Source organism: Megalops cyprinoides, chromosome 5 (genome assembly GCF_013368585.1).
Source record: "Megalops cyprinoides isolate fMegCyp1 chromosome 5, fMegCyp1.pri, whole genome shotgun sequence".
Taxonomy (NCBI): Eukaryota; Metazoa; Chordata; class Actinopteri; order Elopiformes; family Megalopidae; genus Megalops; species Megalops cyprinoides.
Window position 1 is genome coordinate 26,732,988 of NC_050587.1, and position 144,179 is coordinate 26,877,166.

A 144,179-nucleotide genomic window follows, 5' to 3' on the forward strand; every position below is an offset into this window, starting at 1 on the left:
CATGTACACCAGTATTACTGCAGCATTATTACACATGCATGCTTTGTAAAATATGGTGACATTCCTAACATAATGTAATCCATTCATTCACAAAGGAGTGCATCAGTTGTTCAAGGAGTGTGGCATAGTGGTAAGGAGCAGTGCTCATAACCAAAAGGTTGCTGGTTTGATTCCCTGCTAGGGAATACCCTGTACCCTTTGGCAAGGTACTTAACCCAAAATTGACTCAATAACTATCTAGCTATATAAATGGATACAACTGTAACTGATGTAACTTGCTCTGGATAAGAGCATTTGCTAAATGTAATGCAATACTGTGAAAAATAGTATTATTATTCATATTTATTTGGACAAATAAAACAAAGATTTTATGTTTTAGTTGAAATTTGCATTTGAAAAGACAAAAGACCTGTTTTAGGTTTTTTGAAAGCTTATTTAATGATTTTACCACTGCTAGCGTCATAGGAATGCAATTAGTCACATTTTATATTGTGTCATCTTAAAGTTCAAATGAATGCATCAGTATACCCCATCAAAGTGTGGGCAAAAAAGATTTTTTTCTGTATGAGTACTAATTTTTTAATTCCCCTTTATGTAACCTTGACTGCAACTGGCATTAGAGCCGCCTCAACATGTCAAACCGAGGGAGGAGGAATGCAATTCCGTTCACATGCAGTCACATATTTTTCCAGTGACGTCACCTGAGCAACTTGCAGATGAATGGTGAATCGCAGGGAGCAGTGAGGTGAAGAAACCTTGACTAGCCCACCACCCCGACCCTTGTAAACTCAATTGTCTGAAACATGTTTTTTTTTGAACTGCCGAGTAATATATCACACCACTACACAGTGAACAGACTGTTACGAGTGGGTAGACTGCCATTCACACACAAACACAGAGTGTTTTGGGTTTATTTATTTATTTATTTTATTTTATTTTGGCACCTGCTATATGGAGCTCCAGGTGATCAAATGGAGGTGGTGGAAAACTGGCGGGAAATGGCGGGTAATGGTGACAGCAACAGCCACCAGGAGTTGAGCGTTTGGTTGCCTCCACAGAGAAAGGATGATGCGAGACTGATCACCTCGTGGGTTCTGGCTGCAGCAAGCGAAGGAAATAGCTAATGGTGAAAAGTAGTTTGCATTTGCGCATATAGGTTTACAAGTCCACGGGAAGAGGGGCTTACATGGGTGTCACGCACGGGATATTTTAAGAAAAATACAAAAAGGAAAAAAAAAACTGAACGAACAAAATATGGGACGCTCCCCGAGACCGCAGAGCTGGCCGCTGAGGCAGGCGAGGACGGGCTGGCCCAACAAGCACCAAGGAGACCCAGGCAGCAGGTAGGTCCCGTCCTTTTCGAGGTCCGTCTGGTGCCATTTTATTTTTGTTCGTTTCCTTTTCCTCCACATTTGCACACGCCAGGTTACACTCGTACTTTTCACAACGCCATGTCGACAAAACGAGCCAGGGGAGGTAGCGAGTATGTAACACAGATGCAGCTCCACCGCAGTCAGGGTAGTTCATATATATTTTATTAACAATGCATCCCTTTGATAAGATTTCATTTTCCTTGAGGTCCATAATGCCCAAAAACAAACTGTGTACAATATACAAGAGAAACTACAAATTGGGCAAAACACCTTAAATTATACAGTTTCTTGAAAAAATTTCATAAGGAAAAAATAAATAACCTTTTTTTTTTCCTGTTTTACTTCTCTCACTCTCTCTGTGTCACCTCTATGGTACAGATATATAATATAGATTAGGTTTGACATCCCTTCAGTGCTCTACAAACACTTTTCACAAGTCCACATGTAGCAGCATATTAGCAAAAACATAAAAAGGAAAAAAAAAAACAAACTCTTGGAAAGTCATTTTGTTCTCAGCCCCTGTCCCATTTCCATGCAATTATTAAATATTTAAATAATTAACCCCCCCCCCCCCCCCCCTTCTGCTCCAAGCCAAGAGGAAGATTTCACTCTGCACATTATTTAATTCAAAGGCTAACCTCAAAGTGACAGTCCCAAATATTTCAAATAATTATATATAGATATATCTCTATATATCTATATATAGATATACATCTCAGTGGCATTAAATAACTATTTATTATTGACGGACTAAATTAGTCTTTGCCCCTGATTAAAAAACGGGTTGGAAACAAATACAGCTTGTTCTATAAATATGAGTATTCAGAACGGAAATTAGACTGGTCTGCAATCAGTGCAAGCTGTGCTACAGGTCTGTTGCCATGAGAAGTGGGAGTGGGTGCATGGAGGCGCTGCAGATTGGGTGGCACAGTTCTACAGAAGAGCGAGGCGTTATTGTGACCACCTATTCAATCTCTCATCATCAAGTTGAGAGGTGGTGCAACCAGTTCTTGGTTTCTTATCCTTTGCAGGTTCTAACGACTTAGGTTTAGATATTGCCTGGTGGCCTGCCAGTATTGCAAATCAACTAGCTGTTGGCACAAACTGCTCACCTTAACTGATTATAAACTTCCATGGAAACTGCCGAAAGTTCGAAACTGCTTAAAGTGTAAAACAATCTGAAGCCAAAACAAATTATGGAAGTACCAGTGACTGGATTTGTTAGATACTAAAATAAATACATATCTCTGAACCATTTCATTATACAATAATTTGAACTCAAATAACAGAAAAAATGAAACACATACAAAAAATTAAAGCTGCCTTGACAAAACAAGAGAAAAAAAAAACATAATGGTCCAGCCAAAAGAAAGAAAGCCCCAACTGTTCAGCCTCTTCAAAATTCATTTGTGTTTACAAATAATGGTTACATTGCATAGCAGTTACAAAGCGTATAATTTTTGTATTAAGTCTGTAATAAGTGATGGATGGGATACTTTTGTGTTACTCCACATTTACTAATTTTTCTTGCCTTTTTTTGAAATGCACTGAGACGTATGAGAAGTAAAAAAACCTTGTCTGGACTCAGAGCTGTCATTTATAACAGTCTGTGTACAGTGGTCCTTCTTTGTAACCTGCAGAAGTCTTGCATTGGAAAAGTCAATTTGCAAAAGTCATGACATGGTTAGCTCACAGCTGTTGCAGTATTTCTCCCTTAACTGTTCTCAATCTGATGACATACAAAACTTAATGATGCAAATGAACGTAAACTTTCCAGTGCAAGTATTTATAAACAATGAGGGGTATCAGCTGTGGGGCATCTTATTGAACTCTTAAAAGGTCCTGATGATAATAACAGATTACTGAAAATATTAATAGCATTGTGTTGATTTACCGTAACTTCACTGAGAGTGTATGTCAAGCTCTTCAAATTACAATGTGATCGATATTCTTAAAAGAACTCACCCTTTGACCTCCTTTATTGCAGACAATCTGTTCCTTTTCACTGTGAAAAGCATTTCATACTCCCTCAAAACATAATGACCGACATAATGCATTTGCTGTAATAGTGTTAACCACTATAATACGTCCTTCCAATACCAACAAATGCATTAAAATGAGGGAGCACTTAAGCACTTACGGTTTTCAATGTAGCAACCACAATGATGCCACAGAATGATGTTACATCAGGAACATTTAAAGAGATGGTGTTCACTCCAAATAAAGAATGGTAACATTAACACCTACAAAAGGAGAATTTCCTTCTTATTTTAGCATTGCTTATTTTGTGTTTGAAGCTCAGCGTTGTGTAGCTGGATTACCATTTACATTCCTTACAATATATGGCACCAAATATCCAAACTCTGGATTTGCCAGTGGTTTACTGATAGAAAACACAACTGAAGACGGTCATTGCTGTGATGTGCACCAACCCAATACTTGGAACTACTTTATCTGTCCCCGACAAAGCTCACAGCCACAAACGCTATTAGCACTGCTGCTTCAGAACTGAAATCAATCTCTGCTTGCTCTCGCATGTTAAGAACACAAGGGCTAAATGTCTTGCTAAAATAAACAAAAACTGCAAGCAAAAATGTGGGGGAGGGTAGTAGAGAGAAGCTTTTTCTTTGACCATGCGGAACATCAGACTGAGAAAAACAGGCATCGAAGTAGAATAAATTATTTGGCATTCGATTGTCTGAAATATTTGCAGAGAAGAAAAAAAAGAAATCTTTCAAATAGCAATCACTCTTTCATCAGAATATTGGAAGTTGTACTGTCCATTTCTCCCAAATGCAGGCTGACTGATTTATTAGGGATGAAGTGCTCCCATCTGAAAATGCTGGAACGTCCTGTAGTGTTCACAGTCTAGATAAAAAATAAACCCGTTTGGGAAATGCCGAGTTAAAAAAAAGAAGAAACATGCTTTTGTTGATTCATAACAGTAACAGAATGCATTCATCTGGAGGGAAAAGGGAATTTACCCCACCAGCACATACCTTATTCAGTTACTGTCATTTCAGTTCATTTTTAATAAAAAGTTCAATCTGTAATGTGTTCAGTGCTCAGGTTTCAAAGTGTCAGTCATAAGCTTTGCTTTGTTAAAGAGTTCCTCTGTAGGATCCCCCAGGTCTGTCTGTCCTTCAGCTGCCCGGGAGCATCCTGCTTCTCCTCTGTCTTTCGTGTGTTTTCCCCTGACCTCAGCCTGCTCACTGTCCTGTGTAAGCGCTCTCCATATTCCTCCTGTTGTCCCTCTCCTGTTCTCACCGCACACGGATCAGGGACCTGCAGAGGGCTTGGGGCACCGGTGCGGGGAGGGCGCGTGTAGGGGGGAGGAGGGGTGGAAGCGATTGGGTGGTCAGGATTCGCTGTGGTCGTCCACACTGACTTGCTTTTGTGCCATTGAGAGGACGGTCTCAGCTTCCTCATACATCTGGGGAGAAAATGGACACAATCTGAGAAGGGCATGGCAGAAATCAGCGTATTCCTAAACAATATCGGCCTCCCAAAATGGGGAGAAAATGGACACGATTTGAGAAGGGCATGGCAGAAATCCGCTTATTCCTAAGCAATACCGGCCTACCAAAACTCACGGCGTAACAGACTAGTATTCTGAATAGGCCCTCAATCATGGTGTCACCATGACCTATTAAAATATTCAAAGATATGAACAACATATCACTTCAACCATCCCAACCCACACGAACACTGCCCTAACGTAACAGAGACCTATCTGAATGCACCAGCTACCACCCATGATCTCTAATCAACACAGGGAGTTATCAACAACAAACACACAGTTATCTGTAGATGCAAGAAAGATTTTGACAAAGTCAAGCGCAACTTCTTGTTTGCAGCTTTCGAGAAATTTGGTTTGTGAGAAATTTTTATTAGACAGATCAGAGCACCACACAATGCACCCACTGCCTCAGTCATCACTAGCAATGCCATCTCACACCCTGTCACCGGGTGACCGGGTACAAGCCAAGGATGCCCGTTATCTCTCTCACCGTTTGCAGTATTTAATGACCCATCTGCAACTGTTATGTGACAGAATAAATGTGCATCTGCAATCACAACAGAAAATTCAACTCAAATAAAATTACCCTATACAAAGAAGACATACTGTTATCTAAAAAAAAAAACACCATGCAGAAGGTTATCAATTATCAACCAACTTTCTTGAATATCTCAGGCCACTCTGTGAATTGAATTAAATCCATAATTATGCCCCTGCATGGAAGCTGGTGGAACACTGCAGCCCAAAACTCCTTTAACTCCAAAAGGCAACAGGAAATACTTAGGCACTAAAATACCTGCTAATTTACCAGAACTATTCCATACTGACTTCACACCAGCCAAAATGAACTACTTATTCTCCATGACACCAGATCTGCCTCAAACCAGCTAGACTCAATAATTCTAATTTCCCATCCTATTCCAAATCCTATAAGAATAAATCTTGCCACAGTACAAAAAGACAACACATTGGGAACTTAGGTGCACCACACCTTATGGAGTTGGACTAATGATTTTTTTTTTTTTGATCCAATGACAAACATCTGGCACTCATGAGGAAACTCATCTGCCTAAATGCTGAATGAATTATGCCATATGACATAAAGACCTTGAACAAATCGTGCTCTTCAAATGTCCACATTTTGTTAAATGACACACTGTTCTTTGACAGCAGCATGTATGCCAAGTAAAATGATTTCTCTGACATAATAGTACAAGGGGATATGCTTGTCTACTCTACATTCTATCCTGCCAAACAAATGTAACGTGAAATTTGGTTTTTTTGGAAAATTGTTTTTTTTAAAACACGTACCAATGACTGCACAGATTTTTTTTTCTTTGCGCGAGATTTGGAACCCTTGGGTATGTTAAAGTTACTGCTTGATGAAGAAACACGGACGGCGTTATTCCATACTTGAGACGTTTTTATTAGTACAACTTGATCAGACAGACAGCTCGACAGCTCGCAACCAACTGCCCATATCCCGCGTAACAATCACTGCGCATGTAGACGTACGCATAAAATAGTCCCTGGAGCAGCTCATTTTAAAAAATGGAAGAAATGAACTGGGACTGTGAACTTGTTCAAAATTGTTAACTATGAACATGAACTTGTTCACTTTAATCTGTGTGAACTGAACTTTGAGCTAGCTCTTGTGAAGTGTGAACTTGCAAAACACTAATTAGCAGAGTGAGTCAGAGTGAGAATGTGCGTGGTGGCAGGGTGACGTGGTTACCAGGATGAATTGGACATCCTGGAAGAGCTCCTGGATGAAGCGCCGAGAGGGCAAGCGGAACATGCAGTGCGCCAGCAGGTAGGACACCTCTGAATACAGACAGATGTCATCAAAGGCGTAGGGGAACTTCTCCTTGATCCTGCAAGCAGACAGAAACACAAGAGAGAGTGAGGGGAAAACAGGCAAGAATGAGGACAGAGAGAGGGCACTCCGCCTGACTTCTCCCAGAAGGACGTAGGGCAACAATGGCATGTGTAAACAGCTGTCAGTGCAGTGACGGATACCAGAAACACAAGTACTTCTGGTGCTCATTTGCAAGGAATCGAAGCATGTCTAAACGCTGAAGGAATGTGGATCTAGTGGGAAAAGCCAGCTCCCCAGAAACACTGCTATTGGAAAGGCTGGGTGAACTAAGCTGATCTGAGGGCCATTTCTGTCAGGCGCTGTGAGGCGCTTGCATGTGGGAAACAGGTGGGTGTGGGCGAAGTGTCCCTCACGTGAGCAGGCCGGTCTCATGGCCCTTGGTCCCCACAGAGGAGCTCAGGTTGACCACCAGCCGGAGCACCTCTTTCCTCAGGAGAGCCCTGCAGGCTGGCGCGTCCTCTGGGATGGCCTTCACCCCTGGAGAAAGAGTGTGAGCCTGCTCAGCACCAAGTACCAGCCTAGCCTTAAACACAGTGCCAGGAAATTCATTCTACTCACACATGTTTATTGTAATGGTGGCTATCCATTTTGAGTGAAAGTCAATCACACAAGTATGGAAACGGTGCAAAAAAATACATATAATGTAGGGTTTTAACTAATGGCAGCAGGCAGTATTATTAAGTCTGTGTCACAAAGGCTGTTTGTCCTCACCCAGGACAAGCTCTGTGCTGCGGGTGCTGCTGGCAGACCCCTGGGACACCACGTCGCTGCACCCAGAGACCCCCGAGAACTTGGACTGGGGCATCACCTCCAGGTGGTTGTGGATGGATGGGCCGCACCACTCCGAGTATGGGACGTCACTGAAGTCTGCGGTGGGGAGAGAGGGTCAGACACGGCAGAGGAAGCGACCGCTGTGAAATCTGCCCCAGCGGTGACGGCGTACGAGGTCATGGCTGCGTGTGTCGGTGTGGAGGAGAAAGCAGGGGAGGGTGGCCCCTTTTACGGGTGCAGGTGCGGCGAGGTGCGGGGCCTCACCTGTGCGGCCCTGCGTGGAGCTGTGCGCGGCGCAGCCCAGCACCTGGACGCCCACGCAGTACAGGCAGTTGTCCTCTCTGTGCTCCTGCAGGCCCGTCTCCCCGGAGCCCAGCAGCTGCTGCTGCTCGGCCCGGCCTCCCGCCATCAGCTCGGTGATGCTGAACTGCTGCCTCAGCAAGGGGGCGGGGTGACGAGAGCCCTCCCCTGAGCCTGGAAGAGGGAGGGACAGGGAGGGGCATCAGGACAGGCACAGGGGTGGACAATCAGACATGTAACATACACGAGACCCCTAGAGGGTAAAGAGCCACTGCGGTCTGGAGTGGACAAATTCTCACACAGGAAAAAGTCCAGGGAACAAATGAAGGATCAGTTCTCACATAAAAATACTTCCATCTAGGAATCAGGTGGCTGACTCATTTGCGAAGAGGAATAAAGAACATTATACTGTAGCCTTGTGACTGAAGGCTACCACAACGATCTTCTTTGATTTTCATTCGACTATAGATGTACCCATATAAAATGACCATCAGTTTCAAATATGTTGTTTGCTTGTGCTTGGTTTGGATGCCTGTTAAAGACCTGACAACAACTTTACCATCTGATTCTCCAAAGAAAAACTTGGCCGATCTCTCCTCAGATGGCGGACTGGTCCGCTGCTGGAAATAAGGTGTTTCTTTTATCTGTGGAAAAATAACATCGGCAAACACTGATTATGAAGACCACAGAGCAACTCCACCTAGCATCCACCAATGAATGAAAAGCAACGGAATTTCATTTTATCAGACACCAGTTGGAAACACAGACATTGCTTCAGTGTTACATATGGAGATGACCAATGAGAGGCTGAGAAGGGAAGCAGCACCTGAAACATGTTGTTGATGTCCATGGGCAGTGCCAGGCCAATGTAGTCATCTGAGCACCCATAGGTGGCGCTGGAGACCATTGAGCGGACAGAGGAGGAGCGCTGGAGGGTCGTCTGGCTGATGGGACTGAGGAGGTCCTCTTTGTCCAGAGAGGCAAAACTCAGTGCTTTCAGAAATCTGGTGGAGAGAGGGAGAGGGTGGAGAAAAGTACGAGAGAGGAGGACAGAGGGAGAGAAATGTGGGAGAAAGGGTGGAGGAGAGAGGAGGAGGGGGAGAGGAAGAGGGTGGAAGAGAGTGGTAGAGAGGGAGAGAAGAAGAAGGGGTAGGAGAGTGTAGGGGGAAGAGGGAGGAGGAGAGTGCGACAGAGGGAGAGGGGAGAGGAGACAGAAGAAGGGTGGAGGAGAGCAAGAGAGGGAGAATGTGGGGGAGAGTGAAGAACAGTGGAGGAAAGTGGGAGAGAGGACGAGAGGGAGAGGGTGGGGAAGAGGGGAGGGCAAATAGCAGGGGTAGGGAGACAGGGAGGGGGAAGGGGGTCAGGCAGCATATGAGAACACCACAAGGTCACATAGGGATGGAGAGGAGAAGGGAGATGGGGAGAGAGGGATAGACAGACAGATGTACACATAGACAGATATACAGATAGACAGACAGACAGACATAGGTATCTATGCCACTAAAACAGGGGAACTGCATCTGAACAAGGAAACTGAGAACAAATCACCAAAGACATAATAATCCCGCACAATGGGTAATTTATTCTGATTGGGTTATCAGTGCAGGAACTGTCATGTGTACTAGTTTGAATCAGCGTCATTGTTGCTGAAATCTTTCCGCAACAAGCAAAACAAAACGCAGTATGCTTTTGTTTTGCATGTTGCAGTCATGCAAAAACAATCCTTCAGTTTGGGTTTCTGTTAATGCAATAATTTCTATGGCTGCTATATTCAGGGCAAGGTATTTAACCTTGAATTTTCTTAGTAACTATCCATGCAAAAATTGTGATAATATATACAATTATATATTATAATGTAATTACCTGTGCTGACCTCATCTGTTCATCTAATTCATTGGCCAGCTCAATTTACATTGACTAAAAAAGCAAAGGGAACAAGTGAACTAAACTGATTACCGGTCTATTAGCTAGCTAATGTTAGCCTTTTCTATCTACCGACCACTATAAAACTACCCATATCTAACTGTACAGACACATCTGAAATGTCTCTTCAGTAAGTGTAGGGGCACAAGCCTAAAAGACATCTGGCCTGATTGAACCAGTATGAGACAGCAGAGGAGGTACTTTTGCCTGAAGAATTTAATGGAAACAATCCATCTGAATGTGGTGGGGGTGTCATTTGCACAGGGAGGTCTGTTTCCACGGAAAAGGGGCAGAGAACGGAGAGTGCAGTAGTGTGGTAGAAACAACGGTAGGAACTGCTCCCATGCCCCTCTCCAAAAAGTAGCACAATATCTTATCCCAAGATAGCAACACTAACAAAGGTTAGCAACAACGGCACGCAGAAACAGGGTGCGGAGTTTCCTTTGATTGAAAGATTTAGGGTTCTGCAATTAAACTTCACAGAACAGTCTCAAGGTCTGGTCTACTCGTAGCTGGCAGGAGATTGGACAGAGGAGGAGCTAGAGGGAGAGTGTTTGTGTGTGTGTCTGTGTGTGTGTGTGTGTGTGTGTGTGTGTGTGTCTGTGTGTCCAATGTGTATATGGTTCAAGAAGCAGGAGAAATGTTTGCAAGAGGGCATGGGGAGGTGGGGGTTGGGGTTCAAGCGCTTCTAAACAGGGACTTTCTGAAATAGAGAAAGAAAGAGAGAGAGAGGAAGACAGAAGCCAGTCCCTGGAGTTGTCCACGCACCGTGGGAAGAGTGTTCTGGATGCCCTGCGATGGGGCCCGACCGGGCCATGGCCCAAACATCTGAGCCTCTTTATAGAGAACCTGAGGGGGACCATCAAAAATACAGTTTGGGTTATGGCTGTGGGGGGCTGGGGCCTTTGGGGGTATTTGCTGCTTAAAGGGTATGGTAATATTAAATGGCTTGCACTTGAGATACAGTCTTTTCAAAATGTATCCAGGCATGGAGTAGAGCTTGGTATTACTGGGAAGGATGGGAAACATGTTGAGTGGTGGTGGTTTGACAAAAACAAGGCTCTTTTGCTTTATATTTCCCCTTCAAGTGGTTTCCAGTGTAATTTCCTGACATTCTGTCCTGATCCACTTCTGACCTTTTACTAAAGGTAACCTGATTTGCATCTCATTTGAATGGACAAACTGTTCTTCAGTGTTACTGTGGACATCAACATTCTTCAAGTTTCTGGAGTGAATTAACTGGCAAGGGAAGGGAGGAGGAAGAGAACACGTGGTTATGTTACAGTGAAACCAAAGTATGGAGGACTATCAGGGTCAAATGCAAATGGGTAAAAACGATGAGGGAGGAACAATAACCTCATTGTGTTAGTCCCTGCATTATCATTCTCTGTCCACTGGGCTTTCCCTATGGAACACACGACTCCCCCCATCAAACCACACTCTCACTCAAATAAAGAAATGAACACTGGGCCCTAAACAAATTCCCATCCTACCATTTCCAAAACCGTCACCAAGTTATCTCTTGTAAACAAATGTTAGGTTATAACCAAATTCCAATCCAGCCTCTCTGGAACTGTCACTGTGTTATTCCAGGATTTACAAGGGGTAAACTGCAAGACAGTGACAAGAAACATGCCTAAAAGTCTACAGGAGAACAGCAGTGCATGTTCAGTATAGAGAGATTTTCCCACAGACACAGCTGCTGTCCAGGGTCCAGTCCACTCCACCCCCTCACCGGCCCTCTGCCCTGAAAAAATGTTTAGCTGCGCCCAACGCACCCAGATCCACGGTGAGTAAGAAAGTGTGGCCTAATGCACGGCTGCACACCCCAGGATTTCATTCCGAGCCGCACACCTAACCACTCAAATCAACCACGAATCATCATCTAGACTTGGCCCACCTCAGTTCCTTTCCCAATCCCAAAGGCGTCTATGCCAAGGGCAGCTGATGGGATGCAGGTTTGCTGAGTCATCATACATAAAGCTACTCTAAAGCGGTACGACAATAACCTTTCTAGAAAAACAAGATATAGATCTTCTGAGAAGCCTTCGTTTTAACTCAGGAATTCAAACACCCAGGCAACTGGCCAAGAATATCTGTGGGGATTTCCACAGAAACGTTTATTGCAGGCTTCATGATGATTTTCCTTGGAATACTTAAATGAAGTACACTCACAGCTTCCATTATGGTTCATCTGTGATGGAATACATCTTTTTGCTGTACACAGAATGTAACTTCCTTACAGCCACCACTGAAAAAAATCCATCTTTATATGTGAGGATGTGGAAAAATAAGATGAAGTAGACCACAGAGGAAAAGAGAGAGGAAGCAGAGGATGAAAAGAGGAACCGAAACGGGAAACAGTAATTCGGATGTGGGGGGCGGGGGGTGGAAGAGGAGGAGCTGAGCGCCTCTGTGGCCTACCTGCGGGGCGTGAGCCGGGAGTCCAGGCTCCCGGTTTTCATGGTGATGGTGTCGGTGAACAGCACGTCCTTGGCGGGGGAGGCGAGCGCCTCGCTGTGCGACAGGGACGGGTGAATGCGCTGCTGCTGCAGCCGCTTGAGCGTGGCGTAGCCCAGGGCGTCGCGCGGGCTCGTGTAGATGAAGCTGCAGTCCGCCAGGCTCTTGATGGCCCCCACCGAGGGAGACTTGAGCGACTGGGCCCGGCGGGGGAGGGTGTGGGAGGAGCCGGGCGGGACCAGGGACACCGAGTTGGACTTGGACAGGGGCATGTGGTTGGACTGGGGTGTGAGGGAGTTCAGGGCCATGACGGTCTGGGTGCTGACCACCGTGTTGAGGCTGACGCAGTCCGTGTCCACGCTCGGGGAGTCCATGCCGCCCCCGACTGTGTCCCGGGACGGGCTGGAGCTCATGGAGCTGATGCCGCTCGTGGTCGTGTCCGTGTTAAAGCTCTGGCTCCGGCTCTTGAACGGGGCCCCTCCCCCAGAGGAGGAGGAGCCATCCCCAGCGAGCCTCTCCCGGCTGCTCTGCTCCCGGTGGTTCTCCCCCGAGCCGGCCCCGCCCCCTAGTCCACGGGGCAGCCTGGGTTCCTCCTCCCCGATGCTGGGCGTGCTGCCCCGGTCCCCCGACGCCTTGCTGCCCACAAAGGACGTCTCCAGGCTCACCGTGGGGCTCTTGGGCAGCTGGCCGCCGTTGTAGACCGGGGTGAAGACGTCGCCCTGGCCGGGGGAGTAGATGGCGGGCTCGGTGACGGTGCGGTTGCGCCTCAGACCCCCCAGCTTGAGCTCCCCGGGCACCTTGGGGCCTCCGCTGCCCTTGGGGTCGCTGGTGCTGCGCAGCTTCTTGCTGGGGAGGGACAGGGAGGTGATGAAGCGGCTCCGGGCCAGGCGGCCGGACGTCAGGATGGTGAAGGGGCTGCGGTCCTTCTGGGGCTTGGCGCGCATGTACAGCGGCGGGTCCTCCGACAGGTCTGGGCCCTCATACCGATCGTCGTCCAGAATGTACATGCCTGAAAGCAACCACAGTTTGAATCAGAATCAGAATCAGACGGCCAAGCAGGCACGTACAGACACAAGGAATTTGACTCTGGTTCCAGTGTCTCTTGTAGTGCTTTCATACAACATCAAAGTGACAACAAATACTAAACAACAGTAGTGCAGGGCAAATACATGGAGTAATGAATGAGGTATATATGTACAGCTATTGCACAATGAACATGCGTGAATGTATACATGAGTGCAGCCTGTGGATCTGTACAACAATTAGATATATATAACTATTACACTATATTATATTCAGCTATTGCACAACGAACATTTGATAAAGTGTATCTGAGCGCAGGCTATGGACACGTACAACTCTTTGCCGCTATTTGCATCACACAGTCTTGCCACAAGCGGCACTCACACCGCAACACATTGAAGACAACCACACGGCAGTTAAACATGCCGCACAAAAGCATTCCTACTTTTAGCCACAGCAGTGCACCTCCAACACTTAATGGGCAGAGACAGAGGTGGGAGTGCGGCTGGGGGGGTGTGGGTGAGACTCACCGGGCTGCGTGGAGTCGCTCTCGCTGTTGTGCCTGGAGCTGGTGGACTCGGAGTTGAGGCTGAGCGTGCTGGGGACGGACGACAGCTCGCTGGACGGCTGCTGCTGCTGCTGCTGCTGCTGCTGCTCCACCTCGTCCGGCACCACGGGCCACAGCTGCCGCCGGCTGTGCCGCACCGCGTCCCAGCCGTGCTGCTTCAGCAGCTCACAGCCCTGCTTGGTCTTGGAGATCAGCCCCAGGACATACAAGCAAGTCCTGACAGGGCAGAGAGACAGTAACCGGTCAAAAGTTTGGACACACCCGATCAAGATAATGGGAAACATGCATTCAAAGACATTTTGATCTTAAGACTTATGCTTAAATTGGTTTCTCAGGCAAATATAAATAGTGAAGCTAATGCCTATGTATGAATTTCTTTCAAAAAATGTATTTTTTAAAAATATTTTTGCCTACTTTGAAAACTCTAGAATATACAATGTAAGTAATTCCATTTGTGTTATTTCGTAGTTCTAAAATGTGGAAGATAGTAAGAATAAAGTATTAAAGTGATGTCCAAACTTTTGACTGATACAATATATCAGCTGATTCCAGATCAGCCTGGCCAGAAGCAGGCAAATTCAATTGGAATGGCTTAGAGGTCTATAGGTATAAGTACGGCAGTGATGGGCGTGCAGACATAGCGGCACAGTGGTATTTGGGAGTGTGAGGGACAGTGCTTACCCTCGGATTGACAGGACTTCACAGTGCTGGGCAAGGGCCACGATGTCCGGGATCACGTTCTCCTCTTGGAGGAGGTTCAGACCCCAATTTGAAGAGCCGATATTACCCTGGAAAGATTGATTAAAGAGGATGCTCAATGAAGGCTGTGCTCCTGTTGAAAATACGTGAACTGCAATGGGGCTGAGGTGGCGTTCGGGTTAACGAATGGTTGTAAACAGCTATGTGATCACAACACACATACAAACCCACATACAACCCTAACTCTAACCAAAAGTCCCAAACGAGACACTCAGGGTACTGACCAGGGCCCACAGTGCAGCCTTCAGCTGTTTGATGCCCTCCCACTTATCCAGCATTGGGGAGCGTACTGTGTAGCTGAGGTCCGGAACCACATTCTGGGGAAAGGTGTGAGAGACAGAGGCAGGAACATGGGAGCAGAGAAGAAAGAAAAAAAGCAGGAGAAAAACAAAGGGGAATGTGACAGAAAGCGAAAGAGACAGAGGAGAGAGGGAGAGGGAGAATGGGGGGAACCTGTTACCACAACAATTCAGTTCAAAGTTTTGTACACACAGGCTAGGGTGATCAAAGCCTGTGACATGTGATCGGATGCTGTCCCAGGCCAGCAAACACTTACCTGACTCTCCAGCAGGTGGCAGCCTGTCTTATCATGGACAAGCTGACCGTACAAGTGCACAGGAAGATAAACATTTGGCCTTTGTAACCTGCAACACAGACCAGAACCAAATGAGGAACGAAAGAGAAGTTGATGCTGTCATACTACTTCAAAACACATGAGGTGCCAGAGGGACCTGGCCTCCACTGAAAGTATCACTTATCACAGTTTGCACAAGAAACAACGCTCTGAAAAACACAGGTGTCAGGAACAGCAGATGTTGCTGGGTAAATACTGGATATTGGTATTAGCACTGATAGCCTCATTGCATTTAACTGCTGCTAGGAAACTTCATATTAACTTCAGGCTGTGATTGGATACACATGTTAAGCCATAATATTTATATTTCACCCAGAGTGACTGCCAAAGTGCTAGTACAAAAGCGCATTTCACAAAACAGCATTAGGCATTGCTGTAAAAGCAGTGGACAGAATTCGGCATATTCCAGCAAGTGTCGATGCCAAACACAGTGCTGAGATGTAGTGTGCGTACATGGTTCAACACATAAGCGAAATGCAGTATCTCCATTAATACGTTCATGCCAATAACTTCATGCCTTACACAGTGACCACAACATTCCCAAAGAGAGTTACCACATTTAAAAAAAAATGACATATAATGGGAACAAGAGATCTGTATACTGTCCTCAGTGCCCTTTAAGCAAATTTGAAAACTTGTAACCAAGCAGTCCTCGAGGGCAGCAGCTCTACTCTGTGTGAGGGGGGGATTTGTGTTGTTGGGGCCCATCGAAGTTCCCATCTGACCTTTGGTTGCTTCGCCGGACGTAGTTGTCTCCGTCGATGGGCTTACGGTAGGTGGTGAGCGCCTCGTTCAGCTGCTCCTCAATCAGGTCCACGTACTTCAGGTTATACTCCTACAGTGACAAGAAGGGGGTTGCAGTCGGCCATCATGAACACACCACTGTGTGGGCCAGGAACAGTCCAGAAAGGAAATCATTGATTTGCATCTATGCAAATAACTAGCCGCGTTTCTCATGCTTTCTGGGAAGCAGCCTTGGCAGATGTTCAGTGTTCACAGCTGTGCTCCAGACGGATACAGGCCGATATGTGAACCTGATGCAAGGCGGGTGAGAAGGCTTGACAGGAAGACTTCCTGAGGAAAATGCTGGGAAAACTTACTTTCTGCCATTTTTCCAACTGCTTCGTGACGTATCCCCTCTCGTTGAGGTAGGAGAAGCCCTTCGGAATTGACAGGAACCTGGAGGCAGGACACGCTTGGGTAAAAAGAAGAAACTAACACCTCTCCACTCACACACAATGAGTGCCATATCATTGGGTAAATGATTACTGCTTAGTGCCACAGCATAGTGTATACACTACCAACCAGTCCTTTAGGGCAACTTTCAAACGTCAAGACATTATCCTGAGAACTGAAAATGAATTTAAAGCCCAAAAAGAGAGATTTATGTTCAACGTCAGCAGTAAGGTAGGAGCAATTTATGGTGTTAATCAAAGGCCTGTCTGCATTTTTAAGGAATTAGTGGACATACATGAACAGAAAGCTATGGACCCTGTTACTTGTAAATTTCACCTGCTGCATTAAGATTCTGCTCACTGGCATAATTTACCTTCAGCCACCAGACAATGAGCTTATCAAGAATAAATATTTACTCAGTACAAAACTGACCTTAAAACCAGGGGTTCAAAATATGCCTTTGAATAAACTAACAGTGCACCTGTTCTATGGACTCACCGCAAGAGAAGCAGGACGCCTTTGTCGCCCAGGTGGGTCAGTGCTGGCTTCATGTGGATAAGAGCGTGGAGGTTTGCCTGGACAGGACAGCAAGGCGGATTCAGGGACACAGAAGACCACACACAATGCTGTAATGGCAGACACACCGCCATAAACCAGCACAAGACATGAACTAGAATGAAAACGTTGGAGAATAGGTTGAAATATCAGAAAACTGCTTTACCCCCAAACAACCAAGTGCACAGTCTGTGCAGACACTAGGCAGAGCTCCAGGCTGCAGCCTTCAGACTCTCCCTCCCAGGGCCCCCCACCTGCAGCGCACGTCCCCCTCGGCCCTGGCCTCGGCCCTGGCCTCGGCCCTCTCACCTTGTCCTCACACGCCTCGTCCAGGATGTCCAGCGCCTCCATGGAGATGGCCTTGTTGCGGTCGTGTAGCTGAGTCACCAGCAGCTCGATGCCCCAGTTGCTGAAGAACTCAACGTTTGCGCGCAGCAGCACCCGCAAGTGTTTGGTGGCGTACAGCCTGCAGTTCTGTACACAGCCAGAGGGGGGAGTGGGGGGTTGGTCGCCGCAGGCTTACGTCACAGCTGAGACATTCCTGGCACGCTTGTTTCAACCTGAACTGCCTCATGATAAGCTCAGCAGTGTACATGAGTGCTTAGCTAAAATGAAAAGTAATGGCATTTGTTTTCACCGCGAGCATATTTTCCTCATGTCATCTCAAGAGATGAATCTGACTGATAATATTTTTATATTTTGATCTGATTTGATTTGATTTCAAGAATATATTGAAATAATAAGATCCACATATAATGGCACCAACACAAGTAAAAAAAAAAAAAAAAAAATCTGAAACAAATAAATCTTGACATTTTTCTTTAAAATCTTTGCAGGGAGGATAACCGTGTTTTTCATTATAGTAATAATCTGTGTATATTAAGTTAAGGAGAATGAGTAACAAGGCCTGGAATTAATCTGTCCTGACGAATACTTCCTGTTTTCTCAGCTTTATTTATATTATCCTTGGCCAGAATGGAGTTCTGACCACAATGATAATGCTCTTTGTGCTGTGTACAGTATAGGGAAATTACCTCCTTAGCACGACATAGCCACAGGCGTACCACAGATGATGCTGACTTGTAATTTACACTTAATGGTGGGTTTAACTTTCAATATGCCATCATAATAATTCTTAAGACAGACGCACAGAAAAAAAATTCTTACGTCAGTGGCAGCCGTCAGGATCTTGGAAAGGATGACCCGTGCCAGTCCATCTCGGCTATAGTCCAGGGTGGACACAGTCAGCTTCAGCAGGTGGTCCTGGTTCTTCAGGGAGCACAGGTTCAGCAGGCTAAAGGGACAGACAGAAGAGCAGATGCTGCTTAGAACACGGTCACCGGTCAGAAGGGCTAATGCACAAAGGTTTGTCAGAAAATTCCCAGGCTTTAACTGCGCTACACAAATCTCCGCACCAGCAAACCATGTTATGCTGGCTCTCACTGTGCTGCCTCTTGCCCTAATTCTAGTCATATGCTACCTATACATACAAACTCTGTGTCTGCAGCTCTGTTGACTGTATGTCCTGAGCACGGCTGGAAAGCCAAAACAGTCCAGACACCCCATTTGTACCTGGAACATGCAATAAAAGTAAATGTCATTCTGCTTTCAAATATATTTTTCTGATGCAGGTTCTTTTCACATGGAGTAAGAGTTAGATAACACAAAAGGTTATGTTATAAAGGTCAAAGGTCAAGCAGTAAGTTAAGCCTACGGATATAGCTAGTTCAGGACAAGAGACAGTGGCTACAAGAGAATTCTCCACAATCTTGGCCCTATTCAGAAGGTGGGTCAAGGGTCAGGGGTCAGGGCTCACCACTGGAAGACGCCACACTTCTCAAGCATCTTGACGCCGTTCTGGTGGGCGGAGAGTGTGCCCAGGAAGAGGAAGTAGTGTTGGCTGAGGGTAGTGAGCAGCCCGTTGCTCTGCAGGCTGCGGTCCGGCTTGAGGCCGGAGGAGGAGGACAGCCACAGGACGACATCCTTTACCAGCTCCTCCAGATACGCCTGGCCATCCTGAGAGAGCACAGCATGCAAGCGCAGCCAAGGGCTGGGTTAGGGCATGTGCAGAGTGGGTGTAACGGTATTTATACCGGGCGTCACCTCATACTTTGAATATCATTTCTTGATCTGCTGTTTAGTCACTTCCAGAGTATAACATACAAATTGCAAACAGCCAGTTCCAAGAACGATATAATTTACAACTTCTCTGTGTACTCCTCTCACTGATACCTACACAAAAAGTCAAAAAAACAAATGCCAGAGAGTTCCAATCAGTCTGGACAGACAGGTAAGCCTTTGTATAAGGGAATCTGTTAATGTAAGTAAGTGTACTAGTGTATTAGTGCATACACTAATGGTTGAGTGTGTGTACAATAGCACACAAGCTAATGTTTGCAGCTATCCCTCACCTCGTCAGACTCCAGCAGGAACTGAATGAACTGGCAGCCCACCACAGTCAGGTGCTTGGCCTTGCTGTGATCCAGCTCCAGGCTGGAGAACAGCTTACTGCTGGGCTTGTAGAAGTACAGCAGCCTGCGCACAAACCTGAGAATACGAATCACATTATCCAAAAAAGGAACGCAACGGATGCCTGCCATGTCACGCAAAAGTCAGCAAATCTGTGGCGCTGCGACGCGTGGAAGCCCCTTGTGGCAAACACAGGCACAGGATAAACCAGGTCCCATGACTAGAAAGACTGAGGTCACATGACTTGAAAGGCAGTGCGCTGAACCACCACCTCTACTAGTTTAGCTAAAATAACAGAAACAATTCTACTGGCACTGGTAACAACCCATAGTCTTTGCTTTTGAGTTCAGCAACATGCTCAACTTTCAAAGGGCAGAGAAGAATAATCTTACTTGTGTATCTGCTCATCTTTATTGCTCCGCAGGCTCATATTTGGCCACTGTAGGAAAAAAAGAACACAGCATAACATTACAGACCTAACATTACTACACACAGTTCATTGCCCCATTCAGACTTAGTGGAGAAAGTTTAACCAGAGTGTCATATTACATTACATTAATTTAGCAGACATTCTTATCCAGAGTGACTTCCAGCACAATAGAACAAAAGTGTATCCATTCAAGCTGAAATTTTACATTATGTAAAAGCTGCATTCAGTTCTGAAGCGACGTGACAGCTCGGTCCCAAAGGCAGCAGCTTGCAGATCTCGCTGAGGTTGTGGCCCCCTCACCTTCAGTATGGTAGCGATCAGAGCCCAGTCCCATTCCAGGTTCTGCTTGTGGTTGAGGATGTGACTGTCTCTCAGGTGCATCATAAGTGCTTCCTCCGAGTCCTGGAAACAATAACGCACAGGCACTCACGTCACTCAGCCAGACACAAGGGGGCGCTGTCTCTGGGCACTGGCCTTCAGACTGACACGCCCCAGTATGTCAAGATTACACAAGATTTACTAATGCATACAGAACTTGCACTTAAAACACATTTCAACACCTGAAGAGCTGGCGGGATTGAACACATGACGCTGGGATGTTTAAAATGTAATATAAAAGGACATATAGTCACATATAATATGAAATCGTGTGCACCCGTCTCTGTGAACAGGAAGGTAAATATTTGCATGGGGTGGCCGTTATGTGGCTTTGTGAGGGGGCGGTGGTACCTTAATGATGAAGATGTCCTTCTGAGCACGGAGGTCCCTGTAGCAGCGTGCTGTGATGGATTTGCGGATGATGTGGTCCAGGTACAGGCTGCTAGGCTTGGGCCCACGTTTCTTCTTCTCGTGAAAACACTTCAGGTAGTTCACAGCAGCGCTCGCCCGTCTGAAAAGCAACTAAGCTCGTAACCATGCTACTGACAATATAAGAAGACTGACACTTCCTCAGCGCTACTACAGTTATGTACTGAGCTCTTCATTTATTAGGAGAAATACGAAGCAACAGCTTACAGCCACATTTTTTTTATTTAATATCCAAGATGAATGAACAGATCACAAAAAGAAAAATCACCAGGGTATAAAACCACAAATTTTTCACGGCTTGAGAAATAAAAAGCAAAAAGTCTATATAGTATATTTTCATTTAACACGAAAGAATGAATCATCAAATTATATTTGCTATCGAATCACTGAATTTTATTATTGTTAGGGGTTTTGCCACGATAAATTGTTTAGAGCAGGAACAACTGGAATGAGCAGTTTGTCACACCATTTATAGTAAGAATGTAATACATAGCATGTAATATTGTCATGGACATTTGACATTTGATACATGCATTATCAAAAATACAATGGAATTACATTTCTTCTAAAATAAATTCTAGAAAAACGGAAATGATTTGGGGACTCCACTGTTAATTGAGAATTAAGCATCACTTTGATAATGGGATAAAAAAAAAAAAACAACCATGGTCACTCATGTAAAGAGGTTTCTGTAGGTGTCTTCATTAATTGCTATCCCTAACATAAAAGTTTTATTGTACATCTTCAAGGATGACACCTGCCTGCCATTTAACATAATATATCAATATTTTAATGCTATATTTTCCATGTCATATCAAAAAAAGTGGCAAATATGCAATGAATAATGTTGACCAGTAGGTGGCATTATTGCTCCTCTGATCCCTCAGTCACTGCTGGGATGATCCATGGAGGACACACCCAGGGTTTGTTCACACACCTCTTTTGCCTTCTGTTGTTCTCTTGACTGAAAAGGAGACTCACATACGCTAAACTAAAACGACACCCTCGGCTGTAATCTAGATAGAAAACTTGTCCAGTCATGTAACATGTACGTTTGTCTAGTTGTTAGTTGGTCAACCCATACCTAACTACTCTTCTTGGCACACAAAGTAATATTCAACAGCATACAAAGCAACATCCAAAACTGTATTCACTACCTTCTTTTAGTAATACTGACAACCGTGTGCTGTGTTGCTCTGAAACCACAGTGTGTGTGAACTTCTTCACATTTACAGCAGAAAGGGGAACTCCTGGCTGCATTGTGATGCTCTATGAATGGAAAGTGAATGTAAAAACTGCAGATAACCTAAGGTACAAAGGGCCGTTCTATGTACACTACAGAAGGGATATAAAGTGCCCAAATCACGTGAGGCTTAAACAGACCACCTTCTATGCAATATATAAGATTAGTATACAGATATAGATGAGTGTTGTCACCTCCTGTCACTTTTCTGTATAAAAATAGGAGGTACAGATAAGAAGCCTGAGTACTTGCTGCCCCTTTGTGTGTAATACTGTGAGATGTGAATACAGAGCGCGAGCACTCACAATCTTTTCTCCTGCGAGATGTCGAAGGAGGCGGCCATGTTCATGAGCGTGGGTAGGCAGTGCAGGTGGTGGCTGTGGGAGTGAGGGAGGATGGTGTTTGCCTGGACCAGAGTGAGGAGGAGAGGGAAAGGGTTAAATACTGCAAATGGCAAAAACAACAACAGCCAAGGTGACAAAGCGTAGCAGTCAACATTCAATAAGCAAGGACAAAAGCTCTATTTTGCACGTAATAAGGGTTTACACAGACCAAACAATGCGGTGCCGTACAAATGTGCCCAGAAGAAATCAACTGACAAAACTATTGTGAACTCTGATCGCACTGCAACTTTTGGTGCAAACTCGGGAGCATCAGCTTGCTCTTTTTGCTTTTAGAATCAACACCAATAGATAGTAACAGATATAGTAACAGTGATACCATGTGCAGTAGTTCTCCCAGAAGGATGGTGGCTCTCACAGAGATGTGGTCATCGCTGCTGGTGATGACTTCCACCAGCCCCTTAGGTGAGAAGAGACAGGGGTAGTGTGAGAGAGAGAGTGTGTGTGTGTATGTGTGTGTGTGCACATGTGCATGTGCATGGGGGGTGTAAAACCACTGAATTTCTTATGGAATAGTTGGGACACATTTAACACAAAGGAACAGGAAATTAAAATTTGGGATCAGAATTGAATCCACTGGCTGGCATGAGAAGTGGAGCTGAACCTTTGCGTGGAGTTAACCCATGTGAACTGAAATAAGAGCATGCTGAAAGAACTCAAAGGACCGCTGGAAGTACTGTTGTACTGCAGGGGTTAACACGCTTCTGCAGCCATGGCGGCATGCCCTACCTCCAAAAGACCACTATTGATGAAGGCAGATAGTACCAAGGCTAGGTAGTTGTCCATCAAGTCAGGTCTAAAGAACCGGGCAGAAAAACACACAAGTACAAAAAACAAAGAAATCAGTGTGAGCCCGGCTTTAAGCCTTCAACAGAGTGCCCTGAAATGACACAGCAAAAAGAAAAAAAACAAACATTCCATTTGAAATCTTATTTAGCCGAATGAATGTGAAATGTTGTCCTTTAGCAACCTTTCTGCAGCTCACTGGCCTATTTTGCAGCTCTTACCTAGACCTCGCTCGATGTGGAAGGATGATTTTTGCTTCTGAGGCGACAAAACCGTCCGACAGCCTCCAGCTGTCCTGAAACCTGCTGGGGTCTATAACAGAGTAACACAAACAACTCAAGTATAGAGCAAGTGATGAGGAACACCACATTTTAAAGGATCAGGAAAATTACAGCTGAAATCTTGTAGATTATGCAGAAAACCTGGTGGGAAAATAATCGTATGGATGGATAAATACCAAAGGTGGCATTCCTCACCTACGCTGAGAAGTGCTTCAATAAAGTCTTGGGTGACAATGGGAACAGGGAGCCGGAAAATGTCGTACATCACCTCTAACAATCCTTTCTGTGGGAGGAACAAGGACCAGAGACGCTGGGATCTGAGAGGAGGCACTTTCATTGTACTGCATTCATTACATATCATTTCTACACCATCACATAACATTATCATTTCCATTAAATGCATGAATACGAGCTCTTCAGACATTTCCACACATACACAAGCGAGGCATCGTGGGAGCAGGCCAAGAGAGTGCTGAGCTGAGAGTCTGCGTCACGTAAGTGCACCTACCCTCACTTCCATATTTGGTATACAGAGCAAACCGATCAATGACTGGATTCCGGAGTTGCCCGACTTGCACAGGTTAATAATTCCTGGAGCCAGAGAGGGGACAACAGAGCAAGGGCCAGAAGAGTAAGTCAGAGATCATGACCAACAAATCATTTACATGCTTCTTTATGTAGTTAGAATCTCATTAAGTACACTGCGTGTGGGAGTATTACATTTTTACATCTTAAACAGTCCCCACAAGCAGTTTTACTGTTCCAATGAGATGACTTTATTAATAAAGTCTTTTCCCCAGAAACCTGGATTAATTAAATGTAGCGTGACAAGTTCCGGGAGGTGACAAGTAATTAGGTCAATAGAGCACAACACAATACATAATACATAATATTGTAAAAAGAACAATAAAATGTGATTCATATTACAAAATGGGGCAACAATAAGACAGGCAAGGAAAATGAATAATCTTCATATTTCCATTTTTTTTCCCCTCAGAGAGGGACACAGTGCTTACAAACCAGCAGGTACAAACAGTATCCATTTATTCTGATATAGGAAAAACTTATGAATAACCATTTTGACGAATAACGCTGTCTGCATTTTATATTTGGCCAAGAGGGTGGAAACATGTCAGGACTACAATACATAATACAGTACTACAATAGACAGTGAAACACGACACAGTCATACATATTTAATTGTTGTCTGTGACTAAAATATTGACATCAAAATGACAATCTGATGCATGAAATACGTAGGACATTCTGACTCAACAGAATGCAGACTATGACATGGGGAGGTGGATAGGTGGGAGTTTCCAGTGTGGTAACTCTGTTGAAGAGTTTGACCAGTAATAGGAATCCATCTCACCTGACCAGGAGCGGAAGGAAGCCACAATCGCCATCTTGCTGGCCAGGAAGCGCGCCTCCCTGTCCTCCCTAAGGTGCAGACATCACTGTGAGGTGCAGAACTGAGGATGCTAGTCACACAGTCCAATGTAAGGCATTGCAGGGTCATACATCAAACGTGATGGAGATGCAGAGAGAACAGCGCCTCTTCACACTTCTGTCTCACACACAAAACACACACACTTACTTTAGCTGACCCTCTGCTGTGTCCGGGTTGTGTCTGTAGTGAAAGTCTGTGTAGGGTGCTAGGATTTGCTGAAAGACAGAGCAAAGCTGTACTGAGTGACACATATTTACATGACATATTTTATAGATGCAACCATTCAAAAATAAAATCCGCCAGATCTCCAGGACATGAGATCCAAGTGAAAATGGTTCATGGTCTCAGCATCTTTTAGGAGGAGCAGAAAATAACCAGGACTCTAGAGTTAATTCACCGAGTTACAACAGATAATCCACCAGGTCAGTTTTCATAAACAATAGCTAATTAATGTTCATATTATGAACATGACAGTCAAAAAGCAGCAGCAAGCACTGGCCATGCCTAATCTGTCCTGATGCAGTCTTCCTGCTGAAAATTTGACTCAGATACAAAGTCAGTGCTTAAATGTGTTTTTCTCCAGTATTAATATTAAATAAACTGAAAAAACACACACTGAGCACTGCGTGGGTTCACAACATGTGCTCAGTTTGTGAAATGTTCCGGAATTCAGACTGCCGAAGCTTCTGTTCCAACTCTTTACTCAAAGGCAGACACACATAAACCTGCGCAGCCGTCCGATTACCGTGTGATTCAGAGGCAGACAGACTACACACTAATTAATGGGGTTCGGCATTGAGGGTCCTGGCGTGGTATGAAAGAGAGTGGAAGGGAGGAATAGACAGGAATAGAGTCACCCTTCCTACACTGAGCCATACCTCTGTCAGAAGCATCTCCTTCATGCATCTGTTAAATCACCACAAATTAGCCCTACAGAGTGGACTTGAGGATGAACCCACGGATTGTGTGAGTGGGTCTTACAGTTAAGTACATATGTTACGCTAAAGCACTACAATGCTGGCCTAATCTAAATGGGACTTCAGTAAATGAGTATTTAGTTCTTTATGAACCTGCACCATTTCTTTAAATGCAGCCCCCTGCATTCTCAGTCTCAAACAAGGCTATCACACTTCTACTTACTTTGGAAAGGTTCATAGCAAGTGCTGTGTTCCCACACAGGTGCAGGTGACAGCGAAATAGAGGAAGTGAAAAATATGACCAGTGCAGTTAAAAGTGCACTGGACTAGGGGGTGTTAACCAGACTATTTTCGTCTGATCTTTTGTATTCATGCAAAAGTTCACACACTCTATTTTTGATGTGGGGACTGGTGGCTAGTAAACAGTGAGAGACAAGTTTATGTTTTTGATAGAAGAAAAAAAAAAACTTTCATGTGTCTTGTCATGTTGGCGTGGTGTGCTTGTTAAGTGAATTAAACAATGACGATTTTTTTTTTTTTCTGGGATATAGGACCACCGGGCCCATTAAAAAGCACATTCCATTTCTTTAATGTGACCGTGGAAGGGTATCCGAGTGTGGGTGAGAGCGCGCACCTCGAGCTCGACGTCGGAGCGCACATACTGCCGGGTGTGCGGGTGGTTGAGGAGGTGCAGGATGGTGGTGATCAGAGCCTCGTTGATTCGGCTCAGCTGGCAGTCAATGACGTTCTTCAGGATTGTGCTGAGACCCCCCCGCTGAGCGACCACCTCTGGGTTCTTCAAAGCTGGTGAGAAGGGCAGGGGCAAGAGGAGTTATACTACATTGCTTTATTGTCCTTTAGCAAATGCTATTATCCATAGTGGCTTTCACAGGTTACAATTTTTACATGTAATCCCCATTTATACAGCTGAAGGGGTTAAGCACCTTGCCCAAGGATACACCAGCAGCGCCCCGGCAGGGAATCGAACCAGCGACCTTTCGGTTACGAGCCCTGCTCCTTACCACTACGCTACACTGCTACCACTGAAGCAGATTTAATACCCGCAGACACTGTGCTCAGGCTGATCGTCCTCACTGGAGAGGGAGGGGTGGAGAAACTATGAACCGACGATTCTTTACGAGCTTCCCATCACCTCTGTGTTCATACTGAAGAGGGGGACGATAACCGCAGACTTAAAGGTGTAACAATTTGTGCCATGCAGCTCTTCCTGTGGGAGGGCCCAGGAACCTAACGATCACACAGATCTACCGACTGGCAGATTTCTATACAGCCCACACAGTACTCCTAACAGGGGGCATGCAGGGTCGTAACAGGGCCCACTGTACACAATCAGGTCCTCTCACATAAGCTCCTAGCGAGCGTTTTAGTGTGCACCCACCGAGCTCGCAGATGATGGCGATGCATGCCCGCACCATGCGGTCACGCTCCTGCAGCCCGTCGTTGCCCACGGCGATCAGAGAGTTGGCAATGGAGCTGGGAAAGAGCAGGGCGTTCACAGTGATCATCTGCAGGGTGAAGAGAGGGAAGAGGCAGGTTACCCATTCACTGCAGCAGACCGTCTGATCCTGGGGGCACAGTGCTGTACGCTTGTCTGTGGTGCCATCTAATCCAAGTATTGTTACATCACTGACAACACTGAACCAGCCTGAAAGAAAGCACAGACGTGAATCTCTGAAATGAAGACACAGATCCAAATAAACCTGTATGTTTGCGTATGTAAACGACCAATCTAGTGTAAGAAGACTAGACTCTAAAGACATTAAATATAAGTAAAATGAAAGAAAATGTGAATTGATTCATGATATTCATTCTTTCCATCATGACTCATAATCTAATAATGTGACTGTGCAAAATTGTTCCACCACAATAATGGAAAAAAATCACAGAACAAAAAGATTGCTGACATTAGAACTTCAGAACTGTAAGAAATGAGCATGCAATAACCCAGACATCTTCCATCCTTCAGTGGAGTTACAGTAAATGGTTCATTGTTGAGGCCTAAATGTTATACACAGAGCAAGTCCCAAATCTAAAGATGAGTATGCTAAACATGTCCTCTATTCAGGCAAGTAAAAAAAAAGACATGTATATGACCAGAGTGTGCAAGTGCACCATATTTATGTGGGAATCTGGCCTCATTTTTCCTTAAAAGCACATTTTAGCTTTCCCTAAGTGGACATCCTGCCATTGCAAAATGTTTGCTTTAAACCTTATAATGGTTCAGGGCGAATCACTTGGACTCCCGTAATGATATTTTGGTAAGAAGATTAACTGTTGACACCCTTAGTCCACTTTCACTTGTGCTGGGAGAAAAAAAGTAAAATGTAACTGTAGAAAGCCCTGGACTTCAACTTTGCAAGTTGTTTATCAGTGTGGTGACAAGGTTCCGAGAAGAGCCAACCCAAAAGAGAGGAAACCTAGTTCGAAACAGGAAGTCCAGTCAGAGGACACTTTGCACACACCCACAAACGTCAAACCACAACACACACAAGCTCACACACATACTCTGATAGCAAGCCTCAAAAGTCTTACATTATAAATATCTAAATAAAACTGGCAGACTGACACTGGTTACATATAAATATGACACGCAGAGCACATAGAACAGGATGCACTTTTCCAATAACAATTAATAATTCAGGCTACATTTTTGCCACAGGGGCCAAACGAGTTAAAAATCCTGAGCAATTAAAAGATGACAATGAAATCTTTCGAACTCCAAAGTTAAGCATATAGCTGGAGTGGGGGAAAAAACAGAAACTACTTGCTTCATTGGAAGTGGTAAAAAAAAAGGAAATTATACCTCTTTCTCTCACTGATATCTATTGGGATTGTGCCCTATGGACCCATGCTTGACAGCTATGGTGAATGCATTTAGCTTATGTTTAAAAAAAAGGGTGAGTGTGTGTGGCACCTAGCAGCAAAGTGGCTCAAAGTGCTGTGAGAATAGGAGCTGTCCTGAAACAAAGAATTGAAGAATTTTACACCCATGACAAATCTACAATGACAAACTACATCAGCGATCAAATTTTCCTTATGAGGATGATAGCTCATTTAAAAACCTTGTACTGATGGAGTGGGAATGGTATGTATTTCCTTGTTTCATTCTGAACACAGCTCTGAACAAGGAGTGATCTTAGTGAAGTATGAAACCTACCACCTGCCAGCAGGGAAGCTTGCCTCTTTTATTCTTTAGCACAGTGTAAGCAAGCCAGCTTCCGACCTGCTAATGAGGAAGCCGGGTGTTTTTTTTCTCTAGCCGTCAGAGATAAATGTGAAGTGGCTGCCAGTCAGAACAGACCCACTTACAGTAAACTGCGACATAAAGTTATTAATACACCGCACCACAGAGGTGACAACATGCAAAGTAATTCTGATAGACCAGCAAGCACGCTCTGTCCACTTCCATTGTGTGTGTGTGTGTGTGTGTAAGAATGAGAACCAGATAAAGTGTAACGTATACTGCAAGCGTCTGCCAGCGGGAGCTGGCTGAAAGGCACACGGCAGTGGAGAGGTAACCGCCGTTTTCATGAGAAGAGTGCCACACCTTTCGGACCAGTCGCAGGGCCTGCGTGCGCTCCACCTCATTGCTCTGCTGGATGTCGATGCACCTGCCGAAAGAGTTGCGGGGTCAGAGGCTGTGTGGGAGCTGGCAAGCTGTACTTCATTATGTCAATTTCCATCAAACAACTGTGTCACAACCACCCTTCCATGCTAAGGGAGTTGATACATTTAAGGACAATGTTAATATGTTACTATAACTAATGTTATTACTTCTACTGTACAGGAATCTTTGTTGGTCATTATTTAAGTCTTTACCTTTAGGCAATGCCTCTAAAGTATACATAAAATAAAATAAATGCCTTATTTCACATTACACCTCATAAATTTGTAGTCTTTAACTGTCAAGTAGCGCAATTCTGTATATGAAAATCATGTAACAGTGCATAAATCTTGACTGCCCCCATACATTTGCACATTCCCTAAATACACTCAAAAAAACTCAAGATGAACCACTGACTTCCACTTAATCCCCACAACTCTGATTATAATGTGAATATGGGCAGATTTACTGCAGCTCTGAGCGCAGAAGCTCTGTAAGAGAGGATCTCCTCATCACGATCACCTCAGCACATCGCTGTAGCTTTCAATGCAAAGCCTCCCAATGTTCCACACCATCCATCATTGGTCTGAACCAGAGCTGACCTCTGCCTCCCAGCCCCTTTGCACTGTTCACACTCATGTATACAAAGGCACGCACGCATACAAACAACCACGCTTACACATACACGAGCGCGCACACACACACACACACGCGCACACACACACACACACATGCCCACACGCGCATGTGCAGAGAGATCTCTGCTGATCCTAATATGAGCTGATACTCTTCTCTCAGTGTTAGCATTACAACCCTAACACTGATGCTGGCCAGAAAAGCAGTTTCCTATATCTTTTCCCCTATTTGCTGTTCACCCAAGAAATACATGGTGGTACACTATTCTGCTCATAGCCTAAATTAATTTACAATTCACTGTTTAATACCATCTTAATACAATTGCTAAGGATAGGAAAAATAACATGGAAAAAGAGGATATGTCGGTGACCATTCACTGCAAAAAGAGATGGGCCTACTTACTTAGATGCAATACAATTTGGAATTCTCACATTTTAATTATATAAAGCATTTTCAGCTTTGGTGAAAATGTATTATGTATAGTTGCGATGCAGAGAAAACTCAATAAAAAAACAAAGCAAAATAGCATGCCATCTCCCTTCCTGACTGCACTGGTCTGGCACATTTCAAGCTCCGCAAATTCAATACAACATGAAAGGCACTAAACATTGATGGAATTTGTATCCAAATTCCCACACTCAGCTGAGACCATACTTAAATGTGCTTTTGCTCGCTAGGCATGGATGTGCTTAACATGTCCATGACAGGTGTCGAGGCCAGGTTACCTAGCTGTAAACATGTTAGTTAACTCTTGACATTTAGCCATGTGTGCTGGCTATAGATCAGACTGAATGGAATGGAATATACAGATGGAATATATATATCATTATATATATATATATATATATCATTAACTGGCAAATAAATACAATTGCTCAATGTTAGTTCAGGATCTTCTTTTACATGTCATTAGTCTGTGATTAGTCTATGATGTACGTGATGTTTAGTAACTGACTACAGCATTACTATCTAGATGTTATATATCTGGTCAGCACTATTATTTTATTACAATTAACTTGGTGAATTAACTAAAAAAAAACACATCTCCAGTTAATGAAACATTCTGTAACTAACTGGATCGTTGCTGTGCTGGGGAATCTGCTGTACTGGAAGGTGGACTTTTCAAGCTTCACACCAGGAGGAATGTCTGTGACAGAGGAGGCTGTCACCATGAGGTTGTTATGACATTCAGGGCAGTGAGAGTAATGGGGGGCAGCAGTTATAACCTCTCTGAAGGCCTCTACTTTTGACATTTCAGTGCTATCTAGGGATGAACTCCGTGGCCTGTTCCTGTGATTACATATCTGATTTGCCAAGGTCCTTACTCAGGAGAGGCAGCTCTGGGTTTGGGCCCAGCTATGTCATTAGTGAGTGGGAGCCCACAGCAGTGGAACAAATTGGCTTGGATCAGCCAGGTAAAGGGATGGATATGTCGGCCAGAGTTCCATCGTTGCACCGCTCTTGTTAACCTGAGACTTGTTCAGGAACCTCAGAGATGCTCAGACAGCATCAGGGAGATGTGTCTTTCTTCTGTTCAAGATTTGCTTCCTGGTGCACTGTGAAACTCAGCGTAGTGTAAAGACCAGTCACAGTCATGCAGAGTATGGGCGTATGCATTTACCATACCCTGTTTGGTATTAAGCTTGAAGTGAAGTCATTTTATGTAATAAATTTTAATTCTTCGTTTTATGTAAAAAATTATATACGGATTGCACTGTGATGTGATGCTCACTAGAACTGTGCTGCCGACACTCACCTGGCAATCAGGTAGTCCACCTGGAGGCGGAGCACCTTCTGGAGAATAGTGCTGTCTCGGATCAGGTAGCGCAGTGCCCTCAGGCCCGCGGCGCGCACCTCCTTGGCTTCGTTGAGCAGTGCTAACCGCAGGCTGGGGTCGGGGGGAGGGAGAGAGCAGGAGGGAATTAGCCAGCAATTCAATCTCTTCAATTTAAATATGAACTAAGACATTTGACTGCACTGGCCAGAGAGGCAGAGGAGAGTAGTGTGCTCTGTGGTGGGTAAACAATAACAGCACATAGAGAAGATTAATATGAATTACAGATAAAATAAATCATGTATCCATTCAAAGGCCACATGGAAGTCCAGGTTACTGGGTACAGCGAGGGGTGGCTGAGTTCACATTACACAGATTGCCGTTCAACACACTGTATTTACAGTATCCAAAAACCTATTTAAGAAACCATGAAGTAAAAACATTTCTGCCTCACTACTAGGGATGTTCCACATTATGCCAGGACACAGCACAAGTAGTACACACTGAACATGCAAGTGGACTCTGAAAGGATTCTTCAAGCCCGACCATTGAATACAGACCATCCATCACTGCACCTGCATGCCTTTCTTCACAAAAGATGGGGAAAACAGGCATGCACATTCATTTTTGGTATCACGTGTACGTACATATAGCAGGGTATTTTATTATTAACTCATTTTTATTATTATTGTTATTATTATGACAATATAGGTCAGTAGATGAATGTTCTTAGCTAAACTCACCAGATGATGATTTCTTCATATGTAAACCCAAATTTCTCCTCACAGTTTCCAACACTGCAGAGAAGCTGAAAGAGAGAGAGACCATTAGAGCAAACAGGAGATGTGCGCACCGACACACAGAAGGCTGCCCACAGCGCATTTTATGTATATGCTGTGTGCACCCCTGTGTACAGCACAGTGGTAAAGTTTTGCTTTAGGTTAACCTGTGTTCACAAATCCATTATTACTAGTGGCAACCTGTTTTGGAGTTCCACAGTTGCTGTACTCAAACTGAAGTTTGCAGCAATGTCCAACCCTGTGATGAAATTTTGATTAGAGTGATCTCATTTTTTTTTTTTTAGTTTAGCAAATAGTGCCATTTAACTGTAGAAGCCTAAAGTGGCTTAAAAGTCCTGTTTTGCCAGAATCTTGACTTGAAGAAGTGTCTTGGAAGGTTGGCTGACATCTTTTTCTCACCATGAGCCCCAGGCCTGCTCCTTTATGAGTGAAACTGGTGCTGGCTATTGGGACACACAGCTTTCACCAGCTCAGAAGCTCAAAGTCTAGATCAGATAACCAGCTGAAAACAAAACTGTACTCCAATCAATCAATTAATGCTACATAAACAACAGACCTAAAGTGACATACATATGCAGCTTGAATGCAGCCAACCAGCTGTTAGGCCACAATAAACCTCAGCTGGTTGGCCATCATTTCATCAGAAATAGATGGCTGTTGTTTCACCCAGATGTGTGCTGAGATAGAAGCCCTCAAAGCAGTTAATATGCACGCAGGATTGTAAGTTCACTGAAAACAACAAAACAAAAATATTTACATACTACATATACCATTAACAATGCTGGTCTCATGACTTAAATATGAAAACAAGATCTGTATCGACTGTCTTTTATTTGTCTGCTTGAGAAATGAAAATGGAAGCAATGAGAAGGAGTGTTCCACCCTCTGTAGTAAAAAAAAGACCGCACAGATAACCTCCTTACCCTCTACAAAATTACTGCCATTGTTTCACTTTCTGTATAGATAGCTACTGCAAGCGATGGCCACTTGCCATTGCAAGTAATGTAAAGTAAACCTGCTGTGCAAACAGTGTTGTATGGCAATACAGTCTGAATGACTTCAGAGCCCTCTAGGGCAAAAGATCAGGAGATCAGGGGAGAGAATGCAATGAGGGCCAAAGCAGGTTGCACACTTTCTTTCTGTGCGAGAACTCCAGGGCATTTCTATCGTTAGGTCTGCTGAATCCCTGCAATTGCCTTTGCTGGCTGTAGTGGGCCTGTCACAAGCCAAATGGATGCATTAAACCATGGGTTTAAGACCAGATGTTTCAGTAATAGCTACGTTGTGTATTGTTTAGTCTCATTTCCTATCCATGTTTCTTGGTTTCCAGATAGGAAGTATTCAGAGCAGAATTTGTTTACGAAGATCAAAGTTGAATGACATTTTCTGGACTTAAGAGACAGTGCTTTTTTACAAACCAGAATATATGTTGTTTTTACTTCACTGAAACCCTTATAATACACTTATAGGAACTAACAGTCACAACCCTTGCCCCTTAAAAAACAGCTTACCCTCTAGCCAATTTCATTGAGAGACATACTTGCAAGGAGCTCTTGGCAATAAATTCAGGGGTTATAATCATAAGACCATTGACATAACAAATGTTTTTGTTTTTCCTTTCAAAGTTGTTTTAACCAAAACTAAGAAAATAAAATATCTACCCTCTTCAGCTCTCGATACACACATATGGCTAGAAAGTATGAAAGAAATACTCCATAAATACAACAAAATCACTACTTTGTCCCCCTAGTTGATATGTAAGCATGACAGAAAGCTTACAGACTAACTGGTGCATCAAGACCTGCGATCTTCACAGAAACAAACAATACTATCAGCCCTCCCAGATGGCAATTACAACTGTGGAGCCTCTTAAGCATAATAATGTCAAAAATCCCCTCCTAGGTAAGGAAACCCCTCTGAAGATTATGAGCTATTCCATGTACCCCAAAGGGTGTGATTTACTTGACAACAAGCACATCATTATTATGTCATGAAACAGTATAATTTCAAGATCACATATTTTGAGTCATTCTTCATAGGAAAGACACTGTCCGCTTGATCGATAATAGTTTTATTAGGACATAATAGCTATGGTTCTTCCCACTCCAGGTGTTAAATTGAGACTGTGTCTTCATGTCTGAATCGAGAGCGGTGATGTCAGAGCACAGGCGGTGGGGGCATGCAACACTCTACAGGGGGATTAAGTCCTCCTGCTGTGTCCCCGAATCCTTACAAGGAGATATACGCCTGAGCCACCCTCCAAACATACCGCGTCCCAGCCACTGAACTCCCTCACCCCTGCCGGTGGGTAAAACTGGGAGGCGGGTATACAAATACCCTCCTCAGAGTGTTACAGTACAGTAGGGGAAAAAAAAAACACATGGAACCATGCCATTGCATCTGCTTTCTCTGCCAGGAAGCCAGTGCTGAGGGCTACATCAGCTGGGGAGAGGGAGATGGGTACTGGGAAGGGTAGCAATATACTGGTGTCTACTTCAGGCCAGCTTTCTGTAGCAATAAATTGGTGTACACTTCAGGCTAGGTTTCTGTAATAGTCCTCAAGGCTAAAAATATGAGGCCTCAGACCAAATTAATAGATCAATCTTCTGCATCACAAACCATGGTTCTCTAAAAAGGCCAGTTGTGAACCCCTGTATCATAATGGTGTATCCAACAGGGATGAGAGAATAAACAAGACCATTTACCGGATTACCTGGCCAGGTAATATACTTGGGTTGAACTCTGCAATCATAGTCAAAGTGATAGATGTGGTAATTCGAGAGTTCTAGAATTCTATTGCATCACCAGGCATGGCCATCAATAAAGATCATGTCTGCTTCCTGCACTATTGCAGTAAGAACCAGAACTAAGCAAGCTACAGAGGTGTCAATATCAACCCCCAGAGCTTCATTTCCTCTAAATGATTACATGCAAAATTCACCTTCTACTTGCTACACGGACAGCCCTACTGCAAGCTCAAAATCCTACCCTCAGGTGGAGGAGTTCTTCCAAACATCTTTCCCCGGAGAGGGAAGAGTTGTGAAGAGAATAAAATGCAGTTTTGGGCCCAGGAGTCAATGCCATTAACTTCTCGTTTAAGCATCAAGTAAGCGAAGTCAGTTTAATGGGATGTGCCACATGATCAATTCTTTCAATCATATGAGACTGACTTTGAGCTACTCTCTTGAAAGAGAAATTAACTCAATCCAACTGCAGCATGTTTTTTTCCCTTATATAGTAATGAAATGCAGCAAATGTAAATTTTTCATTCGCTGCACATAATTTCAAGCACTTTTCAGCGCTCATAACATGCAAGAAACAAAAAAGCAGCACTTGTAAGCAGCAGCTTCAGTCTGAAACTCAAAATTAAGGACATGGTCTATTGTGTTTGGACTGAGTACTTCTGTCCATAAGGGTCTTCACTGCACCATGGAAATACACTTCCCTCTCTCAGAGCACTCAAAAAATCACCATGTTGCTGAATCAGTGGTCTGACAAATGTATATGCACAGTCATAAAAAGCTAGTATTTTTCATACACATGAAAGGCAATGGGGGTTTGGGCACAACCTAACAGTCGAACATTTCTGTAATGTTTCTGCAAATTTTTATGTTGCTGCAATACTTAAGTTATGCTGTCAGGTGTTATGTGTTAGCAGGGGAGTAGCCATTAAGCTGAACAGACAGGGGTGTTTGGGGTGGCGCTCTCTGAAACCACTACAATCAACAGCAGTCAGAATGAGTGAAGATGTGTTTTATCTGTGTCAATAGGGCAGTGGCGATGAGTAAGAGCAGGAGTTTGTGTGTTCGTGCAGTACTGAGAGTGCTATGGGAATGCGTGTGTGTGAGGGGGTGTAAAGTCACGCTGCACTGAGGGGGCAGTGAGGACTTAAGTAATGTACTATTTTAAAGCAATGGCACAGTCAGTCACACAACCATTCTGAACTGTTCAGTTGCATGAACTGACAGACAAATTCTGAAACTGTTTCAGTATAACTTATTTATTTATTGTTTGTGAGAGTGAAATCGCATGGTAAATGGAATGCACTATGTCCCTTACCTTTACTACAGCAGGTATCCATAAGAAAAATATTCTTACGAGTTTCAATAATTAAGAACACAAAATTATGTAGAATCATTTTGTGGTGTCCCAAATTACTTCAGATGACCTCATCCTCACACAAACCTACAATGCATCACTCCATTTCTCCTCTCTGAGGACTGTAGCAAATGCATTTTCAATTTGTTGTTGCTTAAACTTCTAACTCCTTTTTGATCAGTTAAACACATACAAACAGACTCCTAGCACTTAGCTAAGCTGTAAATAGTTCACTTCATGTATCCTAATCTGTGCCTTAACATGAGGACTAGCATTTGTATTTGATTTAGAAGTGCACTAGCCTTGTCCAAACACTCACAAGAGGCAAGACTTACTTCACAGTATATCACCGGACTGAAGACAGACAGGATCAATTTCAGACAAAGTGCCCTCAGTTTCAACTCAAATTTTAAGGAATATCAACATAAAATACTAAATGGCTTTAAAGCTTCAGGACAGAGGCCTACATGCAACTTGCCCTGCTGACATCACGTGTCAAGATAATTGCATCTGGGAAGCATCATGTCGTTAAAATTTGGCCCTCTGCGCTCCAAGCTTACATTTTATGCGAAGTGTCTGATTGGTAAGTGTCCTGTCAGTCACACACACACTTTGCACAAGGGCAGGGCAAGGCAATATCTGCAGTGATGTTAGCCTTTAACTTGATTTCAGTTTAAAACGATTACTTCAGCTGCAAAGCAGAGTACGCACCATTATCAGAGTGAATACCTGAGTGCATTAGATTACTCACATTAAACAGCTTACCCCATTTTAGGCTGGTCACTCAAGGCATATGACACAAGCAGCAAATCAACATGCCTGTCTCAACTGTAACACACAGCCAAACAATTCAACCCAGGGCACATGTGTAATTACAATGGGAACCAAGTGCAGCATTAGTGTAGGGTGGCAGACTGATGCTTTGTTGCAACCACTAACCTACAGAACAGTTCTCCCCTTTTCAAGGTTTTTTACACAGTAATAATATCAAGCTAAAAAAGATAAATCTACTAGTCTACTTTATTGTCTGGATGTCAAATCCTTGTATAGACAAACAGACTCCTATAGACAAATTACCTGTGATTAAGTGATGTTTTCTACCCCCCGAATGTGATGACACATTTCTTTCATAAAGCTTTCCAAGTATCAGCAACCTGGTTTTACACAGCAGACAGAATGTTAAATATGGTTAAGTCAACATGTCTACTGCTCTGACTTGATACAAAAAGGTTGGTCAGTGGCTGCTTTAGTCAATATGCTGCAGATAATGAAGTAGGTGTTGCAGGCTCATGAGGAAATCCTCCTCTGACATGATGGGGGTAATGTGGGCAGGTCTATGGATTTGTTCATGCTGGAGGGAGACTGTGTCACTGGAACAAAGTATCATTCAAACCTCACTCCTCCACCATCCTGCCTGAACCTGTACAAGCCCCCTTGGCATGAACATACTTAATCTGTGTAAATCAGCAAGGTAAATGTAACCTTCATGGACAACCACTTAAGGTCAGCCTTATCTTGGGGATCAAATGGTGCCGAGTAACCGCTCAGCTTATTGCTGTTTTCCAGAGGACCCCTCCATTGTGGGGGGACACGCTCAAACAGCTACTGAGAATCATTAAAAGTGGTAGGGGACTTGGCACAGATTGCTGGATCACCACTGACTGCTCAGGCATGGGAATACCCTGGGCCATATAAACACCTGTCAGGACTATCGTCACAGGGGAGCCTGTGGCTACAAAGGGCGCAGCTATGCAGACTCTAAGGTACGCTACAAAAGACAGCTTTAAAACCACTGGAAACGAGGAAGATACTAGCTTTTTTAAGTCAGGAACAACTGCAGTTGTTTAACGGATAGGAACAACTGATCCAATTGTCTTTTTGTTTCAATGCATTACATTTACATTACATTTATATTTGTTCATTTGGCTTTTATCCAAAGAGACTTACAAGTGAGGCAGAGTACAACACAAGCAAAAAGCCATAAAAAGGAATCAACAATATCAGAAATGCTGCATGACCAGGTTTCAACAGTAGGCCAGACAAGGTACAAGGTAGCTGGTAATTTTTAAATTTTATTAATGTTTAATTTTCATTTTATTCCACCAAAATTTATTTCAAATCTTTAACATACATAATGTATGAACATTAAACTGACAAGTAGGAAAAAGTACAACAAATTATGCTGAACTGAAGAATTTGCTACTGGAAGCACGTTAAAGAAACTGCGCCTAATGTGTTCAGAGACAAAAGCTATAGGCACCACAGTCCAGTCTTTCTATAATACATAACAACTAGCTCATTAAGGTTGGATGGTTATAAAAATGGTAATGAAGCACTGTACTGATTATATTAAACTAGCGTGCATTTTCTAGTGCCTAAAAAATGTAAATTTAATATCATTCCACTTACTTTCAAACTTAGGTTGAAATTTTTGACCACTTCATCATTATAAAATGAATTTTAATGAGAGACTCCCAAAATCTTACATGTACAGACAGAGTGAAAACATGTGACATTTGGTGCAGTGTTCCATTGTATTCATTTGCCTAGGTCATGCACATAATCTGACAAACCATGTCCCAGGCTTGTACTGCCTGGCCAATATTTATAATCCATAAATATAAATGTGATCAGGAATAACATTTGCATCTCCTCAATGTGCTCTGGGCATTTTAATGACGTGCAATGATAAGAACTCTTATATTCTGTCCCATCAGCAGTTTTGTTTTTAAGTACAGAAGTATCTCTGACACAAGCCAGAGGCAGAAACGCCCTCCCACCAGAGGCTGGAGTTTTCTCATTTAGAGTCGGCTCTCTGCGCAGTGTGAAAGTGTGCGGCTCCTTTCATCCTCTGCCAAGCTGTGCAGTACGTGTCAGATAAAAGCCTCCACCGTTAGCCTAATGGGAGTCGTAAAACGCATCTGTTTACCAAATAAGACTCTGCTACGGGAGACCTGCGAGGAACGCTGTTCAGAGGGTGTCTCTGCCGAAGGGTTGCGTACATCTAGAATGCATGCAGGATTTCTTCAGGAGCAGTCTCACAACATCCGCACTGACTAACAATCAGGGATCTCCCAAAACAATGGAGCACCTGCACCATCCACTCTACCCATGGACTTCTTCTGCACAGGGTTTTTGAAATATTTAGCAGAGATGCAGGTCTTGACATCCTGACAGACTTCTGCACAAACACCTGGCTAGCAAGGCAGTTGACATAAAGAATATCTGAAAGGCTGAGAGTTTTGTAAGAGGATGCTAATAGCCTACACTACGATATTAGCCACGCACTGACCAAAGCCCATCATTCGCCTTGTCAACACAGCCAGAGCTCTCAGAAACGGCCAGCCTCCATGTAGTATCCATGCGCTCGGAAGAGGATTTTTATGTTTGTTACCTTTGGGAATGCAACATTTTGTAAGAGGATATTTTTGTCATCGGCCATTATAGCTGCTTAAATTTTTACTTATTGGACAATTTCAATTTCAAAAGCCAGAATACACTGGCTAATGGAAACACAGGGAGGGCCCAACATTTGAAAAAGGAAGCCTAATATATATTAGAAAAGAAATACATATGTCAATTCTGGATACATTTTCATACAAAACTAGCCATCATATGGCTAATCTGATGTAACCAAGACATTGTTTTGGTACTTAGCACGATGGAATCATGAATGTTGTCCATGTACATGGTCACTGTCCTCAAAATTCCCGCTGTCCCCCGCTAATTACAGCATTTCCTTGATGAATTATAACATTTACTAATGAGAAATGATTGCACACGTACCTTTATGAAGTTGTTCAGATGGCCCAATTTGCGCATGTTGCTGACTCCTTGTGGCTTAGCCACATTCTGAAGGATTTCACGCAAGTTGTCCGATGGTTCTGTGAAAAGAGCAGGGCATACAGTGATACCTCAGCTTCACAACGTGCTACAGACTTGCACACCTATTGGACTGAGGTAAAAGGAGGGTGATATACAGTCAATAGGCCAGATTCACTACTCATATGTACAAGCGTGTGTCTGATCAAAATAGCATTTTGGAATTCATTTGTTCTTAGCTGGAATTTGTTCTTCTGTACAAATACATTTTGCAACTGTTCTAGAACACTCATACCACATACATCAGCACACAAATTTCAGCAAGACATTTTTTTTTTCCACCATTCCAATAAAAAATGTAAACTCAGGCAAAGTGCCAAAGTGCAGAAGTGAAAATTATCAAACATTTCAGTCATGTGACCTTCATCAGTGCCATTCTCATTCATAAGTAGTTACTTGCTCAAACCCTGACTGATGACACTGTTGGCAGATGCCATGAGAAGTTGCATAAAACCACCGACATGTGCTCGCTTGATGATGACGCAAACTATCGGTGTGGTAAAAAGCTAGTACAGGGGTTTGGATACAGCAGATGGCACTCTTCTGTACACAGCAGAAAAATTGTGCAGGATGACACTCACTTGTTGTGTCCCCCTCAATGTAGCCATGAAACCTGCCATTTGTTTACCACCAGATGACCAGCAATGAGAGAACGCTACGCACAAATTGCTCCAGAGAACAGGGCTACAGTTCAGACTCGCAATTAGCTGAGCATCTATGAGTGAAGGTATCACTTAGATGTAACTGTGTACCAAGTCTACTCCTACATAATTTCTATGTGTTGGATACAAATTTCATTGTTAGGCAAGACAACATGAGGACAAATGTGATTTAGATGCCAAAGTCCTTTCCTTTTGCCAAAGTCTTGCTTATTTTCGACCAGCGGTTGGTCAATGTCCCAGACGCTCCACTGATCACAGTGACATAGGAAATATCTTTTTTTCTTGCATCCGTCTCTGTCAGAATTTATTTATGCATTTTTAAATTTATTTTACATTAAATCAAATTAAATGAGTTTTTTTCCCTTTTGCCAGCATTGGCTATACCTGCGACTTGGAAGTCAAAATGCCCTTATACAAGCATCCAATTTAAGAACAATTAGGATTCATCATCATACCATGGTAAGAATGAAATCTGGCGTTTCCACATGACTCTAAGCATTAACTCAAACATAAGATGTCACAGGACATGCTTCCCTAAATTCCAGGGCTGCTGCAGATGGGGACAATGGCCTGCCCAAACAAGCCCTCATCGCCGTTCTTTGAGGTAACAGCAAAAGCCTTAGACCAGGAGCACTGCCTCACAGGAGCAAGAGTGGACTAAACTAATGGTGGATGTGTGGAACCCTTTCCATGCTGAGGGTGCTAAATCTCCAGCCTTTTGTTTAAGCTAGGCACTTAACCAGCTAATTCAAAAGATTTTTCTTGATTGGACCTATTCAGTCTCTCGCCCTTTGTAGCCACAGTCCCTCCACAACTGACAATTTAAGCTGATGAAAGAGAAACCCGGCTGCAATGTACACTTGCTTGCCAGCCATGTATCATGTCCAAAACAACCCTGGTGACAACCATGCCCTAATTTAATACAGTGCATGTGCAAAGGCAACCACTCATTAGCAGTGTGTATTTCACTTGCTCAGTCAACAAGCAGTAGGCAATTCTCATTACATAAGGGATGAGTGGGTAACAAGCAATACTCCCTTATTGTGGTCCATACATACTAATATCGGTTAAAAAATAGGGTTGTGACCAATGTACTTAGGCCTGTCAGTATAAAGCAGACACAACACACAGCTTTTAAATGAGGCCAAGATCAGAATCAGAGAGGAGAAACTCATCTATTTTGTTTGACAGACAGTAATACGATTCTACACAAAGCGGTCACCATGATCAGCCTCAAGTTACAGAAGGGTCACCACTAAGTGCCTCATAAGGCTGAAGCTGTTCTGCTGATGGCTATGACACTGTAGACAATCTGGATTTAACAAAAAAAATGTGAAATGAGCAGCAAGATGGCTTTAGTATGCTGCCTTAAGTATAGCAGTATAAACTGCACCTTTAATAAATTCTGAACACAAATACAATCCACCTAACAAATTCTGAATACAAATACAATTTGGAGCGCATCAAATTGAATCAGCTAAGTATGAATACAATGACAGGATGATACGAAACACGAAGTGGCTGTCAGACCTGTTTTTTTTTTCCCTCATCAGACATTGTGTCCCTCAGAGCTAGACCAAAGACACTTTGCCTTTGGAACACCATTACTCTGTCTACATTATGCACAAGACCTTGCGCAAGTTCAGAGTATATTCAATCTCGAGAATCACTGATGAACTTCTATCCCATTTCTTTACCTTGTTGCAAAGAAGGAAGCTAAATGAAGAAATTGAGAGAAAATGATTGAGATGACAGTGGCCAATAAGCAGGAAAGGGAAAGTGTGTAATGGAAACAAAGTGAGGAGATGAGGGGAGACAATTTAGCAAAAAACTAAACAAACAAACCTGATTGATGGGGTGGAAAGGCAGAGATGAGAGCTTTCTCTTACAGTGTGCCTCTGAGGGGGGGGGGTGGGGAGGCTCGGCTGGGGGGCTGGAGTAGGTTTACCTTGCTCAGCTCTCAGTGCGTGGCACCAGCAACACGCGAGGCCAGCTCAACTGGCTGCTCCACAGGTTCGATTTCAAAGAACCGCCAGTCTCGGCACGCTGACTCTGGCCCTTCTCGTAAACCTACAGCCGCGGCTGCACAGATCACACCAATGGCTCGCTTTGGCAATGGTAAGTTCACACTTACCCCTCACTTATCAAGCAGCTGACTTTTCAAGAAGCGACAGCATGTTGTTTTTTTCCCTCCTCTATCGACAGCCAGACATGAACTTTGGATTTGACTTTAGCCTTCGGCGTTTTCCTCGAGGATAAGCATTCTGTGTACGCAGAAGTCGACAAAGCCAGGCCTCAAGACTTAAAGCGTGACGTCTGCTGCATCCTCATCTTCGCTCTCATTACTCATAGAGACAGCCTGGCAACCTGAAGCACAACACTGGAGCGCTCTAACCTCTAACCTTGAGCTCTGATGTATATGACATTACCCTGCCCCATGTGCATCACATTAGTTCAACAATGGCATGAAGCTAGGGTGGTCAGTGAAGCACAGTTTAGGGGACAGGGGTGGCCCATGGCCATGACTGGACCGTAACAGGCAAAACCAAAGGAGAGCAACTCAAACCATGGGATACAGCGGCTTCCTGTAGGTTATTCAGGCTCCTGTTATTTAGCAGGTGATAATGCCTAGGAATAAAAACAGGCAATCTGAAGAGTGCAGTCATTTCTGTATCACCCACAGCCTTAATTCCAGTAATTAAAAAGCTCCATCAGTCTGAGGGCTTCGGTGCTTCAGACTGATGATACAGCAACTCCCAGGACACGTGGGACACCCAGGACAACTTCTCTGCTCGTTGATGGTTTAAAGCTGGGGGCACACACACCAGATGGCCAGGCAACATGCTCTGATGGTATATTCCATCCAGGTTAGCCAGTAGTCTTTGAAAAGGGCATGCCAGGACACACAGTCCAGACTACGGCTTACAGCTTACCCTCCGTAATCACTCAAATACCTGCAAGCATGTAGGTGTAGTGAACACCAGCTAGTAAAAGGAACTCGCACACTACAAAACTAATAAGGAAAAAGCCTTCACAGAAGCTGCAAAATAGGTTTTCTTTCATTTAACCATTGCTCATGTTTCAAATTCAAAAATGCAGACAAACATTTCCATCACAAAATCATCACTAGTATCAAGACAGCTGAGAGCCTAATTTTATAGTTATGAGTTTGTGAAGAACAAACTCTCAAGACCAGGAGGGCAGCAGTGTCTGCAGTTACAGCTGTAATCTCTCCTTTATAAGGAAGCGAGTAAATAGCTTCACCAGAAACAATCACGTTATCTGTGTCCAGTAACTATTTATACACATGGGACAAATAGCTTAGTTAGCTAAACAGTGTTAACTGAGTGGTCCTCAGTCTCCCATCAAAAAATTTCATTAGTTTTTTTGCTGTACAGTTTTTCTGTGCCGTGCTGGCGTCTCCTTGACCAAGACGATAAATTTGTCCTCATTCTTGTGTGTCCAAATCATTGTAATAACTGTGGTTCATTCAAGGGTGGTGATCCCTATTTCACATGGTTGCTAATTTCCCTTCTCTCATGGGAATGCCCCCTGCAATGACTGGCTGAGGGCTGAAATACTTTCACTGACTGCTGATGTTGTTTCTAGGGCCTACATCTAGAATCGCGAATGATCGCTATCAACTGCGGACAGCTACAGCCTAAACGCTGAACACGCAGCGGTGACTAGAGGCCAAGGTCAGACACGGATGGTTTTTGACCAACCGTCGTGTGTGTGTGTGTGTGTCCCTGGTCTAACAGAGTCATCCCCCAACCCCAACTGTCGGGGGTGTGTGCGTGTGTCCAGCTTAACAGAGTCAAGCCCCCGGGGGACTCCAGGGGAACCAGAGCACACCAGACAATGTTGCGCACATCTCAGCGATGAAGCAGAGGTGAAATGGGGTGAACTGCCTCCCCCCCGCCCCCGCCCCCGCCCCTGGTAGTGCTTCCTGGCTGGGTGGGAGCCAGCGTGCAGCGGAGGCTGTGTGGACGGGATGATGTCATGCAGAGATCGCTCGCTTTGCTCCCACATCTGCCTTACTACAGCACATTTGCAGATGCTGCTGCGCTCATTAGTCGGGCCGTCCAAAACAAACACGCCAATGGATGCTGGCCTTAGCTCTTCTTAATACTTAATTCCGTGGAGCTTCTCACTGTGCTCCCCATTCAAAAGGGAAGTGGATATTATACTTGAGCCAACATAATTTTCCATTTCTTACCACTACTACAGTAAAACTTACCTACAGAGCGAACTCTCCCGTTCTCTGCTATACCTGTCTTAACAATATAACAGTTAGGAATTACTTGTTTATTAACCCTTTTTCACCATGCCTCGCCCCGCACATTTCATGTTTAGGAAAAATATAATCAATGAATTATTAATCTTGTAATGACTAGAGGAAACTCTTGCTGATGTATGTTTTCATTAACGTTATTAAGCTTCTCATAGTTTTCAGTTAGCATTTGCTATATTTTTTAACATGAAATCGCTGTTTCCTCAAAGCTAAAATTAGCTAGAATTTTTCCAATCTAGTGTTCTAATTGCATCGGTTTTAGCATACGCGCTAAATGGCAAATCAGGTCGGTGTGACCGTACGCCCGAAAGGGTTACAAAAAAAAAAACTTGTCTTTTTAACAAGTTTGACGTCATCGTCCATTGCAATGTTTCACTGTAGACATCGTCATATGCCAATTCGGTAGAAATCACCCAACCCTAATCACAAGCTGTTTATTTTAGTTTTCACTGAGACTCCTGAGGACCATAATCTATCCACACCATAATACCTTTACTATAATCCTACAAGGACAGTTTTTAAAGGACTGCTAACATATAAATGGACTGCCACACTGAGGAAGCAGCTTCTTCAAATAAAAGAACTGTGATGGTCCAGGGGATATTAAAGACATTGAGGTGTCTGTAACATAACATGTTATGTCAAAAGCGTGTTTGCAACACAGGAAGTTAAAAAGTCTGGGCTGAGCAACAAGCTAAATGATCCATCCAGCACCTCATGTCAGCAAAAAGAAAAAAACTGAATGAATGAAAAGAATGAATGAATCTCCAGCTGATCATGTTTACCCTATGCACACTTCTTACCAAAGCTTATGGACCAGGTTCTTTCAGAACAGACAACAGTCTTTCTGTAGCCCCTTTAAGGTCTACCAGCATGAGCGTGACATAATCCCATTAATACGACGGAAAGATTTATTACACGGGCAAAAGAAACAGAAATGATCAGGGCTGGTCTAAATACAGGCGCCCCCACTGGAAAAGCAGTTCTGCAGAGTCAGAAAAACAGGACAACTGAGAATGTGTCAACAACAGTGTACACCTTGGGCCACATTCATAAAAATTCTTCAGTGTAAAAAAACTGGAACTTCAGTGTGGAATTTTTTTAGAATAGGAGTAAACTTTGGGCTTCAAGGTCCAAGAATTAGTACAAAGTCATTCATAAAGCCTCTCAATTCTTAAGGTTTCTATTAAAAGTTACAGAGAGCCCAGAGAGAGAAGAGAATTAGCCTACTGTTGCAGGTCATAAAACAAGCTCAATTTTCACCCAAGACAAAACATTTTGGAAGTCTACCAAGATAATTAATTCATAGGACAACGTTAATTAGTTCTGGCAGGGATTCTGTTTGTGACAGATTTAATTAGCAAGTCAATCATTGCATCCATACAAAGAAATAATGTCACCTGCAAAATATCTGTGTAGCTAAGCTAGTGTAGACTCATTATATTACAGTGCAGAGCTTTATATACAGATGATTCTTCTTGAGGTGATAGTGAATATGTGCTCATGCAGTCATTTTTTAGAAAGCACTCAAATGGAACAATTTGGTTCATTGCTACTACCAATATTCCATGCATCTCTGCATTTGTTTTATGTGTCAACCTGTCTGACTTACGCAGAGGCATTCGAGGTAATAAGTGATACATAAAGGATGGCGATATTCCCATTATTCTATTACTCACAACTAACTGGGCACAGCTTAAAGATTAATAATGAGCAGGAACCCCCAACACCCATATTTGGGATGCAAAATGGGATGTGTTTATGAACATCACATGGCTATGCCACCAAAGACATTACGCCTATCTTACGTTTTATCTGAGTTTGCTCCATTTCTTTGTGTAACACACTCACAATGCTTTACTAATACACTCCTTAGTGCAACATTTGACAGAGAATTTGAAGGCTTAAGCCTGTTCTCAAAAGTTAAATTGAGACTTTTTTTTTCCTGAAAGCAGCCCTCAAGCTGCAGTGACCGAGAAACCAGGAGAGCTGAATGCGATGAGGCTCACAGGGGCTTCCACACCAATGGGCGATTTTCTCTGACTTTAAGAGAAATAAAGTCACATTATATCATCGTCATGGTGTTTTCCACACTGACTCCGCTGTCACCATGAAACTTTCCCCAGTTGACATCAACTTCACTAGCACAGAAATCCATCAGTACTCACAGACCAACTCATGGATATACCCTCAAATTGCCTGTGTTATGTGGCTCCATTACTCCACTCAAAACTACACTACTCAAAATCACACAAGGGCTTCATAGAAGATTGTAGTAGTGTAGGTAGTTTTAGGTCAGTTTATCCACATTAATTAAGAATTAATTTGAAAATGAGAATTGTGTGTCTTCCAAAGCAGAGCCTAACACTGCCCTGCCACTGAATGTTTATGTTGGGTCCAGCAGTCTTGATTCTCTCTTACTGTAAAACGGACATGCATCTGATGAGTCCAGCTGTGAGGCAAGCCAAAAATGCCCAAACTTGTTAACATTATGAGCTACAGGCAGAAGTCAAGCCAGCTGTTCTAGAATAACCTGCTACCCACAGCACCATTGGAGTGTTTTCTGATCAATGCTGCAGGGCCTAAACAGAGATCTTAGAGTTGCCACCCATGACTCAGGGAAAGCCACTGTGATTCCTTAATCCAATGAGTGACTGAACGTGTAGACACCATCTGCTACCGTATGCCACAAACACTGGGGAATGTAACCTGAGCTGGACAGGAAAACGTCAGATCGTCAACCTCTGAAGTGCTTTGACTTGTGGCCAAGGTGGAGCTCATACTGAATACACAAGTAAAGGCTGATGAAGACAGGTATTGGCAATTGTGGAGCTTAATACACCATGAAGCTGCTAAATATTTTGTTGGTGTTATTCATATATAGACTTCTAGTACTCAACTGAAGAATTTAAAGACTGCTGGGCAGACGGATTGAGGATGCATGCTCAAATTCTGAGTAATCTTTGGCAGCATGCATCCCAACAGTGATCCCTGCATTACGCCCTACATTATTAAGGATTTCTTATTACAACAGTCCCAAATAGTTCCCTCCCCACTACATATGATACTCACACACAACTGAAAGCAAGACACTTGTCTTAATTTCAGAAAGCTTTCCTGAGCCAAGCAGCAAACTGGATAGTCTGTGGAATGTAAGCAAACCACTGCTAATCCCAGAATTACAACTGCATCCACTTAATTACTGCTGGCTGCTTACCTAAATATCTCAACCACTCCCTTCCAATTCTATTGTAAACTAAAACATACAGAATCATGTACGTGATACACACTGCACCAAGCACAAATGAAACCTTGGTGTGCGGCATTAATTTTGGAAGCTTACAAAGGAGTGAGAAAGCCCCAAGTCATATACAACAGAATTCTAAATAAAAATGCACAGACACACACACACACACACACACACATACACAAGTCACAAGTACATTCCTGCAGCAAGAGACTAAGAATCTGAGAGATGGGTTTCTGGAAGGCACAGCTATGACTGTTAATCGCTGAAATTCTGCAGCTCGTGTCATTCTTCCATGGCTCCCGCAGAGAGGAGACAGCAGCGGCAACTCAAAAAAGGGGGAGAAAAGCAAACAAAAGCGGCAGATCTTCTTGGCAGGGCTCCAGGAAGATGCTGCAGAGTGCACTGGCTACAAAAACAAATGAGCAGGACTGGGAGGGCCAGGGCGGGGCTGCATATGGGCCAAACCCACGGAGCAAAGAGGTTTTAATAAAAGAAATTGTAGTACGGGAGCAGGGGCATGTGTGTATGTGGGGCTGCTGTTGTTGAAGCCAGAGAATGTGACTCACTGTCATTCTGTTAATCTCTCTCTTCTGGTGAATGTCCTTCCACCTCCCTGTCTGTATTCATTCCATCATACTTGCCAGGCTGACTGGAATCTCTTTCACTCCTGCCTCACCATGTTTGCATGCACATGAATCCGAAGTTAACCCCAATATTGAAGCATCCCAGACTACGAAATGGGTCATGTAAACACCATATTAAGATCACCGTAACCTAAATAAGATGGTATTCCGGTCATGAGAAACCTGAAGCAGAATAACAAGTCATGTAAACACTTTTTTTCTGGAATATTCCTCCTGTAAGTATATGTCTGCACAGAAGGAGGAGACGTGACATCATGAGCACTACCTAGCATCTTGCAGGTTATGCTCCAAAAGCCATAGCTATAAGCACTGTTTGCTGTAACTTACATATGACAGTGAATTTATATAAGTGTATATAAGCAGCCATGAAAAATAGTAGAAATCAATTCATATAGCTTTACTGTGTAGTAGTCTTAAATGGGAAAATTGCCAGTACTGGTTATTCACCATTTTGTGAAGCACATCAGAAGGTCATCCTCTCTGACTTACCAAGTCCCCGTATCCATCACTGGGAGGTAATACAGTGATGTGAGTGAGTCATTCACAGAACTGGCCACGCCTTCACAAAACACATACACAGACTTCTTCACAGTATATTTGAGGATGCAAAACTGATTCACCATACAATACTCGCCACATCTTCCCAATTAATACAGGACTACAGAAACCAGCAGCAAGCGGCAGAAGCATTCAAACTGTGATATCACAAGGTTTTATATCATTCGTCATCATTTTGCATAATTTGTCAAACGAGGTTTGCAACACACAGAAATTCATTCCACTCTGCATCTACCATCACAACCCCCATCTTGCTGGCTATGCACTTCTGTCTATTGTCTAAGAATTTCACTGTGGCATTAATGGCAAACAACAATATATGTAATCTTCAGAATATCCAGCTTCCCTTTCCTCACACTGCTGGCTGCCATTGTTGGAGATATTGATCAGAACAACTATTCTCAATAAGCAATTTTGCAAAAATGCTAAGAAAACAACACACGATAATGTAAAAGCAAGCATCTTCAGAGCTGTTCCCAAATCAGATAATGGGCTAAATAGCCTGTCCTTAACAGGGCTTATCTCAGACACTCTGATTAACATGTACACAGGAAAATTGGTAGTGGTTTTATTTCATGGTGCATGTAAACAACTTACTTGACTACAGTCATTGAAGTACCATTACCCAGAATACCATGTGCCTGTAAACATAGGCAGAGGCAGGTCTACACTATGTCCTAAGGCAAAGAAATAAACATGCAAAATGTTCTTACATTACACATCATCCCTCAATAAACTAAGTTCTGCAAACAACACCCAAATTATGAAAATTGGGACAACTGCATGGCCACATGCCACAAATATGTTCTGGAAAAAACATGCAGTGAAACTGAGAGCAGTTTTGGACCAGCCACCTCCCATTAACAAAGGATAGGATGCAGCTTCAGAGTTTTAATGCACAAAACTCCAATGTGTAAATCTGTATACGTCAGGGCCCTCTGTTATATTAGTCAACTTTCTTGCTAGAATTTGTGACAACAAGGCATGTTTTTCCTTCAGTACCTTTACCAAAATACACACAATTGTCTTATTTTGGGCCTATTGAGTCAATGGAGTGTAAAGGGCATAATTTCAATTTTACATACTATTTGACCTGTTTTTATTACATTTATTGCATTATAATAAGCAATGTTCCATATTAAAATTCATATTTACTTCCTTTTCATTAATATCATTCACTCATTTTGCAGATGCTTTTATCAAGAGTGACTTAAAAGGCCATCACGTCAAGTAGCTAGTTCAAGAAGGCTGCACACAAGCTGAAACACGTCAGCGTGACTCTAAAAGCCTTTCTCGACATAGTAATTAAAAATAGTGTATATATGAGATCTGTGTCTGTTTATACTTGATTTTTTCCATGGGTGATAAATCCTCTTTCTACCAGGTGTTTTTTGACATTTGTGGTTTAGCACCCAATCCCCAATCGCAAGAAACTTCCTCAGAAAAAAACTTCTTTGTTATTGTTGGTTATTATTGCACAACTCTTAGCGGAACCAGATAGGAAGCTCTAGGTATCCACCTATCAACAGGATCTATCACAACACCATTCTAATACTATGCAATATTTATCCTTAACTACCAGGGAGACCAACTAGTCAGCTAACCTCACTTTCCAGACATAACCCAGTAACCATTCTATAACTAGCAGGCTGATAGGTTTGGTGTTTGGAACAACATGGTGGTAATTAATGAAGAAATGCTGAAGTAAATGTGTCTAACCGGACCTGGCTTTAATGGATGCCATACTGATTCGGCATGTTTTCCGCTACGGTGACACCTTGCTGAGCAGCCAGTTTTTTTACTCGTCTGTAACTTTAGCCTGTAAATTGTCTTCCTTTGTGGCCTTAAATGTTCTCATACGAACAAGCTGACTACCTAGCACTGTAGGTCGCCATGGCCTCAGACAAATTCCACTGTTGAACTGCTGACAGGCTAAACGGACAAGAAAACAAGAAAAACACTCGCAAGTAAACTAGTTAGCTATGTAACTAACGTTATGCCTTGCGTGTCATGCTTGCAGTCTTACTACAATATATGTTGTGTTATCTAGCAAATACTGTGTGTTGTGTCTTTTTAATTAGGTATGGTAGTCAAGTTAAAGTTAATCAGATCTAGTTTTCCATCTGTCAGTCACTCCCAACGTCCCTATCATCCGCCCAAGGGCGCGCCGCCTTTTCCAAAATACAGATTGTGTCTTGCACGCAGACCCAAGTCAGCTGCTAGCTAGCTAAGTTATTTAAGCCAAACACCCAGATAACACTATGTTTCTTGATATTGTCAGGTTAACTGACGTTATCCATCTAGGCTGTTACGTCGCTAGTCCGCGTCGCGTTAGTTAGCCAAACTGAACACGCTAACCTACAAAAGTGGGTGACAAGGGGTGTAATCAAAACATAGCAAGCTGGCTAGCTGACAGTTACAGTTAGCTTCAGTCAACTCCACCAGCTCATTGCATCCACGTTACGCGTTGCTGGTGGCAAAGTCTAGCTAGATGAGTTTAGCTACAATACTAACTGAAATCTTGTGTATCTGTACAGTAATTTTTGTCTGATGACATTCCCGGCCGGACAACAAGAACAGCTCTAAAGAATAGTTACGTTAGCTACCTAGCTATCTAGCTCGCAAAGTAAGCATCCTTTCGAGCCAACAGTTACCCTTTCCCTAACTAGCTGGATGTGACTCTTACCTCTGGTGAGATCGAGCGGTACATTTTCCTCCCCACTGTCATTCCGTCCTGTCAAATAAAAACACGCGTTAATTGTGAACTCGCAAACCTGGTCTGTCGGACTCTAGAGCAATCAAGGTTCGTCGATCAAAGATTTGGGAGGCCCAAGTCCCACCGAAAACAATCCTGTCTCACCTCGCATCCGAAGACTTCGCATCGGACGGCCGCGGATGCTGACCGCCATGTTTCCAGGGACATTCATAACACCGGAAACATCGGTGATTATCGCGAGAGGAAAACAAGCAACGTTACAGCACTGTGTCTGTATTTGTCTGGGGCGTGGGCGGAGGCGAGAGTGAGAGGAGCTCTGAGAGGGTGGAGGAGTGACAACGATGTCTGAAAACGAACTCTGCTGGAATGTGGAGTACAGCGACGTTCAGTGGATGAATTATGCATGAAAACGATGTGAAAAGCGTTACTGATTGCCGAACAGTATCATATTGCCCATAAACAACCAGACGCTATGACCCCAAGGAGTTACACACCAGATAAAGGTGTTTACATTATGCTAGTGAAAAAAAAATCTGTGGCAAAAAGAAGCAATCTGTAACAACAATGCCAACATCTTAGCAAATTAAAGTTTCCATTGAGAAATGTTGCAACAAATGCATGTGCTCTTTCATATGGATGCATTTGTTAACTGTATCGGTCTTTTTTGCACACAGTATACACTTTATTTGTCCTTTATACTTACCACATCTTAATGCAAATTACAATTAAGCATCCAATGTATATGGCTACCCCTCAATATATGTTTATAAATAATCTTTCCTTGTTCTCAGGGTATTTTATGTGTTACTGTTTAATACCAGTGCTCTGTTTTTACCAGGGGTAGTTTTATATTGCCAATCATGATGGAAAAGTGTTTGAAAAGAAAAAAAAAGGGAAATATAAAAATGTAGGTTTTCAGTGTAAGTAAAATTGCATCAATTCTTGTGGGTCTAGCTACTGAAATATTAGCTCCTGCATGGCTATTCCCTGTTGCTGTTCGTGTATGCAAGGGATGAAGGCCCTCATGTCCCCACTCCCTGCTGCCCCTGTTGGCTCCTGAAAAAGTACTCCTGAAAAGTACCCTTAGCTTGGTATGCTGGGATATCTTCTGACATAGACTAAAGGGAGCTTCCCACAGGACAATCATGTGCCCCATTCCACAGGCTTCAGAAATGAGACTCACAGTCTTTGCTTCCCTTCCTAGGCACCTATACGGATGACTTTCACTTGTACATTCCCTCATTAACCAGATCAGGTGTTTGCTCTTTGTTAAACAGAATCAGAAAATGGCCTTTTTCTTTTTACATGGGTTCACACAGTTTGCTGTATATGGCAACGGATAGTACTCCATAAATGATTCAGTTGGCAGAATCATGGTTAATGATTAAATTTCCCACCATTCAAGGCTTACAACTCAGTACTTCACTTAATACTTAAAATGTATTCCCTGCTCTGTTTTTGTCTAAATAACTTGGGAATTCAGAAATCCCCCACTGACAGAGTAAAAGAAGAATAAAAAAAAGAATCTTAAATCTTAACCTCTCATCACCAGTTGTGTGCAGAGGAAACACACAGCCAAACAATCAGTATTTTACTACTTTAGTCTAGCAACTAACATCTGCTTGTGTCTGGAAAGATTAACCAAATTTGAATTCTATATATATATATATATATATATATATATATATATATATATATATATATGTATATATATATATATATTCTTTGAATATTTGAACAGATATGTTTAGTTTTAGAAACTGTAGAAACACTGGAAATGGATCCTCTCAGTCTCCACAAAATAGGATATAAGATTTTAACTTTACATGATAGGATATTAGTAATATGTGCTTTAAAAAGATCAGTTTCCCCTTTACCTCACTACAAGTAGATGTAGAGTATTTGTCAGCTGTACCATTTGAAATTATGAAATACTCTGTTCTTTTTGCTATTTCAGACATTTTGTTGGTTTTACATTTGTGGTGACCAAGTAACACAGAACATGACAGTATAGGCAGTGTTGGAGCATATTTTTCAACATTGCATTAAGTTTGTGATTAATCCTGGTCCATATATATGGAGAGAGAGAGAGAAACCACAAATCAACAACAGACAGCACATATATTTTTGGCAACAAGAATCACAAGCAAACAAAAGGGTTAAAACACTGCAGTTTTTGCCAAACTATGTACATTATTGAGGACAGATACACTGTATTCATCACTGATTGACAGTTTATTACAAGAAACTGAAAGTTCCTGTGCAGTGTTTTTTGTTTTAATTAGATGTTCAATACTGCAGTACAGGCTTTATAAACCCTTGTCCTAGAGGGCCACACAATATCTGTCTGTGCAATATATTACCGGCTATCAGAAACAACTGAATGCTGTCTGGATTTAACCAGCCTTTCTCGTTAGTGAGCGCATGAGTGGTCTATGAAACACTGGACAACCGCCTGAATTTAGGGCATCAGGGACCGGAGCTTAAATGCACCACTGTAAGGAGAACTGTAATAATATGGCCTATAATATGGTTTAATAAGATCTTTGAAAGTTTATATTGTTTAAATAAGGTAAAGGCATGAAACAAATCTCATTTGACTGACATTCTGAAAAAAATAGGCACAGTGCATTTTTTAATCTTTCCAAATACTTAATATCAACCATACAGTTTATTATCAGAAGGTGTGCAAATGTCCATACCATGTTGTGAATGTAACACATTACTTTTGATAATTCATTATAACCAGGCAGTTCAAATTGTGGGTGAATTTAAACTTAAACAATGCTTACATTAATACATTTACCATTTTATACAACTGGATTTTTTGCTTGAGAAACTGAGCATAAAGAACTTGCCCAAAATTGTTACAGCAGAGTCCCGCCTGGTATGTAAACCAAAAGTCTTGGTGCTCTATCCACTACTCTGCATACTGTTCTGAACGCAGGCATTGATAACACAAAACAACAACAAAACAAAAACACACACATATGGTTGCATTTACCACTCAACAAAATCAAAATGCAAGTAAAAATAGTATTTTTGGCTGTACAGGATCTCATTCATTCTCAGTTCATTACAGACACAGCAAGTTGACAGCTGGGTTTGGTGTGGTTGGTGGCAAGTGTCTTGGAACAAAACATTCTCTGGCAGTGCTTTTGGTACCCAGAGTGTAACATGAATGAAAGCCAGAACCACTCTGAGATGTTCCTGCTGATCGCCAGCTTTAAAACTTCTTGAAGGTGGCTGCGCACTGTTTTATAAAGGTTCAAATGCGTGTGATATCAGACTATTCCTTCCACACTGCTGTTGCTCCACACTTACTGGAGTCCATTTCAAAGGCTGGTAATATGATGTATAAAAAGTATGTGGAGTCCTTCTGAGAAATCTCTCAGTTTTGCTAGTACTAGCTGATTACCTATGGGATGATGGTAATAAGCCACTGCTGGTCTGTGGACAGTCATTGCTGTCATTAATATAACACCCCATCACCCTCCCTGCATCACTTTCCAAGCAATAAATATATTCTGCATTATCTATTATTAACAAAAATCTGAAGTAAACTGAAACTGCATTCCATGGCAAAAAGGGTCCAATGCGGCTCAGTCGTTGTCATAGATGCAACCTGAAAGACACAAAAGCCAAAAAAGATTTAGTTCATGTAAGCTATTGTAAATTACAAAGCAGAATGAAATGCTGTGACCAACAAGTCTTAAAATAATCCTGCTAAATAAACATGATTGCCTTCCACACTTCCATCCTGCTTGAGTCGAGGGTGCAATTCATATTCAATTCCATCTGCTTAAATTGGTATTGATGTTCTTGTTAACAGTACTTCCTTATTTCTGTAACTTACCTTCACCGATGTCATCATAAATATCAGCATCCCTGTGTGAAGCAAATCAGAAATTTGTCATCACAATAAGAAAGTCTGTGGGTTGTTCTACGCAGCATGAAGGCAACTGATATTTTGCTTTTAAAAACAGCTTATAGGACATTCACCCATCATGGTACCCATTGTGACCAAAGCAATTGTGTCATTTTCATTTCATTCTTTTTTCCTTTTTAGCGACACATTTATAATTTTTTTTCACCCAGTTTGGAATCTGCAATACATTGCAATATGCCGTACTAAGCTTGTCTATTTGCACGCCTCCTATGCTTATGAATGAGTGTTAAAGCTAGTGGAGTGCATTGGCTGGTTCACGTGAATGCAGCCAGAGGAAATTTCTCAAACTTCGATTTCCACATTGTGGCACAAGGGGGTAGATGCCAATTAGATGAGAGATGCACTCTCCAGCCATTGCAGGCATTTGCAGGCCCCTCTCAAGCTGTTAGACAATGCCATAGTGGAGGGATAAGGAACCTCTGCCTGATCTAACCCCCCCCCCCCCCCCATCCTCCTCGATGGGCTTCCAGTCATTGTGTCCACGGGAGAGGTTTCAGATCCAGGCTGTAGGGCTCAGCCTGGACTTGAGACAAGCTGCTTTACTGTCTGAGCCATTAGGGAGCCAAGTTTTTCACATTCTGATATTGAGATTGTTGCATACTGGAGCTAGGCTTTCACAAGTGTTCTTCTGGAGTACATGTGGCTGTGCATACGTGTGTATGTGTATGATGTAGTACATTTTGGCATACTTACTCTGCCACAATGTTGCTTGTTGATACATAACCAACTGGAAAGCAAATAGAGATGACATCATATCATGATTAGTTTAAACTGGTTGAGGCATGACTTATTTTTATTCAGTGTTTATTCTTTTGTCCATTTATTTTGCCCAGTAGATACTCTGGGGTAGATACTCTCAATTGCTCTGTCGTTAGCTTAGCTGCGGTTTAGAGTTTAACACGGTTTTAAACACGCATGTTGCAGAAGTAGTCACGTGGCTTCTTAAGCCCCATTGCTGTGTCATCAGTACCTGTGGTTTAACCTACTGCTGAGGTTTAGCTTGATCTCAGTTGCTGAGTCTTCAAGAAATTTCATATCAGCCACCAGAGGTCACTTTTTGTGCGTATTTGCACCTGACACTGAGGTGGTTTAAGGCAAGACTAAACCATCTCATTTGCAGAATGAGACCTGCATCACATCTTGCACACAAACTGTAGCAATATTTTGTTAATGTCTGCCCCCATATAGGCCTATGTCGTCACTTACTTTGACTGTGTGAAATAAAATCTATATAGGGATATTTCTTTATATAGTCCTATAATTAAGGTTTGCGGAGATAACTTTCTACATCTTCTTCAAAAAATTTTGGGACATATTTTTTAGGTCCTAAAACGAGGACATGTCCGGGAAAAAGAGGACGCATGGTCACCCTAGTTAACTCTATGTTCTGGCAGAGAATATCTATATAGACAGGCTCTGGTTCTGGGTAGATATCCAACTTCCTGTTTCCAGACAGTTTAACTGCGAATCAGCTGAACCCGTGCATGTTGTTACATAGCAATCACATTTAGCTTAACACACAGCTGCGCGTTAAACTCGTGATACTTCCGTTTTAAGTAGTACAGTTCTAAAGCGCAGCTAAGCTAGCTGACAGAGCAATTTCCCCCCTTGGTTTGGGTGACTAACAAGTTTGTTTACCATTTACGCGATGGATTTTTACTAGAGCAGATGAAGTGCTCTCTACTTGAGCAAATGAGGTGCTATGTGGTCCTCTAAGCCCTACATTAAACAATTCACACTCACACTTCCCCTCCTCATTTCGGCAGATCATTTTGTTTTCCACAGGCTTCACAATGACGTCCAGGGTCTCCCCTGGCCTGAGGGGTAGATCTTTACTCCCCCACTTCTTATTGGTCAGTGTGGAAATGATGGTCACCTGATACAGCACTTGGATCTCACCATCAAACTGTCAGCAATGAAAAAAATTACATGCTTGCACACGGATGAAATCACTTACATAATAACAAAAAGGCATACGATGTTAAGATCAATCATGACAGTTTAGGAGGTTGTGGTCAGTATTAATGAAATAATGGGTAAGATTATAGACAGAGATATGGAAAGGGATTGAGGAATAATGGAGAACATGGATCTCACTTTGAACTTCTTCCTGAACTCCTTCTCCTCTTTTTCAAACTTCTTCTGCTTCTTGGGATCCTTCTCTTCCATCTTAGCCTTTGACTTGATCTGTGTTAGACTGCAGAGAGAGACACCCATGAGACCAGTGAGGCATATCCGGGTGTGCCAAGACACATCCTCACAAAAAAAAAATGTATTTCACTTGGTTTTATGTGTGAGTAACATTACACCATATTAGCAACTTCGGACTTCGGACTGACCTGATGAGGGAAGGAGCAGGAGGGAAGCCCTGGGATTCCACATCATCGTAGATTTCATCATCAATTGCATCAGCAGTTTTGTCTGTGGGGACAACAGAGTAAGAACAGTAGCAAGGAAGTGCACACATTTTGTAGTGTGTAGGCATTCTAGATGGTATGCTGGCATAATTTAACAACAGTAAATTAAACCTTGAATATTGGGAATATATATTGTACACTTTTGGATATGTGTCTATGACGTACGGTATCTCTGTGTAAGGTACCTCTGCCTGGTTATTGCTAAATTTTGAATTGCAAAATGAAACTGCATGCACTGAAAGGCATTGTGGGGAAAACAGAAGGATGAATGAGGCATTACCAGTGTTTCCCTCTGGAGTGAATTGAGGAGGAGGAGGTACTCTGAAAAATACAGTTAAAAATCAATAATGGCTATAGCTTCCTGTTTATATGGATTAAATTAGTCATGTTGGGATTAGCCATTTCCTTGTATTGGATTTGGTTAATGGAGGATTATTGTAAATCAACACATGCAGTGGAACAAAGGCAGGTATTTCAGGTCCCACAAAATCATAAAATCAATCTCAACTATTACTTTTCTGAGACAAACTGACTATGTGGTATATTTAACACAGTTTTCCTAATAAATCAACATCAACCATTTGCTTAAAAATTCAAATAATTTTGAATTAAGACCAAAGGATGAAGTAAGTAATAAAAATGTAGACTGGCATTTTAGTGCATGCTAATTGATTTAAAAGGTTGATTTAAAAAAATCAGGCAAAAGATGACAGGAGATTTCAAAGAAGCAAGGAAAATAAAGCTGAACTGTTATTTTCAGAAGAGCATTCAAAAACATGGTCTCCCCCATCATTCCACAGTGCTGCTTAGGGTGAATTGATGACGTTAATTGAAAGTCCTTTAGAAAGAAGTTTAATTAGGCTGAATTAGCTTGGGGTGAGGGGGCCAGTTAAGAATTAGTGAGTATTATTATTATTCTAGAGCATCTTACTAATGTGTGAATTACTCATTATTGCTGGATGTGTTTTTCCTCCAGTCGTCCAAGCCTTTTAGCATCCTAAAGAAGTCACGAGGTTTGCGGGGGAACTTGAGTTCAGGTGGGCTGTGGCTTGAGAGAGGCGCAGTGGAAGTGGGGAGTTAGAGCCCAGACAGCACAAAGTTACCGATGGGTGTACACACACACACACACACACACACACTCACACACACACTCGCTTAAATGGGCAGGGTCTAATATTCATTTATTAATAACAAGCACCCACTTGTATACAAGCACGTACACTCCAACACATGAACAGATAAAGTACAACCATTGCAGTGCACCCTTGGATGAAGTCCTTACCTGACATTAAGTTCTGGATCTTCTAGATCATCATAGATGTCTCCATCCTCCTCAGGTGGCGGGGGTAGAATCACTGAGAACACACAGAAAGAGCTTCTTTATTACATTTTTGTAATAAAGTGTTTGTGTTCTTCACTGAGATAGAAGAAAAGCTTGCACCAATTCTTGAATTGATTGCTAAAGATTATTTACCTCTTTGTTAATATAGAAATGAATTTGCATGTATTACTGTGCTTGCTAGTTTTCTCATAGCATAACAAGTTGCTAGTTTGTTGAAATGATATTGAATAAATTGGTTTTGTGTATAAATTACACAGGATGCATGATAATATACAAGCCGTGAATTTTGAAGCTTACCTCCTGGACCTTTAACTCCACTGAAACAAACAGACAAAACAAGTTCAAGTTTGGAATTAGTGATCTAGACACCAGGTTGATATCACCAATATGTACGTACTTATTTTAAGGACTAATTTCCTTACAGCATTCTTAAAATCTGCAGTTTAACCTTAACCTCGCGAACCCTCATAGCAGCATGCAGCGTATTCCAAGGTGAATAATGATTCCTTAACCCCCACAGTCAAGCCTCTGCACTGAGAGACTCAGGACACAGGCCTAGCCTTACTTACCTGCTGAAGTCATCCTGGGTGCCTATGTCATCATATACATCCGGATCCTCCTCCTTCTGGCCAGGGAGTGACCCACTTGTACGCTTAAGAGTGTCAAAGTCAATCTCCACTGACTCAGTCTTCACATAGCCATCTGCAATGAATGGTGTGGAAGTGGGATTTATACAAGAAGCAAAGGAAGAACAGAGGTCCGAGGAGGAGCCCGAAAGGGAACTTGGGAGGAGCTACTCACAGGAGCCGTCACTCGTCCTGCCCAGCCAGCGCCCCTCTGGGTTGTCCGTAATGCGGATGATCTCAATGGACTCGCCCTGCTTCACAGCCAGGTCCATCTTGCCTCCTCTACAATCTACCCGGGCCTTGACCTTGTGGATGACCTGCATTGGCCCAGAGAGCTACATACCGACACAGAAATGACAGGGAAGGATTTTGTTAATACTGAACACATTAGAATGGCAGGACTGGCTGTGAGGATAATAACAACTCCACACAGGCACAGTAATGGCACAGAGGACCTCAATAGAGAGGTGTATTGGTGGCAGATATACGAAGGTAATCAGGGAGCAGTGATCTTGGTACTGGACTCTCAATCACAGGGGTGTAGGTTTGAATGCTTAATGGTACTCTGCTGTTTCACCTTTAAATACACATCAGCACTGCTCCATTATCAGTCAGAGAGTGCCAAAAACTGAAAGCCTTTTAAACTAACAAGAAAATTTGAGAAAAAAATTCTATTCTGTTTACTGACTATATTTACAGGAAGACAATAGCAGTAATTTTTAATTTTTATATATTATAATGATACATTATTTTATTGTATTCAGATAACTATAAGATTATTTTATATGATTCTAATGTATGCTATATGCTCTGGACTCTAGAGTGTATGACACATTCCAGGCCTGCTCACTTTGAACTTCTTCCTGGCCTCCTGTTCTTTCTTTTCTCTCTCTTTTTGTTCTTTTTTCTCCTGTTCCAGGCGTTTCTTCTCCTCTTTTTCCCTCTTCTTCTCCTGCTCCTTAGATTCCATTGTGGACCTATGCAATGTTGAGGGAACCATAATTGGTATGGCTCTACCAAGAGAGAGGCACACAGTGTAGAGGAAGCCAAGCAAGCCAAGGGTCTAAGAGTGGTTATGCTCCAAATGCATGCACCTTGACCCTTCCTTGGAACAAAGAAGTTTGCCAGTTGGTTTTACTCATGTATGACTATGAGTTCATTAATTGGTGAACTGAAAATGTTGCATCAGCAACACCTTGATATTTTGTGACTTTTGTTATTCACTGTGAAGGGGAGGGCACATTGCAGTCAGACTGCCGTAGGGCCTTAGACCATAAAGACAGCAATACAATTATAGTAGTCTTATCATCCTCTGTCACCAGTGTGCTGGCCACAGTGAGTTTAGATACCTGTTTTAGTTTCCCAAAATTCCTTTGCCTTTGAAAATTTTGAGGACAAGTAAAATGTAAAGGTGGTAAATTGTTTGCATCTTGCATTAGGGTCAGACTGCATGAATGGACTGTAATGTAGATGTGACACCATAAACTTGCAGAGAGTACTGCAGATACTCCATTTTTTACCATATTATGGAGTGTACAATACTCCAGATTATGGAGTATAGAATACTCCAGGTTATTTGTGCTGTTAAAGTAAAACCACCACTGGGTGGTAGCGCTGAGTTAAAAATCTACATTGCCAGTACTCCATGAGCATTTTTCATTATTTCCTTAAATTACACCTCAGCTGGACTGAACCAACAAAAAAATCCCTCACCATCTGTCATCGAGATCCTCGTACATCTCCTCATCGCTTCCACTCTCCTGTCACATTAAGAGAAAGAGTAACTTCAACACGACCAACAAATCAACACATCTCTTACTGATAGTAAATAAAAGCCACCACAGAATGGCAGTAGTGAGCTAAGAGTCAAAGTGGCTGAATAACAAGTAGTACAAGTTTTTCACCAATATGAAGTGTAATGCCAACTTGTATTTAAGAGCAATTGAAGTGATTCAACATATACAAAGAAGCTATTATAACTGTTTTCACTTTAAAATTTCATCTGTAGAACAGTATTAGATTCTATTGCACTACTACCCAAAAACCCCGACCAAAACAATCTGAATTGTCTAAGCAACCAACTGGTGATGCAATTTCAGCCGATAGAATTCCACAGACCTGTAAACATTAACTACATATGAAATTATCAACTATAAAATAATTGTCCCAACCTCATTTGAGGTCAGCTGTCCAGCTGTGATTGATCGACTTCTCAACCTTTTCACAAGAGGTTTGCATTGTGTGGTCAGGTGTGACAGGCAAAAAGGAAAGGTAACTCATGTAGTCATGCAATAGCACTAAGTGCCCTTATTAGTCACTGCATGTCACTGCATTACAGATTGCTCATACAGTAGGTCAGGATTGCTTTAGCATGGCCCTGTTTGAATTTCTTACCTCAGCTCTCTGGCTAGGATGCCCTGGAAAAGAATGAATCCATAGCTATATTAAATCATTATTTAGTGTCTTTAAGAGAATGTGTTTCAAAGGAAATAGGAAATTTGTCAAAATTATGACTCCACTTAATCATGCATTGACATAAATATAGATTTCTCCTCCATTGAACCCCCTTCAAAATGGACAGATGGCTTTACCTCCACAGGGGAGAGGTGGTGGGTTGTTCATTAACCCAACGTCATCATAATTTTCATCTGGATCTGGTTGAATACTGTGTGAAACAGACGAACAGACACATGCACAAACAAAGTGTTAAGGGTCTGCTGTGTAATGATGTTTTAATGTGTTTGTTGTGGCTTTGAGAAAAGTAGCAGTGAACTGTGGCATGGCCTTCAGCACTGGTACTCACATAGCTCCAGTAGGCCGAGGGGGGAGGCTAGGGGCCAAGGGGTGAGACGGCAGGGGTGGAGGCACAGGGTTGCTGGAATGAGAGATTGGAGGAGGAGGAGGACTCGCCTTCTTAAATCCAGGACCTTTTCAATGCACAAAATAATCCCAGTAAAATAAGGTGTTGGGGTGAAATCATAAAACATTACCTTAGTCCTTTTAACATTGCCAGTCTTAAAGGGGGGGGGAGTTGTGTTTTTTTTTGGTGAATTTATGATCCTTCAGTTAGCACCTTTGAATTTGGCTGTAAAAAATATAGGTTAGAACTAAAAAGGGAAACATTTCACTTGGTCTATTATGTTCCCTTTATAAGAGGAACTTCACACTGTACAGTGCACAGGCCTCTGCAAAAAAGAGAAACTAGAAAGGGAACCTGGCAGACCGAATAGAGGAAGCATCATTTTTCTGATTCTGTTCCTGCATTTAGCTGTCACATTCTCTGGGTTTATGGCCTTTTATTGATCAGCATCTTTTTGAGTATAGCTTTGTGTGTGTGCACTTGTGAATGTGTGTGTGTATGTTTGTGTGTGTGTGGAGGGTTGGGAAAGAGAAAACAAGATCAAAAGGGATAGTATATATATACATATCAGTGTTGAAAAAGCAGTGGGAAGGAACATCTCAGTGAATCATGCAGCCACACAAATCACTTTGGTCTTGGTTGGTGTGTGTGTTTGTGTGTGTGTGTGTGTGTGTGTGTGTGTGTGTGCTGTCCTGTAAAATATATGAAACCACTAAGAAAAGGGCTTTGGGAAAGAGACAGCTAGTTTGTTGAGCTGAGCAGCTGCTGCGGTTATACCTGTTTCACTTTATCGGTGCACAAACCTCCTTTAGCAGCTGCCACTTAGTTGGTAATAATCATTCAGAAATGCACAGACACAATGCAACAAGTCACAGAAATATATACACACATTCAAATTCTTAACTTTTAAACTGGCCATTATGGTAAGCTTCTCAGCAGTTTGCTTTGATTTAATGCTTGTGTTCAAAATTTTCAACATGTAATAGGATGCGTGACACCTCTCAGTGAGGCTTGGAAAAAAGCTGCAATAAAATAAAACTTCATTGAAATGAAGAAAATCAATCTTCCAAAGCAAAGGTTTATGAAAACAGTAAGCAATTAATAGGTTTTGGAGATATACAGCAGATAAGCCTGGATAATTGAAACATTTACCCCCAGGTGTATAGTTTTACAATAATTTAATAATTCTTAGCTGTAGAAAATCTGTGTACATCTTGTAAACAGTGTTGGAAAGTAACAATGTAGGGATATTGTCAACTCATTAAGAGTTATTATCTTGTAATAACTGTACCAAAAGTTTGCATGTTTTTGCATGTTCACTCCAATCAAAGCAGTTCAAGCAAGCAAATCATGCTGCATGGTGTTATTAACTACTAGCCTAATTATTGTCATGGGCTGCATCACTGGCAGTGCCATTAGATAACACTAAAATCCTATTAAAATCTCAACTGACTTCCCCTATTTATGGTGCCAAGTAAAGGGGACATTTAGTGGGTAACACCATATGAACAAATATATCTGCTTCCTACTTCGTGAGATTTGCATGAAGGATATAAGAAGGTGCCTTCATAAATCATTACCTAATAATCATAAAATGGAAAGCAACATGTAAAACACCTCTCCAAAACAACCAAACATAGACATCAGAAAATAATAAATGGTTATTACATATACTGATACTCTTGTCAGTATACAGTGTTTCAAGGCTTGAGATGAAAAATTAATGCACTAGTCTAGAGAAGACTCACCATCAGTCATGGATTCTGTTCCTTTCTTGAACTTATCCAAGTTGACCACTGGGGGTCTGTTTGGTTTGGCTGGGGCGCTCCCTAAGGCCAGTTTATTGGGCAAAGGGTTCCTCTTCGGAGCAGAGGAATCATTTTCCTTCTGTTCTGCGGCCTTTTTCAAAAAGCTAGGCTTGCGGTTGGCTGAGGGTTTGGGGAAAGAGGAGTCATGGGAGTTCAGGGGTTTGACTCCATCCTTCACCCCCTCCTCCCTCTGGGCATCACCACCCTCCTTGTTGAATACATTCTGTGCTGCCCGAAAACCTGGGGGTTTTAGGGGTGTCCCGGGGAATGGTTTAATGGTTGAGTCCCCTGTGCTTCCCTCCTCAGCCTGAGACCGCAGTGCAGCCATTGTGCTCTTGGGTTTTGGAGCAGTGGGCATCTTGGGTGGGGTGGAGCCGATGCTGCCCCCACCTTCTTCACTTTTGGTGTCCTCTCTTAGCCAGGGAGGCTTCGACACAACAGGGGGTGGCTTTGGGATAGCAGGTTTGGTATCTGGTAAGGTGGCACTAAGAGAAGGTTTCTGCAGAGGAGGTTTGGGGAAGGGGGGCTTGGATTCTGGGTCACGGGATGGTTCTGGGGGCTTAGGCTTTAAGGGCTGTGGCTTGTTCACAGGAAATTTCCCATCCTCCTGGGGGCTCCCAAATTTGCTGGCCAGGGGCTTGGGCTTGGGGAATTCTCGCACCTCTGGAGCACTCTTGGTGGAGACAGTGCTCTTCAAGAAGTTAGATTTGGGAGTTGAGGCACCAGGGGCTGCACCTCCTGAGAGACTGCTTTCCAGGGCTGGTTTCTTGGCCTGTGGAGGGGGTCCTGAAGAAAAAGTGGGGTGCACAGGCACCTTGGGACGGCCCCCAGGGACACCCTCCATAGAGTTGCCTCCGGTATTGAAGCGGGCCATGATGGCCTTCACATCTGCCTTATTGTCCTGGAAAAACGAAATAAACAATAATGAGAAAAGGGAAAGACAACTTGGAGGGAGAAGGTAGAGGAGAGAGCGGCAGAGGATGCATATAAAGTGTGAGATCATGCGTGTGTGAGTGAGTGTTCATTTGCGTGGATGGTTTCATCCTACCCTTCAAGGTTCTGCCTTTCAGGGTTCCCAATTAAAATGCTTGTTCCAAGCGAAGGCTCAGCTCTATGGCTCAAGTTTGAGCCCATCCATGTCATCTGCTGACAGTGACCACAAGTCCACAGCAGTAGAACAAATTGGCTTTGTTCTGCCAGGGAAGGATGAGTATGTCACCAAGGTTCCCTTCTTGCACCGCTCTCAACAACTTGCTTGTGTGCCTATGGGTTTCTCAGACAGCATCAGATAGTCAATTCCTGCTCCTTGTGTTGGGGTTTGTAGTGTGAAAAATATTTGTTGCTATTTGTTCATACTGCATGCTATGCTCCTGCATGATTGAAGAGAGTGTCACAGTGATATAAGCCAAGTGTAAAACTGGCAGAATTTGGATGAAAAAGGGGAGATAACATGAAAAACATAATTATATTTGATGTACAAAGCATTAGTAAATCTGCCTTTTAGACATCATTATCATAGTATATGGTTTATGTATTCACTTTGCCACTTTTTTTTACAGATTTACAGTCCCAGTTACACACCTACTCATAGAAGTGTTTTTCTATATTATTACTATTTGCCACATTTTAGAATAATAGTAAAGACATCAGAACTATGAAATACCACAAATGGAATTATGCAGTGATCAAATAAGTGTTAAACAAATCAAAACTATTTTATATTTTGGCTTCTTCAAAGTAGGCAAAAATATTTTTTATTAAAATAAAAATTTTTGGAAAGAAATTCATACATAGGCATCAACTTCAGTATTTATATTTGCCTAAGAAACAAATTTCAAACATTTAAGCAAAAATGTCTTTGAATGCTTAATCAGGTGTGTCCAAATGTTTGACTGGTGCTGTATCTCATGCTAATTTTTGATACGTTTCATTAAATTACAGATTAGCTTGTCCAAGAACATATTACAGTTCACATAATCTCAGCAAGATGAAGTCATTGCATTTCTTTGAAGAATCTGAGTACATTCTAGTCTTTTCAAGCATGTCAGTTCAGGATACTCTTTTCTGTATGTTCACTACTCCTTAACAGACAGTCGATTCATCTCATGTATCTTACAAAGGAAAAGCTGCAAAACTCTCATACTCTATTCTTCTAGGAACCATGCTTAATGGAATAATTCACATATTTTTCAGAACATGTAGGACAGCATTATATCAGCTGACTGCACACTGTACAGAAATCTCATATCTCCCTCAATCCATTCCTGTCCTCCCCGCAGACTCACCTATGTGCTGCGTAACTGTCCTGTTTGGGCTCTAAGCGGAACTAACATCCTCAGGAACAGCCGTGTGTGATGGAATACACAGGAAGAACCAGAATAATATAACAGTTCAAAACAGGAAGTGGTGTGTTGTGTTCACCCTCAGGCCTTCCCATAACAATGGACACTTGCTAGATGAACACCGCTATATGAATAGTATTAATAACATCAAACATAATATCTGCATTAGATACAGTGGTGTTTGAAAAACAAGAGACAGGCAGAGTTGAGTTCCTAGATCTTATCTCTTACTATAAAGAATAAACGAGAAAGGTTGGCTGCAGACATAGCATTGATGAGGAACCTTTCTAAAACCAGTGTTGAAATTGGAGAAAAAACTGTCATTTCACCACCCTTGCTTTTAAATGAAAGTTCTTGCAGTTGTTGCACAAAAACCCAGATAAGCTGAACTAGATGTGCAATGAAGACACAGTATATTGTCTTTCCTGCCCTGAAAAGAGGTGAATTAACATTAACACATTATGTCCGTATTTCAATCTCTATGTATGTCCACATGAGAGGGAGTAGTAATGGTGTTTTTCCACAAGAGGCTGAGGTTGAATCTGAATCAGTCTGCAGTGAAATTTGGCCAAGCTGGTATGGTTGGTAAGGAAGGACTTATGCTTTTGGATTTTTATTATTTTGCGTTTTATGTTTTTAAGGTCAGTTAAAAATCAGTTGTCTGTACACTGATAGTGGAACAGATGGTAGAATGCTGCCACCGTTTTAGACTTCGTTTAAAATCTCTTTTTGGTGTATTTTTAAATGTCATTTGAGATGCAAAAGCAAAGCACAGCAAAAATATTTAAATTCTATAATTGCCCCCTTGTACAATTTTTCTCCCTAACCAAACATCTGGGTGATCCTGAATAAGTCTCAAATTTAGAAAATTAAGATATGCATCAGGTTACTGGCCACAGAAATAGAACATAAACCATTATTTTAAATGGATTTCTTTCTTTCACTTAAACTTTTCCTTGCCTGTGGATTATTGTGTGAAGTGATGGCTGCATGCTACTTTGTGTATATCCATCTTAAGGGCCACATTTTAGTTTTTCTGCTGCCACTAGCTTTCTCCAGTCATTTATCCAGCATTCAGTTTAGTATGTTGGTACTGACAATGTGATAAATATTACTGAGGGTCCAAACAAAGGATTCAGGAGAAGAATTTACAGACAATCCCTGCACAATTAACCAAACCTAGCCAAACTGGCACTGTCCACAACTATAAAAATCCCACTTACTACTTCCTCTCTGCACCAGCTGTTCAAGACATCACTCCTCCACCTCATTTCCCCCTTTCTTTTCCCTGTTCATGATCTCCACATGGGGAGTCAACAACCTCAGCCCATGGGTAGGTGGGGTCCCCTTTTTGGACTCTAAGCCAAATAAAGTACTGGTTTAAACACATCAGTTGCATCTTCATACTGCGGTTGTATTGAGATTCATATCTACTTTATTTATGTTATCAATTTATGTTCTTGTTTATTATGTGCTCGCTTAAAAAATGAGTTTCAAGCACCAGAAAACGATTGATATCCTTACAGTTTGTGACATTGGACCCCATTAATAATGAATCCGTTATCTCAAAATCGAAAGTCAGAGAATATGTTCTCCTTTTACAGATGTTAAAATGTTCATCAGCTCTCAATATGTATTTTTGTAAATGTAGGCTTCAGGAAGTTTATGCAAATGGAAAAAAATTGCTAACATCAGAGTTTCAGTGAGGCTGCAGTTTCAACACAGTTCTCGAAAATAAAATGGACATGAGGACCACGTGTAGCCATATTCTCTCATGCATATTTACATCCTGAACAGACAGGCACCGAGAAAACACACAGACTCTGACACCTCCCCTAAAAAGAATTTTAGAATCGCTTTCTCAGAACCATGAAACCACCAAGCAATAATATTCTAAATAGAATATACACTACTCTTCTCAGGAGTCAAAGCAAGCAAGCCAGAGATTGATAAAGTACATATCCTGTCAGCAGAGGGTGCCTAATCATCAAACATGAAAACAGGATGTAATGGAATGTAACAGAATGCAGATTAAACCTCGGGTTTAAATTATATGATTTACGAGGACAATACAGGGAGTGAGGATGGAATGGTGGCCATAATTTACAATCATATATGAGTTCAGTTCAGCTTTGAGTCTTAAATACCCAGGTTTGACAGATGGTCAAACATTTGAATAAAATGACACATCTCACTTGCTCCACAAAATCCAGAATTTTGTGTCTGTGAAAGTGAATGAATGAGAGACGGAGACAGTAAGTGTTCTAATTTAATAGGTCCACATGAAGGAAGGGGAAAAAAACAATCAAATGTCCAGTACCGATGCCATATTTGTCTGCCAAAAGCTTATTAAAGCATCTAAAACATTAAAAAGATTTAAAGTATAAACATAAAAAAGTTTTCTTTTCATTTTTTTACACTTGTAAATAGTATGGGTGGCATATGTTAAAAAAGCCTGGTTTTCTTTTCTTACAGCTATGAGACTTGCTAACTCTTAGCCTCTCACATTTATTATTTGATTCCAGCATTCACCACCATTGGCCACTGCAAATTGGCAAACTGCAAATTTTCCTCTATAAACAAAAAATGTTTATATGTAGGGTTGGACAAAGTTGGTGGACTTGAATGCCATCTTAATCTCAGTTTTGGCAGTTTATGTTCTACTCGATTTAGTGTTGAGTAACTGTCCGTGACTCCTGTTGTACAGGTGTAAGCTTGGTAAAGTGACACGCCCAAACTGACAGCAATTAAATTAATTTGAATTGGGACAGACCGGCCACTAGGAAGTGCTGATAAGGGGAAATGACAAGCAATCTTATGTAGCAGGGACTGGCTGATGGTAAGGAACAAACTGTGCCTTAGACATTACAAGAGACGGACCGGAACAGGAGAGATCCAGGTCAATGGGAGCTTCCTCACCAGTGGCAGCGTCAGCTGGACTGGGCTTAATTTACTTGTGAAACTGGTGTGACTGGTGACATGTGATTTGCATAAAATGTAAAACTTTTGTTTAATCATTTCCAGACAGCTGCGCTACTTATGGGCTTAACTTGCCACCAAAATATTTCTTTTGAGAATAAAAAGTATTATTCAATAAATAGCAGCTTTCTGTGGTGGTTCATAAAGGCAGTTGTGAATTTAATTACTGAAATGCTTGTCTGAATATCTCATTGTTACTAAAATTGAACTAGAGATCACAAGATACTTAACCTTTTGAAAAGATCATAAGAGATGATGGGATTCATACCCTATACCTAATCTACAGAACCTACATTATACACGTAACCATAGTACTATGTGTTGGAGAAAAACAGCTGTACAGGACAAGCTGTTAACTCAATCTCAGCCTTTTCTTTCAATCAGCAGTTTTTAATTTGTTGTTGAGAAAATGCTTTGTAAAGATCTACATTATCTCAGTCCATAGTATGATGCTACATACTGTAATTCAAACTTCAATTAGCCAAATGTTAGACTGATTAACTAATCACTGCTAAGTCTGAAGAAACCAACGGCAAACAGAAGTGATGGAAAATGAACAATAAAAAAATGCCTTTAATATATTTTTAACATATGCACGGTTGGAGAGGGGTTTCTTCTCAAAGACAGCTGGCTGTGTGTGACCACTTCCAGATTTCAGGCTAACCTCTGCACTCTGCACTTTCATTGCTTGTATAAATGGATCTTTTGATCGTGTTCAAATGTAAAAATCTGCAGCTGCCTTCTTATTGTGATGTTAAGTGTCTTACCTTGTTCTGTTATGGTGTGTATTTAAGATGCGTTTTGTTATAGGTTTGAATCAATGACTCCTTATCTTTTTGTGGAAGTTAAGTACAAGGAACTATTGTTTGTACCTGTCTTCTGTTTATACATTTTTTCTACTTTATGCAGCCCTCTTTTGGAGTTGCCAGTTTGATATATGTTAGGCTTGTCTCACTGTGACCACCATTTTAGTCATGCAGATGTGCCAGGGCATAGTGAATACAAACCTCTACAATACATGGCAAAGGTGACTATAGGTCACCGGGTGCCTGAAAGCAGTGAGAGAAGGAGCCCTGCTGACATATCCAACCCTATTCTTGTCAGCCATTCTTGGCAGAATGAAAGCGGTTTCCACCGCTGTGGGTTCCTGGTCGTTTTTGGCTGATGAAATAGCTGGCGTTGAATTTGAGATGCAGAGTTTAGCTTATGCTCAAGGTGATACCTTGACCACTGAACTGCTCAGGAGCCTCACGTCCAGGTGATTAGAATGGTGCGTGTTTGTTTGAGCCTGAGCTGTCATTTGCTGACAATGACTGGGAGTTCATAATTGCTTCACTAAACTGGGACAGGTTGGGTTTCATCAGCCAGGGTTTCCTCATCACACAACTCTTGGCACCCTGCGCCTGACCTGCTGCCTATGAGGTGCTCAAATGATGTCAGAGAGATGAACCTATGTTTTATTTTCCATTTGCTCTCTTGGTGCACTGTGTCATTTGTAGTGTGAAAAATAGCTGTGGCTGGCATGCATGAGTATTGGTATTTGCAATGCCTCAGTGCCCTTACATGGGTGCAGAGGTTGTCAGGGTAAGGCAAGTATTATGTACAGTAAGCAATTACAAAAGTTAGGGGTGAAAAAAGGGGAAAAATTACACACCTTTGTAACATGAATATGCTAACCCTTGTCTTTAAACAATCAATTAGACGTTTACTCAAAGAAAAAAGAAAAACTGATTCAAGGAGATGTATACATACAAATAAAGGAGCTGTTTCTGCCCTCTATGGGGAGTCAAGGATCCAAGTGGGAAAATAGCTCAGCTGACTTTACTGAGTTTCCCTACACACTAAATTGTGCGTGGATGTTTGCGTGGATATGGCACAAAATTCATCCACTCCATCTGAATTCAAATACTTAGGCAAGCGCACCCTTAATTTCAGCCCTGCTCAAATCTTTGTACAGCCAGCCTTGAGCCATAAACACAGTAGCCTTGTTGTGTGAAATGCAAAATATGTGTACATAACAAGGTCTGTATGAACAATAACTGAAATATGACTTTTGCCAGTTTGAAAACAAAGAGCTGAGTCTGCAGGAATTTGAGAACTAAAAATTAAAAACTAACAAAAATAATTAAACATGCCAACAACAAAAACGCACACACACGGCTACCTTTTCAACTGCTTTGGAAATGACTTGGAAAAATATATTTATGATTGGACAGGGCCTATAATACTAGCTTGATGTATAACAATGTCCTGAAATACATACTGTAAGCCAATACATATAATTTGAAGGGAGGCAACCAGTGCTGCACATTCATTTTCTGTGCCACTGTAAAACCAACATGACAAATATTCATGTTGTTGTTTTTTAGTTCATCCTCTAATTAAAATTCTCAAGTGACAAAACAACTGCATCTGAGAGCTACATTTAGCACTTCTTTCATTTTGGTTGAGGCTATTTGTCACAGTCCAGGTGACTTTATACTCTTAATCTTAATGGCGTGCAAAGTAGAGACATTCCTTTTTGTGGCTGCCCTGGTGCACACAAGTTGGTGTGCAATGTGGTGTCATGTCAGGTGGTTACACCAGGCTGTTGTCTTTAAGGTCCTTGTGCATCTAGTTCTAGGTGTTTCTTTGTAATTTATTCATGCTGCACTATGCAGTTGTATAAGCATCAAGTATTGTTCCTTTAAATGAATTCCTGAAGTTTAAAGTCAGAATGTGATGTGCTTTGATTGAATCCAGGCCTGTGATGCTATCATTGATTGTTTTTGTGACAGGCAGTATGCCCCCAATCAGACAGACCCTCTAAACAGCTGTCTTGCAGGAAGTGAGGCAGTCGGTATGGTGACTGTGTGGTTGTTTTCTCCTCACACATTTTCACAGAGCTCTACAGTCATTGCAATTGGGAAGGGGGAGGTATTTTAGAAATGCACTCATTGTGACTGCCAAAAGTATGCTAACAGATAGCATCAACTACTCTTTAACACTTCTGCTCCATTCTGCTTAGGACAGTAGCTGAATAAAATGAAGCTGACATTGAATCCTGACAGGGCCCTGTTCAATGTAGCCTGTGTGCTGTTACTTGCATTTTAGGGTTATCTTACAATATTAGTCATCAACAGTTCTGCAGTTCTTAAGTTGTCCCTGAGCTGTTGTTTGCATCCTAATCTAATCATTTGCATCAAACACCCAAACAAAATCTTCTTGCAAGTGCATCTGAGTTTATACATAACAAATGTTAACAAATGTCAACCATTTTCCTAGTGCTACAGTGTACAACTCAAAATAACCTGCACCCAGTCTGGCTTGTAAACATCTGGCATACCACTCTGGTATACATATTTCCAGCATTTGCTTCCGTGATGTGTTTACAAAAAAAGAAAAACGTGACCACACTGTAAATACAGTACACATAAAATGTAAGATTTTGGAAACAGTTTTCCTGCAAAAGTGTCATTATAACACAATTATAACACAAACATTAGAATAAACAAAAAAATGGAGACTGAAAGAGTTTGGATTTAAAAAGAGGAACTGAGTCTTTTCATCAGGGGAAAAACAGACTTGCATTGGTTGTCTTACACAACCTGACTTACTGTATTCTCACAAAACCAAGTTTAGTAAGGTTAACCTGGAAATTCCGCCACCTCTCTAAAAGTACATTATAACTTTATTCAGTGGCTTATTATTAACAGAAAGGAGCCTATCTTTGTGGGTTCACAGTCACAAAATAAACATTTAAGCATGTTAATTGTCATAGTGAAAAGGAACGTGAAGGTCAGTCACATATGGGGCTAATATAAGTTTCTGTTTCTACATTCTCACATGTCATTTCTTCAGCAGGAAAATGCTGACTGTTGAACAATTATCTTGCTACTTTGGCAGTTGGGTTGAACAGGTTGAATCTATTTGACTGTGTCGCTGACAATATCCGTTACTCTCACAGACTGTTATTCCCTACCCAATGAGTATAGCAAGTACATCCTACCTAAATACATCAGTCAACTTCTGACATACTTGGTTACAACACTGATAAATTAAAGACACACTGCAAAGTTGCAGCCGCTGAAAGGGAATGTTTACTACGCCGTGCAGCAACTACCAAATCGAATTCTGTGTCTTACATATTGTAGGAAACAAAAAAACAACCATGGTTTAATTCCAGTGCTCTCTGAATATGCCTTTTACAAGCAAGACTTAACACCATAGACATGCCTGATCTACAGGTTATTGGTAGACCACAGAGGAAGTACTCACCATTACCGGTACAGTACCGGTGGTCCGCTGACTCCAGACGTGGGTGGGTGCCGAGCAGTGAGAGTGCGTATGAATGTACCCAAGAGTGTGTGCTTGTGTGTGTTCACTGTCTGTCTGCTTTCAGTTACTTCCCCTCTCTGTGGATCGGCTCCAGTGCAGTCGTCACAGGAAGCACTATCGCTTGCTCCATCTCCTTTCATTTGCCTATTCCATGCAGCACTGCGGTTCTTTCCATCCCAACAGAACAACAGCTACCACCAACAGAGCGCTGGTCAGTATACTGGTCTCCCTGAGGAAATACACAACAACCCCAATGTCCTATTATTTCAGAGAAATGAGATGAGAAACTCTTGCTATCATGCAAATCTCCAAAAAGTAGAACAGATGAGGTCACCAACCCAAAGAGTAAAACTAAGGTTGAGCAATCATCAAGCCATGATACAGATAAGAAATAAATTTACTTGGCATGTATGTTCACAGCTCCTGCCAGAACGAAACATTAATGATGCAGTTAAAGACAGCACACTGTAAGGTTTGTTGATGCTGCTGCACCGTCTGTGTCTGAAACCACAGCAGGTAAAGGATCGAATCTTCTCTGACCACTGTGACCGGTGAGAGACCACAACAAAACATGGTAATGTGTTTGCCTCACCTATTTAGTTTCTGCAAACAACACTAAGATGACAGGGTTCAAGGACTATGCCATACTCATTCTAGCTCAAACCTTAAAGCAGTGAATGAATATCAAATGAATATTTGCACAAAGACATGTACGGCACCAATTTGAATGACATACATAAAACGTTACACCCTCAGTATAGTGTTTCCCTGAGATATAATAATAAACTGTACCAATGTATATGGCACAGTACCCATAATGTTAGTACAGATTAGTTGACATTAGTCTCTTGCATGTCATCATTAAGACATGGCAGTAGAGTATAACTAAACAAAACGCACAACCCTTCACCTGGAAAAGAATGAGATAGAATGCTCCATCACAAAACTTTGAAGTTAACAATGAGATGTGGGTCCTCTGTCACAGTTTAGAAGTTTGCCCTTCATGTCTTTTAATAACATGGTTGCATGCCATTACTTTTGGGCTCCAGACTGTGCAGTGGGTGTCCTGCCTTTTTATAATTTTAAGGTTTACATAAAAGTCTGTGTGTGTGTGTGTGTGTGTGTGTGTGTGTGTGTGTGTGTGTGTGTGTGTGTGTGTGTGTGTAACAGTGTGATAGCTAGAGAGAGATCATGTGTCTCTGTGAGTGAGAGCGTAAGAGTGTTAGGCAGGCACAAGTAAGTAGGAACTAGAGTCGGTTATCACTACAATCCTGCAAGACCGCACAGGGAGGGGCTGGGGTGGAAACAAACATGCAAATGTAGAGATGACAACACAGAGTGTGAATGTGTAAATGATTATGTATGTGTGTGTGTGTGTGTGTGTGTCCCTAACAGTGTTCAATGTTGAAGACTTGAGTTTACTTACAGATTTAATCTGATTTCCCTGTAATTCTGAGGTTTTTTTCAAGCTCCTTGAGTTGAGCTGAGTGGTTTAGTTCACCACAGTTTCTTAAAATGAGAATAGACCTTACAGGATGCTCCTGTAGCACTGGTCTGTAGCAATGGTCTGTCTGTCCATCAAGATAAATGAGAGGGGCTGGTGGTCCCTGGATTTATAGACAGCATTTCATGCCCTTGTGTTCTGCACTTACAGCCAGGGGCCTACTAAGAAATGTGTATTTGATAAACAGCATATTGGATTTAGTGAAAGTATCATGCTACACAGGTGCTTTTACCCAGAGTGACTTACATAGCTTACAGTTTTTACATGTTGTCCAGTTATACAGCAGAAGCAAGTCAGATAAAGTGCCTTTCCCAAGGGTACAGCCATGGCTGGTGCCACTGGGGGTACCACCTGGACATTGAACCAGCAACCTTTGGGTTATGAACTCTGCTTTTGACCACTACAACAAAATGCTACTTGGGTGAGGAAGTCCCCAACAGGATGAAGTAATTTATATAGATGACCTCCGATATGGGGCTTTCCACTGTGTGGGATTTGGGTGAATCTTAGAGTGAAAATATTAGAGCCTAAATTTTGGTGACAACATTAAAAAAAGACTGTGTTTCCAAAACAATGTGAAACATTTAAAAAAGAGTGGGAGTGATATACTGCTGAATGAGTTTTCTTTGTTTAAATTTGATGTCAGAGGTGATTTTAGGCAGGTTACAGTATAGCTGCAGATGTGTGTGACCAAATTGGATGCAAATGTATAAAGCAATTGTCCTCTAAATGAAACGATCAAAGATTCATCATCTGCATGAGGAGTTCATCAACAACGCACCAAACATAGTCTCAGCCCTCAGACTTAGGGGCCTTTCATTTGATGTACAGCGCATTTTTCTACCTTGATTGGAGCGCACAATTCCTTGTACTTAAATAACACCTCCATTAAGTTATATGCCAAAAGTGCATTCTAGGGCATAATGATTTAATAAAATAAGCATATGGCTATTTAAAAAAATGTCCAAAACATTGTTTCAGCCTGTTCCATGAAATCACAAAATGATATTTGAGGATGAGATGAGGAAAAAAACATGTTCCATTTTTCTTTTTTTACCATTTTTTTCATAACTGTAAGTATTGTATATTTTTCACAACATATTTAACAGTCAGATGGGTGAGGCAGAGGTATGACTAAAATTAAAATAGTTATGTATGTTATGCAGAGGAACACATTTCATTTCAGTTCATTTGCTTTGAAAATTTGGGTCTGAGCAATTTTGGCTATCTCTGTCATGTCAGAGCAAATAACAAAAGCATTTCTTTTTGCAGATAATATTTTCTCCTGAGCTAGATTTATTTTCTCCTGAGCTAAGATATTTCCATCATAAAGAAAACTAAATTAAGAACAGATTTCTCTCAGAACATATGGATCACCTTATATATAGCCCTGCAGTATAACCTTGACAAGCAAATCTGATTTTGCATTTGAAGGTTAATTTGTGAAATGTGCCATCCTCCAAAGCTAGGGGCTCCAGAGAGTTGGAGTCAAAGCTTACATAACCATCCTGATCATGAGGGTATCAGTGCCATGCTTTGTTAGAGACATAATCATATGTAATTACATTATTATTTGTCCTTTTTATATGTTTTTAAGCAGAATGCTTAACACAGTGCATGACAGGACATGTAGCAACCCAGGATTGAGCAACCTTCCTCCAGCCCTTCCCTTTGGTTCCCCATCCCACCCAAGGAACATAACAAGAGAAACATAAGCAGATACAACTATTAAATATCAAAGCAAACACAGACTGTCCTGTGACCAACATTGACACTTTAGCCTGAACCTGATCATCTGATAATGAACTGTGATCGTCACAAATGGAGAAGTATGACTCTGACAACACAGAGTAGCTACTAAGAGTGCATCTGAGAATGTGGGCATTCAGTGTCGCCATGATGTAAGCAGGAAGCAAAACGCTTAACCAAACTTTTTTCGTTTTCAACTTCTCTGAAACAAGCCAGCAGAGTTTTCCTTAGAGAAAACGAGAGTTGAATTATAGAGCTCTCATTAAAAAGAAATAAATACAACTCCAAAGGGAAAGCAAGGTTGATTATTTGTGTCAAAGTGGAGGCCAGATGGGAATAATATATAAAAAAACAAAGAACAGATCTGAAACAGATGTGTGTAACATTGTGACAGAATCATAATATTGGAATTCAAATTCTATTTTAAGTATCCTGAGTAGAATAAAATAAGCTCTTTGACTTTTATGTCATACAAACACATGTCACAGAAATAACTGGGCACTGTATAGACCATATGTCAGGTATTATGCCAATATTGCTGCTAGCCAAAACTATCGAATATGCTCCCAGAAGTGTTTCTTTATGTACGTGATGTGGGACTGTCTTCCAGGTCATGTCTTTTGAAGAAAAGTCACAGTAACTTAGAGGAAGAGCCCCTTTGACCCAACTGGCCTGTGGTTGTGTGGAGGCTTTTCATTATAAACCAATGAATAGCAATGAAAAAACTTGCCCAGCTGGCTTAATAGTTGCAAAGAAATTAATAAGGGTACCTCCACACAGATTCTGTTGACCTGAATGGAAGTACAAACAGTATAAATGATCTAGGTTGTACTTTAATCATTTTTTTCCAGCTGTGTGTAACACAGTAAAGCTCTGAAATGATACCAGGATGGGAATGGCATTGTTGGGGTAAAGAAATGCATGGTTATACATATGCTGTATGTGACATATTGTCAACATACAACATACAAACAAAATATATAAAATAATACACTTATCTTGAATGAAAAAGTTCATTATAAAAATAAACTCTTTGAGAGAATTAATAATGAATGAATCCACCAACGGCAGGAAGATTGGCCCACTTTGTCACAAAAAAATATCTTTATTGGAAATATGGATATTCTAACCCTGGGTTTAATTATGTCGAGAAGTTTGAATTATGCGCATATCATGAACAACTGATGTCAAAGGTCAAAGGTGGCTTTATTTTTAACCATTTCCTTATGTAGAATGTGGCAGTAGCTGTGTCTGATGGTGCTTCATTTGCACACACAGCAGGTCATGACCTGGGGTATAAAAAAGATAAAGTGTCATAAATTAAAGCTGTACCTTTATTCTTACAACCTGAGCTGGCCTGTGGGACAAAATAAATTAAAAAAAAACAAGTGAATGCCATACTGCCCTTTGAATGACTGGATCCCAAGAGTCTTTATTGCTTTACCCTTATCCAGTATTGCTTACATTGCTTTACCTGGAGGGGTTCTGCCTTGTTGTCAGGCTGTGCCCCCAGGGTCTGTCTCTAATCAAAGGTAGACTGTTTGATGAATTTTACAGATAACCAGCACCAATTTATGACTGTGAAAATTGTGGGTCCCTCCACAGCAAAGACAGGGACAGCTTCAAGTACATATCAGAGAAAAACTGAGCTCAGTGTTTAGCTGTGTCCAAATGCCACTCTTCTTTGCTTTCTGGAAGTTCTAATGAGCCTCAGTTGCTCACAGACAGAACCGGTAATGAGGGTTCCACAGCTGTCATGATTTACAACCAAGGAGCCAAAGATTCTGATCCTGCTAGCAGTCTCTGGCTGTACCTGTGTGCTGCTGGGCTTCAACAGGAAGGTAGTGTAGATAATTAACCAAATAATCTGAAACTATCTTCACCTCTCTAACAGTATTCACATACCACAAATCATGGAGGCTGAACCACTCATCTCATGTGATATTTTTCTGTGTCAGTTCTCTGTATCATAATATATGTATTTATGCACATTGTTTGTGACAAACAGTCTCTTTGCACCCCGCTATATTGTTATTTTTCAGAAATATATATTTTTCTTATCTTATTTAAGAATTACCATATTTGCTGTAACAAATGTTATATTTATATTTGAATTAATCAATGTCTAAATGCCTTTTTTGCACAGCTCTGTACATCAGATGTGCGTAAAAGCACTGTTTTTTGGGTTGTGTCCCTAATGTCTACCACGTGCCTAGCAAGGCCTTTGAACATATGCTTGTGCTCCATACATTTTCTTTGCATTTTCATCATAACTTTGTTCATCCCTTGACAGCTGTAACATGTCCAAAAGGGCAAAATCCAGGTGACAGACGGTTGAATTTCTCAGATCTTTTCTTTCTTTCCTTCTGAAACACAGGTTTCTGGAACTGTGTCAAACTGACACAAGGAAAAGTTTAAAATCCTTCCCTCTACATTAACATTTAAGGAATGAATAAAAGGATAGCATTCCTTTACTACAAGTCATCTTGTCAAATCTTAAATGAGTTGCTAGCATTGTTGATATTATAACAAAACATTCATTTAACATAGTATTAATGAAGTATCGTAATTTATTGTCATCACAAACACCCTCTCCATATCATGTCATCAGAAAGTTACAGCTATTGATATAAGTTACTTAGACAACATTTAGTTACATCATATGAATATGACAAATCAGGACACTGTTATGTTGCCAAAGCCAAAATAAAGGATGCTGAGAACACTAAAACAACAGAGGAATATGAGCTTCCCTTTCCTTCTCATTTTGTCTCCTCTGTAATGAAGCCTAGCGTCAATTTCCCCTTTGAATTGTTTTGTCTCAGTGCCAAAGATCTGCTTCCATTCAAGAATCTGGTTGCAACAGAAGTGCCCTGTTTGGTGAAGTCCAGTCTAGTCCAGACCAGTCCATGTAAATGAAAACATCCTCCAGCTGCTTAGCATTTGTTTTACTGGGTCAACTCCTCAAAAGTAGTTAGGAAGTAAAGTCACATTGAACTCACCTACATTTGAGGGGTTAACCCATCTGACACTGAAGTTAATGAATTATGTCAGTGTTTCCCTGCATGAAGAAACCTTTAAAGGGGCTAATGGTGACTAGGAGAGTAATTGTAACTGTGTTTATACTAAAATAAATACTAAACAACTAAACATTTTTACTAAACAATGTATTCTGTCTGTCTGTTTCTTTATGTTCTCCATTTGATATTTCTGCAGGTTATCACAGAATAGGTGACTTTACCAGTGAATGCACTATAGGCTTATAGGTTTCATAAACCCAGTTTCCTGTTGGGTACGTCTTAGCAATAAGGTGGTTATGAAATGCTAATATGAAACAGTAATCTCTTTCAGAACAAAGCTACTTCAATAGGTGTTGTGTATTCCTGGTTCCCTTGCAACCAAATTCTGCAACTAACTTTATTTTACATTATGTCACCTTGCTTACCTTTATCTGAAGGCTGAATACATCTATGGCACAAAGCACAACACACAAAGGTTCAGCAATCATTTTTAGCAGGGCAACACAGTTTTAAAGTCAGTCATAAAGCAGATAACTCTACTTGGCTGCTGATCCCTCTTCCACTGCATTGTTGATTTTAATCTTTATATGAGTCATTTTACCTTAATCTTGATTTTGGTCATTTTACTGTTAATGCCTTCACCATGTGAATAGGGTGTCCTTTGTGTATGCGATAAGGAGTAGGCCTCATAATCTAAAGATTTCTAGTTTAGGTAACCTCTCTGCAGTGCAGCACAGATAAAGACCCTTTATCATTGCCAAGCGTACAATCCAATTAATTATGCTTTATTACTTTATTTAACATTTTTATCGATTGCACTGAAAATTAGTAAGGCATATTAAGGCTTTTAATATTCATAACATGACCTATGATTTTACATTTTAAATAACACCTGCTGCTGGTACATTTTAGAATTAAGTATCAGATATCCCTCATACCTTTAAAAACTCTACTAGACTAGAATAAACTAACTAGCTATGCCCTGTGTTGCTCCAAATCATCTGTTTCCTGTTACTATGAACTCAAAACCTCAGGTGAATATGCTGTTGTGCTTTGAAACATCTTACCTAGAACAATAACAGACTAACAGGTCTGACTAATTCTGTTTTCTAACTCTCAAGATTGAAAAGTTGTTAATGCTATAGTGATACTCTCTTTTGTAATACCCTTGTTGAGCATTTCATGACATTTCTATAGTAGACAGTTTAATAAACCAGAATAACTTTCAGAGTACGAATATAAGCTTTAATTAATAAGCTTTAATCTCAGTTAACCACCCACATTCCACTATTTAATTTATGAGCACATCCACTTGATGCTCTTCAGGAAGTGGCTCGTAACGATGTCTTAAAAAACACATTTTTAATGATTTACAACTTATTTACATTTAACTGGAGAAAATGTGCAACTGTGTGTAAATGCAATTACATTACCATTTTAAATCTTAGCAACATGGTATACAGAGCACTGAATAAAATGATGCGGAAATAATTTTTAACTAGTATATAAAGTCTGCTTACAATCTCATTTACAAACATTTGCATAGACATTTCAACTTGAAAAAGCAACATATTCAAAAATTTGTTTCCACTCAATATCAGACACAGATGATTCAAACATTACTTTCCTTTGCTTTCTCTGACTTCCACTGGCATGTCACATAGATGTTATTGTTATCAAAATTTTCCGTTAAATCCCAAACAGCTTTGCTGCTGTGCCCTTTTAATACCTCTATAAAAAGGGAACATTCACATCTAGATAAAAAAACAGATCTTCAGGGTCACCTGGGAGTGGTACAGCTAGTGCTATAGTATAGATTATAGGATTATATTATATCTGTGGTGGAGATTTGATTAATCCAATTCTTCTCAAGTTTTGATAAAGTATCTGAAAGTAAAACACAGAGGAAATGTTTATCTTTCTCAAGGATATCTCAGGTAAACATCCATTAAAAAGCTGATTGATAAATACTTTGTGTGTCAAACTGAAGACGTTCCCTGGTTTATGCTCATTCATTTATTTATTGCAGCAAACCATCCCAGGTGCCTCTGAAGCTCTGAGCTTAAACATTTTAAGTTTTGAGTCTGTTTTTATTGAAATGACACTCCAGCCTTAGTCCTCAGATCTGTGGTAGAGGTACCTCTCTTCACCCAAATCCTCATATCCATGGAAACTGCTGCTGGTGTCCTCAGGGCAGTGGATTCCAAGGGTTTTTTGCAGCTTTTGCTCCTGCTGCCGCAGCTCCATGGAGTCCACAAGGTCATAAATGTTGGCCAGGGACCACATAGGGGAGGGGAACCAGGCTTTAACGTCCCCGTCTTTCCCCACCACCAGCATATTGAAGTACTCCCGATTGATCTTCAGGTGGCCCCTCAGCCCATTCACCATGTCGCCTGAAAGGGGCTCGTTTTCTGACTGGCTCTTACCTGTAGGTGGTTATAAAGAGAGATTAGGCTGAATGATAGACCTTGTAAGACCTAGTATAGAATAAATCTGTGGTAGCAGAAAAACACCAGATCACAGAAGAATTTTTTTTCCTTTTTTTTGTGCTCATCCCCTTGGAACATAGACTTACCATTCAGTGGAAACAACTCCACAGACCCTGAGGCTGTCGAGCCTGCACCTACCAATTTCAACAGTGCAAAATGTCGTATTCCTGTGAAAACAATGTTGAAAATGAATGAGCACTATAGACTGATGAGAGCATGAGAACTTTGTCCTCATACATAGGGTGTTTCATCCAATTCAAGCTGGAAAATCAAAACTCCTAGGCCATGATATGTCATGCATTTTGTTGATAACTGCAGTTGTTCAACATCAGGGACATCTTCACCTTTGTGTATACCCTTACATATTAAAATTCTTTCAATAAGCCTTCAAATGCTTTCAATGTAGTTGATTAGAGTACAACAGTACCACTGTAAGTGTAAACTTAATGCTGACCCATAGGGCAGGACTGTCCATTAAGAGCCTGCAGCTGTTGCTGATAAGAGTAGTCGTCTTCAGATGGAGTGGAAATAATCAAAAGTCTTCTTTTTGACATAAATCTGAGGAGGAAAGGTCAAATAGATATAATCAAAATTAACTATTCCACCAGCCACAACATGTGCGTGCATGCAAATTGATTACAGTACCAGCAAGTCACATTGATCATTTGTTTTGCCTGAACACCCACAAAAACAGTTTGTAACTTCAGACTCATGTCAGGATATATTGCTGTTGTGCTTCACAAAATGCACATGATTTACCATCTGCTATATGCAGGGCACTGTTTCTATTTAATTTCTGCTAATTGTATGTGGGTGGTGGTGTGCTGTAGTGGGGAGTGGGGGGGGGCTCAGGTACAGTACCCATAGTTGCTGGTTTAATTCCCAGGTGGGGCATTGTTGATGCATCTGTGATCACTCTAATTACAGAATTGTAAATACTCAGCTTTATAAATAGATGATATGTAACCTATGAGTGTCAATCTGCATAACAGCATAATGGAATAATAGCATAATGTACTGTATGAGGCTGATCTGAAGCCCAATAATAGCTGACTAATGAACTCAGAAAGTTATCTGTCAAAAGTGCTTTTTGATGCTTGGGATACAACGTAATTAAGTGCAAGTTGCAATGTATACATTTTGTTACATTTTCTTACATCTGTTACATTCTACTTTCACCATTGCAACTATACTATCTTCCAATGCTGAGATCCCATTGCAGGATCTTAACCTAAAGCTATCTGGTGAAAGATCCATATTGGCCCCACTACTACTCCACAATGCAACCCAGACCTGTTCCTTACCTAAGCAGAGAGCTTTCAGCACCACTTTGGTGTTCAGGTTTTGAACATGTCACTGGTTCACTCTTCTCTCTTCTCTTCTCAGGTTGTCTTGATGGGAAGGAGTCAATGTAGTTCCTCAGCACAGAGGAGGCGATGGGTGCCTCAGAAATTCTCTGCAGAAAATGGCATGCGGGACGCATCAGTCTGTGTATGTAGCAGACATTTAGAGGGCTTTTATAATTAAGTCTTGTAAACCTGTAAGCCTGTTAATTATGACCTGACCTACTCTCCTCTATATCCCCAGCAGAATGACCAAATTTGTTACACTGCTATGGGCTCCCGGTCATCGTCAGGCAGATAACATGATAATCATAATTTAATGTACAAGAGTTTTCTGGTGAAAGTCAATGTAAGTATTTGATAATTAAACCCAGGCAAACTCTTTACTTGGGTGTACTCTCAAATGTTTTCCTACATCTGACTAAACACTTTTCCTAGATTTTCTTTCCTCACAATATAATCCTGTGAGCTTTTTGAGATGAGCACAAAAGTGACTTTTAGTAACATGTGACAGCACCACACTCTGTGAATATTCTGTAATGCACTCTGGTTGAGAAAAATATCCTCGGAATGCACACAAAAGGTATTTGACAGATAAATGGCAAAGCCCTCACCTTTGGCTTCAGGTCATAGTCTGTTAGCACTAAGGAGAAAGCCTTGGGGAGCATTCCATATTCTTTGTGGATCTGTGAGATAAGTTCTGGGTCGGTGGATTTATCTGGATCTGAGCCATATGGAGGCTCTGCATCTAAAACAAACACATGACATTTCCAGAATATTGTCAGCCCATGGTTCTGAAAACACTGGCCTTATTTAAAGACGGTTCTTGTGCCATAAAACACCATATGCTGAGAACCCAGACAAAACTCTTAGAACAGCATACAGTACAGACTTTGCTGTTGATTGGCTGCCAATCTCCTTCTATATCAGGATTCTCTTATAAAATGGCATGTTAATGTACCATGCGCTGTGTTTTGTAGTGTTACTCATGTTGCATTTTCCGGCACAATTGTGCATGTCTCTCTCATCTGCAGCACTGTAGCAGGGGATGTGCAAATCTGACCATGTGAACTTTTACCTTCTTAAAATCCAAGGGGATTTGCAGATATTATAAATATTACTAATGTTTATAAATGCTTTTTCAATGTTGTGGAAATTGGACCCTGGAACAATAATTTTGCATATCAGCCAGAGTTGGGGTGAATACTCCAAACTCAGTTCATGATTTGGAAATTTGGAAATTGAAGTTGGAAAGTTTTTTCAACTGCTTCATCTGTGTTACTTGTTCTTTTGCGTCAATACCTCACTTTTTTATATTCATGATTTTACATTGAAATTTTCCTATTGACTATCATGGATCTGGGAATTCTATCACATGCATACTTCACAATAGAACTAGCTCAAAAGCTAGCTAGCACATTAGCTGGCCAAGGTGTAAATTGGCTTTATTTAGCCAGCTAACTAGGCAAAAAATAATTGGCTAGCTGGCTGACCATGTAATGACTTAGGTAGCTTGTGAGTTGGCTAACTACTAACAAGCTGACTGGCTTAAAATGATCTAACTTGTGGACCGATCCACGGAAAGTGCTTGCATATCTATGCAAGACAGTCTCAAATTGAAAATCTCACTCCATCCAGCTGACCTAAACTGGCAGCCCTGATAGCTACTAGCCGCTACCATGCTATGCTTTTTCAAGCCAGCTTAAAGCTTGACCACAAACTTTCTTCTCTAGTTATTATTGAATTCTCAGAAAATCTGTTATGAATTTCATTCAACATCCTCAAAGGTTGTTTATTTCAAGCATGTGACTTTCTGAAATGTGCACTAACATGTATTAATTTGGTACAGAGACAAGCAACGTTGTTCATGGCACACCTGACGTTGCCTTGGAGTTTTGTCCCATTCAAAACCCTGACTAAATGCCTGTTATTTTCAATTCATAAAGAAAGAGAAGATCAACAGAGTTAAGAAGCAGGGTGCCTGATGTTGTGTGCCATAAACAGCAAAAAATAATTAAGCAAATAAAATGAAATGAAATAAAATTTGACTAGAAGCTCACTCTTATGATAGTTGAACTTAAAGGGGGTAAATTACAGTGAGTGACACTGTAGTCACTCTCTGCAGAGTGAAAATGTTTCTGGAATCCAGTGTGGACACAGCAGGTGTAAACAGTAACATACCCAGCTGATAGTGCTGCAAGTAGAGGGTGCCATTGTGTTCTGAGCCTAAGATGGCTACCACAGATACTTTCCTCAGGGCAAGGTCACAGTGGTTCTGCTCATTCTCACTCTTCTGCTGGATGTACTGTGGACTGTTTTCATCAGGAGCTGTGATCACCTGCAGTAGTTAAGATCCAATTCAGAAAACAAAACTAATCAAATGTATACCGATAATGAAATACTCATAAACTAGACTCGCCAGTCTTATTTAATGCTAAACTGAATTCAAAGTCATCCTAATAAAGTAGTATATTTGTTTTTCTCCAGTGCAGCTGGAATCAGTTATATGCGCAAATACCTTCATGTTATTGTTAACGTAAACACAGAAAAAGGAATGATTGCCAAAAAAGTATAGAAGTGCTACACTACCCAAAGGCTTACCATAAGTCTTCTTTTTCCTTGGAATTTCTCTAGAAATGCTTTCAGAATTTTTTTCTCTTTTTCATTTGCATCTCGTTGGGACTTCTTTCCTCCCCCTTTCCCCTTCTTTTTCTTCCCATCCTTCTTCTTGCCCTTGCCTTTCTTTTTGGACTTGGATTTACTGGAGCCGTTGGAGTCTTCTTCACCTTTGTCCCCACTGGAATTTGCACCACTTCTCCTTTCCTCCACCTCAGTAGCAGGATCTTGTTTGTTATCCTGCCCCCCTTCGCTTACAGAGGCGCTGTCTACATTCTCCACAGTGGTTTTCTTTCCAGCGTTTTCTCCACTTGACCTGGGGTCAGCTCTATCAGTGGATGAGATCTGTGTTCCTTTGGGACCTGCAGATGCCTTGCGGATTACAAACCTGGAACGTCCGCTCAGAATGTCCTGCACCTTGTTCCTCAGGGCAGCCTTTTTGTCCATGGGCTTGCGCTGCTTAGGGACCGATGTGAAATTCCCCTGCCTCAGAGGACTGAAGGTTGTTTTCTTCGTGGAACCCTGTTTCCGCGCCACCACTCTTTTTTTGAGAACTTTGCACCTCTCTTTGGAACCCTTCCTGGTCATCTTCTCCAGTTTGCGCATAGGCAGCTGGTCAATTATCTCCAGGACAGCCTCTACCCGAACTGGGTAGGGGAAACGCTCACCAACCTTGAGGTTCTTCTTGAGGATGAGCATGGAAAAGACATCCTCGAGCTGCAGGTAGTGCAGGAGCTTGGTGACCATATCACTGTCAATGGCCTCCTCAGTGGCCTCACCCTGGAACGTGGGCCGACGGATTTTTCCCTCCATCATGGCATTCTGGATGATGGTCACAATAAGGGTGTCCCTTTCAGCAAGGCGACAGCTCAGCCCCTCAGACTCCATATCCTGAATCTGCTTCTCCATCATGCGCAGGTAATTGTCAGTGTATGAAGGGGCTGTGATCACCCACAGGCGGTTTTTCCCAGCAAATTCTGCCAGGAAGTCCAGCTCTGGGGCGATGCTGGCCTCTAGAACCTCAAGCTTTCTGTCAATCTGTGAATCCACCTCTGCAGGGGGTGAAAGGTCCATTTTGCCAGCCAGGCCGAGCTGTGACCTAGACTGGTGAGGGCGCTCCAGCTGCCGGGCCACTGACAGAGCCACCGGGCTCCACAGTGTAAGCAGGAGCAGGAGACTCCATGGTACCCTGGGCATCCTTAGCTGACCAATCCCCCCAGTGCCCACAGGGAAAGTAGCCTGACCGCCGGGAGCCACAAGTGCTGCCTTTCGTTGTTGGAGTCAGAGTGAAAGTGATGGGGGAGGAGACGAATAGAAGAAACTTCTACGTGAGGCTCTGGTTCACATTACTCTTAAACCTTGCTGCAGGAATCTCCTGGAATTTTTTTTTCCGCTTCAAAGAGGGCTTGTGCATTGCATGTGTGCCGGCTCTTCTTCGGACTGCTCTTAATCTGTCGAAGGGTGAGTTACAGCAGGATACTACAGCAACAAAGAAAGAGGAGGTGGGGGGTATGGGGGGTGGGACTACGAAACCTGACTCCCCCTCACCCCCAAAAACTATGAAGAGATTGTAAAGAGGGACCTCCTGCAACACCGTAACAAAACAACCACTTTTCTTCTTTTATCTATTGAAAAGTGACATTGTACACATTGAACTATATTTACTCTGTAGTACTGCATTATAAAAGTGGAGAATGTGCATTTCTTATGTATTAACCAAATGCTCTTGTTAATGAACTAACACATGGGTTCACCAAGCTTTCAAATATTTTTTTTCGTATCCAAAATGCTGATGTAAACTGATGTAATCCAACAAAGTGCGGGAATCTGTTATTAGAGAAACCCTCTCAAAACTGTGAAAAAGGTAAGTTGTGTTGTGATCATATGGGTGAAAAATTATGAGAAATTTTCAGTTTCTATTATCTATTCTAAATTCTAAACTTTCAGTTTCTATTATCTAACTTCCAATGAGATTTCACCTTCAGTGTGTGTGTTCTTACAGCAAGTTCCCTGGAGAGAATTTCCTTGCTGAAACTAAATATATTCTTCTAAAGGCAATCCAGAAAAGAATCAGACAACAAAATATTTGTGATGACTGAGGTGTTTAAGACAGAGGTGAAGGGTTTCATTTTTTGGTGTCCTTTGATGGCTGCCACATCTGGAGATAATTGCTGCTGCCTGGTCTCTGCGTGAAAAAATTTACGAGAGAACCCTAGTGCGCAAAACAGGCCGGGGGAATAGAATAAGCTTGGCTGAATTTTGTTTTTATTTACTTTAAAATGTCAAATGGATAAAATATTCAATTTAGAGCTTCGATTTCATCATCTATATTTGTTTATTGGATGTGTGGCCAGATGACCAGGTAAAAAAAACCCCTCTGTCTACCTCAAAATACCTATTGAGGCTTTATACTTGAGATGACACACTCACAGATTCTGTGCTGTTTCAAAACCCGTACCTCTTGTACATGTTCTGTATATTGAAGGAAAGATCGTTAAACATATTGATTAGTCATGCTAATGTATATTTCTACGGGACATTTGTGAGAATTCATATCTTGTACAAAAGCATGAAGGTCACAGAAGCTTTAAGATTTCATAAAGAATGTCATTCCCTAAAGAACAAACATCACTGTAATCGAGGGTAGGGATCATGCCAACACTACTGTGCAGATTTCAAAGCCCAATAAGGTGTATTCCTGTTCCACTGGCTTCGTAGTGCGCATTCCAATTCACCTTTTGCAAAATTCCCTTCCTGAGCTCACTACTGCCTCCTTTGGTGGAGGCAATGTCGTGGATCACCCTGTCATTTACTTGTTGACTCCCAATCCCAATGGAGTCAAAGGACGCTGGATTATTTCCCTCTGATCCTGGAAAATGTGGGCTTTTGAGTGTGGGCTCAACTACTCTCTTAAGATGAAACTGATATTTTTTGTTTCAGTTATGGAATTCTTGCCAATCCAGAATGTGCCAAACTCATGGAATCTGTGTGAATGAGTTTTTCATGAAGAACTGTGGTTTGTATAGATGGATTGATTGTTTTGTTGTGCTTCTGTTCTTTGGGGAACATTACTCCACTTTTGGGACCTCCTGGACAGAACATCTGTGAAGCAGTGACCTAGAAAACTGTTGCTATCTCGATCACATCTGGAAGATCCATCAATATGTGACGAATGTGATTACCTACAGTGGGAGGTCAGGGGAGGTTGGGTTTGCACCACACCAGACAGTAGGGCTATCTTTTGTCTTCATATATGAGATGAAAGTGTCTGCCAAATGAATAAATGTAAATGTAATGTAATGTTATTGATGGCAGCTTTTTTATACCTTTATAAAACTCAAACATGTTAAAAAGATAGCAGATATTAAGTGACTATTAATCTCTATCAACCTTGCAGTAACTTGGGTATGTTGTAGCAGCTAAAGAGTGAAGATTTTGTCTTTTTTGTAATGTTTTTTCATTATTTGACTGCCGTCATTCACTTCTGTCTCATGTATGGACATAATTAAAAGCAAATTGTAGCCTCTCCCTACCATATGTAATTGCTTTGCTGCAGACATTGTGATCTTAGAGTTTGTTAATACCTTGTAAAGCTTACACTATTTTTGTAGAATTAGCATCAGCACTGCAGGAGGAGGCCCCATAAGTTTTAACTGAGCTTCCCGAGGCTAGATAAGTGAACCCAACTAGTTACTGCATTTGACAAACAGTGTTTTGGTCAAACAGTATCTGTCATAAGCCTGGCCAGTAACTAAATGTGTGTTGTTCATTCAGTTCCTGGCAACTTGAGGTTCAGTGCCTGAAGCTATCATCAAAGGGAGGCATGAGCTGGACACCCTAGCCAATCATTTCAGTCTGCTGGCATTGATTATCAGTTGAGTCAGTAAATATGTATGACTTATTTGTGCCTACCTGGTCGATCTTTATCACCATATGCAAAAACACAAAGGGCAAATATTTGGACACCTAAGATGTATGTGCTACGCACTATGAATGTTGTTGTCCAAAATCAATACTAAATAAAATCGCAATGCCACACTTTTATTTCAATTTGAATATTTATTTCAATGCTTTGTTAAAAAAAATGCAAAAGATAACAAATAAATAGTTGGACTATAGTATATATAAAATTACATTAAAAGTTTAATATATTGTATATTGCCATTGTTTTTAACTTATTTGAAGAGATCACTACACATTGACATGTGCATGTGTGCTAGACCACTTACCTTAGTACAACAACACAACGCCTGAGTCACATTCAGTCCCATGACGGTGGAAGACATTTTAGCATTAAACTCGGAATTTCTAAGGACAGTCCACACCCAATCTCAGTTGCCTTTTCTATTTGCAACACTTAACAAACGCTGCTTTAGTTGATGGGCTAGCTCAGCAATATATGTTTCTAAATAAATTCCAGGTATTTATTTGAAAAGTTACACACCTTTCAAACTTCTGGGCATAGCAGTAAGGTTTTTTTGTCAAATCTTCTGTGACCTAAGGAAAGGGAGACAAAATGAAGTCTGCACGGAAAATTCTTTTGAAGCTTCTGAAAAGTCGACTCGTAATCCTGCCATGTTGTTACAGTCTTGCCTCTGGCCCCTTACAGCTAAATGGGTTTCTGCTAACTAGTGTCTGCAACACTTCCCATAAACTCCCGATGTGTCTAAAATGGTGAAATGTGTGATAATCAGCAGTACACTTTACCAGAAACACTAGCAGAAAATTAAAGCAGAGGTCGCTGAGCAAAAAAGAGGAAGAACCATTTGAAATGTAACGTGTGTTGTTTTGTGCTGTATTTAATTGTTGCAGTGCATGGCTTGTGGAGCAATCTGTGGAAGGGGGTAATGGCTTCATTTATAAAAATCCAAATATTGCAACCACCATTAAATTTACTGCAAAAAGACTCATTTTCATTTCAAGAGAGATATGTAAAGGTCAACAGTTTGAAACCAAATCAAAATATTTTATTTTATGACACTTTGACTGAAGTTTTTAAATTGTTTTTGGCTAGAGGCTGAAGTTTTGTTGTATTCTGCACAGAGTAGTGAAAATGAAAAGAGAAGAACTGAGACAATTAAAAAAAAAAAACAATTTTGATGCAGCTGAAATGATTCACAGCTGTGGTGACCACACATTCCACAGAGAGACCCATCAAGTAAAAACATGTGAAAAGCTTCTATTTAAACATAGGACAGAACTGTTGGTAATGAGGAATAATGCCATAGACAACAAAAGGACTGTTACTCTTTCCAGATGGACCTCAATTCTTCATGCACCTTTTAAAGCTCTTAGAATTTGTAGACCCTGATTGTTAGGCTAATTGAGGAGTGAGATTCAATGCCAATGTCTGATCATCAAAAAAAAAACACTTCCTTGACAGATTTGGAGATTAACACATAGTTTTAGATTAGCATAGAGTGGTGCTAATGTATTATTTATTAAGAAGAAACATTGCATAATGGCATACACAAGTTCATACAGTTTTTGTTTGACCTACATTAAAAATGTCTGCCATTTAGTACTTGGCTAAGACATCATAGACTCTGGTTCAGATTGCTCATTTTAACTGATTTAGGGATTTATAATATAAAATTAAAGTAGCAAACTGAAGAATGATCAAACACCTTGTCAAGTCAGATAGTTGTGGTATTTCCCTCATCATGTGTGTAACTAGTGAGCTCTGACCTCAACAAACCAAATACAGCCACCTGGTGGAGCACATTGATACTGTAAATGTAGAAATAAATTGGTGAGCTACACAGACAAACATGAAAGTCAGTACAGAAAACTTAAATCATTTGCACAATGAATGATAATGTGGTGGTACTAAAACTTATAAAAAGTCAAAACCTGAAAAAAAAGACTTACAGACCATTTGACAGGTTAGATTTTGCAGAATTTGCAATCTACATGTAGATCACACATGTAAAGCACTAATGGATGAATATATACAATAAAAATAAGATACAGCTGTGATTGTTCATGACATTGCTCAAAGTCCACTTGTCTGGTGTTATTTCATTTTGTTCCTGACAGGGTCTGAATGTTTTGGGGTTTGTCCTTTAATTTTACCGTTTCGAGCAGGCTTACTGGTACAGTATCTACCTAATCAAAACATCTTATCTCTGTGTCAAAGCAGCTATAGTTGCATTTGAGGTTTGTTTCATTTAAAATAGTTATGTAATAGTTAATAATTTTGAAGTACACTTAACTAAATTGTTTCACTTGTAGTTGAAAGTAGGTCAACCATGCAGTATACCTTTAAAATCTGACATAGTTCTTGCTTTTTTCCTCAATCTATGAAGCTAAGTAAAGTTATTGTTTGCTGTCAATAGACATTGTGACAGGATATTTCAAATGCAACAGAACCAACTGACCAGTTCAAATTGCAATCAAAAGTTCAAAAGCAATCGAATGGATCAGTCTATGGACTGATCAACAATGAATGGATAAAAATGTAGGTGAGAGAAAAATATTGAGAGAAACAGGCAACTCCAGTCAACAGCTACAACATGACACCTCCAGACAAACACTGATCATCATCATCATCATTACCACCACAAACAGGACAATAATGAAGGACATTTTCATGGAGGTCTAAAAATCAGTTCAATCAGATATTACTTGGAAGAAATAATCAAATATCCTTATCAGGACTGAAACCATGTTCAGCTAGTGTTTCTCAATGATGTCTCTTTGCAACTGTGTCACTCTATGAAATCACTTCCAGATCCATTGCATAAGGCTGACCTACTTAACCAATCTGGTTTTATTTAGAATAAAAATGCATCTCTACAACCCACTGCTTCAAAAACAGCATGTGTTTGCAGCACGCTCACCTCATTGGGCCCCTTGTTTGGGTTGCGTTTGTAAATACTTGGTATTAAGAACTTTTTGAATGAACATTACCGGAATTTAGGATGAATAGTTTTCCTGACATTTTTACCCCATAGGTCTATACTGGTTAGTACTTTTCAGTGGCATAAAATGTTCCTGTGCAACAGTGGAAACAATCTTTCTGCCGATCTATTAAAAGCTCCACATGACTGCATATTTGCTGAACTATTGATGCTATTCGTTTGGTTTCGGCCATGGCAGTGCTCTTTTTAATTACTGATTTTGCTTTGGCAGATGTTGTTGACACTCTAGTTTGTCATCTGAGGCTCAAAAGCTCTGCTACCCTCTTTTGGTTAATGAATGTTGACTATTTCCATTCTGGAGCTGAAGCTAAAGGCAAAACTTTGGAAGCTGCAGTTGCCAAAATCCATATTGTGTACTCCCTCTAGCAGTATTAGCAGTAAAAATGTACATGCATGGCTGTTGCCTTCACAGAATGTTCTACAAGTTCACAGTGTTGTTCATTCAAATAAGGGTTTGCATCCACACCCACTAGGAGGCAGGTGGACAAACCCACTGGAAGAATTGGTATCTATTTATGTACCTTGCTAGTGGTTTAGCATACTAGCTGTTTGGTACCTACTTAATTAGGTAGATGGTAAGTTTACTTAATATTGATTAATATTAAACAGGATTCTGAAAGGTATTCAGAACAATGAGTCTTCAAACCTTTGTTGTCAGTATAATTTTTTCCAGATGGAATACATGTCCAACATAGGCACTGGACAATACAAATGCACTCCCTGAACAAAATTAAAGGGAATTTACTTTGCAAAAAAACATAAATTGCTTATGACAAGAATTGTAAAAATAGTACCAAATGGCTTCAAATGATCACATCCTCACATTATGATGACTACCAACACATGTGATGACATCCCGAATCAACAGAACAAATAAAGAAAAAATGAAATCACTGAAATCAGTTCCATTGTTATAAAGAATTTATTGCAGCCAAACAATACTGTAAATTACATTTACATAAACTATAAAACAACCATACTTTTGTGTGGGATTGATTTATTGCAGTTATATATACTTTGTACATCAGTGTATATCTGGCTGTACTGACTTTCCAATAGCCGCAGTGAGTTTTTGTACACTTTGTCAGTGTCCAAAACAGTGCTTAAGTGAAAGTGCTAATATGCGCCCCAAAAACCAATATGAATAAGTCATTTTCATCCCATTTCAGGACTGGCTTCCCCTCAACAAGAAGGGCACACCATTGCACCTCGGTATGTCTGGGACTAAATGTAAGTCGCTCTGGATAAGAATGTCTGCTAACTGACAATAATGTAATGAAATGTATATGCTCACGGTACTGAAATTTCCCATTGGTTTAACTGAACCCCCTCCGCTTCCAAAAAACTACAGTAAAAACAGCTGTGTTATAATTGCCATATCACAGTTTCTTTTCACTTATTCAAGCTCTTTGTTAGTTGCTGACACACACCTTGAATGCGTAGAATAACTGAAAACAGAGATATGACCATCACGAAAGAGACACGCTTGAAGTCTGGGTGTTCGCTTTCTGGTCGTACTCTCTGCAACACAAACTTACAGTTCTTTGCTAAAGCCCATCTCCGAATAACATCAATCCAAACATTTGATGATGCTATACCTCAGTCCAATGGCTTCTGTACTCTTTAGAAATGTTTTCCAGAGGTTAAGCGTGTAACAGGCAGGGAGATAGACTGGTTTCTGAAAGTAGATCGCCAAGTCAACTTACCGACCCCAAACTTCAAACCCAGAACTGCATGTCACACCTCAAGGTCTGAGAATGTTGACTGTTCCATCCTGCTGACCACAAAGTTACTCACCATTTCAAAATCAAACAAAAGGACCAGGAGGTGCTAACTGTAAGCACGTTTTTTTTTTAATGTTTGAAGCTTATAACATAAAACTTGTCACTGAACCTCGTTGTATTCTCTTTAAAAACAGCAGCAAACATTCCAGCATACTGAACATAAAATTTGTCTGTGCTAGTCTACTCTTTAGTTTCCCCTCCATCACCTCATTTTCTTTTCTTTTCTGATTCCAAGCAAAACTTTTCAAAAGCTTCTTCAATCTCTGGGTCCATTTCATCCTCCACGTCATAATATCTGCAAACAAGCAAAATGTTGATCTTTTTTTTCCCCCCCCAAATGAATGAAGCCCTGGCGCAAGGGCAAGATTATGAATACTTTGGGGGAGAGACATGGCATTTATTTTGTGATGGATTGCATCTCCAATTACAAGAGGCATGTGAAGGGGAACCTTCACCTTTCCCCAAAATTGTTTGTTCAATTGTCAATTTGTTTAATGCCACTGTATTGTTACCTTTTAATTTTCAACCTTGTCAATAAATGAGTTCAACGATCAATTTCATTCCATACAGGTTAACTGTTTAACTGTTCATTATAATTGTCTTTGTCTGTGTGAGGCAGCCCATTGGTTAATGAGCCACACCTGCCTAATCCAAAGCATATTCAATACAGGTGTGTGGCTGGAGAGCAGGAGGCTCTTTTTTTTTTTAATTAAAGCTGACTGTGTGCTCTCATGCTAGTTTTGTTTGTTTGTTGGTTTCAAAATCAATTAGCTTGTTTGAACACCTGCTCTTTTTTTCATTTTTGTGAGATATGTCAGCCAGCTTCTCCACAAGGCTGAACCTTAAAACACACCAACCTATGTTCTCAAAAAGCACAATACAAAGTAGCAGCAGGGCACCAAGATCATTAATGTCTGTGGTGACAGCAGTCACTGGCTCCCCCTTCTGGATGTCTAAACATGCTTAGAGTTCCAGAGGTCGTGCCAAATTTGATTGTTCACAATAGTCATGATTACATTCAATTCAAATCAGTAAATGTAAGATAACACAGTGATGGGAGTCTGACACTGTCAAACATTGGCAATTTTGTGATATTGTATCCACTTCTAGCTAAAGAGTAGTGTGGCATTAATAAATTACAAAGCAGTTACTAATGGAACATTGTACATTGGTTCCTGGAGTGATGGGTTTTTTGCTGAAGGCTTGCTCAGTCATGGGGAACAGAGGGGTGGGGGGCAGTAAAGCCACATAAGCCTCTTTCCTGCCTGTCTGCTGATTAATCACAATCCAGGGCCTGCCATTGTGGTCTGGAGGATTATGCAGAGCGGGCCCTGAGTGCAACACACCCCCTGACCCCGAGCAACAGGACCTCACAGCATGGCCACAACATGTGACCACACGCCCTACTGGACTTCCAGAACAGTCACAGAAAGGGCCGTTACAGCAGCCACTAATTCAACAGTATTATTAATTCTTTCGTTATTAGGTTTTCGAGGCCCTCCCATCCAATCTACCACAAAACATTTTAGAAACAGACGTGGCTACGTGTGTACTTACTCCTCGTTGCCATTCTCTTCATAGTAGTCCGGGAAGTAATTTTCCCGATCCAAAATTTCTTGGTACTTTTCCGAATACTCTAGGAAACATGCAGAAGATAGTTAGAAATGGCTGACATGAAAGTGATGGAGAAAAAGCAGCACAACAGCTGATGCAAAGGTGATAAGCATAAGACAGCAGTGGTCTTCTATGCACCCTCTCACAGGTGAACAGGTACACACTCACCTGGATCAGCTGCTGTAAAAGGCGTGCCATCTGCCGTGTAGAAAGTGGGCTCATTCTGAGGGGACACAGACAAAATGCACAGGTTAGTCTTCATTTGGAACTGAGCATATCAAACAAAGAGGCCTCAGGAGTCCCCTTCATAGAGTTCTGTTACATTGTCCATGTCTGTGTTACATACATACATACATACATGTCTGTGTTTTTTCAATACCTGAGCACATGCATCCTTAAAGTAAACTCTGAACCAGAGGACCTTTTCTGCCTACCTCAGCTCGGAACCACTAACTCATTAAGTACCAAGCAATGTTTGTACATTTTTGACATAGAGATAGATGTTAGCATGGTCCAAACGTTTATGCTTCCCTCCAGGAGTTCGTTAGTTACATTGGGTAGTTTTCGTACCTAGGATGTATTTTCTTGTTTTCGTTTAATTATTTTTGTATAAGGCTGATTAATTGAGACCCCTACATTAGTGTATTGCTAGTTGTGACTCACCCCTAACATGTACTACCATGACTGGTCAATGGGTTATCCCCAGTGTATTGTATAAATCATTACCTCATTTAGTATTAAACTAATTTTATTTCTGTTATATCCACTTGCATTTTTAAAATTCACATTCATCTATATTTAGTATTCAATAAATCTGTGGTTTGCACTACAAGAATCTGCCTTGTGTCCAAGTCATTTTAACAAGTTGGACTCTGATGACAAATAAATTAAATCTAGCTAAATAATTTAGCTGCATTCTTACTAAATTACTTAAATGACTACATTACAATATAATCCAAATAAAATATGCTTTTCATATTCAAGTCTGCACTTCAAACTAACTCTAAAGGTGCTTTAACTACTTTAAAGGTGAAAGCGTACAAAGGCAAGCAGATTTTGCATATTTATGACAGTCAGCATCTTCTCCCACTGTTCCCAAGCCACCTTCTCACCATGAAGTAGTTGGGGTCGTTGTCAGGCGTGGCTTCGCTTGAAGCAGAAGCTCCCCGGACTCTGCCCCAGTTGCTGGACCGTAGCTCCACCAGCCTCAAAAGCATCTGCTTCACATCCCTGAGGAGAGGAGGATAACAGAAAAGACAAACTGCAGTGTAGATCAGGAAGACAGCAGAGTACAGAAATCACACACTTCCAGCCACCCACTGGACTGCGCTCCAGGAATGGGCAACGTGCATTGGCATGATCACAGATGGCCCAATAGAGTCACATTTTTGATCCCATCTTATACTTTGAACTTAAAAAATGAAATGAAGTAGATGAAAGACATATACTGTGAAGCCTGCATAAAGCAGCACCTATTTAAGTGCATCAGCTGCTCATCTGCACCACTCTGGATTTGTCCCAGATGATTTTGATTTTGAACTGCCTGTATAAAACCACTGCCTGTCTAATGCTGCTATATGGCAGACAGTCAATTGTTAAGCACTAAGAAGACAGACAGAAAAAACAGAAAATTATTTTTGCATACAGTTAAAATATTTTATTTCTCCTCAGTGGTGCTGAGTTTTTCCTGTTTCCATTAAATCCATTGAATTCATTCTGAGGCACACAGTTTTTCAACAAAGAGCAAGCCATGTGCTGGTAGCTGAAAGCGGCACAAAGTCAAGTTGATGAGCACTGTTGGTGAGTGTCTACTGTGTATACAAAAAGCATTAAAATATACAAAATTAAAAAAAAAAACCACACACAAAAGTTTGGTTTACTGTATGAAAACTGAATGAAAACAAAGATGGTTCTTCACTTTGTAACTGTAAAGTTATGTGTAATATGTATAGTATGCATATTAGAATTTGTGATTATCATGGCTTTATTGCTTGCTACAATCACTGTGACTTGAAAGTAAAAAAAGGACAAAAACATGAAAAAATACAGTGACTGTACAATACTCAATACATTTTTTGAAGACAAATTCCTGTTGATAATGCATAGTAAAAAAAAAAAAAAAAAAAAAAAAGTATTGTAATATATGCATCATATATTAGTTTTCAGTTCGATTTGCCCACAGTCATGAAAGCAGTGTAAAGGGTCAACCTGTTTAAGCTTGATACCTGTCCCAGTAAGCCTGTTTTGGACTGTCCCTACTGTAGTGTAGATATTCAGATTTCACAGTATATACTGCATGTTCCCATAAGAACGAGAAATTATTTACAAGATTTTTATAACCCCTTGCTGTAAAGATCAAGGCAGATGTAATCTGCTAATTCCTTTTCTTTGATAGGTTTCATTGCATTGAGTTAGTTATGCTTCTGCAAATTTGTAAATATTTACCATGACCTTGAAGGCTGACTGGAATCTAGATCTGTAACGGGGCCCTACGATAACAGCACTGCTGTTGCCCATCCCTGCAGTATGAAAAACCATGTACACAGTTGCCAAATTTGGTCACATGGCTTCTATAGAGCTCCCCTACCTGCTGCAGGAGGCATCCAGGACTATGTTCTCGATTCTCTGGACCAACTCATCCATGTGCGACTTACCGCTCTCCTTCCACGCATCTTCCAGAACGGAGCCCGTTAGCTGTGGAGAGACAGGTCAGGTGATTCAGACCAGCTCAAAGAACCCTGGGAAGGGGCTGCAGGTGGAACAAGGTGTGGGCCACAACCGTCACAACCATTCATTTGACAAGCGCGTCTTTTTCAATACTTTCAAATGCAAACCGCCAAACACCGCACTGGGCGCACTGCACAGACGCTGTGCCAGATTCTAACCTTCAGTAGTTTCACAGCACAGATGAGGTTCCCATCCACAGGGTTGGAGAAGAGAGCGTCTGTCAGGTCCTTCAGCGCGCTGAGCAGGATCTCTGCACGAGAGGGCAGACCCTTTCTGCTCTTAATCTGTGTGAGATGAAGAGGAGCTCTTCAGTGCTACACATCACACAGTCTTCTGTTTACATGCTTCCGAGTTACTCCTCTTCATTCACAATAAACCAATACACCACAGCATACCAATCTACAGTAGAAGTCACAAATGCATACACTTCTACGTGATTTAGTTATGCCAGACCTGCACCGGACGTCTTAAAATAAATGAAATGGCAACGTAACAGATCCTGGACATTTCGGCACTAATGTTCAGGGACCCTGGTCCACCTACCTCCAGGTTCAGATACAGTTCTCCCAGAAAGAGCACATAGGAGTGGAAGCTTTTCTGTGTGGCCTCGTCTCCCTTCACTGCCTGGTCTCTCTGCTCATACTCAGTTTGACATCTACCCCACAGAGCACACATTATAGAGGAGTCAGAGGGAGAATGATGGTGGCGATAATTACAGTGGCAGTGTGGGATAGTACTTAAGCAGTATGCTAAAAAGGCAATGTGGTGATGCTAATAATGATGACAACAATGATGCTAATGATGCTGTTGACAGTGGTGGTGGTGAAGATTACAGTAACAATAACAGGTAGACCTTTGGAGAAGCAGCTTTCGGAAATTGCCACTGGGCGGACTGATGGTCAGGTGTTGCGACAGGTAGTTGCAGAGCCGTGCACCCGTGTAGGCGAAGTTTGGGATCGATGTGGACTGGCAAAGGCAAACGGAACAGGTCAGGACACAGTCAAGACGTATTCAAGCAGCACATTCTTCATGGTATATTCCCGGCCTTGCCACAGTCAAAAATAGTTTTGATAAATCTGTCACGCTTGTTCGCAATGAAAATCATATCATACAAATCCTACTGTATTTAATCGCTTACATACTGCGATACATACCTGTGTGTAGATGAGTTCTACAAGTTCACGCAGAGTCTCTTCTGTGGTGACCCACGCATTTAGAGTGGCTGTCATTTGCTCAATTTCCAATTCAAAAGAAGCAGGTGAAGCGTTTAGGTGATTGAGGAACTCCTGCACCAGTTCCGCCAAGGATGTCTCTGTGTAATAACCATCAGAGCCATCTTCATATGTAGTTTCCTTCACAGCCAGGAAACAATAAAGGAGAAGGGAGACAATAGAGGGGGGAGAGGGAGAGAGAGAGAGAGAGGGAGAGAGAGAGAGAGAGAGAGAGAGAGAGAGAAACAGAGAGACAGAGACAGAGAGAAAGGATGAAAAGATATATGCTGGCAGGTACTGACATTGTGAACAGATACAAAAATAACTGGACTTGAAGTAAAAATGCCCACATATTAGTAAAGACAAAGGCAACAGTGGAATCAATTCAACAAAGATTTTTTTTTTAAATGCTGTAATAAAAAAAGTGTGCAGGTCAACAAAACGGATTGTGTGCCGCCCCCTCAACCGATTCCATCATCTTACCTGGCAGGGCGTGTAGTTCTTTGGGTAGAACTCTGGAGCGTTGACAGAAAGACTGGAGTTGATGGCAAGGGCGCTTGCTGCCTGTGCTTTCAGGGCTGGAGTGCTGCTGCTGCTCTGTGCTGCATGTGAGGATTTGACTGGTCGTCGGGCGTCTGTAAAACAGTGCATTACGATATGAGGCATGTTGGATTTGGCAAAACTTTTTGGTTTAGGTGGCGAGTAAACGTTTATGCTTTCCATGCCCTGTATACTGCCATACTTGACGTGACATCACACCTTTCTCACGTCTGTGAGATCAGACACACGGTATTTGTGTTAGTGTTTTATTACCGTACCGCACCAGTACATGTTTTATTACCGGCAAAATCTGTGTTTCCATTGTAACGCTACAATGTCTTGAAGTGTTCTTTGCATCAAATGGTTGTCTCAACTGGATAACTTGACTATCTGCATTTAAAAACCTTAACACTTAATAATCAGGTTATTAAGAGAAATTACGCTTTGTGCCCATTCAAAATAGCAAGTCTACAGATAGTTACTGATTTACTGGGTAATAAAAAATAAAGATTTTACATTTCAATAGTCATGTCATGTCTGACTTGCTGACTGTTTAGTTCAAGCTGGAGAGGTAGGTATAGGTGACCTAGAGATGGGTGAGTAGTTATGTCACTGTTTCATTTCGATCTAGTGGTAAGACAAACTATCCTGAGGCAATCTACTTACTCCTTACTGTACTTATTATACCAGGCGTATATTTAAAAGCATATACATTTCTGTGATAGTGTCAGTATATCTACAGTACAGTATCTGCTTGCAAAAATGCCTCACTCACAACATGTACTATGGCCATCAATGGAATGATAAAAGCTGTTAGAATTTGAACAGTGTATCTCTTATCTCATGCTAGCTATCAAACCACCTAGTGCATAAATGTTTAGATGTGCTGAGATGCCAGTAAACATTGCAGAAATGAAAATATACACATCAAAAATGCTGCTTCCAGATTCTTACAAAGAAATGTGTCTTCACCACTGCTTACGCCACAGCCTTATAAGCAGATATTTAACAGCTGTTAACAGGAAATGTCTGTGCTGCAGTGCTTGCTATAAATGTTCTGCTTTAGACCATGGCTTTTCAAGAATGTTTCTAATGAGCCAGAAAAACACACTTTTATCTTCAACAAAGGCAGACAGAATTTTCTTTGTGCAAAACACAGAGCAGATGACCTGGTCGATATATAAAAATGTGAAGCTTAAAATGTCCAAAATTCTATGAAGAAGTACGGCGGCATCATGTTACGAAAATTAATTCAAATTGGGAAGGAACGCCAGCACCACACAAAACACCTTAACGTCAGGCAAATTATAATTTCATGTTTAAAAACAGTTACGGACACTGACTGCATAACACCATTGTCCTGTAACGTTGCATGACCCCAGTAATTTGCATAGTGACATACATTGCATGTTATTTTCTTTTTTATTTAATGAGGACTGCATAAACATATGAACATTTTTACTGTAGCCCTAACAAAGTTCAAATACACATCATAAATTCTTGGATATGTAAGTGATTGCATTACTTCAGTTGAAAGCAGGAAGCTTCACTGTTCCTCTGCTGTACTCTGTAAAATTTACAGCAACAGCTAACCATAATTTAGTAATTCTATATATTACTTTACAGTGACAAAAGCCCTCGTCCTCTAAAGCTAACTTTTCTGCCGTAGGAGTAGCCATGCAGGAAGACATACAATCTAAGATTGCAAGTGAAGGTTTAATCAGCTGTTTTTTTTTTTTTTACATATGGACATACAGTATATAACTTTTAACTTCTGGGTGCCTGAGATTGTGTAGCATCACTAAATCTGCCCTCATCCCTCTATGCCAGGATGCCAAAAATCCTCTTCCAGTAACAAACATTTGGAAAGTTTTTTCACAGGTTTCATATTGGGATGCTCTCCCCATCTCATTGTGTATGAAATGTAATTAGCCACATGTGACTAACAAGTATCTTTTGAGTATCATTCTGAATGGTGGCGCTCCCAATGCGGGTGCTTTAAAACCTGTAGAGGTCCAAAACTAAACATGTACTGTGCTAATGCCATGTTGTATGTAGAACAGCATACCAGAATTGTAAGAAATGTAATTGTTAGGGATTTATAATGTTTAAATTAGGAAAATTAATATATGTAACTTCTCAACAAATCTCAAAGGGCACAAATGCTCCAGGACAAGCCAACAGCTTTAGTAACGCCAGGATTGTGTCTGATCTTGTGTTATGGTGGGGAAAAGACATATGGACATCTGAGTAAGCATAATAAGGTCCAAAATGCTTCACTTAAATATAACATCTCACAAAGAAGCCTGTCTTCAGTTTGGGTGAATTCTCTTCACATATACAGCATCACCAAAGACATATCTAAGGCTGTTCAAAGTTAGGGATTTTTGGAATACTCGCGAGACTACACTCTGCACGCAATTAAGTTGGTCGTGTACTTGGCTATTCGCTGATTGTCAAATATGGATTTGCAAATAACTTTGCAAGCAAGTTAAATAAGCACAGCGTATAGACATAACGTCAGCTGTTTACTTTCGGTTATGTTAGCTAGCTGGCTAGCCTGGTAGCAAGGAAGCTTGCAAACTCAAGAAACTCGGCAACGACTATTCTGTCGCTTTACAGCAAAGTTAGCTGGCTAGCAACACCGGTTTGGTAGGTATCTGGGCCAACAGAGAGAAATCATGCTTTCCAGTGTCTAATTAGCAATGCAGTACGTCGTTATTCCAGTTGGCTTGCTAGTTTGTATGCTTGCTAACATTTGCAAAGTGATAAAAATATGCGATAAAAAGCATTTCCAAATTGTGGTTAAAGTAAATGCCCTTACTTTGTAAATGCAGGTAGCTAGCTAACGTTAGCTAGCACACCTAATTCAGCCATCCGTAATGTGAACAGTGGGAACAACCCATAACGTTATCTCTAATTCTCGTATCGTGTGTTTATCTAGTCAGGAAGACCAGACACAACAAAGATAACTGCACTTTGACCGCTACGCTAGCTATTTTCTCACACCTCCGGCTCCGCTCAGGTTGTTGCTCTCGACCAATGGGGGAGACGTCCGGGGCTGTCTCAGCGGTTCCCGCTGGTTGAAAAACGATGCTTTGGCGTCTCCCTCTCCTGCTTCGGCAAGCCGGCCGCTGTCCTGCTCTCCGAGGCCAGGACTGTTGGGCTTCAACCGGTTACGACCCGCCCCGGGAGCCCGATCAAAATTCTCTGTCATACCAGCGTGTGAACAGGCACTATATAACAGGTCAGGGTACCATTCGAGTCAGCTGCAGCAGCAGACGCGAGTTAAGTTCGAAAAATTCCAATCGCACACTATTTCGGGGCCGAAGTTTCTCACATTCGTTCGGCCAGTCTCCTTCACTTTATTTACAAAATCTGCGCTAAATCGGAAACTCTTTGACGGTTTGACTTCCTGCAACAACAACAGTTGGGGATAGCCAAGAATTTTGTATGGCGCAACATCCAGTGATTGTGGGTGAAACGTCATGGCGACAACTAGTGGAGTGGAGTGGGTGAACAAGATTATTTTTGAGTACTCCATTGCCGTGGACAGCAGCAGCAGCATTAATAATAATAATAATAATAATAATAATAATAATAATAATAATAACAACAATGTGCACATGTATGCAAGAATCACACAAAAATGTTAGTCTATGAATTCTTTTTACCTACCAAGATGGGTTTTCCAAGATAATATCTTTATTACGGCTGCAGCAAAAATGGGGAAACATCACAGAATACAACGATATCATTGTAGACATTGAGACAAATATTTCCCTTAGTTTAGAAATGGAATGTAATGCTCCCACCATCTTCGTTTATTTTCAAATATGAATCAAGTGCAGCAACTTCTTGCAGTCTACGTGTAGGCCTGTATGATAGATATTGAATGAAACAGGTGTGGTCACCTTGTTCCAAAATTCCTCAGAAATGACATACAGCATGTATCTGTTTGGGATGCAAATTGTGCATGTATAAATTGTGCACACTAATGTCCACATGATACCTTGGCTGTGCAATTATGAGTGCACAAATCATTGAATGAATCAAAGATCAAACACATTTTTAAGGTTAAAATGAGTTAGTATTGGCAAAAAATAAAGATGTGCATAACAAAATGCTGTTTCTGAGTGATTTCTGACTACTGCCTGTCTTACCTAACACCAACATATGACCGTGACCCAATAAAAATGTGAATACTGCCATCGTTTTATTTCTTCCGGGTAGCAAGCTCGACTACGACGCGTGAACGCGCCGCTCAGTCTCCGGCGAAACAGTAAAGGTCAGTAATGTTAGTCAAGTATCCCTTGGTATTTTGACATATAAATTATATGCACAATAGGCGCCTCCTTTGTAAATGCACGTTAGCTTAGGTCGCAGCAATAGGCAGATTTTGCAGTGCAGCTAATTTGCAGCCAAATAGACAGTTGTTGTGAAAAGAAACTGTCAGTCGGAAATACGGCCGGCTAGCAGCGCCCGCCTTTCAGATCTGGCGAACAAATAATAAAAATACAAATGAACATAATGGTGAAGTAGATTGTCTCGCCTAAATATTCATGTATCTAATAATCCGCAATATAACTAGTTGGCTAATTGCTTGTCGCGTTTAGTTTGCGAGGTGGCCAGGTAGCCATAGCACGTAGCTAGCTCTCTTTGTTTTGGCTGCAGGTTAACGTAAAATGAATGAATTGACTGGCTAGTTAGCTGGCTAGATAGACTTGCAGTTGACATTCGCATGTGCGTAACTGAACTTGTTAGGCCGTCTGATGGTAGGACGATGGACGTTTGTGAATGACATGCATATCTCGTCTTTGGTATCTTTTTGCCCGAATAATGGAAACAACATGCATTATATGGGGCGATCTACATACGGAATACTTTCAATTTGACTGGCTCGTGAAATTATAACGGGAGAGGGCGCATGATTGGAGTATTTTGGCAGTGTACTTTATATGAATCGATAACTTTATGTTCTGTCCTGATCCCTGTTTAAAAAGTTTACCCTGATTAAATTTTACCCGACTACTTGAACTGCTTAATTTAGCGCGGCCGTGTTGGCGTCTGCTGACGTGGTAATCCATGCTTTATATGGATCCCCCTCTCCTTACCCGGCAGGAGGTTCCTCGTGTGTACCTTTAGATTTGAATCCCCTAAACAACAAGGAATTATTTAAACACTCTACCCAGATGGCATTGTTCTGTTTGGTAATGAATCTTGTATCTACAGCTGCCCTGCCCTGGCTATGCCCCTTGCTGTGACTCGTGGGATGTATGTTTAACACGTGCTCTGAACAGTTATACATTGTATTCATTTTGCATAGGGTGGATTTGTGCCCCGGTGCTTACAGTGAATACCCTTTTTACGTATTCAGCATTCTTCCTTTGTACTTTTAATACTTGAATGTGTTTATTTTGGATGCATTTAATGCAGTGCCTCACGAATGTTCCAGCTTGCCATCCTCTTAACCTATGAGCAGCTCATTCAGCTGCAGTTATGAACAATTACTGAGAGGATGTGTGGGCTGTAACTCTTGCAAGATTTGTGCAAAAACAGTACAGTATGCAATCAAAACAGCAGCAGTGACATAGCTATGGAGGCGTGAGAAAACCGCAGGTGGTTTATTTTGGTCCTCACTGCTGGGCGAACAGTCTGCACGACAGACATGAGAATTTACATGGGTGTGATTGCTTGGGTGATCCTACAACTAATTTGTAGTTAGGGAAACTTTTACTTGGATCTATTCATTCTTCTACTATGTAAGAATATTATCACAGTTTCTTAAATAGAAGGATTTCAGCTAGATGTCAGACAAGTAAAAAAAAAATGTGATCAGTACAGAAGGTGAATCAAAAGTTGTCTTACTACTTTTACCTAAAATGACTTATTTTGGGAGCATTGCACTATCAATCAGTATGATAGTAGTGCAACAGCAGGAGTTTCAGATAATTTTAACAAAACTACATTTGCCACCCTTGTTTGCTCAGTCAGTCAATATCAACCACTATGGGCTGCACTATGCCAGAGTAATCCAGCCGAATGACCCTGTCTGTGAGATCGGCACTTTTCACATTGTCAGAAGTTTCTAAACCAAACAAATGAATGTCCAGTTTTTGGGGATTATTTTGCTCAGTGAGTACTTTTTTTGACACGTTTTTGACTGTTTTACCCGTTTACAACTGACACTGTTTCAGTCAGACTGTGTTTAAAGTGTGACGTATTTTGTGAGGAGGAAGAAATGTGGGTGGACATGCCAGAAGGGGGGTGAAGTTTTGTACTGTGGAGAGCGTTAAGGTTCTGTCAGTGAGCCCAGGAGCCATGCCAGGCATCATCAGGAGCACCAAAAAAAAAGAAATATGCCCTGTCTAAAGTGGAAATGTGCATCTCTCCCACCTGTGTCCCAATGCCCTTGTACACATGTCTCTAGTTAACTGGTTCTGCCTGCATGCTGTGTTGAATGTTTTTCACCCTCATTCAGCGGCATGCCTTTGTGTGTGTGTGTGTGTGTCAAGTGAGATCAGCTGAGCTGCTGGGGCAGGGGCCTGTGTTTGGGGACGGCAGGGCATGCTGGGATAGGCCTGTGGGCTCATTGCTCTGACCCCTGTGTGCTTGCAGGAGGGGGATTGCTCAGGCAGCACAGCTCCTCCTTGTGTCTGTGATGGCGAGCCTTCTGCGCGTGGTTGCTGCCAGTTGCTCCAGCCCCTTGTTCAGTGGGGTGTCTTGTGTGAAGCTGCAGAGCACCAGGACGGTAAAGACGCCATGCCTGCGATTCTTCAGGACCCACCAGGCCCTCGGCTGCAGCGCCAGTCCAGGTAAAACCTTACACAATCGTAGAGGAGACACCAAGACCTATAATGTCATCTACCTGGTACATGTGAAGGCACTCTGCTGTGAACCTTTTAGGATGATAAAGGTACATACAAGTGACCTATTGTGAAAGGTATTGGAATTAAATGTAATTTGCGATTGTGTTACAGACATACATTTTTTTCTGCTTTACATATGTGGAGAGATAATATTCCAATGTAATTTTCACTTCGTCTTGTTTTACAGTTTGCTGACTTGGTGGACTGAAAGTTATTGCATTCATTATCTATTCATGTATTTAGCGCAAATTTTTTGATTTATCTATTTTCTACACTGAGTTTTCATTTCTACAGGTTGTCTAATCCTTTGCTTGTGGGCATAACAATGAATTTCTCTTCGCCTTTCTGCTCTGAGCAGTGCCTTGTCTGTGACACTGTAGAGGACAGAATGGCAGAGGCCGTTTCAAGGATTTCACTTACTTTCCTGACTTTTCTTTTTTCGGTCGCCCTCAAGAATGTATACGGTCCCAAGGTCGGTTGTCGCATACCAGTGCCCTGAGTTTCCCCTCCCCCTCCTCTCTCAGGTGGTGGCTGCCACTGAAGCCCTGGGTGTTAATGAATGAAGTGCAGCATGCGTTTGCAAGGGCTGTTCAGATGCTCTGCCAGTGATTGGACCGCCTCCATTAATGGCTGCTGTTCTTTTTGCACTGCAGGCATGCTAGTGACAGCTGTCGGCTTCTATTTCTGGCACTGCACCAGTTGAAGTGAGGGCCAGGAGAATGACACATCACAGGCACACTAGGAAAAGTATGTCAGGCGAGAGGGAGGATGTTTTTAAGGCACGTTAGGTTAATGTCTTTTGTAAAAATGGACTGGAACGAGATGAGCTTCTGCTACTAGTTTGTCTTTTGTTGTTGCGTAATTCTAAATAGCAAAATACAGTGCCCTTCAGCTATTGAAAGAACCCGTTGATACTATGTTTGCTACTTTGCCACTAGCCCTGGACTACTAACCTGTTGACAAAGCACCTGTAGGTTGTACTAAACCCAACTGTGTTAAATTTGAGAAGCTTTTCTGCAGCACACCATACATGGATACGAATAAAGTTTGCTCAGACAAATTGTGTTTTTTCTGTCCAGTCAAAGCTCCGCATTGTCAGCTCGTCCTTCCAGAGCTGTTATGACAAACACTCAGATGTTGCTGTTATCTATATATCAGGGCTCAAAGGAATTTTCCATAGCATGTCGCATAATATTGCACTCCAGTCAGCACCCTGTTCTCCTAAATGTAGTGTTAGTGTCCTAACACTTTAAAGGACCAAAAGACATCCACAAGAATGATGATAAAATTTTTATTGGAGTAAAAATGGGTAAATGGAGCCTGTTCAAAACATTGCTGTCACAGTTAAAATAGAATTAAATGTGATGAGTGTCTCATCGTCCTCATGGTCAGTTTGCATCTGTCCTTGCACAAAAGAGGTTGAGAGCAGCTCTAGCCAGAACAGTTAAGTAATCACACGGATATATTTGTCTTCCTTCCTTTTTTGCTCCAGATTCAGGACCACCAGAGTTTTAAAAAATTGATTTTTGCCCCACTTTTGTAACAGCAGAGCAAACTTGAAGACTTGAATCCTCCTCTGAGTGTGCTTTTCCTCATTGTGCACCACTGTAACCCTTCAGAAATGTCATGTCAGGTTTTGCTGAATGTAAGTTAAAGGAGAGGATCATGAGAGCCAAAGGTCTCATATTTTAGTGTTTAATTGTGGTGTTGGGCCAGGAGTGCAGTCATACACATCCTCCTATCTATGTTATATATTTTTTTATGGCAAGAGGGAATTGCATTGATAACTTGCAGTAGCAAGTAGTTACACTGTCTACACTTCAGGTGCATTGAGGAAGGCAGAGATTCAAAAGATTAAATGAACATTCCAGCTTCTGAATTCCACATGCAGACTGTTCAGCCTCTAAATAGTAATATGTGCTCATTTATGCATCGTGCATGACATTTTGAAAAGGTTCAAGGTATGCCATGTGTTGAGCAGAGTGTGTGTCTGCCGTAAAGCTGAGCCCAAATCGGTTGTGTTTGCTGGAACTTGTGAACATTCTTAGTTTGTGCTTCAACCGAGTTTACTGGAATGTCTTTAGGTACATACTTGTATACACAGATGTGAGAAGATCTATGCCTTTGGGCTGTCAGGGCTGAAACCCACACCTTGCTTTGGGCTGATGTGCACTTTGCTTTATATGTAAACACTGTACGGTCCCTTACGCTCCACCCTTCGTGATGGTCCCCCAGGTGTCCCTTACAAGCAGCTGACGGTGGGTGTGCCGAAGGAGATCTTCCAGAATGAACGGCGTGTGGCGCTGTCCCCCGCCGGGGTCCAGGCCCTCATCAAGCAGGGCTTCAATGTAGTCGTGGAGTCCGGAGCGGGAGAATCCGCCAAGTTCTCCGATGAACAGTACGCCCAGGCCGGGGCAACCATCAAGGACACCAAGGACGTGCTGTCCTCTGACGTGTTGGTCAAGGTAACTGCACTGTGGAAGAGAGAGTAATGTTCCCTTAACCGTTTGATTGAGTGTGGCACTTGGTTCTTGACCTGCTCCTCTTGTTGCCTGTGCCCTGTCAGGTGCGCGCCCCCGTGTTTAACCCCGCGCTGGACGTCCATGAGGTGGATCTCATGAAGGAGGCAGCCACCCTGGTTAGCTTCATCTATCCGGCCCAGAACCCTGAGCTGATGGAGAAGTTGTCCCAACGCAACGCCACTGTCCTGGCCATGGACCAGGTGCCACGTGTCACCATTGCCCAGGGCTACGACGCTCTTAGTTCCATGGCCAACATTGCTGGGTGAGGCTGCTGTACCGGAGAAGTGCAGGGGAGCTATTGACACTATGCTTTACGTGTTTGTGATTAATTGTATTACATACTAAAGATCTGATGCAGTATTAAACAGTACAGCCATATGACAAAGGACACTGTATAAAAGAATGATGGGGACCTCTGAACTTAATGCTGAATATTCTGTCCATGCACTCTTTAATAAAAAGTATGTTGCTAGAACTCCTTAGGTCAGCAGTTTCAACTAATGACCAGTCCGTTTCCTCTAGTTTTTAAAGATTCTTAATTATATTATTGGGGGAGGGGTGTTCAGGGGTAGGGGGATTAAGTGGTTAAGGAAGGCATGAGATATATTAGTTTGTTTTTTCAATTATCCATGACCTTAAATGGTCATTATTCCAGCTGGGCAAATTCCAACTTAAAATTAACAGTATGACTTGTATAAGATTGTAGAATAGCTCAGTCTTTTCATATCTGTTTGGAATTTGTATTCATCCTGATGTTGCAAAGTTTGGAGAGACCAGATTTAGACCAGATAAAAGACTGCATTTGTTAAACCTGATTTTTTGATGATGTGTATTTTTTATTTTTTATGCATATTGCATCACTTTACTGACATCTTAGAGGCATGAAAGATATGAAAGAAAACTGATCTCAGTAGTGGAAGTGCTACTTGAAATGGGAAGTGGCAAATGCACTTTTGGAGAACTTGGGTATTTTTCAGTATGTTCTTAGACAGGGGTCACAACCGGTCCAAACTGCACAATATGCTGGCAGGTGCAACTGCAGCTTGGCTCCATTACTGCTGCCTTTGTAGTTACTGTTTGGCTTCCCTAGGGTAAATAAACTACATTTTGAGGGGGGAGCAGTTTATGTGGCAAGTTTTAGAATTAATGATTGATGTGATCTCTCCCTGACAGCTACAAAGCCGTAGTGCTGGCAGCAAACCACTTTGGCCGCTTCTTCACTGGTCAGATTACTGCAGCTGGGAAGGTCCCCCCAGCAAAGGTATGTGCCGATGGGTGTGGTGCCTCATGGCTGTGGTGGCCCTTAAGATAACTACATAGGCCAACACGATGATACCTTGTATGACACAGTATTATCTCTCCTGATAGCAATTCATCCTTGCTCTCCAGACAGGATCCACAGAGCTGAGTCAACAAAAAAACTGTTAAGGACATTCAGTAAACAATGCTTCTTTTAATAAGTGGCATTTAAAAAGCAGTGGAAAGTGTTGTTAAGAATGATATGTGGTGAAATTCTGTATAAACTATCTTGATGAAAAATTCAGACATGCCCTGCCAGAAGGATCCACATTTTAGATTTGGATCAGGGATAAGCCTGCACTAGTAGACAAACATGAGTCACACTTGCCCTTCCTCCATATGTATGCATCTGTGCAGTGGAAAAGGTCGCTGTGCATCTGTAGAGCATATGATGTACTGTTTTTCTTTTTAAAGCCACACACTGTTAGATAAGGGTTCTGGTTCTCATTCCGAGTTCGCTGTGATCCAAGGTGCTGATCATTGGAGGCGGAGTGGCGGGGCTGGCTGCTGCGGGCACTGCAAGGGCCATGGGGGCAATTGTCAGGGGATTCGACACAAGGTGAGTGGGGACTACGAAAGGTGAGTCCACCAGCGCGAGCAATTATTTGTATTACCTGATTTTGTCAGGAACTGAGCAGGAGGGTCACTGATGTTAGTGGGGTTAGTGTAGGCTAACTAGCACTATTTCACACGCTATTATCTGGCCTCTGGGGAAATCTGGTCAGGCGCTGACTCGTGGTAGGTCTATATCTCTCTTGATAACTTATCATCACTACCGTGCTTGAAAGGATACTTGAGTGTTTCGGTGCATTCCCAAAGGCTTCAGGTCCTTATGGGTAGGAAGCACAAAGGAGTATATGGCAAAACCAACACTCTTGGGTTAATACCCACACTTTTGGTAAGTGCCATGGAGCTGTTCATGACCAAGTCAAAACCTTGGATTAACGTCTTATCTAAAGGATGGTATGTCCTAAAGCACAGTAAGTCCACCACAGTTTTTACTGGGTCTAGAGTTGAGTGCCCCCTAGTGACTCACCAGCACCACTTAACAGCATCAATCTGGTTTTCCTTGGGGGGTCTTCATTCTAGTGCGAACTAGTCCCAGACACCACTTAGCTTCAGATGTTAAGCAGAAAAAGGCTATAAGGTGATACAACATCTTGTCTGCACTATTGAGATCTGCTGTGGTTAGCGGGTGCCTGTAGTAGACCCTGAACAGTTTCTTGTGGTTCCATTTATTTCACACACATCAGCATGCTCCACCAGGTTACGATCAGATCGTTTGGTGAGCTGTGAACTCTAAACTGAAGCACAGGATAAATAAAACATTGAACCTGTTGCTCCTTCTCTAATTTGCGATTTTAATCTTGTACAGCCAATTTGCATTATCACCCATAGTATTTGCAAAATTAAGTGCGAGACTCATTCGTTACAGGTGAATGGACAAATTACAAGCTTCTGTCACTGTGTGATATTGTACAGTGTGGCACACAAATGTAGCAGGATGGTAAGGCTACTGTGGCCTTTGGAATACTAGTTATCTCCATATATTTGAGTGTGGTTAGGACTTACATCTGAAAATGAGGTGGCAAGTTATTCATTGAGGAAATGTTGACATGAACAAGGGATTACATTGAAGAATCTGCTCCTTGCATATCATTTAAATGAAGAAGTTCTCAGCTTGACGAATATGTCTGTATAGCTGTGAAAGATCGGAGAAGGTGATTGCATTTTCCAGGAGCTGAGAGACCATTGTGTGGGAAATGAAAAGGGGAGGTGACCTCAGGCCATAATGACAAACTGACAGTACATTTCAAGATACAATGCATGGCCAATAAATAAACTTGGAGGGATGTAGAGGTGGAGGGAAATTATAAGATTGGTCTATCCTACCTTGGTTTTAGGAGGTTGCATTGTCTGCAGGGTTTTGTTCTAGGTAGACACATAACCACTTGATTTAAGGTAATGATTTTAGTCACTGTATGAGTTTAAATGAATTTAACTTCCCTCCAATGTTCTGAGTGTTTTGTGGAGAACAGGATAACATTAGATTTGTGCTTCCTGTGTTGTGCAAGTGACCTCAGTTAATTGCATTTAGTACAAATGACAGTGTGAAACAAGGACTGTGAAAATTCAAGGAGCCATGATGGGTCTCTTGTGCTTAACATATGCTTTCCTCAAGTGTTAAGGTACATGTGCAATGACATCTCCTGTGATTTCTGCCAGTCTTGATAAAGTATTAGGCAATTAATGTGTTTATTACTGTAACCTTTCCGATACTTTGTGGTCTCGCACGGAATTGCCAAAAATACACATACAGCAAGACTAGCATTTAATACATAAATATTCTGGTGCCCTGGTGTAGTGAATATGCCTTCATGATTTACAACACTTTATTGTGGGATATGAGGGTTCTGCATGTATCCTGACTGTTCTTTTAATAAAATTCTCTGGTTGATCTTTGGAAAGCTTTGGTGACCAGAGTGAATCCCCTTGCTCTGATGGTATTTCTTCAAGTAGATGGTCAATACCCCATGTTTGGAGAGACGATCCAAACACATGACATTTGTGCATTACAAAGTTTTTCATTATTATTAAAATGAAACTGCATAGTGGAGTATAGTACAGTATGTGTAGTATAATAGTATAGTAGTAAACTGGATTCCCACAGATAAAACCCCTGGGTCTTTGCATCCAGGCCTTTGATGGCTTAATTACTGGCAGTCTGTTGCGGCCATGCAACTGAGTGATGGACAATCTATCGGCTGGTATGAGGTAGACGTCAGTTGAACATTATCTCATAAAGACACACCACTTCCTGTTCAGCGGGCCCAGATTTAGTCAGTCACACACTGCATTCCCAGCATTATGGGGAAAGCGAATCTCTCGTTTCGGCTGGCACCATAGGACGTTCTGTAAGACGATTGAATAATTCCAATAATTGGATTAGTTGAGCTCTGGTTCACGGGTAGGGTTTAGTGTTGATCTGAAGTGATTAGCACAGTAACCTTTGATTAAGAGTGCACAATAGATTCAGCACTATTTAGTTCTTTTATTCAGTTCTGTCACTCTTCATGAATCTTGTAGAAACAATTCTATATGTATAATTTAATGACCAACTTACTACATTTGCCAGCAGATGGCAGCATTATACAAGTCATCAAAAGAAACCAACCAGAATAGCACTATAGCTGAAAGGTTTTGCGTATTCTCAGTGCTGAAGAACAGTGCAGTAAATTAAAGAGGCTGAAATGAATCGATTTTTACGATTTAATCAAATGTATGTAGTTGGAACTTTAGTGGTGTAGTCCTGAATGTGATGTCATCATTGAAACAACACAAATAGGTTATTTTCTTTGATTCTAGCCACCTGTTTACCTTACATTATTTGACATTGGAGCTTTTCTGGAAAATGTCTGTAAGTTCTGGCCCACTGAGGACTGAAATCCACAGCCCTACAGGTTATGCATACAGTTTAAGATGACTCCGTGCTGCTAGCCCACTTTTAAACCCATCAGAGGTAAAGTGTATCTCCTCTTTCTCCCCTCAGAGCTGCTGCCCTGGAACAGTTCAAGTCCCTGGGGGCTGAGCCTCTGGAAGTCGATGTGAAGGAGTCCGGGGAAGGCCAGGGTGGTTATGCCAAGGAGATGTCCAAGGAGTTCATCGAGGCAGAGATGAAGCTGTTTGCCAAGCAGTGTCTGGATGTTGACATCCTCATCAGTACTGCACTCATCCCAGGTATGCCCACACAATTCACTGCCTGTCCACTCCATCTGTGTGTCCATACTCCTGTCATTGGCCCTCTGTGCTCACCTGCCATTTCATTCCTGTGTTTGGCCTTGTTCTTTCTTCCTTTTATTTCCTTCATTTCTGCCTTCTTTTCTTCTAACCTGAGTAACTGCTCCACTGCTTCCTAAGCTTCTGCCTACACTCTGAAAGCTATAATCTTCTCTCTTCCTTAAATGGGTTCAGTTGTCCAGTCCAATTAAGGTATCAGACAGTGGATGCCCTCAGTGGCCCAGAAATGTTTGTGTTATCTGCTTTTCAGCCTCTCTAGGATAAGGGCAATAAACAGGAGATCATATCAAATAGGTGTGCTCTCTAGTAGGGCACATTGCTGGTTTTCGTCAGTTGTCTTGTTCTTTGTTAAAGTTCACTTTATCATACATGAATTTAAGGTGTCAAATCAAAGCTTGTGTTTTGTGACTTTTGTTTTCCTCCATAACATTTCCCGTAAGTGTTGCTTCACAGTTCCTCTTACAATGACAATGGTGAGATTGTCCAATGGGTGACTAATCAGGATCGCTACTAACTTTCCAGATGCTAGACTGTCCAGCCATTTGACCACTTACATAACTGTATCCATGTTTTATTTATTTATTTTTTTTGTATGTAGTGGTTTTGATGTATTCACGTACCAGATCCACTTGTGTGGGGAGTAAAATTACAGATGTTGCAGAAAAACACAAGTAGGGAGACGGACTCAGTGGTTGCATTGCCACATTTCATGTGTGTGATGTGTTGCTGTGATGTCTGCGTGGGTGTAGCCACTAGGAAGTGTTTTCCAGGTTCTGTGACCTCGGTCACTAACAGTTGCATAAGACCAGTGGCTCAGCAAATGCCAAATGGCCACGTTTGTCTGAGAGCAATCTCTAGGTTGTTTTTGAGGCAAGGAGGGGCTCTTCCGGTCTGAGCCCACCAGAGCCCGTTCAGCGTAGTAGTCTCTTGTTCTGCCCAGCTCCCCTGACCTTATCTCCAAGGCTGCTTTTCCCTCTGTTTGAAAGTACAAGGAGAAACAAGAGCACACACTGGCAAAAGTCATTTTACCAAAACACAGACATTTGAACAAGAATGGATTTGAAATGTGGGCTGAAACAAAATGATTTTTTCCTCCTTTGATTCTTGCGTATCCAGTAATTTTGTGTGGTGTGTATTGGTTCCAGATGCTAACATTTTAGCGTAGGAATACAAGAAAGGAAATTAGGCCGGGATGTGTTGTTCGACCCCTTACATAAACATTGCACGAGCTTGCCTGATACCTGATGCCTTACCTGAGGAGGGTGGTAATTTGATGCTGTGGCTTACTGGGTTTCTGACCCGCAAGTTCCCATGGTGATGTGTCCTCAGGTCGGAAGGCGCCCATCCTGATCACCAAGGAGATGGTGGAGAGCATGAGGGACGGCTCAGTGGTGGTGGACTTGGCGGCAGAGGCGGGGGGCAACATTGAGACAACAGTTCCAGGAGAGCTGTCTGTCCACAAGGTGAGACCTGGTCAGAGACCAGGGAGTGAGTGCTTTGGTCTTGAGTAGCCTCATAGTGTACAGTTCTGCCCCTCATTACACTGAGAACACAAATAATAGGGCTAGTGTGCAACTTGAGCAAATCTGAGTCGTTCCGATCGAGTTCAGTTTACAGGAGAATTCTGCAGTCAGCCTGGTCTGATTAGGAAGTAGTATACACCCCTTCCAGTAGAGAGTGATATAGCTTGCAGCTCTCCATGAAATTTATTGAAGATGATGCATTTGATGGCGACCACATTTATGTGATTCTGTTGTCCCCCGCATTCTGTGTTCATATGGATGCTTTTGCTAATATGCTGTGGATGATTTTACATTTTTTTTGTTTTTTTATCATCAACACTTTGTCATTTGTAATCACATTATTGAATCCTGAGGACGAGAATTAGTTACGCTGGATTATAATGTGCTTACTTTGAAATAGGCTCTTGCGCAGAACATGACTAAAGCATTATTTTGGCCTCTGTCTTTTGGGTTTTGGCATCCTGTTTTTCAACAAAACAGGCAATCTGCCTCCACTGAGATGGTTGACAGGACAGCTGTGTGCAGTTAACCCAGCACCTGTCCATCAGTACTGGATGTCTCCCAGCTGTGATGGTGACACACCAATTCAAAGGGATATCTCAGTTGCAGAAATGATTTCCTAGAACTTTGTCACTTACCTAACCCCATTGTTCTTTGCATACGTCGTCTAATGTGATTTCCCTTTCTTGTCGCTCCGTGACAGGGGGTGACCCACATTGGCTACACAGACCTGCCGAGCCGCCTGGCCACCCAGTCTAGCACTCTTTACTCCAACAACATCATCAAGCTGATTCGTGCTATCAGTCCAGACAAAGAGAACTTCTACTTTGATGTGAAGGAAGAATTTGATTATGGCACCATGGACCACGTGGTCCGCGGCTCTATTGTCATGCAGGTGAGATAACATAAAATGAAATTATGAAAACAAATGATAGGCAGCAGAATTCTACTCTTACCATATGGCTTTTAATAACTTTTTTTTAATTTTATAGTGCAAGGCTTCACATTTGTGTAACATAATTCTTGTATTTTAACAGTGTGAATGGAAATAAGGGTGCAGACTATTTGGTTTTTTGTAATGAAATGAGATGTGAATTTGGGGTGCACCAGTTGAGTTTCTCTGGGTCAATACAGATATCTGGTATTTGTTCACCCATCTCTGCAGATTGCCATAGGATATAGATATTTCAAGCTACATATTTCTTGTGTGGAGGATTGACATTCAGTGATATCACCTTTTCCTATTTTTCCCATGTACACAGTCAACCAAATCCTAGTACACACATTATGACTTTTGAAAACTGCATGTGTGTATTCTGTGAGTCAACCTGCTGCACATTGTAAGTGAGCTGATGTGGAATCGGTGGAGTCAGGGTCTGTATCATCCTACACTGTCCCATTGGTGCTTTAATGTATTTCCTTGAGGACTCCACAGAGCAGACATATAGGAATCCATAGTTTTGCTGTTACTTTTTTCCATTTAAAATGCTTCCCTGAAGGTGCTGTGCTCAAGTTTCCGCTGTGGTGTCTCCGCATTCAGCGTTCATTCACGTGTTGTAGCTGCGTTTGAACCCCACTGTAGACATCACAATATTGGTCTTTAATTATGCCCCATTTATGATACTGCAATGTTTAAAATCAGAATTGAAAAGAGTGCTTAAGTTCATTTGGTTTTGACATGTATCGGCTGAATCAAGCATAACAAACATCCTGTACTGCAGTTCTGTAAGCACAAGATGTAGGGCCCCTGACCAGAAAGATTCCATCTGTTTTTGTGATAACACTGTTACCATCAAAATTATCTAAGAGCAAATTTTAGTTTAAAGGCTCAAATATACATGTCAGACTATGAACTTTGTTAAAGTGATTTTAAAGCTTCTGTCAAAAAATATGTTGAGTTGTCAAGGCTATTTTTCATGTACCACCATCAGTTTTGGACATGGTAGGGTGTTCTGCAGACTGGCTGACTGTGTCCCTCTGAACAGGATGGGAAGGTACTCTTCCCAGCACCACAGCCCAATAATATCCCAGTGGCAGCACCACCAAAACCCAAGAGTGTCCAAGAGCTGGAGGCAGAAAAGAAGGCCTTAATCTCACCTTTCAGGGCCACCATGACCACTGCTGGCCTTTATACTGGAGGTGAGGTAGATGTGTGCTGGATATAACCTCCTCTTCCCAGTTCCACCAAAATTAACCCCCATCTCCCCCATGTAATTTTCTGTTGTAAACTCCTCTAAGCCGCATCACTGTTGGCTCCACACTAACCTGAAGCAAGGCGAGATTCTGTATCAAAGGTCGTTTTATTTAGCATGTGCACTTACTGTGTTTTACTATGACAACAATTAAGCCGCCATTCATGTGTGTCTGTGTGTGTGTGCACATATGTAAAGTAATTCTTGTACTGCCAAACCAGTCAGCATTTTTAGTGACTATAGTACTAAACTCACTTTCACACAAGGACTCATCATAGTCTTGGCCTTGCTTGAAAAACTGGAGTCACATGTACAGCAACAAGTCAGCTACTGAGTATATAATCCTAAACCTCACTTAGTGTGTTATTATTAGCAGTGTTTAGCCTGTGAGTATCTTAACCCTTTTATCCCCATATTTTGAATGGTAAAATGCTTTGTAAACCAGAATCAAAAGTAATTTTAATATATCTTGGAACCTGATAGTTGCTATTTAACTGGAAATTAATATTTATTTATCAATTCAGAATATAAAATTTACTCAACTGCTGTATTCACTTTTGTTTTGAAGTTTACAAAAGTCTGAAGTCTTTGAAATAATCTAAATGATCTAAATATGGTATGGTATGGTATTTATTTTTAAATTGATCTTCTGTTTCATTTACTTGACTTCAGAGTATATACATCATGTATTTGAGGGTGGTGCCCACTGAACAACGGCATACATTTTAGAAAGTGTAACACAAATTTGAAAGGTAACTCGACTGAGCTGCATGTAGCTATGCAAACTTCTGCAGCACACTGTTCCCTTAAGGCTGTAGTGGAACAATTTAAATGGTTATGTTTTAAAAAAAACTCAGAAATGTTCTCCCTGTCTAAGATGCAGATTGTTGAGGTATGCTGTGGTGCTTACAGCCTTTACTGTCATAGACATATGAAATGCATGAAATTGTACATCTTGAGACTAATATACCTCAGATGCTTTGAGGAACCTTATTTGACAGCAAGATAAGGATAAAAAACTCTTCTACATAGTTGCGTCAAGGCCAAGATTTAGTCTTGCTGCAATTTGCCTGCACTCAGCTATAAGTGATTTGTTGAAGCTCATTTAAGATACTTTATTTGCTGTATATTTTTTGGTTTCCTGCACTTTTTAAATTAATTTTGGTGACTGGTAAATGTTCTCAGAAATTAAGTTAGGTACAAAGTGCAAATCACTGAAATTGAATCTGGGCCAAAATGTAAAGGGAAAATGTAGCATATCGGATTAGCAAAATCATCTTTAACATCCCATCATCCCATGGTCCTGGCCGTATCAAGTGAAATTAACAAAGAGGGATAAAAACAGCATGGTGTTTAATAACTATTGTCAATAATTGCTTGCTGATTTTTACTAACTGCAGTGTTTTCTTTAGCTGACGGGATCTTTAGTGAACTGATCGGAAGTTTGAACTGTAACAGTGCCAAGGAAATTTTTTTCTGTGCACAGTTCAGGTTGTAACACAAGTTTATCTAGCTAAAGTGAATGTTGAATTAAAAAAAAAAAAAAAACGCAACAACACAACATAAGTATAGCTAGCTAAACAAAGCCATGTGTCCTTGTTTATGACACTTGTGTGTGGGCCTATCTTTTTACTCCAGAGGGAATACAGTCCCTGCTGTGCAAAATAGATGTTAAAGCAGCAAAACCAGACTGGAAGAGTCTGGTCACTGGCTGGAGTAGCTCCAGATCAGCTTTGGACAGCTCTGGTCTCAGTGAGAGAACACCCTTAAGTCTGAATTCTTGAGGTGGTCTTTCACTCTGTGGGTTAATGTGGCTCTCATGGGGGTCTAACGCAAGATCGTGCTTTCAAATTAGATTTGTCTGCTATCTACTTTTTTTAAACTTAAATTAAACTGCTTTGCATTCTAATGTGAGAAAGGTGAGTTTTAACCCTACTGGGAATGGAGCACCAGTCTTGATTAAACTTACAAACTAAACTGAACAAAAATACACACAAATTAATTCTATTGGTTACAGACGGCTAAGAATTACTCTGTGTAGAGGCGGGAACTGTCTGCTGTAGCCTTGGCTTCAGATCAAAGCACATGTTGCCCCGATTCAAAGACCAGCCAGGAATACAGTTCCACTCACATGGAAATAAACACCCTCAAATAAACAAACATGTAAATTTATCTTCCTCTGCTTTCATCTTTGGGTATTTCTCGCTTACAAAAGGTGCACAACTACTCTTGAAATGCATCCGCCACAACAAACGCCTAAATGTGAAAGGGCGAAATGCAGCCGTCTTTGATTTGTGTCTTGGTCACCTCATTTGTGTGCAGTGTGCCCTCAACTCTCTCCTCCCCCAGCTGATCTCCATATACCAGGAAACCAGGAATAATAAAATGCGAGACCCCCCCCCCCCGCCCCCCCGCCCCCTTCATCTGTAGCTGCGTTGCAGTTTTTTCCCACAGACCCCCCAACTGATCGCTGAGAGGGCAGGACCATGCACCTTTTACACATTTTAAGTTTTTGTATCTTGGGGTGGGGGTGGGGGGATGTAATTGCCCACCAAATTGCAAACAGCATCGCGTCTGTCTTTTCATCAAAGATTTGCAGACCCCGCTTTTTTAAATCTACACTTCTTTAGTAAAGTTAAGAGCTGTACACCCATTTCACTGAGTGGTGGGGAAAATGGCTGCCAGTAAACATATTGTTCACCAAAGTAATGGTTAAAGGGTGCTGAGATTCTCTGCTCAGAAAAAATGAAACCCACAGATGTGCTAAGAATCCATAAATTGGCCTTGGAAAAGCCATTTGCTTGGTGCTAGCTTTGTGTGTACAGCCAAGCTCTCTGTGTTCTAGCACTTACTGGTTTGTTCCAGAGAACACTAAAATAATTTGTGTTTCAACTCCTGATTATATAGTATTGAATTATAATAATGTGAGAGATCTAGAAATTATTCATAGAAATAACCATGGTGCATTAGGTTGACAGGGCTACCAAAATCTGTCCTTTAGCTTTTAACATTTCAAGAGTAGTCAGTGTCATCAATCCTTGCATTAAATCTCATTCCAGTCGTGTGAAACCGATGGTCCTCATTTTGGCATGTTGATGATTCTGATGAGTTTGCATATTCTCTGTTGGTGAGAACAGTTTGTGTTCTTTTTCAGGACTTGCCACCATGTTAGGTCTGGGCATCAGTGCTCCTAATGCTGCCTTCACCCAGATGGTGACTACCTTTGGCCTGGCAGGAATTGTGGGATACCACACCGTGTGGGGCGTCACACCTGCCCTGCACTCCCCTCTTATGTCTGTCACCAATGCCATTTCAGGTGAGTATGCTTCCATTGCACGGTAGATGGAATCCCAAATCAAAACATTCACGCATTCTTAAAGTCAGAATTCTTTTTAGCAGTTTTCTATAAGTACTGTTAAACCCATCTGTATGAATGTACAGAACATAACATAAATGTCTGGGTGAAAATGTTGTCTAGAAATGGCCAGGCACTAACGTGACAAAATTCAAGATCATAACTTGCTTGTTTTGAGTTGCTGTGGAGAGTGTCTGAGGCCTCATTAGTATGTGATGTATCAGTGCCGAGATGTCTGGGTTGTGATGAGTCTCTTCCGTGGACGCCCACCCTCGGAGCAGTGCGTTTACTCATTCATTAGTTCTTGGAGTCAGGGGGCTTTGATAGTGCCGATCATTTACAGAGCAAGGCGAGGACCTTGCGACGAAGAGCATGGGCGTTTCGTGGTTCGTTAAGCTTTTTCTTCTTTCTCCCGGTGGGATCATGCTTCAGGAAAGGTTTAATTGTCTCTAACGGGCCCGTGGTGGTCTACATCAAACGGTTTGTCTAGTAGACAGAGCTGTAAAAACATCTTATTGAGGCTGGGGGCATCCAGCAAAGCAATTAGCCCTTTCTACCTACTGCACAGTTCCTCTGGCCCGATTTGTGAACTTATTTATTAGTCTTTATTGGTTCAGGCTCCTGAGACTTCAGTTTCCTTAACTCGTTTTCTTCCCCTTACTCATTCAACATTTTGTTATTTTTGTCCACACATTTGCCATGTAGTTCAAAGCATCTATTTTTCATCATGCACCAAACTTTCGTCATTAAAACCCTTGGAATTCTTTGATTTACATGCCAAGGTAAAAGGGCCAAAAAATGCCAATAGAAGACATTAGGCTACTCATTTGGAATTCCTTGTTCTCATAGCCAGACTGGTGTGTCAGTCTGGAGAGGAAAGGATCACCTTTTTAAGGGACATCGTATTTGGTTTTGCCTAATATCATTTCCATGGCAAGTTTCATCCAAGTTCTTTAATCAACCTGAAACTCCTGCTTACAAATGTCTCTCTTTTTGAGCTGATCTCTGAAAATCACACCTTCCAAAGATATATATGTGTTGAGTTTCACCCCTTGAGATCCAGTCTCTTTGTGTGCAACTGAGGAAATGGCTGTTAATCAGCAAAGGCATCATTGCCTGAGAGACTTGCCCCATGAGCTGTGTCTTAACTCATCTGTTGATGGGCGGTGCATCTGTCTGGGCTGAGGTGAGGCATTTCTGTGATCATAATGGCTCACCTCCACCTGGTTCGGACACTTTTTGTTTTGTAATGGTATCTTCAAAGGCACCCCTTTACTTCTTTTGTCTGTGTAGTTGGATAGAGGAAATTCTTTGGTGTGATGATCTGACAGCACCAAACATTTAGTGCTCTAACTTTATTGTCACTGTGGTCCCCTTTTACACTGGTATCATATACTGCTCCGTCGGTCTGAATATATACACGTGCTCTTTCACGTCCAAAAATCTGCTTGCAGTGCCCATCTGGCGTGTCATTACCCTTTGCTGCCGGTCTGTGATCCATTGCTGCCCAGCAATTTGCAAAGACTTAGTAATGTCGCAGCTGCTGTTGCATGCCTCATTGGGCCAATGCAGTAATGGCAAAAGGGCATTGCACTTACGGTCAGTCCACTTTAGGCAATTTGGTTGCATTTGTAAACAATTAGTTAGTTAGAAAGGGGACAGTTATCGGAATTCGGCGTGCTCGGGTGTGCTCCGTTTTCCCCTAAACCGCCCTTCTCTGATGTGATGGTGGGGGGTGGTGACACACAACGTGGTGACACATCAGGAAACACTTTATCAACAGATTTTTTATGAGACCAGGTATCCCAAAGTAGGGTTTTAAAAAAAAGTATTAACTATCAAGGAAAACAAGCTACATGCCCTAGAGGCCCTTCATGCCTCTAAGCACCTAAAGTTACTCTGGCCCTGAATTACCTGTAAAATAGCTCTTTTGTTGGAAGTAGAAATGTCATATTTGAGTGTGAATGATGAAAGGCTCATTGTGGACACTCCTGCAGAGGCATATCCTGTTAACACCGTAGTTCAGGACTGTATGTGAAAGACTTCACATGAAGTACATTGTTTCTATTTTTTGAAGTGGTATTGGGGGGAAATAAAAAGTGGCAAAAGTGTGACCGTGTACCATCTGTCCTCTGCTGACCTGCCTGCTGGATTTGTGTTGCAGGTCTGACCGCTGTGGGGGGGCTGTCCCTTATGGGGGGCGGGTACACCCCAACCAGCACTGCTGAGACCTTGGCCGTCCTGGCTGCCTTCATCTCCTCTGTCAACATTGCTGGTAAGCACTTGGGACAAAGGAACCATAAAAGGAACCCCCCCCCACACACACACACCACCTCTATTCCTCATTTTGCCATGGGAAACTTAAAGCCTATTCTGTTTAAGGAAAATATTTCTTAAAATGAACAGAGCAATGAAATGGAGATCAAAGCCAAAATACAAAGATGTCAGGAGATGCTGTGCCTGCAGAATATGAAATTATAGCTAGACAGAACAGAATTAATTACTGTGCTGAGTGTTCTTGATTCTATCAGTGCGGGAAGCCAATATCAGAAATACGTTTACTATTAACAGATTAAAGCATTGCAAGCTTTAGTACTCATGACTAGCACGGTGGTAATGGTCTGCTTTTCATACATTTCCTCATGGACCCTCTGGCTAATCATGAAATAACTAGCCCTATTTACTCCCATGTAAGAAATTATTCTGCCATGAAATGGTCCAGATCTATGTAGCTCCTGTCCTGGAGGGTTACTGTTTAGCTTTTTTACTTTAAAGTTCAAACCCTCTTGGATGAAAAGATGCTCAATTGCTTCACTCAAGATGAGGGTTAGCAGAATGCAGGTGGACAAGTACCTCTCAGGTAGGAATTTCTGCAGATGCTGCAGCCCCCAGGAGCCAGGACTGAGTTGCCCTGATGTGGCGGAAGAGGTGAATGATGGTGAGTGCACATGCAGCTAGGTATGGAATAGGTTGGCAATCAGCAGAAGGTGGAACTTGGCGAATGAAAGCTTATTCCATTGCTGCGCTGTGTACACTGGCCGCCCCCTGTACCCTGTTCGTGAGAGAAACAGTACTGCTTTCCATCCAGTCCAGGTGGAATAGCTTATATGGTGAAAGGGGATGAAAAAAACCTCACACCTGAAGTAGGAAATGTCAACCCTCCGAGTGTTCTTCAAAGAGCTACAGCCATATAATAAATCACACTGAACCAACAGCTGCTGAAAAATGAAGCAAAGAGTCATTAAAGGTGGAGGGAAATGCTGGGAGTGGGCTCCGCTCCAAAAACACTCTAAGAGTTGAGTCGGAAGGTTTGTTACTTTCAGAAGAGGTCTAGACTGTCAATAGGTGTGCGCAACAGGCCAGAACGCCCTGTGAGGTCAAAGGTTGAGTCGGTGATTTAAAGCAAAGGTGCTGGCCTCGTTCAGCTGTACTTTTGCCATTCTCTAATAGCGATTTATTACTTTCTCAGATCTTCTTGTGTATGCTTTCCACAGCAGTTACTATGCTTGTGTCTACATAGATATTTAAAAGCAGGTGTCTGATTTCACATTTTAAAGACATTCCTGGACTTCCATTCCACACACAACGTTTAACAGTCCTAACCTGCAACCCATAAACTCTTACTAATAGAAATATAGACATTCCACTCTTCTATTTTCCCAGCTCTACTCTTAAAATTTTTGTCCGAATTGCTGAAAAAGAAGAAAACAATTGCCCTTTCCAATTCAATTTCAATAAAAGAGTCAAGGAATTTATGGAGTACCTGCTGCTTTAATGACATGAATTGAAGAATTGTTTTTTCCCTCCCTGGCTTCATGTACAAAGCCTTTGTCTGTATTTCCATGCCTTTTTATGATGGCAATGAGGGAAAATTCTTGAAGTTCTCCTAAAATACCTTTGCATTCTTGACTCAGAGTTTATTGACTTCTGCTCTGCCCTCTGTCCCAAATTGGGTCTTTATTATAGGTGAGTTTTTGTGATCAAAGTTTGAGTCTGAAATTATAGAGACACTAAACTGTACCAAAGTGAGTTTCTGAGTTATTTTCACCAAGTCTTGGTCATAAAAAAGGAGAGTTGATTTTGGAATTGAAAACGGTAAGCTGCAACCGCCTGGTTCTTATACTTGGGTTGTCTGAAGGGAAATCGATGTCTATAGGGGCATGTAGTTTCCCATATTTTTAGAACCATGAAATCAGTCTCCAAATGTTTATTTATTTATTTTTCTGGAACAATCTACCAATATGCAATTAAAGATCTGTAGCCATGGCATTAATATGACTTGCCAAATGCAACAAAGTATGTGAATTACCTACGGGTTTTTGTATTGAATTGACAGAGCAGAGTAGAGTAGAGATCAGAGCAAACAAAACATGGTTTGCCATTACAAACACAAACTTATCCTGATAGATCTTTAGTTGGCCATATTTCTTCCAAGGGCACATTAACCATAACAAGCTTTCATTGTAACAAACAAATCATGTCTTGATACCAATGTTGATAGACTTGAGGCTTCCATGGTGTGCCAATAAAATGGAAACTCTCCCTCTCTGTGATGAAGTGAAAACTGGACAGCTTCCTAGGAGTAAAGGACTTGATAAAAAGCACACTTTTTGAATTCAAAGGAGTTTCCTGCTTCTTTGCATTCCGTAAACAAGATAATGAAATCAAGTTGAGGAGCCTGTTAATCTTCGGGACGTTCAGCTTGTGCCTCTTGCATGCCAGTGCTGCCCAGTCTTGCTCTCATTGCGTTTGTGGTGGAAGCCCACACTTGTAAACCAGTGGTGCCAAAAGCCTGTGTTTTTTTTTCCCCCTCGTTTAGAGTGCTGCTGAATTGTGGTCCGTATTAGAGTTGATGCCAAACGTGATGGTTGTGTCTCCCCCTTCCCCAGGTGGATTCCTGGTCACACAGAAAATGTTAGACATGTTCAAACGCCCCACTGACCCCCCGGAGTACAACTACTTGTACCTTCTGCCCACCGGGGTGTTTGTGGGAGGCTACGGCGCCGCCCTGCAGAGTGGCTACAACATTGAACAGGTGAGCAGAAAAACACATGCGGAATGGGTGTGAACTGTGGCAGCTGAGGAGGAGCAAATGTTTGCACAGCATTCAGTACTACATTAGCTAATTATGGCAGAGCGATGCGGTGGCCTCACATGTATGTGCAGGGCCAGTTAACAGGACCCATCCCCTGATAGCATCACCAGGATCGCTGTTGTCACGCATCTCCAGCACGGCATGCATCCCCTCTTTGCAGGTGGCATGGCCAGGGGAGCTGCAAAATTGTAGACAATAGCTGCAAGTTTTGTTAATGCGTCTTCCGTGCCTGCGGAATCCCAGATGTTGCATACCGTACTAATGCGTCTCCTGTGTCCGCAGATGATGTACTTGGGTTCAGGTCTGTGTTGCGTGGGTGCTCTGGCGGGACTCTCTACCCAGTCCACAGCCCGCCTGGGAAACGCACTGGGCATGATTGGCGTGGCAGGGGGCATCGCCGCCACCCTGGGGGCCCTTAAGCCCTCCCCTGAACTGTTGGCACAGATGAGTGCTGCCATGGCAGTAGGTGGCACTGCTGGTGAGTTTGTAGTATGCATGTGTGTGTTTGTGAGAGAGAGAGAGGGATCTTAGAGTGCATGGTTTTTAGAATTTTCATACATGTTCTTCGTGTGGCCAAACAAATGTCTTGAATTGTGTCTGCTAACAGCCATCATTTGTGTGACTCAAAATAACTAGCAGACCTTCATGTCCGATGAGTCCAATCCAAATCATTAACGGTTCCTGGAAAAGCAATGGAATGTAGTTTAAACCCTCCAGTCCGGCATCTTTGTTCGGATCGTCGCCTTCCTGATTCCAGATGCTTGCATAAACCTTCTGGTTTGGCTCAAAGGGCTGATTTCCCCGGTTGTGCCCCTCAGGTCTGACCATCGCCAAGCGGATCCAGATCACAGACCTGCCCCAGCTGGTGGCTGCGTTTCACAGCTTGGTGGGCCTGGCTGCGGTGCTCACCTGTGTGGCTGAATACATGGTGGAGTACCCACACTTTGCCACGGACCCCTCTGCCAACCTCACTAAGATTGTGGCTTACCTGGGAACCTACATCGGTGGAGTCACCTTCAGTGGCTCTCTGGTTGCCTACGGCAAACTGCAAGGTGAGAGGTAAACCATTGGGACAGCCAGAGATGAGGGTGGAGTATGCAAAATACTTTTTGGGTACATGTAATGTGGTGGCTTGAGCTGCAGGTGAAGACAAGGTTTGGGCAAGGGTGGACAAAACTGGAGCAGTTCCAGTTTTGCTGAAAGCTCCACCTTTGGATTCCTAGATCGAGTGGGAGATTGGAAGTTGTAGGAGCAAGCACCAAGCTTCTTTCAAGGTTGTCCTTCTCAGTCCTATCTGCTGGAGGCCACATTAGTACTTGAGGTGTACTCTTGGGGGAATCTTTTACACCGGAACCCAAAAACCATGAACAGCGGTGCAGTTGGACCTATGTCGTGGGTACCTCTATCAGTCGCCGTCCCATCACTGCCACACATGCCCTGTGTTTAAAGCCTGGCCAGGCGGAACCTCTCAAAATTAGGCACTAATTAGTCCCTCAGCCCCCCAGTCATTTTCCACTTGTTCCTGAAAGCTGGAACACATTATTTCCAGGAGAATTCCTGCCCCACCGTCGCCCAGAAACCTGGAAACCCGCTTTGATAAAAGATTAGAATTTGCTTTTGTGTTCCTTTTTTCCCTTTACGTTCCCCTGAGTTTGCTTTATTTTGTGTTCTAATTTTGGGTCTTGGAAGGTACTCAAACATGTACATTTCCAAAGAGTGGCTTTTAAATAGAAAGTGTATTTAAATGTATTTGTATCACAAATTGCCAACCTCGATGCTCAGAAGCACCATCGGAAAGGACCAGCATTAAACTGAAGAGCTCTGGAGTATTAACCCTTTATCCCCATTTGCTTTAGGGTTGTCAGTGTAATTTCCGTTGTTGCCCTACACCCTTTGACTTCTCCCTCTTTCTTTCTAGGGGTTCTGAACTCCGCTCCCCTGATGCTCCCAGGACGCCATGCACTCAATGCTGGTCTGATGGCTGCCAGCGTGGGTGGCATGATCCCATACATGTTGGACCCCAGTTACACCATGGGCATGACCTGCCTGGGCTCCGTTTCTGCCCTCTCCGCCGTCATGGTGAGGCACTCCAGTCCCAAGGATGGGAGCCGTCTTTCTCGGTCTCTGCTCCACAGCTGTCTGTGGCCCTGTTCACACCTGGCATTAACATGCGTCTTGGGTGATCCGATCACAACACCTGGCATTACAATACGTCTCCACATGTGTCTCGAGTGACCACTTGCGATCGGATCTCACTTCTCCGCTCTATATGCAAATAAACACGTACATCATTTCTGTTTGCAAAGACCAGATACGTTGTTGTTTTAATCTGGCATGAAGCTGCAACGCATGTCCCGTGCCTACTCTGCCGGAAATTAGAAGAAGAAGAACAAGAAGAAATCAAAACAATACAGACTGGGTCTATTCCTTGGCGTGTTCCAGGCAAACCAAATTGACCAAGATGTTTGACGCACTCGTAATATATCTCTATGGGCTTTTCGAAATGGAAATCAGACAGTGTGTTTTGTGTGTACTCCATCCATGAGAATCCATTTTGCCTGTTGTTGTTGTTGCCACGTCATTGGTGTGTGAATGAGTATGTACTTCCACTTACGCAGAGGATGTCAGTTGAGCAGGCGGTCCTTCAGTGCGGCCCGGGACACATTAGCTTACACGCTGCTAAATGAATGTGGCCATATGTGGCCCAGACCACCTCCAAATGTGGTCTGAGCGATCGGATCTCAATGCGTCCTGGGTGCATTCACACCTGAACTTAGAGCTGTCCACTTGTGATCAGATCACCCAAGATGCACATTAATGCCAGGTGTGAACAGGGCCTGTGTATCTGTCATCTTGGTTTTAATGCAAATTTGAGCTCTATCCATGCTCTCAAGCTCTCAAACTCAATTTAGCTATCTGGTGGTGGTGAATTCACTGAGTCGAAGGCCCTCATGTAACCTGCAGGCCAGACTTACAAGGTAGATTGTCAGGCTAAAAATATCTTGCCTTACCGGGATCCTGACTGAAAGAATGTCAAAGATGAAGGTTTTACAAGTAGTTTGACGTGGACCGAATCTTGTAGGGTCCTGATTAAGTTCACCTGCTTTGAGACCTCCATGGGAGACCTCCACGGGAGACAGAAGCAGTGCCCTGCAGTGCGATGGGAGATCCAGTCAAAGCTGGGTTTTTGCAGGAGGAGGCTTCAGTAACATTCCTGAACAAAGCTCTTAAACTGCACACTCATCCACTGAAATCCTCCTTAGGTCTAACTGTAGACAGGTGTTTTTATTAAGTACATGGTCAACGGGACGACCAGTCAACATGATAGTAAAGAATAGAATCTGTTATTTGTTTTAATAGAAAATACAAGAAATAAACAAATAGAAAAGTTAAAAGAAGCTACTCTTGGCATGAAATATAATATGAATGTAATTCTAAATGTGTTTTTTTTTATTTATTATGCTTATTCTTCATTATTTTTTACAAGAATGGAGAATCTTTTAATGTTCAAAATACATTTTACATTATTACCATTTTCTGATGGATGTTGTGGTTATGAAATACATAACCACAACATCGTTTCATATCAAATACGTTTCTAATGGTCGTTTTGATAGTGTTCAAGTTCTATTTGTTTGATCAAGTATTTCATTACATAATTTAGCTGGCCCCTCAGATCCCTGTAGTATGTGATTGTAGAGACGTAATCTTGGAGAGTATGCCTTAGATGACATCAGAGTTGCTGGAAATTAATACTTTGCAGGTTTGACAAATGCATCATATCTTAAATAAGGGCCACAGGAACTAAACCTTGTTAGTAGACCCTTAATTTTTTTTCCACCAGATTAAATTTCTTGTTTTTCCAAACAGTCCAATGTTTTTTTTTGGGTTTGGAATTTTCAAAGACCATTTTAAGAGATGGTTGATAGGGTGTAATTTTGTGTGTGTGTGTATGAGTGAGCTGTATACAGTCAGAGGTGCCTAACAGCAGTCAAGTGAAAGCTTTTAGGAGCGATTAACTGGAATCCAGGGCAGTCTTGTCAGCGGACTGTTTTTGAACCGTTGAATGCTGTATGGTTGATGCCTGCAACGATAGCTGCAATTGAATTTTCCACCCTCTCTTCCAAGGAGCACCCCCCAACTCGTTATCCTTGTTTTCACCCTCTCCCTCTCTCTCTGTCGCTCTCCCTGTCCCCCCTGCTCTGTCTCTGGGCCTGTCCGTTGGACTGTGTTGATCATTCTTCTGTTCTTCCCTCCAGGGTCTGACACTGACCGCAGCCATCGGTGGCGCGGACATGCCTGTGGTGATCACGGTATTGAACAGCTACTCTGGGTGGGCGCTTTGTGCAGAGGGCTTCCTGCTTAACAACAACCTCCTGACCATCGTAGGGGCACTGATTGGGTCCTCCGGAGCGATTCTCTCCTACATCATGTGTGTGGTAAGCATCAGCAGCTGAAACTGTCCATCTACATTTTATTCCTCCAAAAGGTGTAGGGTACGTCACTCTGCCCCTTTGGCATGGGCGCTGATTGGGTCCTCCGGAGCGATTCTCTCCTACCTCATGTGTGTGGTAAGCATCAGGAGCTGAATTTATTCCTCCAAAAGGTGTAGGGTTCGTCAGTCTGCCCCTTTGGCCTATGTCACCTATACTGCTGCTAACTTACTGCTTACATCCTCTCCAACTTTGTACATGGTCAAGTGGGGTGTTTTTGTAGTATGAGTGAACAAGCACATACTCAGTGTGATTGGTGAAATCAAATCTACAGGCCGTCACTGAAAGACAAAAATGACTGCCTTCTTGCTTTTAATCTTTACTTCAGGCCAGTCCAGAGGACACTAGTGTTGCCTTGAAAGACTGGAATCTTCTGCCCTGGCTGCAAATTGCTTTCTTTGAGTGGTTATTATACATTGATTACTCCTATTCTGCAATTTCTTGAAAAGCTGAGGGGAACTAAAAAGAAAAGGGAAAAGAAAAAGAACCATTTTCACATTTTGTTCTGTCTGTGTAAAGCTATTTTAGATTTTTAAGGGATTTGGGGAACCATGTAGAATTTTATATTAGTTGAGCTATTTATATGGTTTTAGAACTGGAGGTGTCCAAGTGTCTGGTGTATTTCCCTCAGCTCTATCCAGTCTGTGTTTGTGGTTTCCCTCCAACTCAAACTCTGTAGTCCGTCCATAATGAAAAGGGCGGGGGTCATGAATTTCAGCTCTCGTCCTGTAACTGGGACTCAGGGGAGCCTTGGAGGGGGGCGTTGGTAGAGCAACAGAAAGGCCTGGTTCAACTCTCCTAGGAGGCTAAAATCCCACACTTCTCCACTGCAAAAATAAAAGTTAACATTCCACAATTTGGTGACACTGAAGTGGTAATGTGTAATCTGCATTAATTGTGCACAAAACATACCTTTGGTAAGATTCAGAAGTTGCTGGTGCTGTTTGAGGGATAATGCGCAGATCCGCAAAAGCATTGTGCAGTGTGAGGCATGAAAGTGTTTTTCCCCCACCCCTTTCCAAAAATATTAAACAAAGAGCCGTCATATCTGGCTCGCTTTCACAAATAGCTTTGTTTTCCAATACACAAAGTACGAGAAAAATCTAAATCTTGTCAAAGGAGATTTTCTGGATTTTGTTTGATATGACATTTTATTTTTTCTGTCTGCGTTTTTCACGATCCCTCAGCTGTTTTTGCTCTGTTCATACAGTGAGTAAATCCCTTTTCAACATCTCACATTATTTGTGGCAGAAATGTAAACTCCAAATGTCTGGAATCTAGCTGGCATTTTTATGGTCCTCCACTAGGAGGCACTCTTACTGTAGCTTTACCTTTCTCTGGAGGAAAAGAAAAAGAAAAATGTGAACAAAAGTGGATATGGTTATGGATGTCAAAATATTGAAGCTGTAAAACATTTTTTGAGAAATCTAAAAGTGGTAAAGATGTTCAAACTGTAAGATGAAAACTCGCCATTGAAATACGTGCATGCCAAAAAAATCTCCCCATTTTTTGAGAGAATTTTGTAATTTTTCTTTCCACCTAGGCCATGAACCGTTCTCTGGCCAATGTCATCCTGGGTGGCTATGGAACCTCCTCCACGGGGACAGGGAAGCCCATGGAGATCACTGGCACCCATACAGAGGTCAATGTGGATCAGACAGTGGAGATGATCAAGGAGGCCCAGAACATCATCATCACACCAGGTAACCTCATGACATCATCATACCTGCTAACCCAAACCTCACACTGTTATACAAAGTGACACCAGCTAACCAAACCTCCCAAACCTCACACAATGACATCACATCAGCAAACACAAAGTCTCAAACTTAATACCAGCTGGCCCAGCCTCCCAAACCTCACACAATGACATCATCGCACTTGCAAACACAAATTCTCAAACCTTATAACAGCTAGTCCAATCTCCCAAACCTCACACAAGGTAACCCCATTACATCATCACACCAGCTAAGCCAAACTCCCAAGACTCACACAGTGTTACCCAAATTCCCAAACCTCAGACAATGGATGAACTCAAGCTTAAGCGTCTTGCATTGATGCTAATAGGAAGTGACCTGCCATAATGTGTCACCTCTTTGACATGGAATCAATAGGCAAAATGTGACGTTACGTTGTACAGGACATGTAAACCATTTTCTCTGCACAGACCGGCCAGACACTGGCTAGGCTTTATCCAGCATTGCTCTTGGAATCTTAGCTGTGATTTCATTGTTTATTGTTTATTGAAGCTTGACAGGTCTGTGGGCATTATGTGTCCATAGACTCTGCCCACCCTCTCACATATGTCCATGGAGCAGGCAGTTTCCCTGAGTCTGGTCATGCGAACTGAGTTTTGCGATGGAACATCGGGTTTATCTCCTCTGGCAGAACTTCCACAGTTGTGTGAGTCCAGACAGTTCCAGCAGGAGCATTGAAAAGGGCTGTCAGTCTGAAGTTTATATTACGTTTAATCTGCAATAACAGTTTGGCAGTTCAGACTCATAATTATTTGTTTTAAATGGTATATTGCTACACATATACCCAAGTCTTAAATTACCCCCAGTTTGCTCCTTGTAATGACCAAATCTTTATAGGGATTCTAGCAAATCTCTTGGGCCTCAGTGATCACCTCCAGCAAATGATAGAGCTCTTATTTGACTTAAATCTTACCAACAGTATCTTTTACCATTGTCTTTTACCTTCTAATGGTGGGTTGGAAAGTTCATAACTGTAGAGACGACAGGACAGGAGGATGAGATTTGGGAACATAAATTGAAAGAAAAGAGAAATGATACCAAAGCTTATGCTCCAGAACAAACAAGGAGATTGGGCCAAGCACAACAGAGGGTTCCTTTATTTAAAATAAACAGCTGTCCGGCGAGCTGCGTAACGACCAGACTCCCCATCCTGACCTGCGTGTGATCGCAGACTGTGCCGAGTCTACGTCCAGGGAAGCTGCCTCCGCAAAACCGTGCGACGGGTGATTGGGTGGAGCTGTAACGCCAAATGCAGCGGGCCAGAACACTCCTGTGTGAGGCAGGTTGGCTGGAGCAGCCTTGGGCAAAGTCATTCTAGAGCTGACCCTTACCTGTCATTCTGCATTTTATTCACCATGCTTTTTACTGGAATAATATGTTCGTAGCCTTTCTCAGAGGTGCCCGATCCTAAAATCAACACACTGGTCAATCAAGTCCCCCTGATCCTGAAAGGATGGAGGGCTGTCTATTGTTGGTGTCTCTGTAAAAGGGGAATGAGAACACAGCATCAGTTCAGCAGTTTTATCTAATTGGGCCAGTCACAGTTACTTGGCTTGACTGACAGCAAGAGAAAGATTTAAGAGGTTTTTTCCTTTTAACACACTGGCTTTTTAGGGGGAAGGAGGTGATTGTTTCCAGTAAGAAAATGCATTGTGGTGCAAAAAAAAAAAAAGTAGAAAACCATTAACAATTGGAACAGATTGCAGACACGCATGACACGAGACTGCGCGTAAAGTACTGATGGGTGTTGTGACAGACCTATCAAGTGGAGTAAACAATAAATCGAGGTTTTTAAATTGACCGTTCGCTTGAATTTTTCCATCTTGATTATATACTTGCTTTGTAAGGGAAGCACTAAACACCCAGCAAATGGAGATAAAAGTCAAGTGTAGATGAATCTTGTCAGGTTTGGCAAGCGGTTGCTCCTTTTTGTCTTTTACAGAAGACAAGGCCGCCTCTCATCCTGAGAGGGAGGCAGAGGGGAAATTAAAGCAGTAAAATGTGCACAGTGGGAGTGATGAACTCAGAGAGGCACACAAGGGTCTTGGAGAAACAGAAGATTAACAAATGGGGAAAAAAAATCTAATTGAAAAAAAGCTAATGTACAAAGACAATTTATTTTATTTTATTTTAAAGGGATATCCTACTGTTGTTACAGTCTGGGCTTCACTACTTTTCCTGAACCTGTTTCTCTACCCCAAACTCACTGTAGATTTACACATGATGCATTTAATGATTCCATTTTGGATTACCTCTGAACAGACTGAAATGATTTCAGGAGTTTAGTTTTTCAGCTTTGATGTGCATTTGTTTTATGGTGTTTGTTTATTGTGTTATAAAATAAAAGGGTCAATTATTTCATCTCCGGTCTTGAAATGAAAGAAGAGGGCTTGCGCTCGTCTGTAGGATTATCAAAAGCACATTGTCTGATTTACACCAATGCGTGTCAATACCTTAAACACAGTTGCAGACACTCCCTGTATCAGCACCAGAGCTTTTGTCTTATATTCTTTGCCATAACTTTGGGCTATGTTTTTACACGTTCTTTCCAATGTAAGCCTATATTGTGAGACTTGATTTTCTTGTTGCTCTTTTTTTTTTAAATCAGGTCACATTTGATTAGTTTCAAAGTGCCAAAACCCTGTTGTCAAAATTTTTTATAGTTGTAAAATAACAAGGAAATGGAATTTATTAGTTATATCCTTAGCGTTTGAAACATTTATTCTAGCATTCTTTTGAAGTGAAGTGCAGGTCAGGCTTTTGATAGTTTAATGCTAAAAACACACACAATCCACATAGACTTTTCCAACTTGGAGGTCAGAATCTCTGGGATTTTTAGAATGTGTTTTTATTTTTATAAGAACATTTTTTTTTCTTTGTGCTCTAAAGGAATTTCTTTTTAAAATGGCTTTTAAGAAATCCCTTGAAGGAAAAGCAGGCACTGAACTCCGCTGGCAGTGTCAAGTATTCGAAATGAGCGCTGGAAGTCTGTCTGCATTTATGTGTCCACATTTGTAACATGCAATAACTTAGTGTTCAGACACATGCTACACAGGATGATAAAGTCAGTGAAATATAGAGCATCACAGTGGTTACGATCAGAACTTGATGTTTCAGTGTATTTTATATTCTAGTTTGTTGCATTTAACTAGCAAAATATTGACATCAGCAGGATGTACAAGTCACTGTAATTTAACTTTTTAAGTTTTAAAAAAGTTAAAGTTCAAACAAATATACATATTTACAAGTTCATCTTCATTTAGTAAGGGAAATGCAAAAGGCACATAATATTCAGTATCATATGATGCTGATGCAAAACTTGATGAACTCTTTTGCTATGACTTTCTCGGTAACAAGATCCCAGGGATGAGAAAACAGCTCTATACACTCCTTAACCAATTAATATGTAAATGACTGATGCGTTTGTGACACCATAGTCCTGAGGGCTAAAGTTTTAAATAGGAAGCATATATAGTTTACATTATTTTTTGCTAAAAGAGCAGGGAAAAATATCATTCGATTCTGACTTTAAAGATGCCCCTTGGTGAATTGTCTCCTTTTGCCTTGTGTGTTCAGGTATGTGCATTTCAAGTTCAGACGGATAATGCTGTCATCTCTTATTTTTTCTCAGGCTACGGTCTTTGTGCTGCCAAGGCTCAGTATCCCATTGCTGAACTTGTGAAGATGCTGCAGGATCAGGGAAAGAAAGTCAGGTATGCTCACCAGAACAGGTCTTGCGGAGGAATAACAGAACTCAGTTAGGTTCAAAGGTTAAATCTCGTAACTCCCGATCTAAGAGATTTATGGAAGGAGATGTAACGTACGAAATCATTTTAGTTTCAGTAAAGTGTTCTTGGGTTGGGATGGGAGGACTGGGTTTTGGAATGAAAGCTGGAAACGACAAAAGAAGGTAACTATGGTTTCGTTTGCAGTTTTTAAGTGTGATGTATTTTAAATGATTTGTTCAAATTGACATATTCACTCTAGACCTCTCTTTGAGGACCACTTGTCCTGCATGTTTTAGATCTCTCCCTGCTCCAACACAGCTGATTCAAATGGTCAACTCGTTATGAACTCCTGAAGCTGCTTAATAGTGGTTCTCAAGTGGTTCTCCAGGAGAGGTTTGGGAAACGCTGCTCTAGATTATAGGCAAATTGCATGCTAAAATGGGCTGAATGGCTGGTTTTTAATCATTACGCTTAGGTTTAATGTACATCTCGCATCCTGTCAATACACTGCCCTCTGTAGAAACTTTCAGTTTTGTATCACTAACAGCGAAAATACCTTGATGTAAGGGGCTCAGATTGCAAAAAGATCAAAGGCTACGTTGGACCAGTTTTGTAAAGAGATGTTCATACTTGGTCCAAGGCGGCTTTCCGTCATTTAAATATTTTAGCCAAAAAGGGGCAGTGCAGTCACGCATGGCTTCTGCACGGCTGTGATCTCCACTGAAGTTTCAGGCTATGACCGGTTTCTCTGTTGCTTACGGCTAAAACATAAAAATGTGACTAAGGGGTCAGTTTTGAAGGGAACCTTTCAGTTTGGGAAATAAATCAAGCAATGTGTTTATGTCCAGGAAATTGCATTAATAAAATGCTAAAAAAAATAAACCAGGAAACTTAAAGGCCACAGCTCCCACAACTTAAACCCTGGGAATTGTAAAGTGCCGACACATTACAGCATATTTTCCTTCTACACAATACCAAAAATGTAGCAGGCAAAAAGCACAAATGGCACCTGTCAAGTGTAACGTCGTCACTTAGTGTCACGTGTGACTCCTGTACAATTTAAAAATACTCCAACTACAACAATTGAAGCACAGTAGATACTAATCTAGAAATAAAACTTTTTTGTACAGTGTATTAGAAAGCATATGAACAAAACAGAGAAAATGGCAACATAAATGTTATACTGTAGCCTATATTAAAATACAACAGTGCAGAGAAGGTTAAATTCCTCATTGAGATCTCAGTCAGCAGAGAACAAACCCTGGACTACAAAGCTAATCTTTTTGTAACATTTTTGTTCTATTTAAGGATTTCTAACATTTATAACTGATATTGCACGTTGCACAATTTTCAGAATTTTAAATCAAATGCACTTACAGCTCAAAAGTTATTCAGCTTCAGTTTGGTTTAGACTTTAACATATTTTCTAATAGATTGTTGAAACATTAGTTTGAGTAATGGCCAGATATTTCATCCGTGATACATTCTTTTAAGACTATTACACATGTTCCCATTTATTTGTTCCATGTTGATCATTTGTTTCATTGAAAAGTTGTCTTTACTTCTGTTGACATTAAGAATGCTCTTATAAGTGTGATTACCATTAACAGACATTGCTGTTTAGTAGAGGCTCTCTTCGTTTATTACCCTAAAAATGGCTGCTGATTGTTGCGAAAGCCAGTCAGAAAAGCCCAAGCTCCAGGTAGAAGGGTGGCAGAAGGCCTTATTGGTCCCTGCCCTGGTTCAGTTCATCACTGTGGTGAAATGGTATCCAAACATTACCTCCCCCTGTCCTCTCAATACCCCCCACCCCCAACACCCAGCCTGTGTGGAGGATTCTTCCATTTCAAAGAGCAGCTTGAATATCGTGGTTCTCCTCTCCCATTGTGCGGTCCTTTTGTTACCTGTCCAGCGTACATGTGATTCCCTGTGATCTGAGAGCGGCTTGTTCCCAAGGCCTCACCGTGCTCTGAAAAGCCCGAGCGGGGAGCGACAGGTGTGGGCTACGTAATACTCGCAGCAGCCGGACAGTCTGCTCTCATGTTGCAGAGTGCGGAAAGGCCCCCTGTCTGACCCTGGACACAGACCAGGAGAGAGCAGCAGAAATGGATAGGAACCTTGTGGGACGGCCAGAATCTATTAATGCCAGCTGAGCTCTCTCAGCGTTTTCCACTGAAAATGTCTTTATATTCCCTTGTGATGTATGTAAGGATTTTTATCCTGTTATTGGTCTGATTGGTAAGCACTGTGTGCAACGTGATTGTTAAATTGCTTGATTCTAGCCACTGTATTAGCAATGCTACCCCAAGGAGTCTTAAGTGGACATGTTCAGGAGAGTCATCGTAAAAACATAAGCAGTGTTTGCCATATATATAAATATATAATATAGATATAAATGGCTCTCAAAATCTTTCTTTGCACTGTGTACTAAGGAAAGGAATGCAAGCCTTGTAGTGTAAGAATATAAAAATATAAGAATATACCAAGCATTTTTGGTAAACACCATGTGGCAGGCTCCCTTATTGTCATGTTAAGCATGGAAAGAGAACTGATTCTCTTTGTTTTTTCTCTCTCCATTACTTTCTTTCTGTTCCTCCCTCTGTCATGTTGGCCTTTGTTTTTCCTTTCCCACAAGATAGTGGCTGTCAGAGCCTGTCCTGTTGCAACTCTGGCGTCTGGGCTTGGCGTGCAATATCGCTCATTACAGGCCACTCCATGTGCCAGAGATGTTTTCCAAAGGGGTTTTCGTCAGGCTGTATCATTCACATTTCAAATGGAGGCATGGGATTGGAGCCACACAGTAATCACTCCCAGGACATAAGGGTGTGCTGCCAGTCACATTAAGAGATGAGTTCAGTAATGGACCTTTCAAACCCAGAGGATCTTAGTGCCCAATTCACAAGAGGCTGAAAGCTATGGCATTGGTCAACAACTAGTCACATGTTTATGAGCTGCTTTAAGATTGGTCAGCAGCAGTGGTATACTTCCTGGCCTGGTGCAAGGCTGCTTTGTGGATTTTTGCTGGAATGTCCTTCCTTATGTAGGTCACTTGAAAATGTTACCATTGTCTCTTGTGGCTTGTAGAAAAGGGTCAGTGCTAACGGGATTGTGGTGTTTTCTTTCAGATGGATGCATTTATCTTTTTGTCCATAAACTGTTGATGGTACTGTAGTTGAGGTTAAGGTATCAAGATGAGCCGGCCAAATCTTTTGTTTAGTTATGGTGAAAAATGGTGGACAAATAGTTTCTGGCACTGTTACATTAGGAGATTGAGTTTTACGTTTCCTGGCCAAACTAGTACCAACTGTGTAACATCAACATTAAAATGATAGATTGAGTTATTGTGAATGTTTCCAAGGCAGCTTGCCATACAAGACACTCTAATTCAGTGAGTGAGATCTCAGTCCTTATACGCTATTGAACATAACAGCAAAGCTGTCTACTTTTCTGTCTTTACTGTTGTTGCAGGGAGGGATTCAGTTTTTATGTGAGTTACATGAACAGTCCAGTCAGTTCAATCAAACGGAAGATTGGATGTCTGTACTAGCTGGCAGCTACAAAAAGTATGATTTGTCTAATAGCTGTGTTTATTCACTCAGAATGCATGGCCTAACTGGGCTGCATTTTATCAATTTTTGAGTTGGTATGTGTTGGATAAAGCCATGTTATAGTTCTTCACAGAGATAGACATGAGAGAGAGAATGGCAGAGCTGTATGTGATGGAGGGGTCCTTATCCATTCCTCCTTTTACTTGGTCCCAGACACAGCCAGCATGTTTGTAAGCCCAGCCTATGTGCTGTACATTATCTTGTGTATCCTTAACTGCAAGCTTATCATTTAAGGGATGATTTTTATCTATCACACAGCCATATCTTTGACCAGTCTCAATGCCTTCAGACTGAAGACTTCAATCTTACGGTCCCTTTCACTAGAGAAGTTCTCTTGTCACCTAACACATAGCTGGCCAGCTGGCATGTTTGTGTTTGGTCCAAGAACATTGAAGCGTTACATTGTGTGTCTTATGGGACCTTACTACTTTTTACGTGCGATAGGGCAGGTAGGATGGAATCGTTAGGGTGGTAATTGACGAATGGACTCATCAGATGAATGCATTGGAGTGGATACTTGGCAGGGAGTACTCACAAAGCTGAAGGAGCTCATTTGTCATTCGGGTTTGACCGGTTGAATTTGCCATATTGATATTATGTTCCATTGCACTTGTACACAGCAGCGCATAGTAATCAGATGACAGTCCACCAGAGTTAAATGGATCTATCGCAATATCCGTTCCTTTCCGTCCAGTTTGGAAGTTGCATCAAGTCCATGACTCACATGGCCAGGTTTCCCTTGCTCTTGTTCACTCTGCTCCCTCTCTCCCTTTCTCTGTTCCTCCCTCCCTCATTCCTTCTATTCCTTCTCCTCCTCCTCTCCATTGTCCAGGGTCTGCGGTTGTGGAGGCACAATGATGGAAAGAGTCAGACTGGGAGCATGTGTAATTTGCTCCCATTCTTTTGATCTGGTATCCTGACAGCTGCCACCAATTACAGCATTTGCTGTTGATTAGAGGGGGAAGTGGGTGGCCAAAAAGTGGACAGATTAGCTGGTGTTTTTCCCCCGCTCACTGCAAGGGAAGTGGGGGGGGGGGGGGGGGGTGTCACTCTGCTAAGTGGGTGGAAAAGGCAGCCATCACTGTATTAAGATATCGAGCGGCTTCCTAAAGCATT

General features: G+C 41.8%; 5 protein-coding genes across 7 annotated transcripts in view; 1 reads left to right on the plus strand and 4 right to left on the minus strand.

Moving 5' to 3' along the window:
* Positions 1-2,702: 2,702 nt before the first annotated feature.
* LOC118777522 (rapamycin-insensitive companion of mTOR-like) lies at positions 2,703-52,873 on the minus strand. Of its 2 annotated transcripts, XM_036528541.1 has the most exons (39): positions 52,809-52,873; positions 52,635-52,682; positions 40,445-40,542; positions 32,504-32,568; positions 31,743-31,874; positions 29,294-29,357; positions 27,125-27,251; positions 26,360-26,529; positions 24,956-25,023; positions 24,731-24,798; positions 23,867-23,949; positions 23,554-23,641; positions 23,299-23,389; positions 23,021-23,087; positions 22,611-22,691; positions 22,196-22,296; positions 20,570-20,729; positions 20,141-20,242; positions 19,803-19,849; positions 19,353-19,488; positions 18,758-18,957; positions 18,109-18,235; positions 17,251-17,415; positions 16,885-16,961; positions 16,311-16,389; positions 15,936-16,045; positions 15,133-15,220; positions 14,801-14,893; positions 14,499-14,605; positions 13,780-14,033; positions 12,191-13,235; positions 10,535-10,615; positions 8,670-8,847; positions 8,403-8,487; positions 7,808-8,017; positions 7,484-7,639; positions 7,126-7,249; positions 6,629-6,767; positions 2,703-4,806 (listed from the first exon to the last, which is right to left on the minus strand). In XM_036528541.1, the coding sequence occupies exons 1-39, from the start codon at positions 52,855-52,857 to the stop codon at positions 4,732-4,734; spliced, it is 5,238 nt and encodes a 1,745-aa protein (XP_036384434.1). In that variant the 5' UTR covers positions 52,858-52,873; the 3' UTR covers positions 2,703-4,731. The 2 variants fall into 2 exon arrangements, with proteins under 2 accessions (XP_036384434.1, XP_036384435.1); XM_036528542.1 differs by lacking the exon at positions 10,535-10,615.
* A 2,559-nt stretch (positions 52,874-55,432) lies between these two features.
* Positions 55,433-75,394, minus strand: fybb (FYN binding protein b). 2 transcript variants are annotated; one of them, XM_036528980.1, is made up of 18 exons: positions 75,245-75,394; positions 65,607-66,567; positions 63,802-63,925; positions 63,590-63,663; positions 63,393-63,415; positions 62,712-62,758; positions 61,849-61,975; positions 61,174-61,333; positions 60,942-61,074; positions 60,670-60,689; positions 60,313-60,385; positions 59,977-60,078; positions 58,953-59,351; positions 58,711-58,810; positions 58,357-58,519; positions 57,307-57,340; positions 56,521-56,552; positions 55,433-56,289 (listed from the first exon to the last, which is right to left on the minus strand). In XM_036528980.1, the coding sequence occupies exons 1-18, from the start codon at positions 75,245-75,247 to the stop codon at positions 56,267-56,269; spliced, it is 2,598 nt and encodes an 865-aa protein (XP_036384873.1). In that variant the 5' UTR covers positions 75,248-75,394; the 3' UTR covers positions 55,433-56,266. The 2 variants fall into 2 exon arrangements, with proteins under 2 accessions (XP_036384873.1, XP_036384874.1); XM_036528981.1 differs by lacking the exon at positions 59,977-60,078.
* An 8,295-nt stretch (positions 75,395-83,689) lies between these two features.
* Positions 83,690-89,222, minus strand: ccdc80l2 (coiled-coil domain containing 80 like 2). Its single transcript, XM_036528190.1, has 7 exons — positions 88,011-89,222; positions 87,591-87,747; positions 86,018-86,157; positions 85,371-85,522; positions 84,521-84,624; positions 84,153-84,233; positions 83,690-84,003 (listed from the first exon to the last, which is right to left on the minus strand). The coding sequence occupies exons 1-7, from the start codon at positions 89,220-89,222 to the stop codon at positions 83,690-83,692; spliced, it is 2,160 nt and encodes a 719-aa protein (XP_036384083.1).
* A 7,557-nt stretch (positions 89,223-96,779) lies between these two features.
* Positions 96,780-106,243, minus strand: LOC118778564 (polyadenylate-binding protein-interacting protein 1-like). Its single transcript, XM_036530160.1, has 11 exons — positions 105,834-106,243; positions 102,768-102,919; positions 102,228-102,425; positions 101,927-102,039; positions 101,617-101,728; positions 101,232-101,357; positions 100,934-101,040; positions 99,459-99,576; positions 98,515-98,569; positions 98,290-98,368; positions 96,780-97,027 (listed from the first exon to the last, which is right to left on the minus strand). Exons 1-11 carry the CDS (start codon positions 106,039-106,041, stop codon positions 96,940-96,942), a joined length of 1,356 nt encoding a protein of 451 aa, XP_036386053.1. The 5' UTR covers positions 106,042-106,243; the 3' UTR covers positions 96,780-96,939.
* Positions 106,244-107,034: 791 nt separating this feature from the next.
* The window catches only part of nnt (nicotinamide nucleotide transhydrogenase), a 43,521-nt gene continuing 6,376 nt past the window's right edge, over positions 107,035-144,179 (plus strand). The window contains exons 1-19 of the mRNA XM_036528914.1: positions 107,035-107,112; positions 109,443-109,639; positions 111,929-112,158; positions 112,260-112,477; positions 113,389-113,476; positions 113,985-114,073; positions 117,065-117,252; positions 118,642-118,775; positions 119,539-119,730; positions 120,821-120,974; positions 124,182-124,343; positions 126,547-126,657; positions 129,272-129,417; positions 129,760-129,955; positions 130,296-130,529; positions 131,396-131,556; positions 133,737-133,916; positions 135,514-135,673; positions 139,359-139,440. Of these exons, the coding sequence (XP_036384807.1) occupies positions 109,486-109,639; positions 111,929-112,158; positions 112,260-112,477; positions 113,389-113,476; positions 113,985-114,073; positions 117,065-117,252; positions 118,642-118,775; positions 119,539-119,730; positions 120,821-120,974; positions 124,182-124,343; positions 126,547-126,657; positions 129,272-129,417; positions 129,760-129,955; positions 130,296-130,529; positions 131,396-131,556; positions 133,737-133,916; positions 135,514-135,673; positions 139,359-139,440 (2,879 nt within the window). The 5' untranslated portion in view covers positions 107,035-107,112; positions 109,443-109,485. The remainder of the gene's footprint in view (positions 107,113-109,442; positions 109,640-111,928; positions 112,159-112,259; positions 112,478-113,388; positions 113,477-113,984; positions 114,074-117,064; positions 117,253-118,641; positions 118,776-119,538; positions 119,731-120,820; positions 120,975-124,181; positions 124,344-126,546; positions 126,658-129,271; positions 129,418-129,759; positions 129,956-130,295; positions 130,530-131,395; positions 131,557-133,736; positions 133,917-135,513; positions 135,674-139,358; positions 139,441-144,179) is intronic.

Coding starts and splice junctions, on each gene's coding strand:
- LOC118778564 (XM_036530160.1), bottom strand. CDS start 106,041: ATGACAGAGAATTTTGATCGGGCTCCCGGGGCGGGTCGTAACCGGTTG. Junction 102,920..105,833: donor CAACCTGAGCGGAGCCGGAG/GTGTGAGAAAAT, acceptor ACTGTTTTACAG/ACGCCCGACGACCAGTCAAA. Junction 102,040..102,227: donor TAGAACTCATCTACACACAG/GTATGTATCGCA, acceptor TGCCTTTGCCAG/TCCACATCGATCCCAAACTT.
- ccdc80l2 (XM_036528190.1), bottom strand. CDS start 89,222: ATGCCCAGGGTACCATGGAGTCTCCTGCTCCTGCTTACACTGTGGAGC. Junction 84,234..84,520: donor TGGACAGTCCTGCCCTATGG/GTCAGCATTAAG, acceptor TTGTTTTCACAG/GAATACGACATTTTGCACTG. Junction 84,004..84,152: donor GGAGTTGTTTCCACTGAATG/GTAAGTCTATGT, acceptor AACCACCTACAG/GTAAGAGCCAGTCAGAAAAC.
- fybb (XM_036528980.1), bottom strand. Junction 63,664..63,801: donor CCTCGGCCTACTGGAGCTAT/GTGAGTACCAGT, acceptor TGTTTCACACAG/TATTCAACCAGATCCAGATG. Junction 59,352..59,976: donor AACACATCCAGCAATAATGA/GTAATTCACACA, acceptor TGTATTTTTCAG/AGTACCTCCTCCTCCTCAAT.
- LOC118777522 (XM_036528541.1), bottom strand. CDS start 52,857: ATGGCGGTCAGCATCCGCGGCCGTCCGATGCGAAGTCTTCGGATGCGA. Junction 31,875..32,503: donor TATGAAGAAATCATCATCTG/GTGAGTTTAGCT, acceptor CCCCGACCCCAG/CCTGCGGTTAGCACTGCTCA. Junction 23,950..24,730: donor TTCCTTCCGCTCCTGGTCAG/GTGAGATGGATT, acceptor CTCTGGCTCCAG/GAATTATTAACCTGTGCAAG.